We start from the raw sequence: 144,179 nt of genomic DNA on the forward strand, positions 1-144,179 counted from the left end.
AGCAGTGTTTCCCTCAGGATTGTAGTAAGTTATATCTTTGGCAGGAGAGGGGAGGCAGGTGTCTGATTGTCCTACGCATGTTGTACGTAAGGCTAACGTTCGCTAGCTATCGTCAATTAAATGAGACAATTATCGTTAGTCCAGCAGATGGATCTCTAGCGAGTTAATGAGCTGAAGAAGTGTTGACAGTTGTGAGAATTTGTTGATTTGAGTCGTCTTAGCTATAATATAATGCTAATCATTACAGCATTATTATTATTATCATTATTTGTATTCATATTATAATAGTGATGGTCCAGTAATGGCGACGATATTGATTTGGGACTTGTTGTGTTTAACTACAGAGATACAAGTACATATTCACAAATCAACTCTGGATGCACGGACAGTGCATGAAACTAAATGTATAAACCTCAAATTAAAACAAAATATTTAGTACAAAACTGTTGGTTGGGGTCATGACATGTTAGGAAGTATTATTAATTCTATCATGTCTATAATACTCTCACTTTATTTCAGGAATGGACTACATCAAGCAGCACATGGAAGAACCCTCCCTGCAGCTATGTGATGCCACCAGGTCCAGTTCATCTGATGAAGAGGACTTCTTCGTCATCTCAAGCCCGTGACAGCAGCAAACAGCTGGATGGAGACGTGGATCACGTTGACTTGCTGAAATGCTTCCCAACTGTGTGCTGCTGTCTGTGAAGCTAGACACGCTCTACCTGCACCATCAGGGCCTGTGAAGCTAGACACACTCTACCTGCACCAGGGCCTGTGAAGCTAGACACACTCTACCTGCATCAGGGCCTGTGAAGCTAGACACACTCTACCTGCACCAGGGCCTGTGAAGCTAGACACACTCTACCTGCACCAGGGCCTGTGAAGCTAGACTGCACCAGGGCTGTGTCTAGACACACTACCTGCACCAGGGCCTGTGAAGCTAGACACACTCTACCTGCACCAGGGCCTGTGAAGCTGACCTACAGACTGTGCCTGTGTCTAGCACTTCAGCGCCACACTGACAAAACCAGCAAAATGCAGTGCACTGAAAGTACCGGATGGTGCACTGCAAAGGCCAAAATGTAGTGTAAAACGATGGACACTACTGCACTAAGCGGCCGCCATCTTGGTGACGTAGCGGAAGAGGAGGAGCCCTTTCGCCAGCTTTTCATTTTATTTCTAAAACAATGGCGGACGAGATGGCTACGGTAGAACAAGTGGTAGACCACGGAGCGACAGACCGTACATGTAAGTATCAGCGGTAATTAAACATTTACTGGTATTAAAATGTACTACTAACATGCCATTCTCAGATTAAAGCCAGCGACATGAGTATTTGGTGGAGTTAACGATGTATATGATGTATACCGACAGTTAGCATACCTAGGTAGCATTAGATGCCATTGGATCTGCATGGCAGTTATGATAAGCTAGCTGGGTCCTCTTGCCAGTCCGACGAAGGTGCACTTTTATCGGACACTCTTCGCTTGACGAGCCGGGGCAGGTGGCGGGCTCCAGATAGCTATGTCAGTCATCGGACAGTGTTAAACAACGGCTGTTCTGTTAAACAATCGAAATAGCAATTTTAATAATGGATTAACAATGGATATGCTCAATTTAATAACGGGTTAACATGACACCGCAAACGTTTGCCCACACGCCGCCTGAATATTAATACCGTTACGATAGCAATCTAAGCTTGTCCTTCTAGAAATAATTGTAGCTTTCAATCATCGTTGTGTTTTTTTTTTTATGTCGTGGTATTTCACATGTCTAGGGACAGACGAGGACACGAGGGCCGTAATCCCGTGGCGGTGTGTCAATAAATCCCTCTTCACGGGGAAGAGGAACGCCTCCGTGACTGGATTTGAGTAAGTGAAATTACTCATACGGTAGCTAATAGGACTTTATTCTAAATGGTTGCCTTAGTTGCTAACCTTGCAATGATCAATGTGGTCATTACTGTGGATGTGGATGTGGTTGAGGCGAGATGTTAAAGCAGCATATATTTCCACCAGGGTCTTCATAAAGGAGAGAGGGCTTGGGAGCCTGGATCCCAAGCTAGTGAAAAAGAGGTGGGAGAACCTCGTTCACAAATATAAGGTCAGTTTAAGCGTAGTGTCCAACAAAGCCTAGTCCAATAAAGTATCTTTCTTGATCATAACTTTGCCCCTGTAGAGTAACACACTTGCACAATGTAGAGATGGCATGGCTAGTGAGTATTTACATGCAGTGTACATGTACATGGATGCAATATATTATGATTAAGGTGATTGTTGTTAATCTTGTTCTTCTCTATGTATTGTGCTCAAAGTAATGTAAAGTAATCGTATGGTCAGCCTTCAGTTCAAGAACTATTTACTAGACCAGTTGAAAGCGCAATGATGTGCAACTCCAGTTTGGCTGTGTTTTCATCTGCAGGAGCTCAAGAAACCCCGGACGGGTGTGAGCACAGAGGGGGGTGGGGTCACTGCTGCTTCTTGGAAGTGGTATGCCCTTATGGATGAGGCACTGGGGGCCAGGCCGTCTGTGACTCCTCCAGTCCTCTTTGCCTCATCCAGCCGGGAAGTGGCAGGGACCCCCCCACCCGCTGTGGTCACACCCCTCCCTGTGGTCAGGAATGAAAGCGGAGCTTCCTCCACAGTGTCAACCCCGAAAAGACGGAGGGTAGACACTGTGGAGGTTGCCGAGCTCATAATACAGAATGATAGGAGGTTCTCCGAGTCGTGGATGGAGATGGAAAGCCGAGCAGAGGAGGCCAGGGTGAGAGAGGCTGAGAGAGAGGAGCGGCGACATCGAGAGGCCCTGGAGAGGGAAGAGTCTCGCCACAGAGAGATGGTTGCTATGGAGGAGAGGAGATTCAATTTTTTCAGGGAGAGTGAGGAGCGGCGAGAGAGAGAGGCAGCTGCCAGAGGGAGGGAGACAGCAGCAAGAGAGGAGCGGCGAGAGAGGGAGGGAGGCAGCCGCCAGAGAGGAGCGACTCCTTGCGCTTTTAGAAAAGATGTCTGAGAACAAATTCTAATAAAGCCTGTTTTCTTCCTATTTATGTACATGTCTCTTTACTAACACTTAACCCGTCGGGGGCTGAGGCCTGTTTGACTCTTCCGGGAAGTCAATAGTGATCACTGAATTACCATACCCGTGTCATATAAGTAGCTGTCATTTGCTAATGGGCGGGCTGTTAGGAGCTCAAACTGAAATGTGCAAGAGATTAGTTCTATTCTTCTTATAAAATGCTTCTTATATTTTAGTTTTAAACTGCATACATCCGAAAAGTAAAGGGTTCAAGGTTTTTGTGGGTAGTCTTGTGGAATTTTAGAGGCATATTGACAAAATAATTTGGTTAACAAGTGAAATGGTGATGGTGAAATATTACAGACTCATAAATTGTTTGCCAATTATAGGGGAATTCTGGTGTTCAGAACCCCCTATAAATATTTAATGCATTAATTTAAATGTAATCGTGGTCTGGGACATAGCACTGAATGGCTATCCTAGTTCTGTTTTCTGCCCCAGAGACGTTTCCTGGAGGTGCTGGTTCTGGTGCTGGTTCTGGTTGGTCCTCTGCTGCCCTCCCGACATCTGCATCTGGCTCCAGCAGGTCACCGTTGGTGAGGCAGATGTTGTGGAGCACAGTGCAGCAGACAATGACCTCTGGCACAAACCTCACATCCACCTCCAAGGCCTTTAAGAAGATGGACCGCCATCGCGTCTTCAGTATCCCGAAGGACCTCTCCACAACACACCTCGCCTTTGACAGACAGCAGTTGTAGCGTGCTTGGAGGTGGTTGCGGACAGGCTGCCTGAAGGGGGTCATGAGGCAGATGGGCTGAGACAGGCAGGGGTAGCCACCATCCCCAAGGATACAGTATTCTGGTGGAGGGTATGACTGCTCATAGAAGATGGGGCTGTTATTCAGGACCCTGGCATCATGCTCTGAGTCTGGGTAGCCCACACACACATCTATGAATTTGCATTTATCATCACAGATGGCCTGCAGCTGGATGGAGTGAAAAAGCTTCCTGTTAAAATAGCAGGCAGCATCCTCCGCTGGGGGCTTCACTCTGACGTGGCAGCCATCAATAGCCCCCACCACTCTGCTGAAGGCTGCCGACCCAGCTAGACGGGCGAAGCGGGCACCTAGGCGTGGGAGTTCCTCTCCTGTAGGGTGGCGGACAACGGTGGACAGGAGCGCAGCGATCTGCCCACTCATCCTGTGCACCAGCCGGTGAACGGTGGCCCGGGGCATGTCGAAGGCCCTGGCCACCACCCGATAGGAGGTGGCGCTGGCAAGCCAAAAAATAAAAACTAGACAGGAGATCTCGGGGCCCCAACCGTGGTCAGTCAGTGCCCAGCACAGCCATGAGGGCGTTGAATGACTCTCGGGTGAGCCTGAAGTCCACCCTCATGTCACTGTGGTCATCAAAATACAACGCCAGCAGTGGCATTGCAACATTGATACGGCAGCGCGGACTGGGTGGCTGCTGTAGAGTGAGGGGAGGGGAGGGGAAGATTATATTAATATGCAAGTCATTTTATCAATAAAATGTTGTCATTGAGGTTTTGTAGTCTTTTATTGCGTTTTCTGATTTATATTAGAATTGATGCATGTTTGAAACAATTAATATGCCTGTGTGTTCAATTGCTAATTGATTCCTGTATCAGGGTGAACTTCACTACAACAGAGATGTGTATAAAAGTACAGTCAGTCAAAGTAGGCCTATTACTGTGTGAATTCAACCAGATGATGCCTATCATTTCAGTGGATAATTCTTAAAACTAATTGGAATCTAGGGACAAACATGTACAGATTCGTCATGTTTTATTTCCATATGGTGTGTTTGTGGATTGCAAAGAAGAAGGCTACTTCTGACAAAGATAATTGAGAATTTAGCATACCTAGCGAGGAGAATTTAATTGCAACTACTACATGAAGCTATGCTGTGAAGGTAAGGCAAAATCACACAATTAAATGTACATTTACCATCTCGACTTCAGCCAGAAGGCGGAGGCTCCTGCCGCGATTGTGGAGGTATCGCAGTTTCCACATGGGGTGGAGAGAGGGGTAAACAAGGGACAACAAGAGGGCAAGAAGTGCATTAATTTGGTCACTTTAAGGGTTAGGGTATCGCAAGCAGATTTGCATACGTCACTCCCGGCTTAATTTCATGGTGCATGAACAGATTTGCGTCCGTCACTTCCGCCAAGTGGTGAACGGTTAAGTGTTCCATTTGAGACAGCACTTCATCAGCGACGCAGTGCACTGCAATGCAGTGCACTGAATTGCAGTGTACTTCGTTAAGTGCGCGGTAGTAGACACAGCCACACTCTACCTGCACCAGGGTCTGTGAAGCTAGACACACTCTACCTGCACCAGGGCCTGTGAAGCTAGACACACTCTACCTGCACCAGGGCCTGTGAAGCTAGACACACTCTACCTGCACCAGGGCCTGTGAAGCTAGACACACTCTACCTGCACCAGGGCCTGTGAAGCTAGACACACTCTACCTGCACCAGGGTCTGTGAAGCTAGACACACTCTACCTGCATCAGGGCCTGTGAAGCTAGACACACTCTACCTGCACCAGGGCCTGTGAAGCTAGACACACTCTACCTGCACCAGGGCCTGTGAAGCTAGACACACTCTACCTGCACCAGGGCCTGTGAAGCTAGACACACTCTACCTGCACCATCAGGGTCTGTGAAGCTAGACACACTCTACCTGCATCAGGGCCTGTGAAGCTAGACACACTCTACCTGCACCAGGGCCTGTGAAGCTAGACACACTCTACCTGCACCAGGGCCTGTGAAGCTAGACACACTCTACCTGCACCATCAGGGCCTGTGAAGCTAGACACACTCTACCTGCACCAGGGTCTGTGAATGGCTCTTCAGCATCGCAGGACTCGTCTTCAGCCCCAGAAGAGCGAGACTGACATCTGTCCATTTTGAAAATCAACTTCTTTTGAAGATGAACAATACATTTTTCACTTTAAAGTGATGATTTTGGTTGTTACTTTTGGTTCTGCTTTTTTCTGTGTTAATCGTGTTTGTATATTTTAGTAATTTCATAGTATTCATATATTGCTAAGTTCATCCGAGCTCATACTCCTTGTTCATGGCGCCACAGCACCCAAACAAATAAACTTCATAATTCTCAAAATTCTGACCCTTTGTTTTTTTTATTAACAGCATTTACTTTTACTTTTACTTTCAATACTTAAGTACATTTAATATCAGAAAATTACTTTTGATAATTAAGTACAAAAAAAATCAGATACTTTAATACTTTTACTCAAGTAGTATTCTCATAGGTGACTTTTACTTTTACTTGAGTAATTTTCCAGTCAAGTATCTTTACTTTTACTCAAGTATGACTTTTGGGTACTTTATACACCACTGGTTAATTGACCGCAAATCAATCTACTATTTCGATAATCACTAAAACGGTAAAGGCATTCATTATTTATTTGTTTTCTTCACATATATGTATGTAAAGGTGGTCAACGCCTACATGTCATGGCATCACTCATCACCAGGTGACAAACAAGCAGAGATCGCAGTCTTTGGTTTCAAACAAGAAAAATAAATTGCCCAGAACATGGGCAAGGAAAAGGACCCACTAACAATATAAACTCAGTGTTGTATCTGAATATCAGAGAGAGAGTCATGGATGCAAGCCTCAAAACTGCTCTCAATGATGTGTGTATTCCACGATGTCGGGAATGTGTTTGTTATGAATCTCCTACTGATGATCAAATGTATCAGAGCTAAGGTGCTGTGGAATGTGCTGCTGTTGCGGAGTTAACTGGAAGGAATAACATCGGTTCTTCCAGAGATAAGGTGCCACGGTAAAGCCCTTATTGGGTCACAAACCAAACCAAAGTAACCTTAAGTAAAACATGGAAGCTCGGTCTGCTCCTGCTCTGATAAACTAACTCTGCCCTCTGGGGGAAAGGCTTGCTACACTCAATGAGCGCAGATGACCTCGAGTTCGCAGTGGATCCAGAAACGGCACCATTCTGACTGACTGCAGGGCTCGCTGCTGGAGGGCCTCTGCTTTGACAGTTTGTTGTCTCCGTTTTTTGCACATTTCTTTTCAAAGGGAAACATGAATGTGTCATCCCTCACATTTAGACTTTAGACCAGAAGGTCAAAATTTCAGCAATACTTGTCATATCAAGAACTGCATTCATGTGTCAGCTTGCGGCCCTCATCGGGGTCATCCACAAGCCGAAACACGTAGATCCAACAACAGTTGTTCTAAGCCACCGGCAGACCTCCTGACTCGACTTACTCACAAGACTTTTTCTGAAGCTGGCCTTTTTACATTTGTCGAAGCCTTTCTTTGTCCCTGCACCATGTGCTTCTAGGATATTCCGCAAAATGTGGTTTAAAATGGATTGTCTGGTCATCAGTTCTCACCTTGCTGGACCTGATGGGAGCTTATGACAATCAAGATAAACGCTCAGAAATGTCCATGTTCCTTAATGATAACAGAGGAGAGTGGCAGTCAATGACAAGAAGGCTATTTCATTTACAGTCGAAGAATACTGTAAATGAAATGTAGACTCCTCTGTTGTCATAAGTCTTTACGACCATCCACGTCATTCTACTCACGACCCTTTTCTGAATTGGGTATCTCGGGTGCTATTGTTCAAAGTGGCATGGCGAGTTGAAGCGTCCTCTCCATCTGTACCCCAAAGAGTTGTGGTCACCGTTTGCTTCTGAATACACACCACTTACACTGGTCAGATCATCAACTTGCATGGTTTCTTTTATCATTGCTATGGCGATGATACCCGATTCTATCCGTCTTTCCTGACAGAAAACCATCCTGTCTTGATGTGGATCTCAGCCTTCCCCATCTCAAAGTGGATGATGGAACGTCTCTGAGCTCGTGGTGATCCTAGCCAGTACTCCTCTTAACACAACATTAGTGTTCACAAATATCACATTGACATACATACAACATTTAATTTCAGGGGCCTCACATTTCTCTCGATCATCTGTGATCTTTAGACACCTTGATATAAGAACAAATATTTAACGTAAACCAATACCACACACCACACAATCTATAGTCTCAGCAAATGTGCAATTTAAGATACATGAAGCTGAACAACAAATACACAAGAAACAATACACAAGCTGTTGGCTACATGCACAATACAAATATTCGAATAATTTGAACGTTGCCATCTTGACGTTTTGTAACAAATGAACATAAGTTTCCATATCTATGCGGAGAAGTGACATAGTGACAATGATGATGCTCTGGTAGTAGCAGCGACCTGTTCACAGTAAGCCCGCCCTCAAGCATACATCATGCTGTATTGAAGAAGACGTGTTACGAGAGATTGAGACCATAAACTCATGTTTACAATGTTTACTGAGGGAATAAATCAAAAGAGAAGTCGAGTCGTTTTCTCCTAGACTTCTATACAATCAGACTTCTGTGTGCAACCAGAGGAGTCGCCCCCTGCTGGTCAGTAGACAGAATGCAGGTTATGTTAGTTAAGGCCTGGCTTCACTCGTCAGAACCAGAGGTTGTTGCCCGGCTTGATTCAGCAGCTGGATGTACCTGTGGAGGTTTGTATATTTCCAGCTACCAGATTTTGAAGGACCCTGGTGGTAGTGCATCGGCCCAATGAGTGCACATACAGTTCAGGCTGTTGGGCTTAGAAGAGTGGAAAGTGGAGTGGTATCCAGAGTCATAACTCCCAGTTACTCCATGCACTGTGCATGATCCTGTTCTTGAGGAGAGATCAACTTCAATAACCTTCTAAATGCCAAAACTCCAGAACATGGTTATCTTTCACCCTTAAAGGGACTTGTGTCCTCCCAGGAAGCGCTGCCTCCTTGTCCTCTGTGTCACCTTCTTCCGATAGGTCGATGTTTATTGTGTTAAGGTTGAGGGTATCCTATCATCATGTCTCGGGCTCTTCCTTTGCGCTATATGGGGAGTCCATTTGTCCTGTCAAGCTACAATGGAAAATTCACGTTTATTTTTCTTTTCATACAGGAGCAAGTTCAGTTATTCTGGCTGAAGATACAGAAGGAAATGGAAAAGCTGTACCTGTACATCTAGTAATAGACACAGAATAGATGATTATATAAGACGTTACGCAAAACATACAAATGAAAACACATTTTTTTAAACTACAACACTGAATATTAAATAATGTGCTGTTATGAAATTTCTATTGAAGGTTTATTGGAGTTGATTTTATTCCAACAACCTTTTTCTTAAAGCATGTTCATCCAGTCACACTTTAGTTTTACTACGTTGTATTTTTCAAACCAGATGTTCTGCACATACTTTTCGCTTGAGTTGAATGTTTAGAACAACTCTCGAAGAGCAGTGTTTTTGCTCGGTGTGCTGCAGCGATCAGTCCGTATGCACCAGCAGGGACCTCCACTCGCCACAATGGCTTCTTCTTAATCTGTCATTTTTGTATAATTCATATGTAAACACTATTAGGCTGCAACGTCGTTCCAGCAGAGGGGTTGATATCACAACACAACTAATGAAGTGCACTTGAGAATAAAACCAAAAGAACATGACAAAACGTGAGCGTGGAGTTAGCTTTTCTTTTTTTAATCCTGTTTAGGGTGCATCTCCTTAACCCTCCTGTTGCCTTCGGGTCAATTTGACCCGATTCAATGTTTAACGTCGGTGTTCTTTCGGTAGTCAACAAACAAACATAAAGTACCTCACACTTAAACTTGGAAAAGAATATTAATTCTAATAATTTTCTGGAGATTTTAATAGCTGGGGTCATATTGACCCCAAGGGTAAAATATGTCAGTAAATATAAAGGTAACAGGAGGGTTAAACATTGAATCGGGTCAAAATGACCCGAACAGGATCTTCCTATAAATCCTCTGACCACATCTGATATTCATCTTTTGGTTTATTGTGAGGAGCTCCCAGATCTCCATCCCATCATCTTCCTCCAAGGAGTTGACAGACACCATTGTGACGTAACCGTGCTCGTACCTGCGGTCCTGCCCAAGTGTCCTCTTCTTTGACCTTTGACTTCAGTCGCCCCTCTTGTTACTTTGCTCTTAAAGCAACACAGCTTCTAGAGCAATGCATTCTGGTACAGCGTGTAGTTATCCCACGTGGCTTGCAGTCCGCGTGATTTCCCCGTTGCCACGTCACAGAATCATTATTCACAGCGTCAATAAAAACTAGTTTAAACTAGCAACCGTAACACTCCTTGAAGCATCGCACGCACGTTGACTGTCGATACATAAGACTGTCCCCACAACACCGCTCAGCTCATCATGAACTGTCTTTAGGAATGATAACACTATTCAGCTAACTAAAGAATTGAGTGCCTGAGTCAAGATACAATAAAGAATAACTCAGGGTTGTTGTTATTACCCATATGTCTGAGTCAAAGGAAGACAAAGAGCCTCCACTCGGTAACGCTTGGGTAAAAACTTTATTAACAAAACAGAAGGCAAATCACAGCTCAAGCTCACAGCACAGCAGCCCACGATACCCCTGTGTCGATCGCGTGCCACACGAATAATGACAACATCCATCATTGTTACGGTTAATTATTAAAATAACACAGCCACTTGGATATACTGCATAATATATGTATTTATATAAATTTACTCCTTTTGTGACATTAACAGCACCTACAGGAGGACAGCCTTGGTCATGCTCATTCATTTGCATTGTACCGCCATCTAGGGACAGTGGTGGTGGTGTGTGTGTGTGTGTGTGGGGGGGGGGGGGGAACCTTGTACAATCTGTAATACAATCTACACCTTAAGTGTTTGGCAATCAGGCTGAAGGGGGGGGGGGGGGGTGGGGTGGAACTGCATAAGATGGCAAGGCAATGTTCGTACAGTACGAGTTTTTAAAAAAAGGGGAATACCACACATTTTAGGAATCCAAGAAATCCCACGCTCACCCAGAAATGGTGCAAAGATTACGTGACTTCTTGTTCACATGTTTGAACTCATTATTTTAAATCATGTACACTTCACATCTCCATTTTGAAAACCCAGCTGCTCTTTTATAGATGTATAAACACGCTCATTTCCATTGGTTTCAATAGTGACTATTTTTAGCAGAGTATACATGTAATTGTCCCATCGGTCCTACATCCGGTCCAGAGCAGACTGACCTGGATCCACCTGAACAAAGATTCAAAAGTCTGCCAACTGATTTACACTGAATGGAAACCAAACGCTGCTCGGCAGAGTCGGAGAAATAGCCTAATATTAAACTTCTTAAAACTGTAACACGAACCATGACTGAGGAGCATGTATTCAACTAAACCAATTGCAAAGTGTACATGTCATCAAGGAGTTGAAACTTGCCAACTCACTTATTCCTTTTAAAATAGGTGGTTTCCCCGTTAAAGGGGGTTAAGATAAATACAGTTCAGGCCGTCGGTACGAACGCTAAATCACAGGTTCCCTGTGTGGTCACCACCAGCAGCTTCCAGCTGGGTTGGTGTTGCAGTAGTCTCTTTTGGGAACAGATTGGATGCACTTCCTGTAGGTCAACAAGCCATTTACTCTACAGTCTATTACAAAACAACAGGACACAAAATTATATTCCATCGTTTACATTGATACATCTCATCCGGTGTGACATCTGTTGGTCAAGTTATGTGTTTTATTTATTATTATTATTTCCAGTAGGCGGTGGACATACTGCCCCCTGGTGGTGCCGGAGGATAGAGCACAGAGGGGGACCCGAGGCTGGGAGTGGAGATGCATAGCCTAGAACCCCCACTGCAGGATGCTGGTGTCTTTCCCTCCGGTGGAGATCAGGTGACTGTCGTCATGCAGGAAGGCAACGTTGGTCACGTGACTGCTGTGGCCGGCGCACTCGTGGCTCAGAGCCTGCATGTGCCAGTGTGTGTGGGGGGGGGGGGGGGGACACAGCAGAGGGATGAGTTAGCCAGATGCTACATGGTGAGAGTTGACATTGAGCTGCTGTACAACTCTTAACTTCACTGTGGCTAATATCATGTGGGTCATCAAATAATTAAACACAACTCGTAACGAGCCTCCTTCCCAATGTTCACGAATGCAGGGGTAGCATTGAGAGCCATTTCTTCCTCAGAATAATGTTACCAGTAAAACCGTGGCTGTGCATCACTGACATTAATACAATATTTGACAGTGACAATTTAGTTTTAGTCAAACACAATGTGTGTATCAAGAGCTTTTAAACAATCCAGACTTGTCGTAACTGTTTATAGCATCTGAGTTTCTGTGCCAACGGCAGCCAGCTTCTCTGAAACGGGCCGTTAAGTTTACAGCTCCTGTTTAAGAGGCTTTGGCTGAAAACCTCAACTTGTTTTTTTTAAAATGAGGGGGGGGGGGGACCTCACAAAATAAACACCTGGTAGTAAACAGTGCCTATTATAGGCCTGCGGGTGATCCCACAGTGGAAGCCTTGTGGCTGAGTATTTAGTCATTTCTGCTGAGCTTTCACTCCATTCACACTCAATCACAACGTGGGCAGAAATGTAAAAAGACAAAAAGGACAAGTGTGACGTCTACGCAGAGCAAATCCCTAAACCAGTCGAGGGATGAGTGGTCGGGCAGCTTTCGGCTCGTAAATGTGTTGACGAAGAACAGAAAAAAAGAACAAGCGACTGACCCTTGGTTGAGAGCAGGGGAAGGAGAACAAGTGCACTTTGCCAAAGTCATCGGCGGAGGCCAGCAGGGATCCGTCATGTGACCTGCACACGGCGTTGAGGTCTGTGCCGTCTGCTCCGTCTGGCCAGATCCCTGAGAGAGAGAGAGACAAGAGTCAAGGCTATAGAGATATAGATATATGATAAAACACCAAAGGTCAGCTTGTTGTCTCACCTGTAAATGATCAGAAGGTGCACAGACAGACAAAATAAGAACCACTTACCAAAGGTGTTGAAGCTCAGTGTGCAAGTGGACGTGGCCCACTCCTGGTTGCGCATCATGTCCATGCTGGTCACATGTTTACCACTCGATGCCTCCCCTATAAAAGAAATGTAAATAAATCATCATTACTGACCGACAGTGGTCCAGTCTGTGGCTTTGACTCTAAGAGACACCCCTCCCCCCAGTGCAGGTGGTCTTTAGGGGGAGGTAGCGCAGATCAACCGCGTATGCCACACATACGTGGTATACATCATCTGGAGGATGGGAACTTGAAGATTAATATACGTGTCAAGTTGTTTTTGTCATCAATCAAAACATAATGATGGCCATTCCCAGCTGTTGCAGCAATTCTTTAGTTGATACCATTCGTTACAGATGTCGGTGCTACATAACATTTGTTCAGCAAGAATTGTGTTTCTGTTCTGGAAGATGCTCAGAAACCCACTTACTGTCTATAAAACACAGGAACACCATAAATCATCAGCATGTGCTACGTCTCTGGTTTGTGGTGGCAGATTCAAGAGGTCATAACAATAGTCTCACGAAGTGAAACAGCTACGATGGACTGATTATACAATGAATGTGATTATCTTAGTGGAGCCTTCTTCCTGAGGTCAGATGTTCAGGAGATGAAAGTAGAGGAGAGAGTCTGCTTCATGGCTGCTGCCTCCTCCTACAGGCTCATAGTTCGTCTTCCCTTTTACCTGCAGAGCCGTTTTGTGAATACCGGTAAGCCGGCTTTTTTTCAGCTGCAATTCTTCTCTTATGATGCCCCCTAGGGGTTCTAGATGGAACCGCAGCATGACGGCTGCTGACTCCATACCAGTGAGTTTTGACTCACTTCGACATTTTGTCTATCGTTAAAACACGAGTTAACAAATCAGAAATCCTTGTTTCAGCAATACAATGGAAGAGGAGTTCCAGTGTGGACCTACAGAAGAGGATCTCGTAGTCTCCCGAGTTGGTGACGAGGTGCTGGCTGTCCGCTGACCAGTCCAGATGGGTGACGAAGCTGGAGTGGCCCTGAGGAAGAGAACGTGACTTAAGAGATCACACCTTAAACACTACATATGGGGGAATAAAGGAGTCCTTCACCCCCAACATGGACCATTTGTGTATCAATTACTCACCACCGTGGTACCTTCAATTATTGGAGAACACTTATTTTTTTCACGCACCAAGAATACAAAATATAAATTCATTGAGAAAAAAGGGGCTGCATTAACAACAGCGAAAACTATTTAAGAATTCTCACGAGTGTTCACGACTTCCCATCTTCCCGCTCCATTTTGATTCATGTGAGAAACAGGTACGCGGGGCGGGTCATTGACACGCAGGTCGTTTTGAGGGATGAAGTGTTCCTTTAAATCACGAGCGAGACTTTTACTGCAGTCGTTACAGGAGAGTTAAAAACAATGAAATGCAGACTTACGGTGCATTTGCCCGCGCGGCTGTACTTTCGTCCGCCCTCCGTCACGGCGTAGATGTAAACAAAGTTGTCGTGAGAAGCGACGGCCAGGAAGTTACCGTCTGAGGGCACAAAGAGCGGCGAGTTAACGGAGGCGAGGCGTGGCGTGTTGGCGCCCCGTCACACCAGCTGTGCCGGATGTTTTACCTGGAGAGTACTTGACGTTGGAAATGATCTCATTGCCATCGGTGTGCATAAAAACGAGATCCGTGGTGTCGGTGTCCAGCACCAACCATCTGACATACACACACACACACATCAGAAACGTTAGAAAAATCCCAGAGCCCAAGATGACATCTTACAATTGCTTGTTGTGTCCAAACATCACATGTCTTCACGCCGCATAAAGCAGAGAAGGTAGTAAATCTTTGAAATGATGGAAACGGTAAATGTTTGTCATTTTGCTGGTGGCTTTGAGGAGAGCAGATTAATTGTAATTGTTTTGTATGGTAATAATTTATAATAATTGTGCAAATCCCTGTTGTTTTTTTCACTTCAATGCATCGCACCGGGAAAGGGTTGAAACATTAGCGTGTCTGACCGGAGCTGATAAATACTATCGACTACTGCCAAGTCAAGCCAGATGTCGGTGGGTGGAAGTGGGAGAAAAAGGCTTCGGGTTTAGTTTCTGATCAGTAACTGAGCCCCAACCTTCCAGTCATGGTCCCCACAGCCAGGACAGCGCCGCTGGGATGGAAACCTGCAGACCTCCCTGGATCCTGGAGCACAAAAGAAGACAAAGCAGTTTCTTATTATTTAAAACACAATTGTCTCGTTGTTTTGTCAAGTCAGCGTTTCATGTCCTGATGTTAAACAGGCACAACACAATCCACATCCTACTGCCAGCCACCTCGATGGTCTTGCTCCAGAGGGGCTGATGGGAGTTGGAGTCCCAGAGGTGGACCTGCTTGTCCTGGGAGCAGGTGACAAACTGCTCCATGGAGGGATGGACGTCCAGACCCCACAGCTCATCCGTGTGACCCTGTAGCACATGACACGTCTCATTGTATACACAAACCAGAAACATGCACAGTGCGTGTGTGTGTGTGTGTGTGTGTGTACCTGTACAATCGGAGTCAACGTGTCGGGGAAGGCGGCTTTGACGATGGCATTCTTGGTGGTCCCAACGAAGAGCTCTCCCGGTTTACCTTCGGCCAGCGCCCGAACAGGACCAAGCGGCTCGCCCACCTGGAAACACACAAACAGGCTGAAATAATGCTTCTCACACACTGTATAGAGAGATCTTAAGAGAAAATAAGATCAGGCGAACAAAGTTGTTTACATTCTATATTTTTTAACTCAATGATATGTCGAGAGACATCATCTGTTACGATGCTTCCCTTAAAAAGCTTCAAAGGAGACGATTTTCTGTCTCCGTCACTTGTGGTGCACGGGGCACGTCGTCTCCCTCACCTCCATCTCAGCCTTCTTTCTGTAGTTGTGGTCCCACAGCACCACCTTGCGGTCCTTCCCTCCTCCGGAGACCATGGTTCCGTCCTTCAGGACGCAAAGGGAGAAGATGCCACCCTCGTGGGCCCCCGACACCACCTGGCTGATGCGGCTGCCGCCTGCCGATGGGAGCGCCGCACAGGAAGTAGAAGCACGGGCGGAGGACATAGATGATGAGCGTCAAAGCCGTGACGAAAGGAAAGGGAACAGCTTTAATGGCTACCTTTTAATAGCGATCAATAACTTTATCTCCCTGGATTCGTACAGATTTCTCGACAAACAGCACCGCTGCAGGAACATGTTGGTACTTCAGTTTTTGAGCGGTTGTAGACTTGATGTCTAAATATTTTGAACAGAAAGGTCGTGATCACTGATCTCTTGAGCCTCTACAGCTCAAGACTTGTGTAACGGAGAGCATACTCAACAAAGTACGCACTGTTGCATGCAGCACGCATTCAACTGGAACATACCACTTCCTCATCACATTGAACTTTGAACCTCTTGCCTATTTACTGCTGCGCAAAGAATTGTGGGTAAAAAAAAAGAAGCCAGATAAGCATTGCCGGCTTGCATACTGTATTTGACATACTATGTTTTGGGACATATACAATATTTGTTTTGGGGGCGCACTAAATAGTCAATGGTACCTTTGGCCCAGACGTAGATGTTTCCACCGGAGTCTCCTGTGATGGCGTCTCCATTCTCAGCGAACGCAACACACAGCATGTACTTCGGCTTCTCGTGTTTCTAGAGAGAGAGAGAGAGAATTTAGTATTTATAGCACATATTGGTGTATGCGTTTTAGCTTGCTGTAGCTAATGAAATAACACTTTGGGGGTTAATAATCTAATAATAATCGATGTGCGATAGATCTTTGGAGCGGTTGCTATGACGGCGGTACCTCGAACAGGCCCTGTTTCTTCGTGAGAGTTTTGCCTTCAACGGTCCAGAAGTTGATGTGGGATTTCCCACAGGTGACAATCAGGTTGGCATCCATGGGATGAAACACAGCGCCCAGCACAGAGTCGTTGGAGCACTGCAGAGACAGGAGGCGCAAGTCATTCAGAAGAATTTGGAATATTGCAACCCTTTTTGTGTCCACGTTGGTGAGCCAGACTGTTAAAAACCAGGAGATAAGATACCGCTGTGAGAATGGGATCAGGAGGTCAAGGGTCAGGGTACCTTGACGTCAGCCAGCTGCTTCTCCTTCTGCCAGTCCCAGACCGACAGGAGGTGGTCGTTGGCATCGTCCACAGCGCAGAGGAAGGTGCCGCCGTTCTGAGAGGAGAACAAATCATTAAAAAGACTCCACCAGTCAGTGGCGGACTGAACTTCGCTCCAAAGCCTCAGTAAACCGGATGCGAGGCCGCTTACCGACTTGGAGAAAGCCACGCAGGTGACCGCTCTGTCGAACACCCCCATCCCGATCACATGGAGAGTGTTGAGGCTCACAGAGTCCCACACGCGAACATGAGGCGCCAGCAGCTGAACACAGAGATGAAATCAGAAACTGTGTCAGACGGACTAATTTGACACAAAGACGTGGGATGAGATTAACAAATCACATGTGCAACACCACGAGAAGAAACACATCCATTTCTAAATCTAATGAGTTTTCTTGCTATTTATAGAAATGTTCTTCTCTGTAATTCGTCGTCTTTTACATTCTCGCTTTTAAAATAAACTGTGAAAATTGAGCAGTGAGTAACAGTGAAACTCTGGAAGAGGATGTGTGCGAGTGATGCTTTATCCCAGTACCTTTCCATCTTTAGAGTTTCCAGCCATCTGCCCCGTTGCTATGGTCACCATGTCAGGATGCACACTCAGGCTAGGAGGAGAAAATAAAGAATTATTCCTTCAATTTGTTTCCGTATCCTCTGGCTGCTTTGTTTTCCCTGACGAACATCAGAAGGGGATATGATCACATGCACACGGGATCCAGGGGGAACGGGGAAATCCAGGCGGCGCAGGAAATTGTTCAATCGTTACTCTACACGACCTTATGTTCAATACATAAAGTGGACCTAGTCGTCATGACGTCACCCATTGGCTTGTGGACTTTGTGTGAATGCCTTATTTTGGCCATTACCATCTTCGTTGTTTTGAAACCAGGAAGCGCGTTACAACTGGAGTGACAGAGGCGTGGCATAGGGCTCTGGTAGCGACCTGTCAATCACAAGGTAGCCCCGCCCTAAAGCATACTCTGCTTTACGGTCTATTTGACTGAAATGGAGCATCATTTACGAAATGAGCATCATGAAGTATTAAAGAAGACTTTAAACTAGAGATTAGGACCATACACTCATGTTTACAATGAGTACTGAGGGAATACTTTAAGAGAGAAGTAGAGTCATTTTCTCAAAGACTTTTAGACAACCAGACTTATTCTTCCATCCAGAGGAGTTGCCCCCTGCTGGCCGGTAGAGAGAATGGCACTACCGCATCGGCTTCGCTCACCATTTGACGTCGTCGTTGTGGCCCAGGTAATGCCTCTGCTGCTGCTCCTCGGTGTTGTACAGCACCACCACGGAGGCGTTGAAGTAGACGATCTCTCCTGTGGGCAGCAGGTAGAGGTTGGAGCGGCAGTCACGCCCGCGGTAGCCGTACCTGGTCCACGCTCGAGTTAGGGACCAAGACAGGGGGGGGGGGGGTCCAAGTCGGAGAACATTTGATATTCAGACATTCGGTTGATGCTCTTTTACCTTTTTGTGCAGCTTCTACAATTTCTACTCATCAGAAACCTAAAACACAACTCTCTTCAGGGGATTTAAAAAAGCATATATATTTTTTATTTATTTTAAATCCCCTGACATTAGGTATATAACATATTTATATAATGCCAAATAACAATAAATAATGGAGCCTGGCTGTTTATTTCTCCGCCTGAAGGATACACCCACTGCAGTTTGGGCTTGCGGTCGGGTAGCGCCACCTTTTGGTCGATACTGTAGCTCTCCCTCTGCTTGTCGGGGATGTGCATGGTGACGGGACGTCCTCGGAGGAACATCCGCACGTAGCCGTCCTCTGGAGGGGAATGAGAAAGCTGCTCGTTAGCCTTCCCCGGTGAAACCGAGAAGGAGAATGTAATGGCCAGACAATCCTCACACAGAAAGATTTGAGTCTCCACAGCCGATCCTGCTGTGACCTTTAATTAAGCAGTACGGACCGCAGACATTTTAAGATAAGGATGAAGTCTGTGGGTGACCTTTGAGAAGCTAACAGTGGCCGGCTCTGGCTGTCGCCGTCTTTCCTGGCTAACCAAATAAAGCTGAAGGAAGCGGGGCAGAGCAAAGAGGCCACTCCCTCAATTATGCCCACTTCAAAATCATTTAAAACTAGAAAGTTATATAAAATAAATTCAAGCCCAGTACAGCGAACAGGAAATGATCACAGAGCTGAAGGTTTGAAGCGCTTCAGTTCTCTTTCTGAACTCTTTCACAAAAAGGCTTCTATGGCTCTTCACTAATTCTAATGGATGGTCAAAATTTCTAATGGGGAATATTAAACCATTCAAGGACTCCTGAAGGCCACTTGAGTGCTCATCCTCTTTATAGCTAATTAACAAGTGTGATTAAAGGGGTGGGGGGAGGGACGGAGGGGGGAAGGGCATCAGCAGCTCCTCTTACCGGCATTGATGGTGCATTCTTTGGATTTGCTGAAACAGAAACAAATAAAAATTAATGAAATTGTTTTCTGTAAAGTTTAGCACCATAAGTATAGTACTGTAGTTCTGTAGTGTCCGTCATAGAATAGGAACACCAACTCATCAAACAAAACACACAGAATATATAGAGACATCAGGCGTTCCTATAAGATGCTGAATTATTTATTCTCACCGCTCCGTTTCATATTATCTGGACAATAGGTGTGTCTGTGGGAGTCAGCACCCAACATTGATCTTATGAATGAAGTCGAACATTCAGCATGCACCAAACTGGTGGAATTGAATGGTGACGTGTTTTCAATAAGTTGATTATTTTTTACTATAGAAAGAGGAACGTGTTCAGATCTTTTCCCTCCCCGATGGCAACAACAGAATGAAATGGCCTTCAGAACAAGTTTGCTGCTCCGTGTTTCTGAGATGAGAGAAATAGCATCGAAGCACCGACTCCTAAACACGACCGCCAACGCAGACCGACAGTGTGTCTTCGATGGAGTCGGCGGGCGTAAACTAAACCAGGAAGTCCCATTATTTGTGTATCCACAGATGGATGGAGACAGTTTCAGCGTGGCACTCAGCCAAACCGTGTGGCATCATGGAGGATCACAGCAAAGAGGACGCCGGGAGGTTAACTTACTTATACGACAGCATACCGACGTCAGCTTCAGAATGACAATCACTGAGTATAAAAAAATTCTGATTCAGAGACGTCAATCAACCTGCTGTCCCCGAGTCAGCCGTCGGTCGACCAATCAGAACGAATGCCTCGCTGAGCATTTCAGTGACCCGTCAGGGCGCCGTCAACCAATCAGATCATTGTCAAGATGCTGAAGTGCTGCTTCGGGTGATCGGTGTGCATCACTATAGCAACAGCAGTAAAATAAATAAATGAAGTAAGGCTTGATAAGGGGGGAAATTGCTGGTTTGTTTAATGCTACCTGGCAACAGGAGAGCCTGAAACGAAGAGTTTACCTTTCCAGAGGAAGCGATGAAGACGAGTTCAAAGAGGCTCCGCTAAGGTTTTTTATGAGAGGGCAATGCATTCATCAAATTACACACAGCGTATTGACACCGGCGACTGAATGTAAACAGAACCTTTGCTGCTTGTTAAGATCACTGACCAGGACACCATCAAGCTTCAGGGCGTGCGTCGACTTTACCTGACATTTGTTTTTGGGGAGTTACGTCAATTCAATTCAATTCAGTTTATTTGTATAGCCCAATTTCACAAATTACTAATTTGTCTCGGAGTGCTTTACAATCTGTACACATAGACATCCCTGGCCCAAAACCTGTCAAGTGAAATGTTTTCACAAAGCGTGTTTTGGTCTTTTTGCCACAATGTGATAAACAAGTACAGAGGAGACACAGGTAAAGAGAATAATCTTCCATCATAAGAAGATCAGAGCTTTTGTATGTGCGTCATTGAATGCAACACAAAGCATCTGAAGGAGATTACCAAAAAGGCAGCAGAGTGAGCAGGCAGCTGATCGGAGGACATAACTATGTCGAACAGCAGGTCTCTCTTAAAAGTAACCACATACAGGCTCATTTGTCTCTTGAGCTGAGAGCGTGCGTGCGTGCGTGTGTGCGTGTGTGTGGTCGGCCAGGAAGCTGAGGCGTGGCACAGTTCCAGCCAATGCAAGAACCATATTGAATCAGATCCAGTAATGCGTGCGAGGGGGTAGTGGGGGTAAGGGGGGGGGGGTGTATACAGTCCCGGTCACAAGCTTTCCAGGAAGAGCACAAACAGACCTCTCATTAATATGCACAGCAACGAGTGTATCGTTGCCGTTTTCCTGCCCGCCTGTACTCTGAAAACTCATTTGGTTTCGTGAAACAACTCAAGGCACTAATGAGCAGCCAAGAATCCGCCGGGGAAAGCCTTCCAACCGCAGACAGAAACGACAATGGATGAGCTTGGCGTCTCTGAATACAAGACGTCAACATGAGCCCTCAGCTGGGCTTCAAGTGGAGCTCCATAAATGAATCTGCATTTTTAGTGATTGTCTGGTTCATTTCTATTCAAAATATTTCTGACTGGAGGTGTTCAATTCAAACTGAGATTTGTTGGCCTTTGAAGAGAAAAACAGTTTCTCAAAGATTTATTTTGTCAGTGCAGGCGGATTAAAGAACAATGGAAAGAATTTTCAAAGGTTTTATCATGTGATCTTGCATTAGCTGGTTTGTTTATCATACTTTGAATGGATTGAACTTGGGCTTGTTCTGAAACTGAAAACATTTTATTAACACTAGCTGGTTAGCATTTTTTTTTTTGCAATCAATTAACTATTGGTTAACTCTCGTGTGCACGATTTTATGTAATAATCCATTAGCTGTGAATCCCAAACTTCCACTAGGTGCAACCATAGAGTGTACATAAGAAGTGGACGTATTCCCCGTAACGCCACTCACTGGTTTGTGGACAGCTGTTTTGAAGCCATGCCTGGCTTTCTAGCCAGCGCCATCTTGTTTTTTGCAGCCAGAAGTGACACAGAGGGAGGCGCTAAGCACGACCGGCTACGCTGCATTTTGAGGCAACCCAAAAAGTTACAATTAACTTTCATGAACTAAAAACACTGTGAAAGGGTTTAAGTTGCAAGACAAAAAACATCTCCATGGTAGCGAACTGTCAATCACAAGGTAGCCCCGCCCTAAAGCATACCCTTCTTTATGGTCTATTTGACTCTAAATGGAGCATCATTTACGAAATGAACATCGTGCTGTATTGAGGAAGACTTGAAACTAGAGATTGAGACCATAAACTTGTGTTTACCGAGGTAATAAATCAAGAGAGAAGTAGTCATTTTCTCATATGCAACCAGAGGAGTAACCCCTGAAGGTCAGTAGAGAGAACGCACGTTTAAGGCACTTTTCAGACCCGGAGGTTTGCCGCCTGAGAAAATGTTTGTCTTATATTTCATACCAAGAGATTTCTCATCGTGGTAAGTGACCAGCGTCTCCCGGTCACAGTGAGCACTTTACTGCAGTGATGGATGACGTGGTAAATCAGCTTTCATAGCCCTCAGAACTGTGGGAGTGGTCAACCGTGCATCCATTTCCTGCTCCATTATAACTGAACTGCTGCAGTGGTGGTTTTGATAATGGACACAAGCGTATCTGATCAACAAAAAAATACACTAACAGACTTCACTTTGAGCTTCTCCACAGGACAATCCACTCTTCAGTTACTGTGGCATCAGACAATACAAACATCAAGACAACAATCTTTGATACAGATCTTTTTATCTTTTCCTCCATCAGAATTTGCATGGTTTCATTATTTATGCTAGACGTTGCACCTTGTTTACTTTACAAAGGTAACGTTGGGGCTCCAACTATATAGGTGTGTTCATTTAAATTGAACATTTTAAAACATTTCCTCCTGGATAAAAAGGTTTTCCGTCCTATGAAACGGAGAAAAAGGGAAAGACACAGCTGGGGGAACATGATGGAAATATCTTCCTCAATCATTGTCTTTGCATACATTAAACTCAGCTTTGTACAATGCCCTGAGATTTAAAAAGACTCGTGACCCTCAACTTTAAACCTTATTTTAAATACAGTCACAGTGATGTAAACGAGTTTACGTGCGGCAAAATGCGTCTCTGCAGAGATGAAGTCATGCCGTTTGGTGCATGTTCAATCAATGTTATCAGAGTATTTGCAAGCCGACCAGAATATATAAGTAGGAACATCAGTCCCGTGGTCCCAGTGCTGCAGGCTGTTCTAGAACATTCAAAACAAACATTTAATTAATTAGATCGCGGTTGTAAAACTGTAAAAAATTTTAATCAACAGAACAAATGTACTTGCTCCACTTCAATCACTATTTTAAGAGCAGAAGCTCCGTGCTGCCGGGATCACCTGGATTTTACATAACAATCGCTTCACTAAACCCAAAGCTGAGCGGTGGACCAGTCGACTGTCACACACATGCACTTATCGCGCGCGCGCGTACGTGTGTCATAACCCGAGAGAAATGCAACATGTTTGTTTCACATCATGAGGAGACAAAAGAGCCACTGATGACACTTAATTATACACATATGTGACATAATAAAAACAAACATGCATTTAAAAATAATCATAAAATGTTAACAAAAAAGGTGCAAATTACTTCATTCTTTCCCCCCCCGCCCCATAAGTAAAACTCACACGACCCTTCCCTGTTTGCACCACACGGTTCTCCAATGAGCAATCCTTCTAAACACGACATGTTCAGTGTTACCGTTGGATCTTCAGTTGCGTTCACGGACCCCAGCCGCGGCCCCTCGCCGCAGTGGGGAGGGGCCGCGGCTGAGGCCCGTGAACGCAACTGAAGATCCAACCGTAACACTGAACATGTCATGCGGAACCGCCCGCATCAAATAGCCTCACAACAGTTTCATGTAACAAAACCACTTCCTCAGAGGCGGCCGCACGGACACGCTCTCTAGAAGTTTAGACTGTGACGAATACAGGTGGTGCGGCCTGAATGCCTTTTTACAAAAGTTACTTTCGTTGGGCAACCTGCAATCTACAATCAAATACAAGGAACAGATGAAAGGCGAGCTGGAGGAGACACGCAACTAGAAAGTACTTTTACAACTTTTACAAAAACAATAACAACATGTAAACACTTTCCTCCACAAAACACACACATTTACGTAATGCCTCATGAGTCTCCCTCGCGTACACAACATCTTTATCCGTCAATCCCAGATGAACTATTTACCTGGATGATTTCTTCATGGCTGCGTGCTTTCCCGTTACCGTGACAGTCAACAGTGGCGAGCAGCGTCCCGAGCAGCAGCGACACACCGACTTCCTGCTCCGCGGAGCAGCCCTTTAGCGCGGCCTGTGCGGCCCCGGCAACCAATCAGACTGCGCAGCCCCACGCCCCGCCTCCTTCTGCCCAGTTACCACGCCCCTCGCCCACCCTTTACCAAGAGCTGCTGGAAATCTGATCCATCAGCAGAAAGACAGTAGAGAGAGAGGGGTGCATGAGCAGGACGAGAGAGAGAGAGAGTGGTACAGGGGACGACGAATGAAGAGAAGAAGCAATGGAAGACAAAAACAAGAATGGTAACCACCAAGATAAACTCCAGGGTTTGCTTATAGATGAGATAAAGAGAAAAAAGATTTTAAAAAGATAAATCTGTTATTTTTTCCGGCCCTCTGTGCTCCCATCGAAGATAGACGTTGCAACGAATGAGGAAATACCATCATAAATAACAATATTGGGAGATTACATGGGATGTCAGACTTATTTCCCAGCTTTAAACAGCTGCAGGTATAGTGTGTGTGTGTGTGTGTGTGTGTGTGTGTGTGTGTGTGTGTGTGTGTGCGCAAGGTGAAAGGTTGAAGCTACTACACCTGCATGACAAATGCATTTTGAGCAACAAAGTTTAATTCATCTTTGATGTCTAAAACGTCTTTGTTCTCGTCACTCGTATTGACAACTAGTTACAAAATGGCATCCCGAAGTAGGATGTAGGATGTAGAAGGTGTTCACGGGTCTCGGAAACAAAACTACAAGCACGAGACGCAGCGACGCGCCGGGCGAGGCCGCTGTACCTTTTGCCTCCGGAGGAGCTGCTGGAGGAGGTGGTTCGACTCCGGCTCTCCGCTCCCATCTCCCTCCTCACCAGGGTGAGGCGCTCTGTGGACATACTCTTCCTGAAGGTGAGGGAACACAGAAGAGCAGTTGAAGAGAAGTCAGTGAGCGAGTGTGATGTTTTGTGTGTGTTTTGCATACCTCTTAATAGACTGGAACTTCTCCTTTTTAGGAGAGGACGGCGAGGAGAGGAGGCGCTTCTGCTGGACGTAGCCGTTGCTCAGAGGCCTGGAGGGAAGCGCCTGCAGGAGCTGGCGCACTGAAAGGGAACACAGTCTTCAGCGAGGAGAGACGGGAGCCCGACTTCCGCGTCTTCCTCCACTACCTTTCTTACCCTTGGTAGGCGGGGCCGAAGCGGTGGCGGCCAGGGGCCTCCTGGCGGCGCCATGGATGTCTCTGGGCTTCACCCCCGGGCTCTGGTCCTCGCAGTAGCCCAGGCGGCGCAGGGCGTCGGCCAGGGCGGCCTTCAACAGCTGGATCTCGTCCTCCTGCAGCTGCAGCTTCTGCTCCAGGTGGGAAACCCGGTCCTCCATGTCCATGTTGCTGCCGGCTGACACCGTGTCATCTGGACGAGAGGGTTTCAGGTTTGGATGGTCAGGCAAAGAGTGGGAAGAGCTTGTTCATTATGAATGAATAAAGACAGTGTGGGGAATACTTTATATATATATATAAATAAATAAAGCCAGATGAGCCTCCTGAATTTGCACCCTCAAAATGGAGAAACATTTTTTTATTCAGGATTGCCGTAAATTATCGACCGGGAAATAGGCCGAGAAAAAGCCACATAGCAAAACAATAAATACGACCCATCGTCACTGAGATGCCGATTACCATGTGACCTCTGTGTTTGATGGAGTTCATTTGCGGTGGAATTCTTTACTTAACAAAATTACGAACACAGCAAATTCCCGGCCTCCAAAATTATTACAAATTTCAATAAGTCCCCAAATCCTACTGGTCATGTGCAGACGGGGATATGATAGACAGGAACAGACAAGGGGAGAGACGAGGTTCAGTCTGAGCAGTGATGAGGTCACGCACCTGCAGAGCTGAAAGAAAACAGCTTTGTGAATCAACGGTTTAGAGTTTCTCAGGTAGCATAAGAGCAGACGGGAAATGGGAATGCTTTAATAATTTAGACTGTGTGTGTGTGAGACAGAAGGAATACAGCAGATACCAGGTTGGACAGCATGGGAGAGACGAGAAGAAAGAAAGAAAGGGATGAAGAGTCGGAGACGACGCTTTGCCCTCCGCATTAACAAGCTGGTTTCTATTTGTTATGTTTGTGTCGTTCTATCATTTTGTTCACATCACCATCGCAGCCATAATGTCAATGTGGAAATAATGCAGGTTTGCAATATTCAAAAAGTATTTGTTTTTGCAAACGTTTAATGAGGAAGGGATTACATTCACAATGCGTGTTGCAGTGTGTAAATACGAGAAGGTCACAGGGCCTGCAAACCTAAAGACATTCCCACCAGCTGAGGAGGACAATAAACACGTTTCTCAAATTCATTTCTGGAAAAACTTGCTAAAAGTAATATTTAATATATAAAACCACACACACACACACACATGCTGCGGTTGACTCCAGCGCCCTCATGTCACTCAACCTTCATTCCATGAACTCTTTCCAGCCCGATTGTCCACTGATGACATCCTCAGAGGCCCTGCTCGATTATCAAACGGCAAACTGCCATGGGAGGATTATTAATCTGTGGCCCACATTACAGATTACAGCCAGATAAAGAAACAAGATTCTTTGTTTGGACGAAACGTTCCGACCCACATTTTAAACCCGGCTCCGTCTCTGTTGGAAAAAATAAATAACTCTATAGTATCAGAAAGCGCTGAACATGTGGGTATCGGCCTCCAGGCAGCTGCTACACTGACGACTCCAGTCGTTGTCCTGTTAGCGATACACGGTACAACCAACCAACACTCACATGTCACCAGAACATCTACAGGCCGGGAAAGAAAAACACATTTTACACACGCAGCTAAAACTAACCAACCTAACCCACTAACACAACCTCACCAACACGGGGCATTCGGGGAACATCTTCGGTGCACTTCCTAGTCTTCATGATTTGTGTTGCACAGTTCGGTTTGGAGTAGTAATTTTAAAAGAGCACTGCACCAGGTCACACTGATGCAGCGAGAGCCAATGCGATGCTCCCAGCATGCATCAGTCCAGCGCTGTAAGCCGAGCCCGGGGGGGCAGTTGTACTGTAACTGCATCACGTCCTTCGCCCAAAGGAGACGAGCCTGCAGGGAAATCCAGCTCCGCATTTACATCGAGCTGGAGGGAGATTTACATGGACCGGCTGCAAAATGTCAGATCATCATCGTTTCCTCTTCTTTAAAGTCTGCTCATTTATCGGATGTTTTAGATGGGTTCATCCAAATGAGATACAACTTGGTTCTTTTTCCATTTATTTCTAAAAAAACGAGGAGAAGCGATGCTTTGTAGCAGATGTAGCTCCTGTATGTTAGCCATTAGCAGAAAGTCATGCAAGATCTTTATTTTATTTTTATATAAAATATTAAAACACCTAATTTATACAAACACACACATATATATATATATACAGGACTGTCTCAGAAAATTAGAATATTGTGATAAAGTTCTTTATTTTCTGTAATGCAATTAATAAAAACAAAAATGTCATGCATTCTGGATTCATTACAAATCAACTGAAATATTGCATTTTTTTTTTTTATTTTTATATTATTATGGCTTACAGCTTAACAAAACTCAAATATCCTATCTCTAAATATTAGAATATCATGAAAAGTATACTATAGTAGTTAAACAACAAATCACTTCGCCTAATTAAACTAAACACCGAAACACATTTTCAAATGTTTGATTTTGTTTTGCTGTTATAAATCTTTTTTACTTGGTCTGACACATACATACATACAAATATATTTATTAATTATTTTACATGATAGGAAAGAAATCTCTTAAGCAGGCGAGACCAAGACAAAGTGAACGAGAGAGAGAGAGAGAGAAAATGACAGATTGTCGATGAGCAAATGGCGGCGGGATGAAAAGGAACACAAAGGACTCGCAGTGAGAGAAACGGAGGAGAGGGATTCATCCTTAGCTGAATCGCGGCGATGTTCTCGTTCACCCAAACCACCAGAAGGTGTTTTTCAAATGGAGACACCGAATGAGGAGGACACAGAAGAGGTCGTCGTAGAGTCTGAAACGGCTCGATACACGCGTTGTCGAGAGTACTTGTGTGTCTATAGTAGCTCCGCGAATACTTCACTTCATAAAGGACATTTGTGAGATCATGTACAAGGAACTCCTGGAAGCAGCTGGCACTTACCTCAGAGCCAAGGGTTGGCTTCTCACCTGCAACACTGTCTTTACATTTTAGTTGTTACATTATTTTATTTTTGTCATGTTATATATATATATATATTAGTCAGCACACCAGTTTGAACCCCCCCCCCCCTGCAGAGCCTCCTACTTTTCTATTTGCTCTTGAGTTATCACACACACCATAACAACGATTCCACCTCAGAGACATTCCATCACTCTTATAAGCAGAGGTCGCATCTTTATTCAGCAGGCGAAGCGCCCGCCCACACACACACACACCTAACTTTACTCTCCTTCCCATCACAGATAGACACTACTGTCAAGTGTTACTTAACATCTTTAAATCCAGCGAGCATGGCTGCTATCAGAGAGTTAAAACGGTGCAGTGGACAAAAAAGGAAAGATGGAGAAGATATGGATGATGAAAAAAATAGCGTGTGTGTGTGTGTGAGAGAGAAGGGGAGGTCGGCGGCTGCTGAGCTATTCATGGTGCAGTGAGACTGGTCTCGTCCTACCTGTCATTGTGAGGACGCTACACGGTGCCTGGTCACTCCTCCTGTCAGTCAAACCAGGCGGTCAGTCCACAGCACAGTCACTCAGCTTTTCCACTCTTCTCCCCCCAGAGGCTTCCTGGACCCACATTCCCTCCCTCCCCATCTGTGATTATTCACAGACTCCCATCCTCGTCCCACTCAACCCTCACTTGCTTCCCGGACCACTACCTCTTCATCACCCCCCCCCAGCCCTCCTCCTCCTCTCTACAGCTACTAGGCAGAGAGGGTGGAGCCTGGCTCAGGGCCACAAATACACACACACTGCACCAGCATCAGTACAGCCAGGAAGAGATGCTACACACACACACACACACACACACACACACACACACACACACACACACACACACACACACACACACACACACACACACACACACACACACACACACACACACACACACACACACACACACACACACACACGATTAATGTTTACAATCAGTCATCCTTCAACATCCTCTTTCAAAAACCCGTTGGTAACCCGGAATGTTTAGCAATGCCAGTTTTCAGAGATCACGTTCAACCCCTCCTCAGAGTGATGCGAGTACTCGGTGTTCTCCAAGCCACTAAATTAAATCAGCTCAAACGTCCTGCAGACCCTGAACGCAACAGATCTAGCAACGGGTTCATCGGGTATGAATATTAAAAGGATTTCTAAAACCTTGTTTTTAATTGTTTCACACAGGTCTGTGTGGGGACTTTGGGATGATGTCAAGCGTGTTGAGCTCATCCTGAGGGTTTGTTCTATGCCTCTTATGGAGTTTACCTCAGCAGAGAAATTTAGAGAACAGACTCAATTTTATTGCCCACCAGACATAAAACATGCACACCCGCACATGAGTTCGATATATAAATATTTAGTTTTTACTAGAACAATAACATTTTTTTAAAAGGTAGAAAACAAAGTGTATTTGCTCAAGAATCAATTAAATTCAGTTTATTTGTTCGACAAGATGTTGTGAACTAGGTGGCCGAGGAGAGCAGGTCTGATGAACACTGGTGGTCTCTGGTTACAGTGAGAGGACAGGTGGCAGGAGAGGAGAAAAGACGGACAGACACGCAAACAATATAATAAACTAGAACGGGCACTCGGTAGAGCGCATACCTTCGCATATCACAAGATTGGGCATTGAATTATGAACATTTTGGCATTAGTTGCATGCCAATTGGATATAAAATGACCGCGCTATGGTAAAAAGAAGATTGACCTTTTCATGACCTTGACTTTTAACCCGATCGATCCCAAAATCTAATCAAATGGTCCCCGGATAATAACCAATCATCCCACCAAATTTCATGCGATTCGGTTTAACACTTTTTTACTTATGCGAATAACACGCACGCACGCATACAAATACACGGCGATCAAAACATTACCTTCCGCATTTTCAAAGCGAAGGTAATAAATGAAAAAGAATGAGGAAGCTGGTCGACTGAAGCTCACTCGGCAGAGACCGACGATAACACACCGTTATCTCCAGCATGAAGCTCGGCGCCGATTCCCCTCCTGACGTCATGTGCGTTGTCCTCGGGTTGCGATGGCGCTTTCACAAAAAAAAGCCCATATTTAAAGCAGCAAATTCCAGCACGTATCCACAGTCAACGTGTATTTGTCATAATTTAACACCAAGTGTTGTACTTTGGAATGTTTACCAGCCGCTTCACGGATTTCACCCCATTGTCAGATCCTTCAGCGCTATCGGAGCAACTCTTTAGGATTGCCTGTCAGCAGGATAGGGAGGTGATGATCGTATAGAGAGGGAGGCTACAGCATCCAGGATGAGACGCCGAGTCTCTCGCGGCTCCGAAGAGATTGACCTCTGACCTCTGAAGTGGAAGAAGGCCTCAAAAACAATCTTCTGTGTGTGTGTGAGCAAAACCTCTCTTCTTATACCAACCCAAACCACCGTAATCCTTGCAGAAATGAGTGGCGGCTGGTCCTTCACTGCGGGGCAAGCTGTCACTCAACAAGCCCCCCCCCCCCTTCTGGTAAACATGCAGCTGATTTCATCCACTTCATATAGTTTATTTTGCTTCATTCTACCACCCTGAGCCCTGAGCTCCTGTGACGCTTGGTGCACAAGACTGGTGCCTTTTTGGCATCACAGCTTGCTCTCAGATTATGACACCCTGGGAGGCTTTGGACCACAACACATAACACCCGCCCCCTCGCTGTCTCTGCACCTGTCGCTCAATATGGCTGTCTGGATTCTCCGGGATCATGGCCCCAGTTTGCATGCATTCATTTTTGTTTCATCCCTCAGCGGGTGATAACGCAAAAGAGCAATAAATGGCAATTCAATTCACTGTTGTCACCGCCACAGATATGATAACAGCAGCAGCAGTGTATTTGCATGATATTTGGAAAAGCAGAATGCAATATGGATAAGGAGGCTACAGGCCGCGGCGGGGAGAAGAGCAGCGTCTTAAACTGCCAAATGGCCACCAGAGAGCATCACGCGTGTCAAAAACCAGAGAAAGTGGACCGCGTCCTGCATGGCAACTACAATAACAACCACCACCATCCTCCCAGCATGTCTGTGTGTGTGTGTGTGTGTGTGTGTGTGTGTGTGTGTGTGTGTGTGTGCGTACAGGCATCAAGTCAGCAAGACAGGTGTTTTGAAGCGTGTGTGGGGTTTATGACACACAGATCTCGATGATTATCAATGAGTTTATACAAAAAATGTTAAACGGTAGAAGTATTTATATATATATATATGAATCAGAGGCTAAAAGGGGTACACAATATTTATCAAAGAAAACATTTGAAAATAAATCGGCATTTTCTGAATATTTTAGATGAAAGAAAAATCTAACTGTGGATTAAATGACATACATACATCAATGGGTCAAATTTGAGCAGTAACTGACCGGCAGGTGGGGAACATGTTTCTTTCTGCAGCCTTTCAGCCGAATGAACGTCACAGTCAATGAATGCATGTCTGGTTCTACTCGTACATATTTTCGCAAAACATTTCAGGGCGCCCTTCACAGGTAATTCATAATCAATTCATCAGAGCGTGTGTGTGTGTGTGCGTGCGTGCGTGCGTGCGTGTGTGCGTGTGTGCGTGCGTGCACGTGTCTAGGTGACACAAGAAGCAGACAGCTCCCTCACCGTTGTTGCAGTACTGTAGCAGCAGGTTGGTGCTGTCATACAGGCTCCCGCACGAAGCGATCCTCTCCGACATTCCCTCTCCTCTTGGTCCTTTCCTTCCTTCCCGGCTCTTCCTCCTCTCGGTCGGCTCCTTTGTCCTCCTTGTTTTTCGCCCCCTCTCCGTCTTCGCGCCGTCACCCCCTTCCTGTCTCCTCCTCGCTCATGAACGGACAGACACATACACCTTTACCTGCTACCCAGCTCTCTCTCCCCCCACCCACCGCTACTCTCTCCCGCTCCTGTCTCGCTGCCAGCATTAAGCTGCGCACTCTACATACCACACTTCCGCTTGCAACTTTCAAAATAAAAATGGCAGCAAGGGCATCAGCGTTGGTGACCGGAAGGTTTGTTATATTTTAAAGAGGAATCTTAAGTATGTGGGCTTAAACATGAGCTCAACAATATATATATATATATATATATATATATATATATATATATATATATATATCCTATTACTACTATATATCTTAAGCTTTCAAATATTTAGGCCACAACTCAACGAACAGGCACACACTCCGTCATAGCCAACATTAAATGAATCTCTTAATAATTCCTTCTAGTTTTCACATTGGTCACTGTTATATTGCACCATTATTTTCCATTTAATCTAAACACTTTTAGGATTTTATGTTTAGCTAGCTACATATAGGTTATTCCCCGTAGCCGATGTCCTAATCATTACAGTAAACATTTATATTAGTTTAAGAATTAATTCACTTAGGGATGTACTGGGGTGACGCTCAAGCGTTTTATTTTGAGCAGACAAAATCGACTTCCGGTAATAATTTGATGTGACACTTGTAGACTTGATGACATTTCCTCGCCTTCCCTGCATACCGCTGTTACTATAGCAACAGCCTCTCCACTAGCGGCAGGTCTTGATTAGTGGAGGCGGGAGAGAGACGAGTCTGACTGAACACATGCCGTTGTTTTTTTATGTGTATAAAACCGGAACCGATCGAGTTGCAAACACACGTCTTACATGTCTGAAGCTGACGTTTCTGACAAGAGAAATGTGATCCCGGTGTCGGTGGTGGGTTCGTTAATAATTAATTGGGAAAGGGTGTGCAACACACGTGTTCGTAATTGATGCCGAAGCCAAAGACTATTTAGACAAAGCGGGAGGTTAACCCCCCTCTACAGTTTAATTTGTAAAAGTTCAGATTCTAACACAAATAATTTAGTCTGAATGATCGAATATATATATATATATATATAATATATATAATATATATATATATATTTATATATATTAGTTATGTTTCTATATAAACGTATAGATAGAGAAATATAGTTAAAACAATATCATGTTAATTTCATGACTTTCCTCTTAATGTGTACAAAGTGCTGAACAATAACTAAAATACATTTTATGTAGATGAGAGTAACAAACAATAATAATACAATTTGGTGGGGAAATTTGAGATCAATCTATCTATCTCTCCCATCCTATCAACTCACCCACCATTAGTCTTTAGGAGACAGTTTTGTTCTGAAGTTTCCATTTACTGTTTAATAGATTAATTTCATGCAGTATGATGACAACTTTGCTCACTTTGAATAATAATTAAAATACTAAAAATAAGCTTTAGTGATGAATGTTGGAAAATGATTCTGGAATAGTTATAGTCAACAAACTAGTTAATGGAATTTGAGACTTAATTCAATAATTGTTGTTTGTTTGTTTGTTTGGTTTTCGGATAAGAGATTTACTTTAAAGTCCACGCTCCAGATTAGTGGGTGGCGGTAATGCACATGAAAGCTGTTTGCCAACTGCCAAAAGAAGAAGCAGAAGATGCAGAGGAGACTGCTCCTTCACTCCGCTCGAGACCTGAGCTGGAGATAAGTCACTCAAGAGGAAATTACGTACAGCGCATGCGCCAGGATGTAGATCTCTTCTTGTCACGTGATGGCTGACTCAACGATACAAACTTTTGCACAGTCGTCACTCGTAACTGCTAGAAATGATGAAATATTAAGAAACAAACTCGACTGACGAGTGACTAAGATATCTATTTATATACATATATGTTTATATATAGCCTATATATGTAACTTGGAATTCTTCTCGCAGCGCTAAAGCGTTTGACGCGGACTCGATGTACAAACTTTAAAACACCCGTCTAACGTCCCCGTTAACGTTAGCACTAGCCGAAGCATCTTGGAAGGAGGAAAAGGGGCGTGCGAGCATCAGGACAACCGACTGAACTCAACGTGAGTTTATTTTAAGTCACTAATAATGCTGCGGAAGGATTTTATTCAACCGACTTCTTTGGTCGGCTGATACTAAGCATTTCACTCGGAAGCTAGCTTAAACTAGTTATCAAACCTCTTCAACTGTTCGTCTCGTTCTAGTAAAGAGTACTTTGAGGAGAAGGTTGTGTCACACAAGGTCTGCGTGAAATACACGATCAGGTGTTGCGCTGTGTTGTATCATCAGTTTGACGTCTAAGTCCAATATTACAGTACGAGTATCTAACGAGTTAGTGACGTCAGTGTTTGAAAACTTCTGTTCGAGTGTGTTCGTGCGTGTGTGTACATATGAAGGATTATTTACAACAAGTAATCTTGTATCTCTTTTTAAAAGCTGACATTCCAAGAAGACGATATATAGAGGAGGTAGTTGTGTTCTCTGAGATGTATCAATGGTGATTCCAGAGTCAAGGAGCAAGCAACCCTTCAAAGCACAATTCCCTTTAGTGTTCAGCTTGACCTCTGGATATTCAGAAGTCTCTCATCCAGGCCCATTTGTTTCACCCTCTTCCTGGTGACTTCTATTAATTTTTTTCTGACTAGAAAAGCAGAAATGAGTGATTTATCTTCCCAGTCTGTTTTCAGTATGCGGCGCCGGCATCGGGGATCCCATCTGGGCCTGATGCTCCTGGCCTCCCAGGTGTTTCAGATGGGTCTGGACAACATCCCCCCAGTCACTCTGGCCGTCCTGGGACTCAACGTGTACCTCTACCTGTTCCCTGCAGCTCCACTGATGCAGGCAATGCACAAATACTGATACTCTATTTTACACAATTATCTGCTTCCGACTTATCTCGTCTGAGTACTTACTGCTTTTTTGTTGTTGTTTCTTATCGCAGTAAATAGCAGCTGATGGTGTAAATAAAATGATAGATTACAACTTGCTGTTGCAGTCAGCGCTTTACTACCTTTTAGGAATGAAGTGCACCATTGCCTCGCACTGTATTATTTTGATATTATCAATATGAATAATACGATCCATCCGATCCGTAGGCCTGTGTGAGCGTCCAACAGGCATACTGGTTCAAAGACTGGCGCCGCCTTCTGCTGTCCCCGCTGCACCATGTGGATGATTGGCACCTCTACTTCAACATGTTGTCCTTCCTCTGGAAAGGCACCAAGCTGGAGCAACGGCTGGGCGGGCCCTGGTTCCTCTACCTGCTGTCAGTCTTCTCTCTGCTCACAGGATTGGTCTATCTGGTGTTGGAGGCCGTGTTGACAGAGCTCACCCAGGACCAGTCCTACAGCATGGCCTGTGCTGTTGGCTTCTCAGGTACAGACTAATCTGCAAGATGTACACTGGTGTAAAACATTGTACTGTTTATGTCACTCTACTGGTACAATCTTTGTAAATACGTCTGATATTTCTAGGTGTCCTATTTGCTCTGAAGGTGCTCAGTCACCATTACCACCCAGGAGGTGTGAGCTACGTGATGGGGTTCCCTGTATCCAATCGCTATGTTAGCTGGGTGGAGCTAGTGCTGATCCACATAACATCACCCGGGTGAGTTACCAATCAAACATGACTGCATTAACAAGCCACCTGGGCCCTATTTCTGGTACTTGGCTCAACAAAGTCGATCAAATGTCCGATTATCCCACATAAATGAACGAGAGGAATGACATCCGGCTATCTCGGTTGCCCTCAAACTGTCTCGTTAATTTGAAGCAGACGTCAGTCCGCAGGATGATTGCGCGTGCCCGTCCAACTTCTAAAGGGGGAAGCGTCGATCACCGAAACCATGATTGTATAACGGCACAAATAAACTGCTGACAAGCAGGAGATGATCATGAACGCATATGAGGAATTCCAGACCATAATCATGGAACATCTAACACCGCTGTCATTAAATTCATTCACTTCCTTTGCACTGTAGAGGGGGCGTGGCCTATCTCCATGGAAACAGTTATACACCATGGAAGGAATAACCACTATTTCTGCTTTATACTTGTGGAACTATCACAAACGTCTGAACATGTCCTCGTGTTTGGGTTCATAACAATATCATATATATATTACATAACATCCCCCGTAGGTGATGTTATGTGTGCCCTGCCTTGGCCCTATGTCAGCTGGGATCGGCGCCAGCGCCCCGCGACCCTAATGAGGATGAAGCGGTATTGATAATGGATGGATGGATGGATCACCCGTAGGCTCACACAGCTCGGTGACTTTCACAGACTGAATAACTGGATGGAAATCCTTTTTATTCTCATCCATTCTCGTGCATTCATGAATCTGCTCTCAACAGGTTTGGTGTGAACGCAGCAAAAGTGTTTGATGGGACGTGTCGCGTCTCGGCCAATCAGCGTTCAGATGTCGACAGCGTTTAGGGTTTTAGGTTAGCTTGAATGTCAGCCCGCTACATCTACTGCTGTCACGCTGCACGGTGAAGCGATACTAACAAAGAACCCGTACGTTTAACACGATGTGATTTAGCATATTTTTTGTATCAATACTTCATTAAAAGAGCGATCAGAGCGCACGCGCTGCTCCGTGTCAAGCTGTCAACCCATCTTACCGGGTTCACCATCATCTTTCAAGGTGTTGTAACAACTCTATTAATATATATATATATATACACACACACACATCTATTATATTCTTATTCGAAGGGTTTGAGGGCACTGACTAAGTCAGAGCAGAGGACCCCCACCCCGTTTCACCCCTCATGAGTTTGCAGGTATGAAAATAGGAGTTTAAATATGTGTGTGAAGCTGTGTATGGGCCAGGGAACGTAAAGAACACATCCAGAAGTTTCTCAATTGCTAAATAAACTTTATGAACAGCTCGGCATACAGCGGCTTTCCTGATGTTCTGCATTGCCAACACTACAACAATGTACAACAATGGACAATGTACCACTCACCAAAAAAAAGCACGCAGCTCTGCATACAGTCTGTGAATCGATGTCGGCAGCAGCGTGTGGTGTTCAATGTGCTGAAGTGAGCTCCATTTTCTTCAGGGGGCGTGGCCAGATTATCCAGCTAGGTTCAAATTTGTTGATTTGTTGCTATGATGATTTTTCCAAACTTGCTTTGTGGAATTGAAAAGCCTCGCTCATCCTCGGAATTATCTCACTAACTACGTTAGTCAGTTACGAGAAATAGGGCCCAGGACTCACGGGCCAGACGCACTGCAGAGATACTAGTGCACTCTTGTGCTCGTGCCCTGCGGCGTGCACCAGCACTGTCAGGGTTAATTCTTCTGTTTTCACTGGGATAACTCCCGCTTAAAGGGCCAGCTCACAAATGTTCAAGTTGACCTCTATATACACTACCGTTCAAAAGTTTGGGATCACTTAGAAATGTCCTTATTTTTCAAAGAAAAGCATTGTTTTTTTCAATGAAGATAACATTAGATCAATCAGAAATACACTCTATGCATTGTTAATGTGGTAAATGTCTATTCTAGGTGGAAACGTCTGGTTTCTAATGAAATATCTCCATAGGTGAATAGAGGCCCATTTCCAGCAACTATCACTCCAGTGTTCTAATGGTACATTGTGTTTGCTAATCGCCTTAGAAGACTAATGGATGATTAGAAAACCCTTGAAAACCCTTGTGCAATTATGTTAGCACAGCTGAAAACTGTTTTGCTGATGAAAGAAGCTATAAAACTGGCCTTCCTTTGAGCTAGTTGATTATCTGGAGCATCACATTTGTGGGTTCGATAAGACTCAAAATGGCCAGAAAAAAAGAACTTTCATGTGAAATTCGCCAGTCTATTCTTGTTCTTAGAAATGAAGGCTATTCCATGCGAGAAATTGCAAAGAAACTGAAAATTTCCTACAGCGGTGTGTACTACTCCCTTCAGAGAACAGCACAAACGGGCTCTAACCAGAGCAGAAAGAGAAGTGGGAGGCCCCGGTGCACAACTCAGCAAGAAGACAAGTACATTAGAGTCTCTAGTTTGAGAAATAGGCGCCTCACAGGTCCTCAACTGGCAGCTTCTTTAAATGGTACCCGCAAAACGCCAGTGTCAACGTCGACAGTGAAGAGGCGACTCCGGGATGCTGGCCTTCTAGGCAGAGTGGCAAAGAAAAAGCCATATCTGAGACTGGCCAATAAAAAGAAAAGATTGGTATGGGCAAAAGAACACAGGCATTGGACAGAGGAAGATTGGAAAAAGGTGTTCTGGACAGATGAATCCAAGTTTGAGGTGTTTGGATCACACAGAAGAACATTTGTGAGACGCAGAACAGGTGAAAAGATGCTGGAAGAGTGCCTGACACCATCTGTCAAGCATGGTGGAGGGAATGTGATGGTCTGGGGCTGCTTTGGTGCTGGTAAAGTGGGAGATTTGTACCAGGTAAAAGGGATTTTAAATAAGGAAGGCTATCACTCCATTTTGCAATGCCATGCCATACCCTGTGGGCAGCGCTTGATTGGAGCCAATTTCCTCCTCCAACAGGACAATGACCCAAAGCACACCTCCACATTGTGCAAGAACTATTGAGGGAAGAAGCAGGCAGCTGGTATGCTGTCTGTAATGGAGTGGCCAGCACAGTCACCAGATCTCAACCCCATTGAGCTGTTGTGGGAGCAGCTTGACCGTATGGTCTGCAAGAAGTGCCCATCAAGCCAATCCAACTTGTGGCAGGTGCTTCAGGAAGCGTGGGGTGAAATTTCAACAGATTACCTCAACAAATTAACAGCTAGAATGCCAAAGGTCTGCAATGCTGTAATTGCTGCAAAAGGAGCATTCTTTGACGAAAGCAAAGTTTGAAGAAAAAAATTAATACTTCAAATACAAATCATTATTTCTAACCTTGTCAATGTCTTGACTATATTTTCTATACATTTTGCAACTCATTTGATAAATAAAAGTGTGAGTTTTCATGGAAAACACGAAATTGTCTGGGTGATCCCAAACTTTTGAACGGTAGTGTATATATATTTGCTATAGCATGACAAGCCTGCTGTATGCACTGTACAGCTGTCAGTACTCTGTGCATCGCCACAAATACTCATCAGACAATTCGGTCCTTTTTCTACGTGCTGTGAATGAAGGTTGTCCACCAGGTGGCAGTGTTTCATTAGTAAGGAGTTGATCTGTGGTCCTGTCCTTCAGGACCTCTTTTGTGGGCCACCTGGCGGGTATCCTGGTGGGTCTGCTCTACACTGCCGGACCACTGAAGGCTGTCATGAAGAAATGTGCAGGTCAGAATTTAAGCCTGTGGCTTTTCTTTGTTGTTGTTTATACTTATGTATGTGCTGACTGCATTTGTATAACCGTAGGTTCTTGTAACCTGTTAAAAGCCAACTGAATGAGTTAAATATATGAAGATAATCTGTGTGTGTATAAAGGGAACCTGACACTGGGTTGTATTGGTCCATATCAAACGTATATGCAGATCAACATTTCCGTTTGCACTCATATTGTTTGCGTGTCTATTCTTTCACCAGGCTTTGTGACATCGAATGGATACGACTCCCGCTCCAATGCGTACTACAGCTCTTCCGGTACCAAACAGGCTTTTTTTTCGGGGTCCTTTTAGGAGTATAGAATACACCAACCTCAACCTTTTTTTAAATGTGTTTTCATAAATTTGAATACTCATGCCGTGTGTGTCTGCAGGATACTCTGGTTACCATCAGTCTCCACCAGAATACACAACAAATCCTCCAACGCCTTCCTCGGGTGGACTGACGGAGGAGGAGCAGTTGGAGGCAGCTATCAGAAACAGCCTGAATGATGGAGGTGGTGCTGACGGATTCTAGAAGCTGCCAATGTGCAGAGGGAATCTGAGAAGAGTCTAAAGTGTGTAAATCGAATTGTGTTTTGTCTTGAAGGACAACCCAGCCAGAGAGCTCCTGCTCCTTATGGCTTCCAGCGCCCTCAGGAGTTGACGGCTGAGGACATCAGGTTGAGGAGACTTAGGAGGTTCGACAGATGAAGGGCCAGCCCAGCGGAGGGGAAGAAGACGGTGCTGTAGGTGCCAAGAGAAGAGCTCCCTCCTGAAGCCTGCGCCAAAATTCTGCTTCACAGGCTGAGGAAGAGCAGCCCCCATATGAGAAGGTCCAGCCACAGTCTGACACTTTGACCGCTCTCCTGTTGTGCCTCTTTACCAAAGAGCTAATGGCAGCTATGGAAAGCTAAAGGGGTTAGGGGTTAGGGGTTAGGGTTAAAGACTCAGGGCTGATGAGCAGGTTGTGTTTGGGACACTCGTTTTGATTTCCTGTTGTCGCACCACTTGAGGGGGCTAGTTTCCCTTTTCTCCAACCAAGCCACATCAAACCAAGTGTATCTAAACTCTGTATTTTAATTAGTCAAACCTGGTCTTCAGAGATTTAACGGTTATGTTGCAACTTTGTAAAACTTTTTTCGTCCTTTTTTTTTATATCAGGAAAATCTCCATCTAGCCCACGTACAACCAGGTCCAGCTCGACCATGATACTCCAGACTGGTCAAACCCGCACTAGCTTGTGTCCAGTTTTGTATTTATTTCTTAGCTGCGAAATTGTATTTGATGAGAGATGGGTTTGCCAATAAAAATATTTGTTTGTCTTTTCAGTGAGATGTTTAAATCGAACCCAAACACCATTTGCTTTGGGCCGTGCGTCTCCGCTGAGCAGCGCTAAACGAGTTATGGAGCAAATAAATCACCCCATAACTTATGATGCCTCATATTACTTCTATTACTTATTTCACAATGCATCGTTATTAGGAAAGCATTTCGCAACATGCCAACTTTTTCTTTTTTGCGACTACTACTTTGAACTTGTGTGTTCAGCGCTCCACGGTTTACACGCTGCCCCCAAAGTACACAACATTTACAGACAGACTGGGGATATTGTGTGTTTATACATATATATTTTTGTACTTTACCAATAAAAGAGGTGGAAACAACACGTAAAGGTGCCCCTGTGTTGACACTGTGACTCTCACTCTGGTTCTATTGGCGATGACTTTCACTCACTAGATAAAAGACCAGTACTTTACCACGCTGATCTCCCTTTGCCTGAATGGAAAATAACTTTACATCACGTCTTTAAAACTGGTCATTGTTTAAAGTGTTAAACATGCCTCCATGGCAGAAACATGTTGACACTGTCTATAGTGCATAATTACCATACTCAGTATGTGGTTTAATATGCCTATTGTATATATGCCATATAATATGCCAGAGTTATAAGTGCTCATGAATATCAGAATGATTTATCGTGTGTGTGTGTAACTCAAATAAAAGCCAAGCTCGTTGGTGTAAAACAACTCCCAGCGGTGACCTCATCATGCCCCCATTAAAACTCCATCCAGCTCATTTACGCCGTCTTATGGAAAGCGAGCGCTGATCTGATTTCCCCATATCTTGTCTTTTCTTTCGATGCAGTGGCGGTGCTGCGACAGCTTTTTAGGGTGAATTATAACGTTCAATTAAAGCGAGGAAACGGACATTGCTACAAAATATGTATACTTCTTCCGTGAGATCGGCTCCTGCGGATGCTGATGCGCTTCAAGTCAGTCACACTGAGTCTCTACAGAGGTTTTTATGACGAGCGCCTCGTATAACATATTAATCACATCATCACTGCTGAGCCCCCTGCCGCACGGTTTCTGTCATGTCGCGGCTTAAGTTCAGTTTCAGGATCCTGACTTAGTTCCCGCTGGCTTGCTGTCACAGCTTCCTGGAACACCTGAATAGAACGGAGCTATAACGGTTACACCAAAAGTCTGCTGTGACAAACCTGTCCACTAGTCCCACCTGATCGGGTTCCCCTCCCAGTCGTTAGCTCCACACTATAAACAGACCCAGTGTTCAACCTCCTTGTTTGCCGGATCATTAATGACGCCTGCAGTCCACAGCCACTGTGTTCCCTGTAATCGTGCAGTTTCCGCCTGCTCCCAGTTCGTTCCAGTATGCAACCACTGCTCCCATTGAAGACAGCTCGTTGGGATCGGAGTCCCCCCTCGGGGGACTTAAAACCTCTGTGGGACGGTAGGTAGGACTACGTGCAAGATCGGTGATGGTTCAAGTCATAAGAGGATGCCTACCGTCTTTCTAAGGTGTGTGTGTGTGTGTGTGATATTTATATTTCCACCTCATTGTGCTTTTTCTTGCGTGAACACAGCAGAGCCTGTATGAGGAGACACAGGAAAGAGTTTCTACAAGTAGATGGCAGCATACCATACCTAGTCGATTGATTTGTCACACTTAAATCCTGCATTGAATAGTACAGAAGAGGTCATAGGCCAAGATGAGAAGATATGTTGGTCAAATGTCATTGAGAAACAACAAGTTTGACAAACCAGATGAATTGGTTCTATTTATTTATTTGCTCCCATGGTACCTGTCTCACTCATGACCCGTCAGAGTGACCTCTGGAGCCGTGGAGGGATGCTGACCACCTGGCTGGATTGGGAACCAATGCAACAGATTACCAGCACAACAGCATGGCACTGCCTCATACAAATGAAGTTCCCATCCAATAACACTGGTAAGCAGAGCCTGCTTTTGGAGGGGCGCTGTTTAAAACTGTGACCGTAATCTGAGAGGAAAAAACATGTCCCTGAAATAAAGTAGAGATTGCAGTTTAGTGACATTGGAATGCAATTTTTGTTGGAGATAGGAATGTTTCGACAAGTTATAGTGACAGAGAAACATCATTATCTTGATATACAATATTAGTTTCCTCTTTTGGTGTAAATGTAATACATTTGACCTACAAGAGGTCGAAGTTCAAATTTAGCCTGAGTACACTATTTTGACCTTCATAGGGGTTTAAATGATCAAATCCTTCCATGTAGGAGGTGCTTGTGATTCTATACAGGCAGTAGGACATGTCCTCATTGATTAAAGTTAACAAAGTCAAATAGAGTCGAAGATAGGAAACCTATGTCGTGGAAGATTTTCTCTGTTAATCTGGAAAGAAGGAATGAAGTCTTTGAATCAACATCGTCTTCATCTGTTTTATCCCTTGCGAGGAGGAAAAGTGTGTCACAGCTCTCAGGGAACTCTGTGAGATTCAACGAACAAGAGTCACAGTCTTCTTCATACACATTACATGTGCTCGCTGTAAAGCAGGGGTGCTCACACTTGTTCAGCATGCGAGCTACTTATTATGACGGGGGGGGGGGGGGGTGCTAGTGACTTTTTCTCCGTCCCGATGCGCGCAAACCGGTGTCGGAGCTCTGCGGCGCACGAGACGGCGGGCAGAGGACTGTTAACGCGACCCGTAGAGACAGAAATGACGTTCTGCTGCTGTAATGTGGCGCTATAGAGAAAGTGACAGGGGGGCGGGTCAATTTTTTTAAATGTCATGCGATCTACCATACTACGCCGCGATCGACTGGCAGGTCGCCACGATCGACGTATTGAGCACCCCTGCGGTAAAGCTATGAAGCGATTAACGGGCTGTGTTCTTTGGCTCATATCTCCCTGATGCTTTGGTGCAGAAGGATTCTGTAAAGATATTTAGAATCTGTGTGAAGTCCTCTTGCTTGCTAACATTTCATTTTTTTGCGATAGCACGGAGCTCCGTGTCACTAGTTCCGGAAACGTTCTGAGTGGCCGACTCCTAACAAAATTATGATTAGGATATTTTAATGATTATTTTAGTTGGTGTTTGAGTTGTGTTGAAATGGCTGACTGATTCTTATAGCCCAAGGTGTCTTCTTTAATTTGATGTACAATATCAATATATTTGTTTTAGACAGTTTAACCACAATGTTGGGGGACTTTTTGGACATTGTGGTTAAACATTGTAGCACAAATGAAGAAAATGCACATGGACCCCAGCTCGGGCAGAGGTACGAGCCTGGGGTCCACGTGTTTACCCTCACAGCGTTATCGCTCACGTACTAGAGTTGCATGCTGGCGACGACGACTAAAGAAACTCCGCCACACTATTTATCGGATAATCTCGTGAAATCCCCTATCGCTCCCGATCCCAACCCTCCCACTTCTAATCATCCCGCTGATTTTGTTCTCCGCTGCACTCTGTTCTTCCCTGGCATCCATGGTGGAACTTAAATGGAACTTCCTGTTTCGGCTATCGAAGGGCCCCACCGCGCGAGTGTCTTCAGTCGCTCTGGATGATTAGAGCTCTGTTCAACAGGGCGGTGGAGGAGTTTGTCGGACACACACACACACACACACACACACACACACACACACACACACACAAACACATGCATGGTTTTAAAACAGGGTCTAATCCGGCAAAATAAGTGTAAAGCCAAAGAATGTTGAACATTCTTGAGTCCAGGCTTTTCAAAAGATAGTGTCATGGAGCACTTGGTTTATTCCGCAGACACACATGAGCAAAACAAAACTCTGGTGTTCTTTTGATTACCAGATCATGCTGTTCTCACTCACAGGTACAAGCATCCTTGTATTTAGTCTACTGCCAGGCCCACGTCTGCATTTCATTCAACTTGTTGCCAATAAAACAAATATGCAATTATGTTTTGGGTTGTGGGGGGTTTGCAGCGATATGTGAACGTGTACCTGCTCCCCCTAACACTATCTGGTTGGTGGAAAGCCATTAGTTTGATGACGGCTGGCTGGTCCTTCCCTTATGTTCCCGCTACCCCAAATCACTCTCCCAATAAACTACTGATCACCTAAGCTATACTTTCACATAATATGACATTACTATATTTTAACATGACAGAACCAACAGGAGGAGGTGCCATTGAAGTTAGTGAGCATGGAAACCAGAACGCCCTTCAGCTCGTCCTCCAGACGTCCGTATATTCGGGCATCTGTTACAGCGTCTTATCCTCTTGGTCAAAATACTGCTCCATGAAATAAAATGTGCTCTTCGTGACAAGGAAGAATACAACGTTACGAATGAAAACACAGTTTCATATATATTTAGTATATTCACCGTGGACCGTGACACTTTGTGACCAAAGCACACACAAGAACAAAGCTATCTGGGGCTCAGTGATTTCCTCAAGGACACTCAGGCGTGTGGACACGAGTAAACAAAGGAGACAGGAGTAAACAAAGGAGACAGGAGTAAACAAAGGAGACAGGAGTAAACAAAGGAGAAAGGAGCACGACTGTAATCAAATGAAATAAAAAAGCAGACTGAATGCAAAAGTAGGACCATGCTCTCAATATGCATATATGTTCAAATACTGTTTTTTTATTTTGTACCTTGTTGTCTTCTCTGCTGCTGTCACATTCTCTCTCTCTTTCATCTCTCTCTCTCTCTCGCTCTCTCTCTCCTGCTTTCAGAATTATTTTTCCCTTTGAATTTGTATTCGTCCCCAGTGTGTGTGCTCTCCTCTCTCGCCTTTTCTAAAACTCTCTTTTTCCTATTTCCCCCTTTACTGACTCTATCTCTGCCTCCATGTGTGCATCTCTCTCTCTCTCTCTTCTCCTCCCTTGATGTTTCTTTCTGTTTGTCTCTTGATTCGTCTCACACAATCCAGCACTGGTTTTGATCTCGCTATACCTCTATTCCCCCCCCCCCCCCCCCGTCTCCCTCCCCCCTCTCTCTCGCTCACAAACTCTCCATCTCTTGCCTCCCCGGTTGCCTGCAGATCAGAGAGAGCATGTCTGTCAGAAAAGCCACAGAGTTACTGAGAGCTCCTTGATTCCTCCCAACTATCTGGGTGACCCATTTCTGCACCAACTCGCACATTTCCATGCTATGAGACGAAGTGTTTTACCTAGGGCTGGACAACGAGTAACATTTTTAATCGCGATTAATCGCATGATTTCCCTGATTAATCGCGATTAATCGCGATTAATCACATTTGTATACGCAAAATCCAATACTTAATTCAATTCATGTGAGCAGCTGCCCCTCATATCCAGGTGTTGAGGCTGTGTGTGTTTGGATGTCTGGAACTAAATCAGCAGTACGTACATTAAAACTGGGTCAGAAACAAAAGCCCGATATAACGCCTGTAATAATATAATCCTAGCTCAGTGTTACCTGGGGGGGGAGGGGGGGGGCGATGGATGAATAAGACCTTAACAAGACCCTCCACCCACGGCTCTCAAGGCACCTAAAAAGCTAGAAAATAAACCCATGAGTATTAATATATATACATCATATATGTTTTTATTAGGGCTGGGCAACGATTAACATTTTTAATCGCGATTAATCGCATGATTTCCCTGATTAATCACGATTAATCGCATTCGTATACGCAAAATCCAATAATTAATTCAAAAGTAGTGTATAGCGCACTTCTATTTTAAATGTTCTGCCATATGAATGAAAGTGCAATAACATTTGTTGTCCCTGTTAGAGTGAGACACCAGAAAACACTTTCAGTGCAGTTTGTCAATTCCTAGAACTTGACACTTATTTTAAATGTACTGCCATATGAACTAAAGTGCCATAACATCTGTCAGGACATTGTCAAACGCACTGTTATGCAGAGATACTGTGACTGAGATTAAACATCTCTCTTGTTCTGCCTGTTTTGTGATATACATGCCTAAAAGGTGCCTAATATTTCTAGACTGAAATAATATCGGCATTATAATTATTATAACTATGAGGATTTTTTAGTTGCCTATTTTGTGGAGCCCCCTCAGGACTTTGTGCCCTACGCGCAGCGCGTAGTGCGTTATGGGAGCGGCGGCGCTGGTAGGAGTTTATAGCACAAACAACAATGAACTAGTGGAGGCGGCAAGGTGCTCAGTGTTGCCAGATTGGAAATGGTGAAGTATCGTACCAAAGACTCAAAATGGTTGTATTTGGAGGATAATTATCGTGTATCTGGCAAACCTGAGATCGGTCGACCAATGACTGAGAAGGTGGAATGTAAGGGAGATACCATTTCCAAAACTTGTAAGGGGTAAATACTAGTTTATGAAAACCCAGAGAAACACAAATATCCGACGAAGCAAAATCCCGGACGTTTTTGGAATCCCTGCCGGACGCATTTTGTAGGTCTCAAAAGCAGGACATGTCCGGGGAAAGAGGACGTCTGGTCACCCGATGTCCAGTCGTCCCCAGTGAGAGCAACAGCACGTTGTGAAGCTGTCGCTTTGCAGTCCTCTCCTTTTCATCCAGCTCGTGTATTCTCCGTGTGATGTGTGTCTTGAGGGCGTCTCATACCTGCCCTCATTTGTTGAGATTCTCCATGTTTGTTAAACCGCGAATGACTTTCTTTTCCGGTTCCGCAGCAATCAGTAGCAGACTTTTACAAAATAAAAGCCTGTGAGCAACACACTTTTACAATAATAAAAGAAATAATAAAACCTGCGTTAACGCGCGATAAAATAATTGTCGGCGTTAATTAATTGATGCGTTAACGCAAGATTAACGCAACGTGCCCAGCCCTAGTTTTACCGCATCGGTTCACCAACACACCTACATCGGCAACACGCCACAGATCCCGGTTGCTCTCAGAAATGTAGAACAACAGGAACAACAGGGGTCTATCCTTGGCCCACCATACCCTCGGTATGAAGGACAGACTAAAATTGTTCTCCTTCCACCTCGGACACCCCAGGAATGAAACTCCTCCCACAGCAAACCCTAAAGGTCCTTCGGCCCCGACATACAAAACATCGAAAGATCAGTGACACTAGCACCGGAGCTCCGTTTACCAGGACGTGAGGTCCAATCCCATCAGTTCTTAGTTTATTAAAAGTAGGCCAATTTTGTTTACATTACATTCAGTTTATTTTATAAAGCCCAATATCACAAATTACAAATTTGCCTCAGAGGGCTTTACAATCTACAACATCCCTGTCCCAGGACCTCACATCGGATCAGGAAAAACTCCCAAGAAATAGAATGAAACCCTTTTACAAGAAGAAAAAGTGAAGAAACCTTCAGGGGAGCAACAGAGGAGGATCCCTCTCCAGGATGGACAGAAGCAATAGATGTCATGTGTACAGAATGAACAGAGTTAGAGATTTACATAAACTCATTCAATCAGTATGACAGAATGTATGAATAATTAGTAGTAGGCATGGATCACGATCCAGACCTCCGCAATCCATGAAACAGAAGGCGGTAGATTCCATTCCATTGTTTATTAGCCACAACCAAGGCCGGATGGACTTGGTATCTTATTCTCTGCAGTATAAGTGGTGTGTCGGGGGAGGAGTCCTGATGGCTTTGCCTGCAAAGTGTTTAGTCTTATGGACAATGAGCTGAGATACAATAAATATGTGCATGCACATGAACCTCCCCACAAACATGTGTTGCATAAGAATGTTCTAACAACATTATTATGTATTCAGCTATTCTACATTTATTGATGTTTTATTGATAGAGTAGTGTCGACGGCCATTTTGCTGCAGCGATGACAAGCTGTGATGTGTTCTTTCGATGTCTTCAGTGTAAAAGTTAGTTATTCATTTGGATTTCATATAATATCTATTCTACAAGTCACCATTGAAATGCTGCAGCAATGCTTTGACACTTCACTTGGCAATATGTTGTGCTGCAAGTGCTTCAAAACAAGTAAAGAATAAGGTACTTCTACTTCCAACTGAACATCTCTATGTGTGTGACTTTGACAACATATACCTCTTTCACCACTCATTCATTTCACAAGATGAATTTCCCATCAGCCCCAGGGAGAAACCACGTGGGGCGTCACACCGAGATGTTCCCAAACTTTCCAACCCTCCACCTGATGAGTAGTCCCTGAGGGGATTCTCGGCAGAAGTGAGTTCATGTCTATACCAGCGTTGTGAGGGTGATGATATTCCCTCACCGGAATAGCAGTGAAATTAAACATAAATTACATAACACAATTTTTTTTTGTCTGGAGACAACAAGACTACAAAATAATAATAACTGAAGAGCCCCGCTGTGAAAACCAGTGTGAAATACTGGCAACATATTTGAATGATCTCTAATTGTAGGTAATTGCCCCCCCCCTCCCGACCCCCCTTGACCTGCTGTGAAAGGCAACGACGTCACCGGAATCCACTCCACGTTTCGTCCCCGCCGCCCTTCTCGTGACGCGCTGCGCGGAAGAATCAGAGGAAACGAGCAAAGAGCGCGTGCAGAATGACATGGAAGAAGAAAGAAGAAGACGAAGAAGAAGACGAAATAAACAATGCCGTTCCACTGTGTGCTGACTGAGTGAAGAGGACACATCACGATGAAGGAGAACGAGGTGGCGGGACGTATTTCTTCGCTGCCGCGTTTTGTCGAAGCATCATCCGCACCTTCACCGGAGGATGCAGCCGCCGCTGCGTCTCTTGGATCTCGTGCACTCCCCTCTAATCGCACTCTTTGAATCGTGTGTGAAGAGGAACGGGATTCTCTGAAGGGCGCGGGGAGGTTGAGACATAAGGGTTTTCCCGCTGTGCAGCATCTGCAAGGATTTTCCTCTCCCTTTCTCTGCCTCTTATTTCTGCGCGCGGTCCTCCTCAGTCGCATCGCTGCCGACTTCTAAGCCAAAGGACCTCAATAAATAAATAAAGAAAGAAAAGAGACGGACTAGATCATATCCAGTGTTGAATTCTTTAGGAGTAGCGGTTCCTCAAGACCACCGTATGCTGGTATCTTTGTCTTACATCTTCCGCGCATGAACCCCCTCCATCACAAGGTGTGCCTGCTTTAACCCCGCTTGCTGAACCCCCCCTCCTTCCTCCTCCTTCCTGAAGCTCTCCGCGCCCGGAACGCCACCCGGAACGCCGCGGAGACTAATGGCTTTTGTCTTCAGACGATGGAGGGTCTTACTGGTGCTCAACGTGCTCGCGGTCGCCGGTTTCGTGACTTTCTGGGCCAAGTGCAACACGCGCAGCGTCCAAGCCGCCGGTCCGGAGGCTGCGGCGGCGGCGGGGCCGAGGCCCCGGGCCAACGGGACGACGGCACCGGGGCCCGGCGTCAGCCACGAGGTGCTGCTGAAGAGACTGAGCTCGCTGGAGGATGTGGTGTACCGGCAGTTAAACGGTAAAGAGCAGCCGAAATGACGTGTGATTCCGAGGTTCCTGGGGAGGGGAGATCTACTTTCTCACGGGGGGCCCCTGGAATGACAATGTGACCCGAGGACCTGTGGGCCTTTAAGTCCAACACATTATTATTTCTGTCATTTTTAAGCATGTTTGAGATCATGTGCTGCCTGTTTGAAAAACAAAACACGAAAGCCCTTTACTGACCTGTGAGGGAAATGTCAGCAAATTTGACCCATATTTAAAACTTAACTTAGTGTTGATTCATTTGCAGTGAAACGTCACATTTCTTTTGCTTCGTTGTTTGGTACAGGGATGCAGGGGTATCCTGAATTTATGAGTCATTTTTGAAAATAAATAAACAAATAAATGAATACCCCTTATATATATATATATATATATATATATTAAAGGGGTATTCAATTAATGTTCAACAAGGTCCAGTTAAAGAGAATCTCCTCAGCTGAGGTCCGGAACGTCACAATAGTAACTCATTGAAGTAGCTGAGCAGTTAACATCTGTATGTATACTCAACAACTGACTGTCAAATCAAATAAAGAAATTCAATAATAATAAAGTTTAATAATATCTCAACACTATTTATCGTCAGTTTTCAAATTGAATTGGATGAATTATGAATAATAAATACTCTAATAATAACACATGTTCTTCTCTCATTTCAATTACAACAAGGGCTGGATTTAAGAATGAAAAAAACAAATACAGAAATCTTTTGGAAAATGTTTATTTCAAAATAAAGTATTTGCATTGCAGCTTTAAATTCAGTTAAATTAAGGTGTGAAGCTAGATATTATCCGTGGTTATTAAAACCACTTTTTTTTTAGCTCCCTCCTTTACAACATTGTAAATGAATAAGTCATGATTCTGATCATATCTTAAGTATATTTACTGTGCCTTCATTTTGGATCTGAGTATTGTACATCTTCTCAAAGATGTATCCTGAGTAGTGGCGCTTCACATTGCTGCAATGTCTCTGACTATATGAGACACACTGGTTTTAAACCATCCATTAGAAGAATAACCATTCTTAGTTAAAGGATCAGGTCTTACTGTCCACATTCCTCTTATTGGAGAACAACATGTGAAATAACTTCTGTGACTCACATATTGCGACTGTTCGGTCTCTTGTCTGTTTATATCTCACTCTAGCCGTGATCCTCATTGAGACACACATACTTGATTGGCTGAGTAGCACCACGTGGTGTGATTCATAACACATGTAACAGGTCGATGTGTTTCTGAATGACTGCCATAAAAAGCTGCAGCGGTCAAAATAGAATCGCTTATCAATCGGTTATAGGTCTGGGTCCGGACCACAGTCTGTCTGACCACTGCTATATCCAATATACTATATATTTTGCTGTATTTTCCCAAGAAACCAAACAAACAGCAGAACATTTCCTTTTTTTCAGCTTTTTCAATGAACTGGCTATACCACATTAAAAGGCAGGTTGAGGTCAGAGGGCAGGGTCGACAGCAGAGAAAGAGCTTTTGAGAGAATTCAGGGCCTTGAGCAAGATCTTTGCCCACACAGAGGCTTACGAACTCGACTCATCGCATTGAACAATGGTCACTTTAATCACTCTGCCACCAACAAAATACGCCCAGTCACACAAAGTAGAATCTTGCTTTATCTCTAATTTGAACAGAAAAGTGTTTTGGGCTTTGATTGTTCAACAAAATGTCCTCACTTGAGTGTACCGACCACAGTAAGAGTAGAAGAGGCTCTGGAGAGAGCCTATACCCCACATCCTTGTGGTGCTCAGATGTATCCCTGCCTGTTTTTTGAAGGTATTCTATCACAATCACTTGGAATTCAGTGTGTCCATGTGGGGATGGAGCTGTGCTTACAGAGGCAGGCTTCCAGCTGCGAGCCACCGAGAGTGCGTTCCTGAGAGGAGAGTGACTCAGCCTGACTAAAGCACCCTGACGTGTAATCTTCTCCCGTTGGCCTCTCCCCAGGTCTGTCCAGATCTCTGGGCCTGATCGAGGGCTTCGAGGGTCGGGGTAAAGGCGGAATTCCCGCCACGCTGTTGCCGGCCGAGGAGAGCGATGCAAAATACCTGAGGGAGAAGTACGGCTACAATGCCTACCTCAGCGACAGGATCTCTTTGGATCGGACCATACCGGACCACCGGCCCGGCAAGTGAGTGCATGTGATTAACTTTTTTGGGGTGGAAAATTCAAAATGTGAAATGGCATCAGCAACATATTTTCATGTTTTTTATTGTTGTTTTTTTTGGCATGAAGGAGCTCCAGTGGTAACTGTGCATTCTGTGCATTAAACCAGATGGAACCCGGACGCTGTTTATTTAAAGACTGTTGATTCATCCAAATGAGGTACAGCGATAGTTCAGGCCGTAGAAATTCGTCGGCGACTAACGCTGGTAACATTTTGTCAAGTTGATTTCATCGACAGATCTGTCAAACTGATTTTCCTCCATTGTTTACCAGAGATGTGCTCGTAGATTATCGGAACCAAATCCTTCAGCGTGAAAAAAAGCATTACAAAAAGTAATTGCTCATCGGTTAAAGAAGTCTTAAACGGCTTGGCTACTGACAACACTGTGTTGATTGAAGGCAATTTCCACAGAAGCACAGCGCTGCTGCATCCAGTGCCCCGTCAGGTAAACAACGACCACTTAATCAGCGATATTCGCAGTAACACTGTTAGCACTGTTAGCACCGTTAGCTGCAAGCAGCCATGTTGAGAGCGCCTAGGAGGCAATAGAAAACGCTCTACTTAAATTTTCTCACACAATTTGTGTTGTGTTCACACACACACACACACACAAACATAGGCCGTCCTTGGATCAGCAGGTGTAAAAGGTGTGTTTCCATTTGAGCATGCATATTAGTGGTGGATGTCTCCAACTGTGTGCAGTGTATCACATCTGCATGCACAGTGCAGCTTTCTCCTCCGTAAACGCTCCTCAAAGGAGTCGTGTCGCTGGTGAAGGGAGTAACTCTGTTCGGAAGTCTGCGATGATGAGAATGCCTTCGGCCAATCGCTGCCACCAGCCGTACGTGTGTGTGCTTTAAGGGGCGGGCTGGTAAGAGTGGAGGGATCCGGATCCAGCGCCCCATTTGCCACTCGAGGGGGGGAGGGGTCTTTCATGTTTCTCAGGATTAAAGTGGCATGCGAGGCGTGTTGGGGTGTGATATCTTCAGGCTGAGCAATGGCACGTGTAAGCTTGAGTCTGAGGAGCTGGCGGTGTGTACACTACAGACCCAGAGGTGGTGGTGAAATGAGAAAGCGGGAGAGAGAAAGAGAGAGAGAGAGAGAGGGATGTAGTGGAAGATTTTCTCTGTTAATCTGGAAAGAAGAAATCCTGAAAGGTCAGCTCCTTATCTTAAGGCCCTGATTACGTGTACCTGCTCCCCCTAACACTATCTGGTTCCATAACCCCCCCGTGGTTTGATGACGGCTGGCTGGTCCTTCCCTTATGTTCCCGCTGCCCCAAATCACTCTCCCAATAAACTACTGATCACCTAAGCTATACTTTCACATAATATGACATTACTATATTTTACCATTACAGGGAGATGGAGATGGAGAAGGAGTGGCAAATGGAAGGAAACAATCACAGATAGAAATGGGAGTGATGATTATATATGAATCTGATTGTCCCAACAGAAACATGAGTGACATGTCAACTGTGGTGACAGTGATGACAGTCGGCTAACGCACACCTTCGACTTGTAATCGTTCACGCTGCCACACTCTGCTGTTATACCCCCCCTTATTACCTTAATTGTCCATGTGTACTCAGGTGTTCCATGTAATTGTGGCACTTGGCTCTTGCTCAGCCCATGTAAAGAAATCCAATTGTCCATGGAGGAAGGCATGTGTCCTCGCAACACTGCTGGTTCAGTTTTTAGGAAGCATGGTGTGTGAGAGTGACTCCTGATTGGATTGGATTCAATCTATTGTTAGTGCACAGAGTACAGGGACACAGGAAACAAAATGTATTCTCTGCATTTAACCCAGACTGCGGCAGCTGAGCTGCAGCTTCGGCGGCCGCATCTGCTCTGGCATTTCCTCCTGAGACCGTGTCAGAGGCATGTGCGTGTGTTGCAAACAGCAGTGGCCTTAAAAATAGCTTCCTAGTTATGCAATGACGTAAAATAAGTTTGCTATGAAGTCTCTGTATGCCCACAAGGCCCCGAAATGGTGCACTATACCAAATGCGTATCTTTGATCAGTGTATATAGTCACAGTCCTACCGCTAGCTAGTCAGTGCTCTGCTGCCTGTGCTGAGTGGAGGTGAGCAAGAGGGCCAGACACCAGGGTTGAACGGTCTGAGACAACAGCCCTGCAGCGAACGGATCTAATTCAGCAGAGAAATGCACTCCTGGTTGGAGTCTGTTGCTGTGAGACTGTGAAAAAGACTGACGTCATGCAGCCGTTGTTTTCATCCACAGCCTGTGTAAAAAGGCCCAGACCCAGTGGTCAATCAACCTCTCAATCATCCAGGGGTCAGTGTGACTGAAAACAGTGCTTCTATTTGGAGACATGTTCATGAAAATGCCGTATTTATTATGTAATTATTTAAATTAACATTTCATTTCATGTGGGAAATAAGATTATTGATAAAAGTAATTAAGACAGATAAAGGAAAGGAAGTCGTTTCCTCCTCAGCTCCGGGAGCCAAAGCCCCACCCTGCCTCTTTCCTCCTCATTAGAGCCGTTTCAACAAAACAGAAGTCAAGAAAATAAATAAAATAGGCCTCCTATCTGCAGCAGACGCCGACTAAACAGGCCAATTTGATTGGTTGAACAGGAGGCCGAAATAAAAAAAGATGTCGGCGGAGCCGGTTTGGCCCGTGAGGCCATGGCGAGGCACGGAGAGGGTTTTCATCTCACGGATTGTTGGGTCGGTTGTGTCTCTGTGCAGGTGCAGGAAGGCCAGCTACCCGAGAGACCTCCCCCAGATCTCCCTCATCTTCATCTTCGTCAACGAGGCTCTGTCGGCGATCCTGCGCTCGGTCCACTCGGCTGTCAATCACACGCCGGCTCACCTGCTCAAAGAAATTATCCTGGTGGACGACAACAGCGATGACGGTCAGTATAAATCTCAAATTGACAGTATGCAAGCAAGTGGAAGTACATTCATGTGTCAAGTGAGCAAGCAGGCGGCTGGACCATCTGGTCAGATAGTTGCATTTGTACACTGTGAACACTTTTCATGTAGTACTGTGAACACAGCGTACTAAGTGATGGAAGTGCACTAATGTAAACGTCCTAATTGAGACACAGCACAATAGTCAGGGAATCATTCTGTATCCTTGTAATAATGAGTTTTTAATTTGTTGTCATCAAATAGTACAAATATTTAAAAATCATCACACGTCACCCACAAATGATGACATTATGGAGATTCTTTTAAAAGAGACGAGAGGATGTAAGTCACAACATGCATGTGGAATGATAAGGAAGTATTTCAGACAAAGATTTGTTTTATGTTGCCAGACCAGACTAATCAGGTAGTCAGGATCCCACATTTCTCTTTCTCGAGCAGTTTAATCCCAGCGTCTCGATTGTGAAACATGTTCAAAGTGTGGCAGCGGGGGGTGTTTAAGTTCGGCTGCAGAGTGGGTGGAGCGGGGGTGTGGTTCAGGGAACGGTGTCTGATTGTCATCAGCTGGTCTGATTGTCATCAGACCAGCTGATGACAATCTGGGTTTGTGTATCTGCGAGGCTCTGTCCCCATAAAGGAGCTGGACAGGAGGAAGAGGGGAGCCATGAGCAGAGACACAGTCGGCGGTCAGAGCGCTCAAATAAAACACGTTACCAACGTTCCCTCTGCTTGCGCATTACTTGGGGCTTAGGGGGGGGAAAACCTACCGGTGACGGCCACGAACCTGTCACACAAAGGTTCAGCCAACAGCCTTCAGTGACAGTCTGAAGAGGGATGTGTGTTGATATGTCAGAGATCATGTGAGATACTGGTCCCATTAAGATACTGGTCCCACCAAGCTTCTAAATGACAATAAAGAGCGAAGGGTGTTTGTATACAGAGATTATTTGGGGAAGGAGGGATGAAACTCAAGAGAACTGAAGGGATTGAAAAGTGCCAAAGGGAAAAAGGATGGAGACGGAAGAAGGAGGGAAATGGAGATGAAGAAGCATCAAAGAATCAAAGGAGATGCTGAAGGGGCAAACGAGGCTATTAGAGAGAGTGGTAGAGAGAAAGAGAGAGAGGCTCCAAGTTAAATGAGGTCGCATAGAGAGGAGAGAGCGCATGATAATGGCTACCCAGAAGAGAGAGAGAGAGAGAGAGAGAGGGGGGAACAATCTGACAGAATGGAGAACAAATGGGAGGAGAGAGGAAAGGATTTAAAGGATGAAGCTGCCGTTATTCTGTCACTCTTATTGTCGTCCGAAACTCTGCGCTTTCAACATCCATCACAGTTAAGACACCAGATTCCCGCTTCAAAATTAAAGTTATTTCCCTTTTTAATATTAAGTTCAGTTAAATTCAATTCAAATCTGCCTCAGAGGGCTTTACAGTACGTACAGCAGACAACGTCCCCTGTCCTTGGAATGAAATATAAAGAGAGAAGACGCAGCATGGGAAATGAGTCTGTGATCAAGCATGTCAGTAAGAAAGATATCAAAAGAGGCAGAGACAGAAATGGAAAACGGCATGCTAATTTTTTTTCAAGTGTGTGCACTCAAATGTCTTTTTATTTAATAGATGTAGCGAATCCATCTGAAGGAAAACATGAATTCACTGATCATTTTATATCCTCATACCCAAAGTCTTTATTAATAGCATAATTGAAGGTATACTGAAGGTACTAAATACTGACGTCAGACGTTACTGCTCGTCCTCGGTCCGGGGCCTCACCGCCACACACAAGACATCCAAGTGTCTTGAAGGTCTTCAGCGTCATCAGATTGACTTTTTTCGTTTCTTTTTTTACCACAAAACAATGTGTTAGAATGACTGCCAACATGTTTTTGACTCGCACTAAAGGCCTCTCCAACTCGACGTCCTGGGCTGGATTTCAGTCCAGTACGCATTGCAGAGGCCTTCCCAGAAGCCAGCAGGAAACAAGGGTTAAAGACTGTAGAGAAGAAATGACAACACAAACATTTAAAATCAGTTCTTTCCTTTTACAGCCTAACATCTTTTGTAATTTCAGTAGTTAGCTCCACAAAAATGTCAAAAAAGTGTCTTAATAATTGACCCAATGAAAATATGAATGTATTTGAACTACTTAATTCCAGTAAGTTTCCCACTCAACACTGTTAACATACAGTCGGATGATTGGTATGTGGGATAATGACAGAGATTAAAGAAGGTGTAGCTTGGAAAGGGATGACGGTTCGCGACACAAAAACTAATTCAACTAAAGCAGAGAGATGTCCTCTCAGTTTTAGCGTATTTACGTGTAATAGAAACTCTGAGCGGGAACCAGTTTTCACCGACATTTCCAGGAATGCGTATTAGCAGCTATTGATCCGCTTTTAGATATTGAATGCCTGTTTTCTGAAGTGTGTTGCATTGAATTGGTGGGTTGCAGGTCTCTTTGATCAAATCTCTTGACGTCTCTCTCCTGATGTAAGAATGAAGTACATTTACATCACTTTAATTTAATCAATTAAACCACATCATCACGCTGCTACAGCAAGGACAGTTTGTTGTTCTGGATGACTCATCTAAAGTGTTATCGCCATGTGTGTGTGTGTGTGTGTGTGTGTGTGCACTTGAGAAAGTAAGTAATAAGTGATCCACAGTACATGTGGTAGAAGTTGAGTTCAACTGAGAGATTTAGAGAAATTACCTACTAGTTTACCCCCTTCCTTGAAGAGGTGTCAAAGGTCAGGGGTCAATGTCGTGATTCCTCAGTTGCTCTGACCGTTTTTGCTTTGCTTGGCGGACTGCAGAGCAGCTGAAAGCGCCGCTGGAGGAGTACGTGAACAAGCGCTACCCCGGCCTCGTGAAGATCGTCAGGAACCAGAAGAGGGAGGGACTGATCCGAGCCCGGATTGAGGGCTGGAAGGTGGCCACCGCCGAAGTGACGGGATTTTTCGACGCCCACGTGGAGTTTACACCTTCCTGGTGAGTAAATCCCCATCTCTCTTGGATGAGTACGCCCCATTGTGTTGCAGAGCACAGTGTACCGAGTGTATTACTCTGTAAGTGCTTTACAGAATCATCGAAGCGGAGGACAGAGGAGGGTAAAGCGGAAGCGGCGTAAAACCGAACACGCGGAAAGCAATTTCACACCTGAGAAGTTTGACGATAAGGAGAGGAGGAGACGGGTAGAGCCTTCGGAATCCCTCGTACATTCAGCTTATCAAACAACAAGCAAAAAAATACCCCAAAAAACAAATGAAGCCTGTTCATAGAAGATGAAGTTGATCCGGCCCAGACGCGAGAACCTTTTTGTTCAGTCTCCCCTCCTCGTTTTCCAGCTCTGAGTCCGCACACAACCCAGTTCACTCGGCATAAATACACACATGTCCCCCAGAGCTGCGCTGAGCGGAATCAAAAAGAATAAGTAATAAAGTTGGTCCAGCTTGATAGACCTCACAAAATTAAATGAAGTGATCTGTAGAGAAGATCTGTAGAGGATCTCGGCGCCGCCCTTCCAGTGTGTGTGTACATGTTTTTGTTGCACTCTCACCAGGGCCGAGCCGGTCCTGGCCCGAATAAAAGAGGACCACAAGAGGATTATTCTGCCTTCCATCGACAACATCAAGCACGACACGTTCGAGGTTGAGCGCTACGAGAACTCGGGCCACGGCTACAACTGGGAGCTGTGGTGCATGTACATCAACCCGCCCAAACAGTGGTGGGATGAAGGGGACATATCGGCTCCCATCAGGCAAGCCGACTTCATTCATACGCAACACACACTTTGATGAATATGAATATGATTGCAACAATGGCAACATTGTCAAAAGCTCATCCTCTCGGGATCAGTGAGGGAGAAAAAAAACAAGGGGAAAAAGACAGATAGGCTGCTCATTGGCTACCAGGCTGTTATTAAATCAGATTTTCATAATTGTCTTAAAAGTCCAAATAAACACTGCTAAATTACCAGAGCATTTTTTTAAACAAATTCAAATGTGTGAATAAATTATGAAAGTATGTTCATCACATTCAAACATGAACAACTTGCAGCTTCTCATCTGCACATATGTACAACATCCTACAACAGCCACAAATAACAGACATAGGTTCCAACCGACATCCTCAGTGCTCCACACACCTTCAGTGTAAATGCCCGTTTTAGATTGTTGTGCTTTCCCCCGTCGTAGGACTCCCGCCATGATTGGCTGCTCCTTCGTGGCCAACCGCGACTACTTTAGTGAGCTCGGCCTGCTCGACTCGGGCATGGACGTCTATGGAGGGGAGAACATCGAGCTGGGCATCAGGGTTAGTGTGCCACCCGGTTTCCTCTTTTCCTCTTTGCTCCCGCCTTTCCCCTGTAGGTCTAAGTGGAACAGAGGCTGATACACGAGGCCCCACTAGGGCCCCGGAGGACCAGCCCTCTGTGTGCCGCTCACAGCAGGGCCGTAGTGAAAGATGGGTCACATAGAGGGGGAAGGTTGGGGAGTTGGTTGTTGTTGGTTATTTGGAAAAGGAAAGAATATAAAACGATTGTTTTGGTGTTTCGTTCAAATAGATTTCATCATATCTTCCTTGATGTGACATTAAATTAATATTCTCTGTGAATATGAATCATATAATTAATAGCCAGATTTTCCCCTTAACAGCACATTGCGCACTTTTTTTATTTTTATGGCACATGGTTCAGTTTCACCACTCTTCCCCTAACAAAGGCGTGTGTTCACAGCAAACAGACCACATTAAAGCTAAAAGGAGAATAAACACAATTATTCCACTGATAAGACAAATGATTCCAAACGTTGTCTCGTTTTGATATTTCCTTCCCTCTCGTGGCCAAACTAACATTATTGCTATCGCTTTACGTGAATTCCACGGTTCTTTAACACCCCCTACCTGCAGGTGTGGCTGTGTGGGGGCAGCATGGAAGTGCTGCCTTGCTCCAGGGTGGCTCACATCGCCCGGATGAAGAAACCCTACCACAGCAACATCGCCTTCCACACGCGGCGCAACGCTCTGCGCGTGGCCGAGGTCTGGATGGACGAATACAAGCCCAACGTCTACCTGGCCTGGAACATCCCGATGGAGGTGACTCTTCATTGTGCTAGTAATCGATCAAAAACCAGAGCAAAATGGATATTGATTGTTTTCAAATACGAAAGCTCTTATTTTATAATTATATTATTTATCTGATACTCCCCGTAACGACTCCTTTGGCTTTGGCAGGACCACGGTATTGATTACGGAGACATCTCTCAGAGGGTGGCGCTGAGGAAGAGTCTGCAGTGCAAGAGCTTTGAGTGGTACCTCGACAATGTTTACCCGGAGATGAGGAGGTACAACAACACGCTGTTCTACGGCGAGGTGAGTTCAGCCCTCCAACAGACACGGAGGGGAAAGAGGCCGCGAGGAGAAGCTCGCATACACGTGGAGCGTTTGATGAAACGAGTGAGAGACAGCCGAGAGGACTTAATCCTGAGGGGTTTATAGAAGAAATGATCTCAACCCCAAAGCAAAAACACATCTTTATTTAGAATCTCTGACTGGGTGATGGTGGCCTAAATGGTATCTAAATGCTTTTGGGGAATATTACAAATGTCCACAAAGATTTGCGCCATGTGAAATCGGGTGTGACTTTCAAGAACGTTTTTTAAATTTCAGATCCGTAACTCCAAAGCGAGCCACCTGTGTATGGATCAAGGCATGAAGGAGAACCACACGGCCACCCTGCACCCTTGCCACGGTTGGGGTCCTCAGGTAGCCAGGATGCTGACGCTGCCAGGATGACAATGTTTCTGTGTTGCACAAAACTGAAGCACAGAGTCGGCCATTGTCGGTTCCTCAGTCCTTTTTTAGCTCGCGGTGGTGAGCATGGGCTTCAGGGAGCATAGGTCTCTGCACCGGAAGCAAGCAGAGCCAGACTAATATCACCCTATATCACCCTATATCACCCATATGAGACACGCTTGTGGTATCAATCGGACCAAGTGGTCACAGTGTCCCTGACAGACATTTGGGTGGGGAGCTGAGCAGGAGACATGTTTGTGGTACGTTGCTTACAGGCTGTTGCGTGAGTGCCGTCTTTGTGTTTTTGCCTCAGCTAGGACGTTACACCAAAGAGGGTCAGCTGTTCCTGGGACCTCTGGGCAGCACCGGGGACGACACTCGCTGCGTGGTGGACGATCAGGTCGGCAGCTTTCCTCAGCTCCTCAACTGTGACAAGGTGACCAACGAGAAGCAAAAGACATGGCATTTCTCTCAGGTGAGAAGACGAAAGAAAACCCTTTATTATGTCTGTGAATAAGAAAACCCTGAAGTGAGCAGTCGGGAGAGAAGCCCTGAGGTGTGAGTGATGGGATGTTACCTCGTGGTGCTGCTAGAACGTGCTAGTCTGCCCGGTTAATACCGGTGCTGTATACATGCATGCAGGAAACCCACTTTACATGGGTTTAATGGTTTTTTTTAAAGGCTACACACAAAGAAACATCGATTGATGAAATTATTTTTGTCTCAAAAACTCAATTGTAGAGTATGTTATTATATATTTTTAAAAGCCATGTGATAAAAAAAAATATTGTTGTATCGTTTCATATGAAAAGTTTGAACAAAAGTTCCTTTTCATTTATCACAATTAAGAATATAATGAACAACTAACCTGAGAAGATGAAATGAGAACATCTCTGCACCTCTGATATGGGTCTTGTCACAGTCCCTCTGTGAACCCTGATAACACCACAAGTCCCCCCCTCCCCCTGCAGAACGAAGCGCTCATAAATCGAGCCACGGGCCGCTGTCTGGAGGTGGTACCGGCTAACGTCTACTTCGGTCACCTGCTGGTCCTGTGCCCCTGCTCGGGGCAGAGGTGGACCATCAAGAACACCATGAAGCAGTAGTCGACTCGCCAATTTCACTGGGACCCAATGACAGCGGAGGACTTTTTGAAGAGCCGGCTGTTGACCAATCGGCTCGGCCGAGGGACAACGGCCGGCTGAACGAGTTCCTCGTCTTCTGAAGAGAAGACGGAGGTGGCTTGAAAGAGATGCGAGAGGTCAACATCTCAGTGATGAGAGGTTTGAGAAACGCTCAAATGAGTCCACTTCAGCACGAGGACCGTTTCTCCATCTGACTTTGACAGACTTTCGATGTGACGTTGCCAATATTCCTCCGCCACTTCTCCACGAGGTTTTTAGGTTTAAGGATGAAGATATTAGGTCAGCCAAAACTGTGTTCTTTCTTATGTTGGAGGGGAGGAGGGATACGGTTTCTATCTACAATAAATATTACTTGGTGTAACACAGCGTATTTGTTTGCAGTTGCTGTAAATCATCTAAAAAATCATTGTCGAGGATACTTGGCTGGATTTGTATTTATTTCTATTGCCATTTTTACTCAAAGCATTCGACAGCACCAAACGCAGTACATCTTGTAGCATGATTGTACGTCCTGTATGCACATGGGGACAACGTGTATTAATGCTGTTAACTGCTCAGTGCCATAAATAATGAAGATGACAAACCTGTTTCTGCTCAGAGGCAGAACTGCAGGAGGAAGATGGAATCAGAAAGGGAAAAGTGCACAAGTGTATCGGTTGTGGAAATGCTGGAGGCCTTTGAAGCCCATATTAATATTGTATTAAGATGTATATGATGTCATGAATTCAATTAATTCCATGTTATCAGTTGGATTTTTGCTCTCAAGATTGTCTTCCAATAAACAACTGGTTTCCTGGGTTTTTGCATGGTTACCATTTCTGAGGATAGAGTTGCTGTTAGGGATTTTCTTTTCTACGTTGAGTACAGTATTGATTATGTTTTATGCAATTTATTTTGGATTATTGTCATCATTCGCATAAAAACTATAGTATATAAAAAAGTCATGAAAAAGTCATAACATCGTCACAAAAGAAATAAAAAGCCAAAGTATAGTTTCTAAAGAGGCCTAAAAAGAACTTTAGTATAATATGTAGAAAGAAGTAATTGAACCGCATGTCAGAAAAGTCAAAGTATAGGATGAAACAAGAAATCAAAACCCAAACTTTAAAAAGTCATAAAAAGTCAAAGAATATTATGACAAACCGTCTTAAAGAAATGACAAAAAATGTTTTGTGTCAAAAAGATAATACGGGATGTCAAATAGTCATGAAAATTGATATAGTGATTAAATAAATACATGATAAAGCCATAATATAGTATGTAAAAAAGGTTCATGACAAAAACCTAGTTTAGTATGAAAAACAAACGTTAAAAACTAGTATCGTATGTCGCGAAGTCCTAAAAATGGAATTGAAAAGAAGTAAAATAAAAATGTTGAAATAATTCAAACAAATGTAATACTACAGCGTGTCGAAGAATATACAAAGAAAAGCAACCATGCTGAGCCACTTTTCTATTTTGACTGCTCCATTCACTTGTGTGGTTTCAGCCAAAACGTTTCTCATATTTGAAGATTTACCATTGTAGTCATCTCCAAAAAAGAAAGAAAAGGAGATTTCCCCTTTAAGTCATCTCCAAAAAAGATTTCCCTCTCAGCTTCCGGCTGCATCACTTGTCAAATCAAATGTGAGCAGCGCCTGAAAAAGTGTAATCACACATCCTTTCTGAAAGTAGGACACCAACATTTTACATGAGGTCATCCGAGGCAGCCAATCGGCCGTAATGGCTTCAGCTCGGTCCTTGAACCATGGACCCCCAGAAAGCCTTGCTGCTTAACTCCCACTCAGCTGCTCCGGAGGAAGCATGAAGCTAAAAGCCGAAGAGGCCACTGGACCAGGAGGAGCCTGCTAGGAGCACGAGGGCCCGTTTCTAGGCCAGAGTCGGAGCGGTTGGCGTGACTCTGGAGGACAGAGGCACGACACTGGATGCTCATCTGGATTTTTCAACAACTCCAAATGGGATTACTATATTTTGCCAGAAATCCTGCAAACAGTTGAATGTTTGCGGGCCTTATTTTGGAGGTGAAACCTTAATTTGGTCACATCACTGTTTTGTTTCTGAGAGAGCTGGTTTAAAAATGGCAATGGGTTATAGTTTCCATATTTACAGGCTTGTCTTATAAGCATATGTATCTCCCCATGAGCAGATAATAGAATCTGCTTCTATCACATGGACAGAGAATCAGTCTCATCAATGACATCATTGTTTTGACTTGCTCTCTCCTCTGGATGAAGCGCGTTGCAATCATCTGTGTCGAAATGGCAACATAGACAATGTTTTCATTATGATTCTCACTAATATTGGACAGAAACTCTATCGTAACAGCACAACTTCAGCTGGAAGATAAACGTGATGACCGTTTTATTCGCAGCTGCCAGCAGAAATATTAGGATACACATGTTGAATATGGTGAGATTTTGGAAAAAGGTGATTAAGTCTAAGTTATTTTAACAGGAGAAAACTCTGGGTCACAAAATGGAAATATTCTATGTGTGGAGGCGTTGATGAATTTCACACGTATGTCACTGTACGTGTCACGTAGGGGCCTCAGCTTCACCGGCTCATTGCTGAGTGCTGCCCTCTAGTGGTGACAGTGTGGTCACAATCTACAAACGTAGACCTGAAGGGCAAAAAAAGAAAGAAAAGAGTATGAATTATAATGCAGACCAGTCAAATGGCATCTTTAATAACGTCTTCGATTGTCAACATACGACCGTTTGTACATTTCTCACACGGTCACCATTTGTGTCAACGCACCGACGGCCTCTTCCCTTCATCCCTTGTTCACACGACATTGATGTGACAAGTCAATCCAGGAAAACAACTAAGGGACCAAATCGTTTCATTTTAAATAACAAAGGCCCTCAAATTGTGAAAATAAAAGCTGACATCGACATGGAATAAGTACCCGTGGGTCTCCCGGTCTTTTACGTGACGATGGGGGTCATTGAAGGAGTCAGTTCAGTGCAGTGACGTTGAGCATTTTAAAAAGTATTAACCTTTTGAAGGAATGTTTTCATGCATGCTATTGGACGGCTTTAAAGTTATCCAGAATGTGTCACGGTCTGATGTCTGTGACTGATGAGCTCCCGTGTAAAATAAAACATAAAGACCCATTTTAAAAAAACAGTTTTATTGCACCAATGCTTGATCATATGACTTTTGTACAGACTTCCGTATTTACACTTTAATAATTATTATGCCTCTCATAAATAGAACAACAACTAATAGTAACTAATCTTTCTCTTGTCTATATGTTTAAATACTGCGCATGCAAAGTATGTAAAGTTTGTGTTTGTCGAATACATATGCTATTAGTTATGTACACAGTTGAAAAACAGAAACACGTCCCAAATGAAACTCTTTAAACATGCAACCTTGCTGCTGGGGTCGGGGGCAGTTTGATTTGAGCAAAACTGCAACCACAGTTTCTGCTACTCAACCCCCCCCCCTCCCTAAAAAAAAACACAATTGAAAATAAAATGTTAAAGACAAAGAACAAATCGACAAAATACTCCTCCAGTTAACCACGACATGCACGCTGTGACACTAGCTGTGAACGAGGTGTGACGTTCCACCACTAATGCACTATTGACATACACAAATAAAAGCAGTGTAACCAGAGTAAACAAACAATAACAGATGTTTTGTTGTTGTGCCACAGGCAACAAATACACTGTGTTCAAACACAAGGGCTGCTCCGCCCCCACAGTGTTGGTGGATCAATGTCGACATATAACACAGAAATCCTCATATTTCAACATTTAAGATCAACAATGGGCAGACCGTGTGAAATGCAGCGTCTCATATCCCAAAGTGCTGAGAGAAACACGTCACTCTCCCTTCACCTCTAGGTGGCACTCTCGCACAAACCTCCAGCCCTTCTCATTTTACTGGGAATGGATGACATGTCCAGTGCAACAGAAATAATAGTGAGCAGGACAGAAGGGTCAGGACAGAGGGGACAGGAGAGAGGGAGCAGGAAAGAGACAGAAGGGTCAGGACAGAAGGGTCAGGACAGAGGGGACAGGAGAGAGGGAGCAGGAAAGAGGGAGCAGGACAGAAGGGTCAGGACAGAGGGGGCAGGAGAGAGGGCGCAGGAAAGAGGGAGCAGGACAGAAGGGTCAGGACAGAGGGGGCAGGAGAGAGGGAGCAGGACATAGGGGCCAGGACAGAAGGGTCAGGACAGAGGGGGCAGGAAAGAGGGAGCAGGACAGAAGGGAGCAGGACAGAAGGGTCAGGACAGAGGGGACAGGAGAGAGGGAGCAGGAAAGAGGGAGCAGGACAGAAGGGTCAGGACAGAGGGGGCAGGAGAGAGGGAGCAGGAAAGAGGGAGCAGGACAGAAGGGAGCAGGACAGAAGGGTCAGGACAGAGGGGGCAGGAGAGAGGGAGCAGGACATAGGGGCCAGGACAGAAGGGTCAGGACAGAGGGGGCAGGAGAGAGGGAGCAGGAAAGAGGGAGCAGAACAGAAGGGTCAGGACAGAGGGGCCAGGACATAGGGGCCAGGACAGAAGGGTCAGGACAGAGGGGTCAGAAGAGAGGAGGAGCGAGGGAAATATTGAGAGATGAGAGTCACTGCAGGATTTCAGAGCTTGTGAGAAAGTTTTCACAAAAGTTGTCGGGGTTAACAATTCACAACAGGAACCGTTTCAAATATAACAAATAAAGTTCACATGGGGACATTGGGGCATTTTTGCAGGAAAACTGAAGTGGATTAAACTTTTCACAGCACTCAGTTACAATGAATTAACTTGTGATTTAAAGATGTAAAAACATAATTTTTTTAATCGACACTAAAACACTTCCACATTCAATAAATGCTGAGTTGATTTAGATGATGTGGCGAAACATGGTGTCAATGGATTGCCCGTCAGGATGACAGTGTGAACGCATCATTTAGCTACGGAGCCAACAGACAAACTGCATCAAAGGTCAAAGGTCGATTCAGGTCCGATGAGCTGGAGAACTTCTCGCTATATTTCGCTCCCGCCGTTGCCATCGACTGCAATCGCGTCACCGACTGAGGCGGACGAGACAAGATGAGAGGACGCTGAATTCAAGCCCCTTGCAATAAAGCGTGAGTGCACTGAACACCACAGATGGATGATATATATAGTACGACAGTGTGAATAGTGAAAGGGTGGATTATTTATCTTTTTTAGTCCTTCAATAGGAAACACACAGTTTCTTTGCACCTGAACAGCGTTGACCTGACGGTGTGTTCCTTCACGAATACTCTGAGGCTAAAACACGAGTTATCCACAGAACCTCTTGTGCGAGTGTGTAGAGCTGATGAACCCGATGCCAGCACCTCATATATCAGCCCCACAGACCAGGAGGAATAGAAAGACAGAGAGCCGGCTTCACGAGGCCTCTGCTTGAGGGCTGTCATCGTGCTTCCAGGAACTATAATAAGGGGGCAATTGTTGCCTCTCTCTCTCTCTCTGTCATTCCCTTTCAGAGCCCTGGTGGCTTATTATTAGACTCCTGGCGGGTGACAGATCCGCAGTCACATCTCGCCTGCTGGGGAAGCGAGCAGCTCTGAACTCCTGCACTCAATCAGATTTTGTTTCTTCTTTTTGTTGTTGTTGTTGTTGTAATTTTTATTTATTTGATTGCATCAGGGAAACAGACAGAACAGAGTTATTATGTGTGAATGTCAGCCCTTGGGTGTCCCTGTCGAGGTAAAGGGGGAGGAGTCCTGTGCGACACTTTTTCATTGAACGTGGGGTGGAGAGGCGCCACTCGTGCCACTGAGAATAGATTTTAGCATGATTCCTTGTAGTTCTTTTCCGATTAATCTCACCCACTGGCATGCACATGCAGGCTGGCTCGTCTCTCTCTCTTTCCCCCCCGATCACAGTGGGAGCTACTCCATGCCATTCCTCAGCATCTGATTGGCCGCGATGAGCATGACGCTGATGATGAACGCCATGGCAAAGGCGCAGATGAGACTTTTCCTCACGCACGTCTGACGGTTCTTCTTCGAAGGGTTAACTGGAAAGGAAACGAGGGGGAAGAAAAACGGACGTTGGAAAAGGCACTTTACATGCAAAGGGTGCACATTTGGAGTGGCTTATTCACTCAATTTACTCCTTCATACAATATGGATTAATGGCAGAGAAAGTATAATTCAGCAGTGAAAAAGTTAGAGGGGCTTGAATAAGACATGATTCATTTCCACTCCATCTCGACCCAAATCTTGAAACCCGACAAGACAACAAACATGTCATTCATGAACTCCGGTTACTTTCTCATTGAGCCGTGCGCCACAGAGATACAAGGCGAAGTAGACATGTTCCACTGTGGGTGCGACCTGAGGAGATACACTTGAGTTGTGAGCTCGCTCACACACACACACACACACACACAAGTGTTGCTAGGCAGAATTAACAGATCTGCTCTCAATACCATCTGAATGAGCAGCGGGTGACTGGGAAGAGATCCACGGAGAGGGACACCGAGAGGGAGCGTCACGGTTCACAGGACCAGACTGGTTTTACAGCACTGCGCCCGGCGGGTGTGGACGCCCGAAGGCCAGTGACTCCAGTCCGACTCGGCTTGGGAAAGCAGGTGCATCACGTTTTCTGCGTCTACTGGGAGCTTTCGAAAGTCGTAAACAAAAATGAAATCTCTGCTCGGACACTTAAAGATACAAGAAGTGTCACGATCCGGAGTTTGTGTCATATTTTGAAGTCCCTGGCTGTGTCTACTACCGGACACTTGAGCACTTCGAGCACTGACTTTCAGTGCTTAGGGCGCCACACTGACAAAACCAGCAGAATTCAGTGCACTGAAAGTACCCGGATGGCGCACTGCAAACGGGCAAAAAATGTAGTGTAAAACGATGGACACAACTCGCCCTAAACGGGCGCCATCTTGGCGACGTAGCGGAAGAGGAGGAGCCCTTTCGCCAGCTTTTCATTTTATTTCTAAAACAATGGCGGACGAGATGGCTACGGTAGCACAAGCGGTAGACCACGGAGGCTCCTGCCGCGATTGTGGAGGTATCGCAGTTTCCACATGGGGTGGAGAAAGGTAAACAAGGGACACAAAGAGGGCAAGAAGTGCATTCATTTTGTCAGTTTAAGTTTCGCGGGTATCGCAAGCAGATTTGCGTACGTCACTCCCGGCTTAATTTCGCGGGTGCCGTGAACAGATTTGCGTCCGCCACTTCCGCCAAGTGGTTAACGTAAGTGTTCCATTTGAGACAGCACTTATCAGCCACGGAGTGCCCTACAGATGTCAGTGCACTGTGTTGCAGTTTACTTCGTAAAGTGTCCGGTAGTAGCCACAGCCCCTGTCTCTCGTGTCATCTGTTTCCCTGCATTTCCTGTCCCTGTGATTGTCTGCCCTGTCCCTGATTGTTTCCTCCTGTGTGATTGCTCGCCCCGCCCTCATTGTCTCCACCTGTGTCTCGTTCCCCAGTGTCCAATCACCTGCACCTTCCCTGTGTATTTAAACCCTGTTTGTCTCATTCCTCAGTGTGGGTGTGTACCGTTTAGTTTGTGTGTGGCCTCCTGGTTTGACTCTTTAAAATCTTTAAGAGCAAGTGGGATTGGATAATATAGATGGAGACGTCACTTTGTTTAAACGTTGTCCGTTTTATATTCTTGACATTTGCGTTTGTTGAAATATGATTTAAACCTGAATTTAACCTGGGTGGTTTCAGTAAGAACTACTAGCTGTCTAGTGAAACCGCAATCTCATCTATTAGCCACCAGCACCTCAGATTGGTCTGGTTTACACTAAACTGCGGGTCCGGGAATTGAATCTCCAAAGCCCCAGTCGCTTGCCCTAATTTTGCGGCCACATGCTGCACGTGTTCTTGTCGCTGAACTGCGGAGATGGGAGCAGAGCTGAGGTCCAGACATTAGTTCTCCGTCCAGTTGCCTGAGCCTACTGCCAGCCTCATAAAACACCCCCTCAGCCGCCCACAGTAACTACCCCCCTGCCAAATATCCACAAATGGTTTTCTCCCGTGGACTACTGTGGTCATGAAGTCATAAGCTGTACGCTGGTTTCCAAGCTGCTGATTTATGGCTTTCCAGATCCGCTCAAGCTTCAAAATCAGTTATAGGTGAATAACTCTCAGGCTGAGGCTACATCTATACACCTGCATGGCAGCTGGGACATTAGTGGATCAACCTGGATATCCACACCCGCGTCTGGCCGCCAGGCCCGCTGCCGATCCGGCTTGCGTCTCTGTACTTTTGGGGGCAATTTGTTCAACAATGGTGAACGTCTACGGTTCAGCAGCTGGATCCCGGATCCTGTATTCTGTGGTTTTACAGCAGCGCGCCGTATTGATTCCAGAGCGAGTTGAAGCCAGAGGGAAATCAAGCAGCTCATATGCTGCCTCAGACGGCATTAGGCTGAAGCAATAAGCAGCGGAGGAGAATGATGAATCTCACGATGACAAAGCGTATGGATCTCTCCATGACGGAGCACTTTTTGGGGTCCCTGTGGGTGGCAGGATGCTCCGTGTGATCCCGCAGTGTTTTTTTCTCGTTATCATCATAAACCCAATCGGAACATCATGTTGTCATCACTCCACCACTTTTTAAGACCCAGATAAAGTGTCCATTGACACCAGTGACAGGCAAAGGGACCCCCGACAGGCCAGATTCAGGGGCAGGAGTTGCTTGGTAAAGGTGGACTTTGAGGGCTGTGTGGCCTCTGACCATCATTTGAGCCAACAAGAAAGATACATATCAGTGCTGTGGGAATTCAAAGATATAGCATTATTAATTCTGCACAACAAAGTAGTTACGGACCCTGCTGCCTTCGGGACTGTGTGGGAACATATGACTCAGCCTTTCCTCGAACCAAAATTCACGCGACGAGCGTCTGGACGAAATGGACGGCAGTGCAATTTCATTCGGCCGCTTTTCAGAGCGGCGTGATATCAGTCATGAACCAATCAATAGAGTCCCATACGACAGATGGAAAGAAACAAACCTGAGGGTGAACAGCGGGACGTGTTGAGGGGGCAGTGAGAGTTACTGAAATAAAGCAACAAGGTTAATTTTAACGAATCTTTTGGCTGTTGCCTAACGGCAACGAAGCATCTGCTCAGCTACGGCCGAACAGATGCTTCACCACAGTGCCGCGCACATACGGCGTTAATACTGGACCGCGTACCGGCATCCGTGGCATCAGACGTAAATTACGATGTTCTATTGTGGAAAACGTCGTGTAATCTCTCCCCCCCATTCCTGCTCTGATCCATAAATCTTGGATGGAGAGTTTTTGCAGAGTGAGGTCATGCACATTTTATCTGTGTCACTTCTGAACCGGTCACCCCCAACGCCCCAAATTAATGAATTAGCAGGCGTGCTGTGACTGCGGAGAGCTCAAAGGGGAAGCTGTCTTCCTTCTTCACGCACACACACACACACACACACACACACACAGTAAAGGTAGCTCACCTCCCTCATACTCTGTGTGATAGTTCCCAGCGTTCTCCTTTAGGCTCTCTTCCTCGTTGATGATGATGTTCTCAATGTCCTTCATGGTCAGGTGGTCGCGGAAGGCGTAGAACAGGATGTGTTTCAGCTCCTCCAGGGTGATACTCTGCATGTCGAACTGCAGGAGGAGACGGATGAGAGGAGGAGATTCAATTCATTGTTTTTTTTAAGAAAGAGAGGCCGTTTTGCTTTCACATAAATAAACTGTGTGCTTCTGCAGTGCAGCAGGTAGGGCAGCATATCAGCGAATCACAGAATTAATTCAATATCATCGGAGAGTCCAGGAAGCAGTCGAAAGAACTGAATTACTCTGAATATTGGCAAACATTGCCTCTCACATTGACAGACTCAATAAATACAACTAATTTCATGAGGCTCTTTGCACCAGATGACTTGGGTCTGCCCTCATTTGCAATACATTATGATTAACAGAATTAGCAAGTATCTCTCTCTTATGTAAAGCTGCATGAGACAGGACATTTCCTTTGGTATTTGTATCGTATTGGTTTTAGTGTGACGGAAATGCACAGCAAGAAGGCGTTGTCAGAAGTGATGTCACACAGTGGAGGACGTCACAGACTCCTGATTGGTCTAACCAATTTTAGACCGAGTCGGTGAGTTTAATTTGTCTAATCTTTCAACGACGCTTTATTGGTTTGTTTTTTTAAGTAAGACTTTACTTGAATGAACTTGCAAAGTAGAAACTCAACAGTTCCTAACAGTTTGAATTACTTTTAAAATAAGTTTAGTAAAAGCAGAAAGACCTCAGTTCATGCAGCTTGAGTGCGGCCACGTGGGTTGAAATGGATGTGCTGGCTCTGTGAGACAAGACGGTGATTATATTGACAGAACGGCCTCCACATCTCTTTAGAGGTGGAAGAGACACAAATGCTATGAATTCCACAAGGTGAAGAAAAAGAAATCCAGTTTTCAAATCCATTATTACATGAACATCTGTATGGATCACAGTGGAAATGAATCACATTGACCATCAATACCATTTCTTATCTCTCCAATTCAGAGTGAGCTAATGAACACACTCACACCAATGTTAATCGGCATCCATAGAAAAGGTGCAACATAATAGAGTCATAAATAACATATGCTTTAGTAGAAATAAATTAAGAGCAGAATAAACTGTTACTCCATAGGCCGGCTGCCCGGTCAACGAGTGTTGCACACTGCACTAGTTTGAGTGCTTTTTTACTGTAGTTGCAGAAAAAGCAGAGGAGCATTTGAATAACTCAATCATAATTCAATGCTCAAGTTTTATGAATGCAATTGCTGTTACGACTAGAGGTGAGAGGCATTGCATTGCATTGTATGTATTGCGCTGTATGTATGCATGAGCTAATGGTTCTATTTTTATTCAGTCAAAATTACATCCAGTCTTTGTATTTTTTTGGTGTCCAAAAAACAGATGCTGCAGCATAAAAATGACAATAACTCAATATATTGATCCTCTTTTTTTATTAGAGTGTACCGTGAAGCTTAAACATGCAGTACTGTATTCACGTTGAAGTTATGAAAAGCTCTAAAAATGAATGGGCACTAATGTTGACAATTCTTGCATTATTCAATAACTGTGATGAACTAACTTTGATTGACTAGAGGTTTTCCTGTTCTTGTCAACTGGAGAGTTTTGAGAGTTTATGAAATTATCATAGGCTTCCATCACAAGATGTCTGAAAGAGAAAGACTCAAGTGAAGGTGTTCTGATGCCAATGAGCCACAGCACACTTTTTAAGGAAACATTTGGGCCTCATTCACTATTATCTCCCCAAGTTTGTTTTGAAAGAAAAGGAAATGTCAGATCCTTAGAAAACACTTTTCTGACAGATACTTCTTCAGGTTTAGGCGACAAACCTCAGTCTAGTCATGGTCAGGTAAAGATTGTGATACGGGTTCAAATAAACCTTCTTCTGGCAGAAAGCCCTGTAGACAAACATGTGCATTGACGGGTCGTCATATTTACTGCCAACTGCTGTAGAGGATATAAAATAACACACAAAAAAGATGCATGGGATGGTTTTGAGAAGTATGTGTATTGAAAACTTAACCTCTGCTCCCATCGCCAACATCAGATCTGAGTGCATCCACCATCTCTCTCTCTCTCTCTCTCTCAACCGCCCACTCACTCACGCACACCTTCCACCTCTCTGATACCAACGGTCGTATGCAACATGTGGACTGCACTTTAAACTCGGCATTGGGCCATTTCTCTGTGCACCAGAGTTTCTTGACGACTTGTTGTTTTCATCTTTTCGTCGGCAATGAGGGACCGGGGTCCTCGATGCTATTACTCGGTACGCATTGGAAGAGTTAGTGCGTTGTAGTACTGTTTATTTCTTTTAAAAGACCACAATGCTTCGTAATAAGGAAAGCAGATAATACATTAATTAAGTGATGAAACCGATGATTTTTGAATTGTAGAATAAAAGGTGCAAGTGTGTCCATAGGAGTGAACATGACTCGAAACATGCAACTCGGTGAATATCCGTCCCGTCATGTGCAACAGCAAGGAACAGAAGTTTGGTGTTGGCGAGTGGCCCCACAGATAATAGAGCTGCTCGTTACACCTCTTCTCTCCCCCTGGCGAACAGACACGGAATGATACAAGCTAAACCAATCCTGAAACAGATCCACCTTGCAGCATCTGCTGCTGGTAGTTGCAGTCAGTTGCCGTGTCACTCCCCAAGCGAGACGGGTCGGCGGCCTCATTGTGTTTACTCGACCTCCGCGTAACCTCGCCGCTGCTAACGACGGCAGCATCGTTTGCCGGGGAAGGGCGAGTCGGAGGCCAGATTCATTCGCCGAGATAAGAAAAAAACATTTTATTGGACCATTGCACATCACATCGACCTGCTCAGACTATATTGCCACTTGAGCGTGACCTTTACTGGTGAAAGGAAAGGGAGTGACAAAGAAGGACTCCTGCACAGCAGAAGTGAAAGATCTTTAGCTGGACTCCCACTGTCGTGTGACCTACAGTTTTATACAGAAACCTGTGCAACGACAGGAAACCTTCAGTCGTCTTTTTTGTCGCACAATCTTCATAGAAGTTCAGTCTGAAGTATAATCACATGTCTCGGGCACTCAAAGCTTTTAATGGAGACCCCGGAGGAGTTGGAAATGTCACATCGTGTTCAGACCTGCAGTGGTTCCACTTCCAGCTCGCAAGGAGCCCGGCGGTGAAATGACAGAATCACAGAGCGACGGGAGGGAAGTCGGAAAACGTCTCTTCTCTGAACTCATTCAGCGGAATGAAAAAGACTTTTCACAACATTATCAAGATATAGAAGACGTGTGAGTGATATCGGAGAAGTCACTGGTCGGATCTTTAATAACTATATGATACGTCTTTTTTCTTTTCTTTTTCTGATTGACAGGAAAGATAAGGTTTAAAGAGTGACACAAAACCCCTACAGATGGATCTGGGTAACATGACATCACAAAGGCTGTGTTCCTCTTTGTAGCCAACATTGCTAATGGTCAAAATACCATCATTTTATGTTTTACAACCACAAAACCACCAGTTCAAGAAACATTTGACTAGAGTGACAACGTGTTACTGCGAGATCTTATACGACAAAGTGACTTCACATCATTGTTGTTGTTTTTAACTGTATAATAATATTGCATTGAGTTAACCTTTCACCATATTAACAGAACGCAGCATGAATGAGATGTTGCCATGGCACGAAGACCCTTTACCGCCCCCCCACTAACATCTGGCTTTTGTCTTCAGCGGGAAAGGTTACAGGATTCATCCCGGGGACAAAGGACACAGCAGTTGTCACAGGTAGTTCTCGGCTCCAGCTGCGATCGTCAGTGATGGAAACATGACACCCGGGTGGACCCGAAACATTGACTGATGCCATGTGACGCACGTTGAAGTGCATCCAAAAAACACATGACATACCAGAAGAAGAAAAACATCATGGCAAACTCATCTACAGGTGATAGGAAAGGATATTTTCTCTATTTTTTTCTCTCCGTGTTTAAATATCCTGCATACACATTATTTTTGGTGGGAAAAGAAGCATACAAGTGCTCATTATCAGACGGATTGTTTTCACTCTGTCATCTTCATTTCATATTGTGTTTTTTAAACTGTGCTCTCACACTGCATCATATACTTTGTCAAGCTCTATGCCCGGAGACTATGGCAGCTGGCGATGCAAGACAAATCTCCATGATATCAGAACATTAGCAGTACTATCTTAAAAACACTATCAATTTAAACAATCTCTTCACCTCGGTATCAGCAAAATTCAATGAAACCACAATTACTATAAGAATAATCAAGCTCAATCTAAGGAGATGCACAGATTTTGCTTCATCAATTGCGCGTGCCTGCTCTTCACACTGCAAAGTGGGTTTAGGCGTCGAAGAGGAGGACGGGTAGTCAGCGTAAAGAGAAAGCTCTGTACTTTACACTTGTAAATGAGGCGTGTTCTGCTCCTCACACATTCCGGCGGCGAGAAGATGCCAAGAGCCAGCAACTATCCATCTGCTGAGTTCAACCCCGCTGCCTTACAGGCAAATTACACAACCACAGATAAATCTTTGCTCACACTGTTGAATCCCGTTATATGCATTGGCTAATCTGAGCTCTGACGCAATAGGCTGCAAGTATGTTTCTCTTTGAATGCCAGAAATATGAATGCATTATAAACATGCTGAAGCCGGGGACAAACTTGTGCTAGAAAGTTGAATGCATGAATACAGTTGAGCCACAGACATCTCAACATGTCCTTAATGCTCTTTTTGTCAAATAATTATACTTATTATTATTTTGTAAAGTGGTGTTTGGTGGGGTCTAATTGCAGTTCAGTGTCCCCCTGACAGTACCACACACCGATCATATAATCTCTAGATGTCGTCACTGGGCATCTAAATGGAAAGATGACACGGCTCTGGAGCAGAAGAGAGGATTTCATACACGCTTGACAGCCAAGGGAAACAAAGAGACAAGCGTTTCATAAATGTAATATTTTCGCTGGACTTGCTGGAGACAATGTGGGTACGTAATGGCAGACTCTGCAGGGAAAATATCAAAGCAGCGGGATACCAGAGACAAATATTCACTCCCACACTGAACCAATGGATGTATATTGTAAATAGCATAGAATGGAAAATATGACATTCATTTTCATTGCAGTCGGAAAAAGGAGAGAGACTAAATGGGATTGACTATATAACTGACTAATGTGTCTGACAATAGTAAATACAACTGTGGTACAGCTAACTATGAGGAAAGGAATCCATGCATATTTATGCATTTCTTTTTCATATCTCAAAAGCCACTCATCCGACTTACTTCATACTTGGTGGGTGTTTTTCTGGGGACCAAATGGAGTGATTTGTTGAATTCGGTGCAATTTGGAAACCTTCGACATGAATAAACCTCAAAAAAGAAAACATACAAAGGAGGCTAGGAGTTTGCAGGGCTCTGCAGATTGAGCATGTCGTCCGCCGGCCTCTACAGGCTCATGGAAGAAGTTCTGCTACTGGATGCTGGATTAACGTGACAACCAACCTCCTCTTCCCTTCCCTGCAGCAAGTCTGGACCGGGATCGGGACGATCCAAAGTGTTCAATCAAAATTGGATGCCTGGTCGAGCTAACGGAATAATTCAGCCAACGACTTTCTCTCGTTCTCTCCTCTTTTTGGGAGAATTTTATTCTCTGATCACACGTAAAATACAAGCTTGCATGCGATTGCAATCACAGCGGGAGTCCTCTCCAACAACACCGGTTGAAACCCAAAACAACTCTCTCTCCACCCAAGCCAAGCACGGCCCTCTAAGCACCCACTTTTTCGTGACGTTATCCTGATCTCGGATTGGCGCTCGTCTGCCCACCCCTTGTCACATGGGCCCTCCAGCCGCCTCGTTCCCCTCTCTCATTGTAACAACATGATAACAAGTGTGTGTGTGTGTTGCGTTTGTGTGAGGCGCAGTACCTAAACTTTGAGGAGCAGACATAATAAAGATGGTGACTATTATATAAGAAAAGAATGTGTGAATGGCCGACATGAGGACATGGCTATACTACATTTAATTGTTACTTATGGCATGTCCTCTGAAAAGTCTGTCGTAATACAGTACACAGTTACAGTGTACGATATGCCAGTCATGGAATTGTTGATAGGATTGTCCTTAATTTCTAGGTTCGATTATACATATGCAGGTTAATACAGATGTTGAACCATAAATGTTTTCTGTAGCATTGATGTGGGGAGAGATTAATGATCGAAATGTACTTGAGGTGTAAGAGCAACAGGACATCACGGTTGAAGAAGAACACATTTGTAGACTATGTGGACTACACAGTGTACACAATACGAGGACTTTAACACGAAGCTCAGAGAAGTATCAGAGTCTGAGAGTGAGGCGTACCATCATGGGAAAACCCTCGAGCAGATTCAGATGCTGTGAATAATGCAGGAGAGTGCTTTGTAAATAATAAATTTCCCGGCAATAAATATTACCAGCCGTAAGCAGTATAAAGGTTTTGCGAGGTGGACATCGTGAAAAAGGAATGGAATGAAGTAATGACTAGTCATGACTTTCCATCTCTTATCTCGTGCGCACCGGTTTACAGCCGCTAAAGACTCGGCTTGTTAAGGCGCCGAGGAAAGCAGACAGACTTCTCTGCTGAGGTCTTTGATCATCTGCGCTCCACTGTGACGACTTTAATGAAGGTAATGCCCCTGTGAACGATAAAGGGTCAAAAAAACACAAACGCGTGGCCTCCTCAGGTGCCAACACACAACATGAGTTTTGGACAGTCAGTCCATTTACAATACATTCACTTTTCATTTGCTGCAAGCACTATGACACAATACCCTTTGTTGATCAAATCAAAAGAATGGCACATTAGAGATTGCTTGGAGATGGTTTAAGGAGAGCAAGGCATGATGGGGGACTGCCTGAAGCCACTGAGGAGGCTATCAATAGTCAATTACAGTTAATGTGCTAAATCAAGGAGAAACTACTCCCATTAACCCCTGCAGTGGTGCAGGCTAGAGGTTCACGGTCCTCATTTGCGGCATTTAAATGTCGCATATAATTCATTGCCTTTACTGAAGAGGACTGAGGAACAGATGAGAGCGAAGGCTAGAGAGATCGGGAAATGAGAGAAAAATCAATTCTAAGCACAATTACTTGGAGGTTTAACATTCAATTGTAGCCCCATTCCGACCTGAACATTATTCAGCACATATTCAGTTTGCCAACAGGTCCCAGCCTGGAATCAAGAATACACCAATACATCTCTCTTTATGAAATTGTCGAAACTTGTGCATTTTAAATTTGACCAGAGCCTAATCAAAGGCTCGTCCAACCCAAGAGCACCAGGACATGACTGTCACGTGGAACAGGATTGCAGCATTAAACAACAGTCTCTTTCTTCTCAGAATTTAAAGACATTGAAGCATTTTTTTCCTTTTCCTTCCCAGACTAAAAAAAAGCAGACTACAGCAGGCCCACGTTGTGGTTAACAAAAGGAGCAGTAGAAAGCATCCTGTGTCGTGCGATGTGCACATCTGGACAGGATGGCTCGACGGTGGGTGATTAGAACCGTCCACAACGTCGCTGCTACGGATCTACTTTTCGTTCCGTGATATTGGTGACGAGAGGTATCTGCACGGAGCCCAGCCTGAGGACATTTAAAGACGACACCCACTAGCCACAGCCTGTTCGCTGCCGTCCGACAAGAGGTACAGAAATACCACTGTGCCACCAGACTTTCAGAGCAGGCTGGGAGACTCCATAATTACTCCTCCCCCTCTCCAGATAATATGATTTCTTTTTTGTGCTTTTTTTACACCCTTGTAACCTTGTAATAGTCGTCATTTGCAGCCCTGACGAGACTTTGAAGTGGAAAGAAATAACCGCATCTCAACACTCCGAATTAGGCTGTGAAACGATGATCAATGAACAATCGGTCCCATGAATCCACACTGTTATAAAAATAACGACGCTCCTTTCTCGGACCAGCATGTCATTATAATGCATTCATTTTGATTGACAGATAATTCATTACACTTCTGGGCACACAAAAGCATAAATTTGTGTGTGCACGACAAAGCATGTGTGTTTTAAGCAACAACGCGGTGATGTGTTGTCCACACTTCTCAGAGTTGCGGGGGAAAGAGAAAGAGCTGTAGCGAAGCGAATTGCAGAGGTAGCCGAGCTGACTTCCATGTAATTAAAGCTACATGGAACATGAGGAGGAGGGGGAGGGGGAAGGGGGGTAGCCACCAACATGTCACACACTGTACAAATGAGCCTTCACTTCTCAGGAGGCCTGAGGTGTGTGATGCTGATGCTGCTGCCGCTTCTCCGAAGGCGGCAGAACTTCAAACAGCGTCGTCCATATTCTCTCTCAGTCGCTCGAATGGTTGAGGTTCAAAGTCTGACTCAGCCTCCAACTGTGCACCACAGTATATTCTACGTCCTGTGTGTCTATTTGTCCACGACCAGCCTCCACTCAACCCCGTAAGAAAGGTGATGTATCCACGAGAAAGAATCAGTGTGTCCAGGAGCGAGGTGATACTATCAATTACACTTCAGGTCATAGATTACTGTGTTTTTCTCGCTAGATTTACAGCTTTACAAAGCCGACACCGACATGGTGTTCATTTCTTTAAATGACAACCACAAATTGTGCAGTTTTTGTCACTGCAGTGTATTTTTAGGGGCTTTTGGAAGAACATTTTCAGAGCCTCTCGAGAAATAGAATTTATATATTCAGTTTTATTTTGTATAGCCCATATATACAAGTCAGAAACGTCTGGCCCATTTATCGAAAACCACAGGCAGTCTGGAAGATGGTCTCCTTGCAGCCTGTAGCGGACGTTTATCTTGACCTGCAAATACGTGGACTGTTGGGCCATGAAAGTGAAAGCTGATAGCTCAAAGACGCAAATCCCGTTGTGAAAATTATTTATTACCCTGTTCATGGTTGAGAAGTCCCTCTCGGGACTGTCAGGGCAATGGAAGGCAGCGGGCTCATAGTTGGGTACAAGACACCAAACTCCTCATATTTTACGGACTTTGTCTTGTTTTGAAAAGGTTCAACATGCTATTAGTAACACATTATATTGTTCATGATAATATCATGTGAACATTTCACATTTTGACCAGAGACCACTTCCTGTAGCCGACTGTATTTTATCTATTCATTCATGTAATGTATTTTGTATGGTGCTACTCCTGGTGCAACTTCCGGTTCTAATCCGGGTGCTACTCCTGGTTCTAATCCGGGTGCTACTCTGGGTGCTACTCTGGGTGCTATTCCTGGTGTATGTATGAATTTACATGATATAAACATACGGAGAAAGTAGCTTTTGAGTGTGGTGTGAGACTTATGGTCAAGATGCGTTGAAGGACAACATCACTGCTGATTCAACAAAGCGTCTTTGAGTACTATGAAAAGCGCTATAGAAATTGTATGTATTATTGTTATTATTATTAACTGAGCAAACCCATCACAGGTTTGTGCTGAGCCATGCGTATGACAAAGCACTAAAGCGGTGTAACTGTGGTGGAAGTTGAGCAGAAATGGTTCAGTCTGCTCTCAAGGAAACCCATGACAACGCTGTGCGATGGTGTTTTGATTTTTTTAACTACTAAATTCTGAATAAAATGGCAATGAAGACATCTAAAACAACTGTATACCCACTGTGATTTAGACCAAAGGTGGCACTGTAAAACTCATGTGGGGGTCATCATGAAAACCCCGTCCCATCTCACAGGGAGAGTGAAAACCTCAGAGGAGAGAACTCTGGCCTGGGATCAAAATGATGCCTCCTTCCCCCCTAAACATAATAGCACTGTGACGCTTGGCGCAATAGAGACGAATGGAGTCATTTTCTCTTTGAGAGCCCTCTATAACTCACCAGCAAACCTCTGAGCTGGGTTTTGAGGACGAGCGCATTAGAGGGGCGGTGCTCAGAGTCGATTGGGCTGTATGAAGGAGGGTGATTAGTATGTGGAAAGGAAGGGACGGCGTGTGTATGTGTAGGCGGATGGGTGTTGATTATCCGTCTGTAATGTCACGTCTCTGTTCCACCCTCATTGCTTTTCAAGGCCAATACTCGGCAAAGGGAATACGATTTTTTTGTATTTCCGTCCTCGCTGCTCTACCTCCCCAGCAGGTATGTGTGAATGGCCTTATAGTGTGTTTATATGCTGCCAGGCGGCCTCAATCCTCTGGACTCTGGAGTCTAGACACCCGGCAGCAGAGAGGTACTCTTCTTAAATCACATGCATGGAGCGTTTCACTCACGGCGCTTTAACGCCTCGGTTCGGCGAAACTTGGCTTGCGCCTCCATCGGTGCGACCAATGAGTGGGGAAGAAAGATGGTAATGGGACACATTTGATCAGAAATATAATTGGGGACAAAAGTAGGCTTATTCAAATCCTGTCACGACTTTCACTCGCCTGATGAAGTTCTTATATGTCAAGGTGCTGTAATGTCAAGAGGTGGACAAATGATGTCTGAAAGGCTGCAGGGAGTGAATGGATGGTGTGAAGGTTAATATTTAGAAATACATGAATAAATCACAGCAATCATGTATGAAGTGCAAGAGGAGCGAAAGACACACATCTTTCATCTATACGACTATACGAGCCTCGCATAGACAAATCATTGGCAGTTGTAATTTATGAGATAAATAAGACATAATTCTAAGGACATCCCTAATTTTATTAATTTATCACACAAATCCATAATTTAGACACCAACTTTAGAACAAAGATTATATATTTTTCTGGTGTACACTGCAAAATCTAATTCTACATCACTTATTGTTTTCATTACTATGATTATTATTAGTCGTAGTCGGGCTAAATAAAGCCTCATCTTACTTTAAGCTCTTCTTAATTTGGTGTCAATCTGGTTTTAAATGGCACTTTTGTCTAAAACTAGATTGAATCATTTTTGGAAAAATACATAATGAAAATAAAACGTGAAATATAAAAGAAAACAAATAATTACAGAGGTGGAAAATGTTCTGAAGTTCCTGAGATATAAAAAAATATCATACACAGTGAATGCAATATATTATAAGAGTTTGACGGGTCTGACTGGAAATGTCATGGTGATTGTATTTTATAAATTTCCTGGAATCTGGGCATTAAATTATATTACATATTTGTGTTGATTAAATAACAGCCATGGCACGGAGACAGTGGGTACATCCCAAGTTTTTGATTAGTCGTTTCCTCGTTCCTCGCTTGAACCGGAAGTTGTTCTTCTTCGCCATATTGACGGCCGTCCCAAAACTCTTATTTTGCTGAGAGGGAGCGAGGAGGAGCCATGATCGAGGAGGCACGAGCGCGGGCTTCCAGGAAGTGTTTTATCACTCGACACCCCCCCTCATAGTTCTCAGTTATGTGATTGGACGCTGCAGCTCAAGTTGTATATTAAAGTTCTCTGATCCATCACCTGGTTCAAATATATTTTCATTGTCGGTCTGAATAACAACTTTTTTCTGTGATTTCCCTCAATAACTTTTGTTATGTATATCATTAAAATCAGAGAGGAAACACTTTTGACGTCATTTATCAACTTTCCACTCAGTCACGTGTGGCTGATCACTCCTGACCGTCGCATTTGAGTAAAAAGTTGAACCTGAAACTTTGAGCCTAAATATAATTATTCCTGTGCTGAAGAGCAGCCATGATCATATTGTGGATTATTTTATGAGGTAACAATCAGAATTTCATAACATACAGAGAAATAATATAATACAAAATAATTAATAAATAAGATAAACACATTCCGGCAGAATAAATCAATCCTGTGCGTATAAGCAGGGCACAGAACGCCGTATGAATACCCAACACTGTATAAATACTTTGTTTAACAGTTAACAGACTACAGAGAGAACATCTCCACTCTGACTGATGATAACTGTCTGTATTAGTATACGTACAGTATAGTTCAAGACCATTAAATCAACTGAAAACATTAAACAAGCATTTTAATAAATATTTTTAATGGATTTCTATTAGGATGTCGGGACCAGAAGACAAATCCTTTACACTGATCATGTGTTCAGACACAAAATCCGTCGTCGGTCTCTCCAGCTGTTGAAGCCGACTGACCGCGGATCCAGCTGTGATCAGCGGTCGGTGTCATTAGACACCGACGTCGCTTCACGTGACACCTTCCAGGAAAAGACGTCTCATTTCTCATATTTAAAACATATTTCCTTGTTTCCTCTCTCCTCACATGGTTGTAAAAAAAAAGTGAGTGAGGGAGACAGAGATGCAATTAAAAGACTTGGGGATGCATCCGATGGCTTCCTCTCTACTCTCTGGAGGGGCCAACACAAATATTAGCCTACTCTCATCTCTCTCTTGAGAAATCACTTCGGCCCCATGAATTATTCATCATATATGGGTTGTTTCAAAGTCATTACGAATCTAGAATTGTGCTCGGGCACAAAGAACAGAAAAAAAGGAAGATTATTGGATCTTATTTAGGAAGAAAGTCTACATTCCTAAAGCATGAAGGATGCAGAGACTTCCCATTCATCCAGCCATGCATCTAAATGTCATGTGGTGGGATCAAGAAGACCTCAACGTTTAAAACCAGATCCCTTCTCTCAAAGATTCTTCTCTCTATATATTCAAATGTTGAAGGAGTAACAGGTTTTATAATCTGTCCCTGGATGGATGGATAAAAACTGCAGAGTTGTAGGAACAAAGAACAGCTGGAAGACCTTCTCAACTACTTTCAGGATACATCACTTAAAAAAAAAACCTTTCTTGACAGCTGGCTTAAAGTTTTTGCCGTTGTCATGTCAAAACTCAGCATTTTCAAAAAGCACCAAATTCCCGCGAGTGGTCTTGTGATAACATCGTGACAGTTTGACAGGGATTCGAGAAAGAAAAGTCAACTTACTGAGGAGCCCGTCGCCATTCAGCTTATTTCAATGTACCGAGGGATACGAGGTGTTTTACCTGACAAAACGTAAGAGTTTTACTCTCCCAGCGGATTGAGTCATCGTGAGCCCAGAGGAGGACTACCTGCTCATTACGCCCACACCTGTGTTTATACTTCTCCCTCCTGGCACCTGCTCTTCCAACAATCGGTCTCTTTCTGCCTCATTATCTTTAAAAATCGCTTTTCTGGAGAAAGATTCAATGACATTTCTGCAGGAGGAATTATTAGGGTCCTCGTCGACTTCGTCGTAGAGGAACCTATTGTTATTGAAAGGATTATTATTCTCGGTCCGCAAGAAACGTCGACTGTCCGCACCCCGTACGCCCCAGCAGACTTAAATTCCACATGCAGAAGCAGACTGGTGAAAATTTTCATATTATTGAGTTTTCGTATTAGTACATAAAGAAATGGCTCTATAGCGCCCCCTAGAGTGTTCGTACTCACGGTTTTTTTCGCTAATGACGGATTGACTTGAGATTTGGTCCAGAGGTCAGAATTGACCTGCTCTACAAAAAAGCCTCTCAGACCCCTAAGCTCCGCCTACTTAGATTTTCCGCCATTTTGAATTTTGTTAAAAACACTTTTTGTTTAACTCCTCTGAAACGCTTCGTCCAAATCATATACAACTTGCTGTGGTTCATTATCGGTTCGATGCCATCAGAAATCTTTGAAAGATTGTTGATAGGTCATTGTTTTCAGAAGATATGGACCAATGAACATCCAAGGGGTGTGGTATAATATGTAAAGACACCTAACTTCCAAATCACTTGGTCTATCTTCACCAAATTGGTAGCCTATGTCCACAAGGACACCCTTAACCTACCTTGATTTTTTCATAATATTTGAACATTAGGGGGCGCTACAATCAATCCCTCAAATTATGCCTTTTTGGCCTTTTTTCATGTTTTTACGGGTTGTAAAACCGTTAACTCCTCCTAGTGCTTAAACCCGATTCATTCCAAACTTGGGCAGTAGGGTCTTGAGACCTTTGTCTTGAAAAATCTTTGAAAGATTTCAAAAATATTAAACTATGTGCGTTTGCCGGACCGGCAAAGAAACGCCATTCGCCATGAAAATTGACGTTGTTGTAACTCAGCCATACATAATGGAATCTGCTCCATATTTCTCATACATCATGACATAATGACCCTGAAGACATCCATATGCTAATTTTTCCATATGCTAATTTTTTTCCGGAAAGAAACGCCATTCGCCATGAAAATTGACGTTGTTGTAACTCAGCCATACATAATGGAATCTGCTCCATATTTCTCATACAATTCAATTCAATTCAGTTTATTTGTATAGCCCAATTTCACAAATTACAAATTTGTCTCGGAGTGCTTTACAATCTGTACACATAGACATCCCTGCCCCAAAACCTCACATCGGACCAGGAAAAACTCCCAAATAACCCTTCAGGGGAAAAAGGAAGAAACCTGGAGGAGAGCAACAGAGGAGGATCCCTCTCCTAGGATGGACAGATGCAATAGATGTAATGTGTACAGAAGGACAGATTTAGAGTTAAAATACATTCAATGAATATGACAGAGTGTATGAATAGTTCATAGTAGGCATATTCCACGATGGAGACCTCCACGATCCATCAGGCAGATGGCGGTGGGGAGGAGGAGGGCGGAGTCTCAACAGGACAGTGGCGTAGTCATGAGCAGGAATTCCACGACCCAGACGATCCATCAGGCAGATAGATCTATGCCGTCTCATAGGGTCCGATGACCCCATGAGACGTGAAAGTCAAAAGGACTTCCGGGAGAAAGCAGAGTTAGTAACGTGTGATTGAGAGATGAAAATTCATCCTTAAGGAGAGAAAAAAGAGGAGATAGGTACTCAGTGCATCCTAAAACGTCCCCGGCAGCTATAAGCCTATAGCAGCATATCAAGGGGCTGGACCAGGGCAAACCTGATTCAGCCCTAACTATAAGCTCTGTCAAAGAGGAAGGTCTTAAGTCTACTCTTAAACGAGGTGACTGTGTCTGCCTCCCGGACTGAAATTGGAAGCTGGTTCCATAAAAGAGGAGCTTGATAACCAAAGGCTCTGGCTCCCATTCTACTTTTTAAGACTCTAGGAACTACAAGTAGTCCCGCATTTAGTGAGCGTAGCTCTCTAGTGGGGCAATATGGTACGACAAGCTCCTTAAGATATGATGGAGCATCACCAATCAAGGCTTTGTAGGTTAAGAGAAGAATTTTAAAAGTGATTCTTGATTTTACTGGGAGCCAGTGCAGAGCAGCTAGTGCAGGAGTGATGTGATCTCTTTCTTAGTTTTAGTGAGAACACGAGCTGCAGCATTCTGGATCAACTGGAGGGACCTAAGAGATTTATTAGAGCAGCCTGCTAATAAGGAGTTGCAGTAATCCAGTCTCAAGTAACGAACGTGAACCAATTTTTCTGCATCTTTTGAGACAAGATGTGCCTGATTTTTGAAATATTACGTAGATGAAAGAATGCAGTCCTTGAGATTTGCTTTACGTGGGAGTTAAAGGACAAGTCCCGATCAAAGATAACGCCAAGATTCTTTACAGTGGTGTTGGATGCCAGGGCAATGCCGTCTACAGAATCCACATCACCAGATAATTGATCTCTGAGGTGCTCAGGGCCGATTAAAATTACTTCGGTTTTGTCTGAGTTTAACATCAAGAAGTTGCAGGTCATCCATGTTTTTATGTCTTTAAGACATGCTTGAATTTTACAGAGTTGGTTGCTCTCCTCTGGTTTTATCGATAAATATAGTTGAGTGTCATCTGCATAACAATGAAAGTTTATGGAGTGTTTCCTGATAATATTGCCCAAAGGAAGCATGTATAAGGTAAATAAAATTGGTCCAAGCACAGAACCTTGTGGAACTCCGTGATTAACGTTGGTGGTTATCGAGGCGTCATCGTTTACAAATACAAACTGAGATCGATCTGATAAATAGGATTTAAACCAAATTAGTGCCGTGCCTGAAATGCCAATCGACTGCTCCAGTCTCTGTAACAGGATGTCATGGTCAATGGTGTCGAATGCAGCACTAAGGTCTAACAAGACCAGGACAGAGAGGAGTCCTTTATCTGCTGCCATTAAGAGGTCATTTGTAATTTTCACCAGTGCCGTCTCGGTGCTGTGGTGTTTTCTAAATCCTGATTGAAATTTCTCAAATAAACTATTATGATGTAGAAAGTCGCACAACTGATTTGCGACCACTTTCTCAAGGATCTTGGAGAGGAAGGGCAGGTTAGAGATCGGTCTGTAGTTAGCCAATACCTCTGGATCCAGAGTGGGCTTCTTCAGGAGAGGTTTAATAACAGCCACCTTGAAGGAGTGTGGTACGTGGCCTGTTAGCAGAGACACATTGATAATATCTAATAGAGAGCCGCCAATTAAAGGCAAAACGTCTTTAAGCAGCCTCGCGGGATGGGGTCCAAGAGACAGGTAGACGTGTTCAAGTAGAAACCGTTGAAAATAATTGGTCACGGTTGATAGGAGAAAATCCCTCCAAATATACACCAGGGCATACAGCGGTTTCCAAGGCCATTCCACTTGAGGACAGATTGGCACTAGTTATGGGCAAGAGATTATTAATCTTGTCCCTAATAGTTAAAATCTTTTCATTAAAGAAGTTCATAAAGTCATTACCACTAAGGTTTATAGGAATGCTCGGCTCCACAGAGCTGTGACTCTCTGTCAGCCTGGCTACAGTGCTGAAGAGAAACCTGGGGTTGTTTTTATTTTTTACTATTATTGATGAGTAATAGGCTGCTCTGGCATTACGGAGGGCCTTCTTATATGTTTTAAGACTATCTCGCCAAACTAAGCGGGATTCTTCGAGATTAGTTGAACGCCATATGCGTTCAAGCTTTCGTGACGCTTGCTTCAGTTTCGGGTCTGAGGGTTATACCAGGAGCAAACCTCCTCTTCCTCACTGTCTTCTTCTTCAGAAGGGCTATCGAGTCCAGTGTCATTCTCAGAGAACCTATGGCACTGTCAACAAGATGATCAATCTGGGACGGACTAAAGTTAGACCAGGAGTCCTCTGTTATATTGAGACGTGGTATCGAATCAAATACAGAAGGAATCGCTTTAAATTTAGCTACAGCACTATCAGTTAGACATCTAGTGTAGAAACTTTGACTAACGGAGTACACTCCGTAGTATAAATTCAAAAGTTATGAGGTTGTGGTCTGACAGAAGAGGATTCTGTGGGAAGACGTTCAAATGCTCAATGTCAACGCCATAAGTAAGAACAAGATCAAGCGTGTGGCCAAAGCTGTGAGTGGGTTTCTGTACTCTGACAGAAGCCAATCGAGTCCAACAAGGAGATGAATGCAGCACTAAGGCAATCATTATCAACATCCACATGGATATTAAAATCTCCAACAATAATAACTTTATCGGTTTTAAGAACCAAACTTGATATAAATTCTGAGAATTCAGATATAAACTCTGAATATGGACCTGGTGGCGGTACAGAATCACAAATCGAATTGGCTGTAGTGTTTTCCAGGTTGGATGTGAAAGACTAAGAACAAGGCTTTCAAATGAGGTGTAGTGTAATTTTGGTTGAGGATTAATTAATAGGCTCGATTCAAAGATGGCTGCTACTCCACCTCCTCGACCGGTGCCTCGAGGAATGTGAGTATTAATATGACTTGGAGGAGTCGATTCATTCAGGCAGACATATTCTTCATGGCTCAGCCAGGTTTCAGTTAGGCAACATAAATCAATGTGATTATCTGATATTAAATCATTCAGTAACACAGCTTTAGATGACAGAGATCGAATATTTAGGAGACCACATTTAATAGACCTATTTTGTTGCACTGCTGAAATAATTGTGTTAACTTGTATAAGGTTATTGTGTCCGACTCCTCTTCTGCTTACTTTTGATTTATTTAATTGAAGTGGCCGTGGGACAGACACAGTCTCTACTCTAAAGTCAAGGGTGGGTAACTGCTCGAATGGAAGAGCAGAGAAGGGTGTTAAACTACAACTCTGCTCCCGGTTCCTGATCTGAACCCTGGGTTGTCATAGATTAAGTCCGGTGATCAACTTGGTCATATTCGCAGAAATGAGACGCGCTCCGTCCAACGTGGGATGAATGCCGTCTCTCCTCATCAGATCAGGTTTTCCCCAGCATGACATAATGACCCTGAAGACATCCATATGCTAATTTTTCCATATGCTAATTTTTTTTTCTGGAAAGAAACGCCATTCGCCATGAAAATTGACGTTGTTGTAACTCAGCCATACATAATGGAATCTGCTCCATATTTCTCATACATCATGACATAATGACCCTGAAGACATCCATATGCTAATTTTTGATTCTGGTCGTAGCGCCAACTAGTGGCACTAGGAAGGTACATGTTTTTTACTTTTATACACTGCTCCTCGCAGATTATTCAGATCCCTCTCAAAATATATCAGAATAGACCTAAGACCTTGATGATGCTTCCCTGTGGAGCTCGTAGCGACACGTTGAATAACATTCACATGTAATTTACATGACAAGGTCGAGACTTCACATGGATACACATGATGCATGTATATGTTCAAATTGTCACAGCGCCCCCTGCTGGCAACCCTGGGCTCGCTCAAATCTGCTCCAAACTTCTCATGCTTCGTAGAATTCAAGGCCTGAGGATATCAACAAGCCTTTTTTCACTCGGAGACAAGGCGCCCCCGACTAGCAATGTAAAATCAGTGTCGCGTGACAACGGTCAAACGCCCAACGCCGCATGCGCTCTCGGCCGAGGCGGCGTCCGCCAGCACCCCGACGCAGCAGGAAGAGGACCCGTTCATCGCTGCTTGCAGCTTTAATTCTAATTACACTTGGTTAACACATCCAGAAACCCTGCGACACGTCTGAAAAACGGCAAAGCTGGGCTTCAGTATCTTCCAACATAATTATTTCTGAAACTAGAAATTGCTTTACACCGACCTCCTTGGTCGACTGCGTATTCAACGAACAACAGAAAAGAGCAGACACAGAAATTTAAAAAAAGAAAACGGCCACTTCATATCTAATTTTAGTCAAAGAATCCCGACTAGGATTTAGAATAATGTTAAACGGTGAGGATGAACTTCAGGGAAAAGAATGCAATGTCAAGTTTAGTTTTTGCTGTGCATTTAATATGTTCGACAGCTGATGATAATAAATGTGGAAAAAATACATTGGCGCCAATATTATTTCTACCATTAACTTCACATTTACAGGTTTTTGGGAGCATTTCTGTAAGGTTGGAAATAAATAATGCACTTTAAACTCCATGTGTACATTATGAGCATCAATTCACATTTAAGAAGGACCTCGTTTTCAAGAGATTTGTTAAAACTGCATACAATACATCTACATTAAGGAACTACTCAAAAGATGCATTCATTATCACCTTGTTCCTGATTGGTTACTACCTTCATTTTGGTGTAACAGTGTTACCACATTCCGAGATGATATTCCCAACTACCGCTCTGCACAGCTAGTGACAAATGAAGATTAACAACCATAAGGTTCCTCTGGGCTTATTTTTTAGAATAAAAGAAAATAATCAAGCTGGTGCAGAGCAGTGTTTCACAGCGTAGTGCAGGGCATTGGGAAAGTGTCTCATATTGATTTTGAAACAATTTGCTCCAGACAGCCTCCTTAGGGACACAATCCCTGCCATATAAATGAGATTCAACTTTAAAGAGAAGCTGAAGAATTTTATACGATATTGGATTTTACTAAATGAGAGAGAGGGAACTGCAGGATAAAATGTCTCCAATTGTCTTTGTTGTATATATATACATACACACATATATATACACATATATATGTATATATACTAGGGCTGTCAGCGTTAACGCGTTAATCTATGCGATTAATTTGGCCGCGTTAACGCACTAAAATATTTTAACGCAAGTTTTTTTTTTTTTTTTTTTTTTAAACCGCGGCAGTACGGTTTGACACTGTTTCCGTTTTTAAAACAATCATTTCTCCGCGAAAATAAGGATCATAAATCAGTTTAACTCGTGGATGAATCAGTCAGGTTTCCTCCTGCTCCTCCTTCCTCCCGTCTCCCCCTCTGACACACAGAGGAAGGAGGGCCGACGTGTCGGGTGACGCGGCGCGGAAAGAACGCGACTCACGAAACCTTCAACGTGATTGGTCAATCCGTTTGTCTGTCAACATTTCGGGGGGAAAAAAACCAATGAACACTCAGTAAATCACAAAGGACCTCCCACCTCACAGGTGCGGCTCATTTAGCAGCCTGTCAGTCAGAGAACCAGAGGACAGGCGCGAGGACAATGAGGCTCATTTCAGAGCTGAGATTGTTCTGGAATGTTTGATGTATAACACGTGGGGGTGTGTCACATGCAAAAGACTTTAAACGGTGAATTTAATTTATTTTGTAAAATGTATAAAATGCCCCCAGCCTCCAGAGGGTTAACGTGACATATGTGAATGTCAGTCAGTCACCAAGGCCACTGGTTCTGCTGCTGTTCAATGTTAAAGATGACAGGACCAATGGGGTCTCAATATACTTCTTTTTTTTTTACTAATCTGATGTTTCACTGAAGAAACAATTTATCATCCACGATATTAAATACCTCGCTGCACTTTATAGGTAGGAGCCTCTTTGAAAACACAGCTCTGTGTGCAGTTTGGTCTTTAAAAAGAATGAACTTTTAACTTTTAACTTTTAATTGCGATTAATCGCAATTAATCGCGATTAATCGCGATTAATTAATCGCAATTTCAAAATGTGCGATTAATTAGTTAATTTTTTTTAATCGATTGACAGCCCTAATATATACATATATATATAATACATACACATACACACGCATCATTAGAAAAATTCATTCAAAGGAAATTCTAAATCTATAGAATATATGACAAAGTGAAATGAAAGAAAACAACTAATCTTTATCTTTTAGTCGAGTGTGTTTAGGAGTCAGAGCAGAGGAACATAAATTGTTTGCAGTTGTTCAATTACAATCTCACAATTATCCGGACGGGCTAATTAGATACATTGTACTGTGTGAGTCGATACGAGTGAGTAGGAAGCTGAGTGTGTGACGGGGAGTGAATCATCATCCCATCGCTCCAGATGGTGAGGAGGTGACACGTCGCTTGACAGGACAGAACCGGAGCCCCACACACGGTTCACTCCAGTTAGGAGGGGTCCGCTCTGATGGAGTCCAACTGTCAGCCTCGGCACGGGGGGAAATAAATATTCAATCACAAAAATCTTGCAGGGTGCCAGATGAAGGAAACCGAAATCTGTGAAACACTGGCAAATGCCTTGATAAGTGTGTATTTCCATAACGGTTACACGAAACCTCCTCTAGCTAAAAACAAGTTAAACAGGTCCAGCGTTGCGACGTTGTTGCATGATATTCATGATTGGTGTTTTTACAGGAAAGCTCCGGTAATCAAAGCGGAATCAGACTCTGCTGTAAAGAGGGCTGATCACATCAGTCAGAGGGCGACAGAGGGTTGTGGATCGATTAAAGAGCTTCAAGCGTTAGGTTCTTACCCCTTATTCAAGGGTGTCGTTAGGCCCGACGCGCAGCGGGGGGCCGGCAGACACTTGAACAGGACATTATTGACGGTACAGTTCTGCCTCGGGTACCTTATTGCTTTTATAATACGGTTGTGCGACATTATAAATAGTAAGTAAATAGTAAGCTGCCTTTCAGCTCAAAATAGTTGTAGCCACCAAGCGTTGTGAATCGCGTTTTAGTAGCCGAGAGAAAATAGTCCCGCAACAGACAAACAGCCGGGAAGTCAGAATCTGTGAATATCTTTCTAACTTTACCGAACATTGTTTCGTCGTGTCCCTGACGTCTTCGGGTTTTTATAAGGGCAACAGACGTAACTGCTGACCCTCTAGTGGTCTTTCTCGACATTGTGCACAGTGCCATAGAAATCCTGCAGTATTTCATTTTTATCTTCTCAGGTTCTGGGCTTCAGGTCTAGTTAGTGGGTTTCTTTTCGCACCAGTTGGTGAAGCAGTTCACTGCCCACTTCGTTTGGCTGATAGTGTTTTTTTGATGCACAACATTTCATAGGTCTCAATTTCTCTCTTATCTCTGGTAGCATGATGTCCACTTGAAGTATCCTCTTGGCTAACAACTCATCTAAAGTCATTCCCCAAAATGATCAAAGTTCACACAAATCATGTTACAGGTTACTGTCAAGCTTCAACTGACAAATCTACCGTTATTGTTATTTTGAGTGAGCGCTGATATGGAACGCTCAGATAAAAGTAAACAGCTTTCGGACATTATGGCTGAATAAAGTACACCTCGTGACTCACTCTTAACCAATCAGAATGCTTGATTTTATCTACCCGTATTATAAGTGTCAATTTGGCCTTCTTTGGTGAATGCAAATGGTTGTGAAACTGAACTGAAAATAAACGAGCAATTACTGCATGCTTTGAATCTTCTCATAACTCCACAGCGCGCTGTGGCCGACAGTCTTTCCTCAAAATGAGTTTAGTGGGAATTTGAGTTCTTTGAAAAAGGCAGAGTATTAAAATGAGATGTGCTCATTGAATGTTCTGAAACGAAGCTCAAGGAAGCTTTAGAGAGGGTCTGAGCATAATTGTAGGGTTGCGGTTAAATACTACAGCAAAGCCAGAGAGTCCTTTCATTCGACGGACCCGGTTCTGTTGTGAAGCGCTGAAAGGGAACATAGAAGCCAGGCTTTTGACGAATATAGAGGCTGCTAATGATGCCAAAAAGCAATCTTTAAAAAAATGACATAAATGGTGCTGAAAAAGAATATAATCGTCAAATGACAATATATACAGGTTACAGCCTTTTCACACATGAGCGTTCATTTGCAGTCTTCTGTCCACCTGATGATTAATGTAGAAGTCTAATGTCCTCTCCGTTCACTCCTGTGCATGTTTAAAAAGTAAAAATAGCTGCCCGTCGTGAATACAAGCTGCGAGACTTAACCACAAAAATATTGGACAAAATTGCATTCCCTCCAAGGACACCAGTAGACAGCAGTAGATCCTATCAAATAAAAATAAATACAATTAAAGCGCTAGTCTATAAAAATGATTTTAAAAAAACAATAAAATGAACTTTCACTCTCGGCGTTCACGCTTGTGTGACAACAGAGAACGCACCACGCCACAGCTACGTGGCTAACGGGTCCACGCTGAGCAGTCTGCTCTTCATCTCAGTAAGAAGGACCTGAGGCTGCCTCCTTCCTGCCTGTGGATTTGTAGAGAAGCCTATGTGGGTGCTGAGCGATTAAACATCTTGTTCTGCCTGTTTTGTGATAAACATGCCTAAAAGGTGCCTAATATTTCTAGACTGAAATAATATCGGCATTATAATTATTATTACTAAGATGATTTTTTTTAGTTGCCTATTTTGTGGTGCCCCCTCAGGACTTGGTGCCCTATGCACAGTGCGCGTTATGGGAGCGGCGGCGCTGGATATGATATGTATAAAAATTGTATATAAGGCCTTTTAAGCTACGTGGAAGGAGAAAATCTATACTGGTAAGACTGTATATTACGTTACCTCATGACATTTTATGCACATCCTAGAGACACAAAGGAAAAGGATGATTGATCAAGAGGACGGTGCAGTTCCTGTGTGTTGATGTAATGAGCCAGCAGCATGAGCTGTCCTGGTTGGTGGCTTATTCAATGTTTGCTGAACTATGGAGAAGATAGTGTTATTGTGTCTTCATGTATTCTTGCATTTATGACATAATTTACATTTTTCCATCGTGGCACAAAAAGTACACACTGCATATAACGTTCTGCCCTGGTGTATAAAAGGACACTTGTATGGTGTCCTCCGACCAGTATCTAAAGCCAAAATGTGTCATCAATATTACCGTTCTGAAGCTTTGAAACACTTTCAGATTTTCAAGTGTGAGTCACCCATACCACACACACACAGACACAGACACACACACACACACACACACACACACACCAGAGCCCATTAATAATCACTAAGCACAACAACTGTAATACCTCAAACGACCAATCGTCTGTGAGGCACGTGGAGAAAAGTCGATTTATTTTTCCCTCCAAAAACACTCCATTGAGGCCCTTTAACGTCTCCCCCCCCCCGCCTCCATACCCCAGTGTAAGTGTCAAACATCAGTGTAAAATGACGGGTTGAGATCCTCATGGACTAAAACCGGAACATGATGTTTTTTTACAGAGGGCTGCAGATATCTAAATAATCTCTTTGAATAAGTGCCCCTGTAGATGAAATTCGTTTTCGTCGAGGTTGATTCTTTTGGATTTGGAAAACAACCACAAGCCTGTCACACTTCTGCATCTACTCAAACATCGTGTTTAATACAACAGGCCAGGGCTGTTGTACTTCAATCCGCTCTCAGTTTCCAGTCCGGCCTCGTGACCACGTGCACATGTTCCTATCTTTTTCCTAACTCCTTCGATCATTTTAATAAGGACACTTTTTCTTCTAATGTTCTTGAACACGACTCGATTTGCTCTGTTACTCGGTCTTGACTGGGTCTCGACGGGCCTTGGACTCAATAATAAACTCAATAATGGGCGCTCATCAAATCCAGCTTCTAAGCATTAAATCGTCAGACAGGAAATGTGGGTTTGTAAGCGTAAGCAACAAAGCCCATCACAGCCAACCCGCAACCACCAGCTTTACTTGGAGGGGTTAGAAAAAGTTTTATAAAACATGGTCAGGCCCAACTGAGTCAAGGTCAATGCAGCAGCCAAATGGGGCTGGCAGCGCCTCCGCCAGACTGCACTCAGACCTCCGGGAGACTCGCGTCCTCGTGGTGTAAATCACAAGCCCCCGAGAAAAGGTCCCGGTTCAGGCCAATGATTACATCAGGCGTGACTGTCTTGCCAAGTGTTATCACCAATGCCAAATGTCCTGTTCTTTCCCTCGCACCTGCTCCATTTGTCATCCATCCCGTTCATGCTCCCGAACTCTCCCCGTTGTCACGCGCATTCATCACTCTGTCTCGCTCACTCAAGGTCTTGTTAGTTTCCCTCCCCTGCCGACGTTTTACTCTGTTTGTTTCACGTGGCACCGATTCCTTTGCCCCTCCAAAAGGCTCTTCGGAGTCTCAAAACCCTTTAGGACGTCCAAACGCACATCTGTCAGGGTGACAAATACCATCATCAGTCAAGAAGTCCCTCAGAGGACGTCAGATGAGATATTTATAGATATATGAATAGAAAGCTGTTGTTTTACACTGCCTTTCAGAAAGGCGCTCCGTAGTGTGAGGAGTGGTAACTGAGTTATGTCACACTAGTGCAGAGCAGAAGAGACGACTTGACACACTTTCCAAACACAGGACACTTTCTTCTTCTGTTGAGCTCATTAATGCAACATGATCAAGAATGTGGAGAATATGAGATACTCTAAAAATGTGTTTGATTATATGAGCTGTTGATATTTCTTGAACGATCTGAATACTAGGTCCACAATGAAGCTTTCTTGACGTTGTGGCAACATATTTTCGAGACCCTGCTGCGTGTGCATCCTCAGTTGTTTTCATGAAACCCATCGACACGGCAGTTTTTAAAGTTCCTACAAGGAACTTTTACTCTGAGTGTAGTTTGGCGACGCCTGTGGACAAAAGTGGTCGTGTTTCCATATCATCACAACCTTGTGTCGACAAGACTTGCAGCAATTCATATTGGTTTGATACAACTTTATATTTGTTCTGTGTGGCAGCTAGAGGGGTGGGGTCTCCAATTGGCCTCGGCTGCTGGCTGGTTGGTAATCAGCCAGCTACTCGGGCTGATTGGTAATCAGTCAGCAGCCGACACTGCTCCCATAAAAAAGCAGCAAAGAGTGGAAGAAGAGAAGAGTGAGCATAGGCGCCATCGTGCGGTCTGCTGAGTGAAGTGTTAATTGAATAAAGCATGTTCCCGAATACCTCGTTGTTGGCCCATCCTTGGTGCTTTGGGCCGTTACCCGTGGGTTTCCCTCCAAAGCACCAAGGATTCGCCAACAATGAGGTATTACCAACCAGCCAGCAGCCGAGGCCAATTAGAGACCCCACCCCTCTAGCTGCCACATTCTGCCTCGATCCGTCCTGGCTCCAGGTCTCAAGACAGCTCGTCCTGGACGACGTCACCACTCCTGAGCCGGATAAGTGATTGTGAAGTTTTGTGGAATGGGACCGATGGGAATACCTATATAGAAATAGCCAATCTTCTTGTTGATGGTCTTGTTTACTTATGCAGGTCATCAGATGGAGGCATCAGATTTATATAGAAACAGTTCCGTGACCAGTTTAAAGTTCCTAGTCATAACTTTAAGTAAAAATCTCTTCTTAGTTTAAAATGTTCCTATCGAGGGTTACAACAATTTTATACCATCACGCACTTCTTAATAAATATATATATATACATTATTTCCTACTCCAATACTTTACATTAATCATCTCTCCAATGAGACACGCGACATCTGCTTCTTCATCAGCAGGTACATTCATGACTCATGAACAAAGGTAACCGTACAGGTGTCTTCAAGAGAATAAAGCTTTACCTGCCAGAAGATGGTATCTATTGTGCTGCCCAGGAAGCTTTGTCTCGTCTCCGACGACAGGAGCTTGGGTCCAAGGATCGTCATGAACTCCTCGAAATCCACATGTCCATCACCTGATCCGTTGAAGAAATGTACAGATTATTGATCGGTGGTAACGTGTCGATATTAGCATTGTTTGAAACTTTGGTCAAATGTGTTTGCTGGTTGTAAATGACAATTTGATTGTTGTTGAGAACCAACGCATCCTGAACACACTCCCCCAATGGCAAACCTATTCAAACGTATCCATCAGATACTCCGATAAGCAGTTCTAACTGCAGAGCAATAACCAGGATGCATGACGGAAAAATCTGCCTTTTATTTGTTGTTTGTTGGTCTGTGGTGTTAGTGTTGCTTTCTTATTTTGCCGTTCAAGATAGAGATAAATGCCGACAGCATGAACACAATCTCGCTGGACCTTCATTGGTTTGGAGTGATAATCAAGCCGAAGAGCCTTTAGCTCAATATGTGTTGAGGGGAAATAGAGCGGCATATAGCATGGACACAATGGAGGTCTTTAGGATTGCAAAAAGTTTTTTCTGCTGTTTTTTCTTCTTCTTTGATGTGTTTGAGGGAACAAAATGATGTTTTTGACTAAAGGGGAAATAAGGACGCCGTTAATGTCTTTGTCATTATTATTTCAGACCAGCACGTTTCAATGCAGCATTTACTGACGAGACGAGGGATGAAATAATGAGCTCCGACCGGCTCATCACACTTGATGTGAAGCAGATCAGAGTTTGCAGCTTGTGTATTGTTCATGACACGGAGCGCCTGCTGCGCGTCATTGACTCCAACAGTCCTGACTCGGGAGCATGCTGACAGCATCACACCATGAATCTTTTGTTCTTTGTTTTCATAAGACCGGTGAGGTTTCTTTTGCTCCTCTGCAGAGTCTGTACACTTGGATGAACCAAACCTACACACAAGGCTCGTGGTGAGGCAATTTCAGAAATAATTTGAGAATCCCGATCACTAGGTTATAAAAATAGGGAGGCCACAAACTCACTCCCTGAATTCAAAGCTGTGACGAATAAAACTTTAACGTGAGCTGAGGGCTGAGGACGTCGGGACAGAAGGATGGATGGACAGTAGAGATATGGACGGACTGGGTGAACAGGTTCAAGGTTAGACAAGATGGAGTACAAGAAGCTGTGTGTGTACTGGGACCTGGCTACAAAACACAAGTATACAGTTTAAGGCTACACCAAGCGACAACTTTTATATTAACGCCAAAACTAATGACTAAATCTTACATGAAATGATGTTTTAAAGCACATATTTTTGTATGTTTCAGTCTCACCGCTCTCATGAACTTGGGTTCCAGCAGCAGAAAGCTGTTTTCAAGAAAAAAAACTTCTGACAAAACAACTGTGGGTTACTGGACCTAACCAGCATCAAATAGCAGAGACAACATGAGTTGGATGGTTTTCCCAAGAGTTTGTGGCTCAAAACCAGAAACAAAAAACCAGGGTGGCCAGAAACAAAGGTTACAATATTGTAACCCCCGATTTACAAGCACAAGTGGAGCCCTCTATCTGGACTGTATATGTAATACTCTCCTCCAATCACTAACAAGCGCTTGTTCACTGACAACACATTGGTAACCTGTTTCTGTAACATACCTAATCATACACATAAGGCAGAGGCTTTAGCCAGGTGCCTCCTGCCCGATAACATATAGTCCTCCTGGACTATAACTATCACAACAATAACAAAAATTCAAACCTGTAAAATTAGGTATTACCCAATTGAAAGTTTCCATATGACAAGCTCCAGATGCGTGGAAGGAAATAAATGGGTAGGTAGTGGTATGGGTGGTATAAAAAATTCATCGGATTAGATGACTTAAAAAACTGTTCTTGGCATTCACATTATTTTCATGTTCTTGGTGATCTAAAAACTTGCACCTAAATAATAATGAATGACAGATCTATATTCTTCCATCAGCATCTGGTGGTTTTCAAGCTGGGCCATTTGTGAACCTCTAAGTTCGTTAGTGTGCATCAATGTCTCCAAGGTGGGAAAAACATTGACACATGAATAAAAACACAGCGTTTGTTTGGCTGAAACCAGAAACCGTCCAATCAAACAGGTCCGACCAGAGGACATTACTCAACTGGTGTGCCGTTTGGTTGAGAGCCAGTCCCCTCCGCCAAACCACAACAGTCCTGTCAGGACTGAGGACTGAGACAAGAACAGAGACAAGGTCTGAGCGGCGCTCGCTGTATGTGTGTGTGTTTGAGAGAGAGAGCGAGAGAAATATATATATTCCTGCCAACCTAATGGAGGGAGTACACAGAATGTGGAAGGTGGACTATTGCACACAATGTTTCTGTCAGTTATTAATAATTTAATTGGAACGCTCCGACCCTTTTCGACTCTCCCACCCCTAACTGTGATATTTTCTGATCTATTACCCGGTCGTTGTGGGTCACTACCACCCACGTAGTAATCGTGAATTGTGAATTGAAGACACTATTGCATTTACACTCCTGCTCAATGCGGTCACAATGTGCGTCCTTGTGGTCGAGCACTATCCCGTTGCAATGCGATCACCCGGAACAACAAGGTGTAAAAGGGGGGGAGCGGCTGCATTTCGCGACACCTCAAGTTGCTGAGTCACTTTCTGTGTATGTTTTAGTCCAAGCCACCTGTTTTTGACGAGTATCTTCCTCTGTTGAGTCAATACCAAGCATCCTGTTTCAGCTCGAAAAGGAACGATGGCTAATTAAAGAAAGATGCGAAATCCTGCTCCGTTTACCAACAGACTAACGCGTCTAATAAAAGAGAAAATGGGATGTAACTAAATGCTGGCCTCTGTTGGAATTTAGTTAAAACATAGTGAGACAGATCCAAACTTCTAAAGTCAAAGTTAGAGAGAAGCCTTACGCCAGAAGAAAAGCATGCGCAATCTGTAGTGAACAAACAAAATGCTGGTGCAATGCTGCGACCTGGAACAAAGACGAGTGGTCACACCTCCCTATGAAGGGAATGCAGAGGACAACAGCGATCACACGGATAGGCTTGACTGCAGAGACGAGCAGAGCAGATAACCTATCGGCATCTTCTAGAGATCATCGATCTGGTCTCAGAATCGATGGATCCTATCCTCACGGCTGCCCACTTGGCCAAGACACAATCACTATGCTGCCCATTCCCCTCCACCTGCTTCTGCCCTCCTCTCCTCCATGCGGCTTTGATCACTGGCTCGTTGTTTGTGTATTGAAGCGCATGCATATGAGAAGATTATTTGACAAAATGCTCTGTACATAACTGTATATTGTTGCTGCTCTCACATCTTCAAATCGGGGTGTGATGGAACTGGTTGCGGTCCCCTGAGTAGACTACATGAGTAGATAATGAACTAATTAATTCACGAGGGCTCCATCGAACCATTATCTTCATTAACCATATCATGGTTTGGTTGAAAATAAAAAAAATGTTAATGTTATTTAAGTTATGGACATAAATTAAAATAACTCATTGCCTATTTCATCTGTATTACTCAAACCAGAATTTACTAAATTAACATATTGCTGTATTGAAGAAGACTAGAAACTAGAGATTGAGACCATAAACTCATATTTACAATGTTTACTGAGGGAATAAATCAAGAGAGAAGTAGAGTCATTTTGTCATAGACTTCTATACAACCTGACTTTACTGCTGGTCAGTAGACAGATTGGAAGTTTAATACTGCTTCACTCGGCAGAACTGGAGGTTGCCACCTGGTTGTATCTCAACAATTTACTTTTAAATCTGAGTTTTTGCATGCTTCTCTGGACAGGAAGTCAGTACGTGGGCCTATCGCTTCATCTTTTTCTTTAAATCGAAATGCCCTTGGATGACAGCCAGTCAAGCCTGATATTTAATAATGCCTAAACAAAGAAAACTCCCAGTATGTCGCTAATGACATCAATGCAAACAAGTTGACCCGGGTCCTTTAAAGTGAAAGAAGTGTTCCTCGACTGCAATTCCAACAAACTCCTATTCGATACACAGAGTTGGAGACCAATGAGAGCCAAGGGAATTAATAAATAAATAAACAGCATTACAAGTCACAGACTCCCGGAGAAAAGTCGACGTGACCTTTGTCAGGTCGGAAAGTTTCCTCGGCTGCTTCCTCAAGTTGCCTCAGCAGACGATGCAACAATACCCGACCCCGAGGCACAAAAGCAGCTGCACTCTACCATCTTCAACTTTAATATTCAGCCTTGTACCCTTTTAGTTATTTCTCTCCAAAGTGAAACTGAAGAGCACTTATCACAAGCTGTGATAGCAGCATGACGAATTTTAATATTTCCCCAGGGATTTGCATATTGCAATTCTTCCCTCCCAGCTGTATACAATTTGAGGAGTCTAATATTTTGCAATATGTCAATCACGGTTAATGCAGACGGCTTTGCTTGAAACCTTCTAACTGCTCACAGTTTCCTCTCCGAGGGCAAAAGGTTAAAAAGAAGTAAAAGTGAGGCTGGTACTGCAGCAATCCATCTCCGCTGATTCAGATCTGACAGCGGGAACCATGTTGCACTCTGGGTGTATCAAGTATAGCGATTAGTTTAGTTCTAGCTGAACAACCAATCTGAAGAATCACTTTGCTCTGCGATAACTAACCGCGTGTCATGTGTGCATTGTTTTTTATCAATCTCACTCTCCAGTTTGACTTTGGTGCTTTCACCTGTCGCGCAGAAACGGCGAGCGGTTGAAATTGAAATGAATAAACAATCATGTATGAATCCGTGTTGTACAGGTTACGGGAGGCTGCGATGTGTGCATCTGAACAGGCAAGACTGCATCGGAACACATTACTACGACTGTGTCTACTGTAAATCGTGAGTGTGTGTGTGTGTGTGTTCGTGCATGCAACTCACCGTCCATGTCTAGTCTCTGCATGATGATGGCCAGCTCCACCTCGCTGGGCATGTAGCCCAGCGAGCGCATGGCCATGCCCAGCTCCTGTTTGGAAATGAACCCGTTTCCGTCATGATCCAGAATCTTAAACGCCTCACGGATCTCTGCCAAGATAAAAAAAGAAAATACAGGAAATCGACTCGATGAACAATGAGGCCCTGGTGCTTCCGAGTTGCAAAAACACAAACACTTATCCATTTGTTTTTACAGCAATGTGTGTGTGTGTGTGTGTGTGTGTGTGAGTGCTGCACCGCTCTCTGGATTCTTTTTGGGACTTTGATTGGAGATAGTTGGTGTTTCCACCCCCCCCCCCCCCCACCCCCACACACACACACCTATCTCTTTCTCATCATAATTTGCACAGCGCTCTCTCTGTCTCTCGCTCTCCCTCTCTCTCTCTCTCTCTGACTCAGCATCGGGCTGCGCATTATGCAATTGGTCTCGCACCACTGCCTCAGGTTAACCAGATCAATTCCACCCCATCAATTCATTTTCTCCACCTGCTGTCGCACGTGACCCTTCGGTGAGCTCCTTTATTCTCTTTGTTTTACTGGTTTGTCGTTCCAGTATACTTTGTATCTATCGTAAGCACTGGTAGTCTTAATCCCAGAGAAACATTTGAAGAGTTGACAAGCTACACGAGAGTGGTTTGCTCAGAGGGGAGTGAGGTGGTGGTGGTGGGGTGGGGGTGGGGTTCTAGATTATTGCAAGGGTAACACCTTTGACCTTCAGGATAGTTTCCTCCACTCACAAAAAAAAGTTGTGTAATGCTCCTCCCATCGATGCTGCTGTATACGAGGAACATTCCTGCTCTACACATCCTTTATAATGCAAACATCCATTTCCTAATGAATACCTGCCGTGCCGTCTCGTGTTTGTTGTTCCAAACAATGCAGCACACAATTATTACTTAATTGACTCACTCTCACTGCAGAGATTAAAAATAGATCAATAGATGCATTTCATAAAGAGCACCAACAGCGTGTGTGTGTGTGTGTGTGTGTGTGTGTGTGTGTGCATTGAACCACTTGAGACTGGAGAATGGAGTGGATGGTTTACCTCCATCCTTCCCAGGGAACCACAGAGGACATACTGTAACCTGTGGCTCTATTTTAATAATTGTAACCAGAGTGTATGGACTAGTCACCCGGTTCGGCTACGGAGCTTAAAAAACACGAACTCAAGTAGTTCAGTCTTTAAGGGGTTTACTGGTATTTGGTATTCCAACAAAAATCTATTAACACACATATATTTATAATGAAAAATAATAAAGTTTGTTAAGGTGGACAGCCATCCATCTCGTTCACACAGCTCGCCATCTGATATCAAGTGCTGGTCATCTGCTGCTGACCACTGTACCTACAGGACTGTCTCAGAAAATTAGAATATTGTGATGAAGTTCTTTATTTTCTGCAATGCAATTAAAAAAACAAAAATGTCATGCATTCTGGATTCATTACAAATCAACTGAAATATTGCAAGCCTTTTATTCTTTTAATATTGCTGATTATGGCTTACAGCTTAAGAAAACTCAAATATCCTATCTCTAAATATTAGAATATCATGAAAAAGTATACTAGTAGGGTATTAAACAAATCACTTGAATTGTCTAATTAACTCGAAACACCTGCAAGGGTTTCCTGAGCCTTGACAAACACTCAGCTGTTATAAATCTTTTTTTTTACTTGGTCTGAGGAAATATTAAAATTTTATGAGATAGGATTTTAGAGTTTTCTTAAGCTGTAAGCCATAATCAGCAATATTAAAAGAATAAAAGGCTTGCAATATTTCAGTTGATTTGTAATGAATCCAGAATGCATGACATTTTTGTTTTTTTAATTGCATTACAGAAAATAAAGAACTTCATCACAATATTCTAATTTTCTGAGACAGTCCTGTATATGCAAGTGTATGTCCTCTGTGGTTCCCAACAGCAACTCAAACAAAGAAAATGAAATCACATCATATCCACGATTAAAAATGCACTAAATGATCTGACAGTCGCCCAGATTCTGGTGAAGCACACACAAAACAATGCAGACTAGACCACACAGTCATGTTAAATAAGGGGGAAACAAATCCACCTTAACTGAGTATGAAGTAATTATATTGAGGGAACAAACCACATTCTGACTGCCTCGAACAAAGAAATTAACAAACTGAACCAAAAGCGTCATGAAGAAAATAAGCCCAATTAGTCATCTTATTATCTGGGGGCTGCTGCCGATCAGGACCAGACTGCTGGCAAATGATTTGGAACAACAAAACATAACTGGAGCAGTAATTATGAATCACCTCATGACATCGGAGAGCGGTGCTTTTACTGCGCCGAGTGCCAACGGTCGACAATAAAAGGGGTCACAGCCGGCGACCTGCATCTAAACAGGACGTCGCCGCTTCCCCCGAAACAGCTGATCCAAAGAAAATAAAGCAAGCAACATTGTTTGAAGAGCGAATATTTTCAAACATGAAAGGCTAATGTACACGCACGAAAGGCATCATGACTATTCCGCCCCCCGTTACTCCAATATGTGACTCAGGTCTTTGTTGTGTTAACAGAACAACAACATGGAGACAACATTTATATTTCCCAATGATTCAGTCCAGTTCATGCACAAATCCATCACGACTGAATAATAACTAGTAACGTGCAAATAAAAAACCCGACAAAAAGAAAAGAGAAAAGAAAACGTGTTCATATGGTGGCTGCTCGGCTCTCTGAGGTGAACCTAACTGTACCCAATCAAACTTTCTCTGCGTGTGGAATCACAAGAGTAATTAAGTCTCTCACGATCTCTCTATCAATGCCAGAAATAATGAATTAGTCATTTCATCAACTAATAATCAGCTCAAGGTAGATATATTAATAAGAACCATCTATGGACTAAAGCGAGCATAAAGAACCAGAAACCAATTTGAATTATAAAGGATGACTAAATACATTTACATTATAAGTGTAAAGATTTTTGTTGAGGGAATTGTGGGACACGTGCACACAGAATGATTGTGACATTTTGTTTACTTTGATTTAATACCATGCCAAATCTGAAGATAAGTTTGTTCCACACTGGGCTCCTGGCTACCAGAGTGATGGGTGACTTTAGGTGAGTCGGCACCCTGGACAGCTCCCCCAACTGATGCCACGGCTGGCGCCGGTTCCTGCGATGCCCGTCGGTGTGCCGCATGCAGTGAGGCGAGGCCGAGCCCCTGTGAATACGAATCTACATGGCCCGCAGCACAAAAGCTGCAAAGTGGGGACTGCTGTTTATGTGCCCATGGAGCTGGAAACGAGTTGACTCTTGCTGGTGCCAGTCAGTGTCTCCCTCTCTCCCTCGGCTCAGCGCTGGTGGCCTGGGCAAACACAAACCAGCTCTGGTCCAGCTCAGTGAAAGAAGACCCTTAAGTGTCGACACGGAAGGATTTCTTCCTCTGCGCCTTCACTAAACCTTTAATAAAATACCATATTTTAGTTTTTCCTGTTAAGCCTTCATTTCTCCAGGACTTCTTTAATGTGAAGTCTGCCTGAAATTCGCCGTCCTCTGTGGATCCAGACACAGCTCAACGCATGTTGGAGTGCCCAGTGTGCTGTGTAGAGTATACACAGTGATCCGGCTGAGCAACAATGTTCAGGTACCAGTATCGTTCAAAATCTCTCCGATACGGCCTAACATGTTGGATTGGGTAACAGCGAGCATGCCAGCGTGTGTGCCGATAGCCAATATCCCGTCATCGTATCATTTATCGTCTCATTTATGCCGTACAGCAGGGGTGCTCAAAACGTCGATCGCGAGCACACTCTCACTAGATTAGACTATTAACTTTAGGGCCCGGAATAGAAAATCTGGAATTGTATGTGTTTTTTTTAACACATTGGTATTGAATCGTAACTCCGTATCAGCCAGAACGCATGTTCAGCAATCTGTAGGGAAATAATGGAACATCTCTAGTTTGGTGCACATTTAGTTTGAAGCTCCCTGATGATGCCTTCCTGTCCTGCTGCTCCCGTTGCCCAATTAATAGACATGCCGGCTAGTATCTACTCTACCTGGTCTGAGGGTTAACATTTGATTTGCAGAAGAAAACCCGACAGAAGTAAGTTTCCCTAAATGAGCACGTGTAAACGAGGGTCACTGGCCTGCTGCAGCCTTCGGCCTGCAAAGTACCAACACCAGCGCGAAAAAGCCCAATTTACATGATTAAGAGTGCAACAGCACATCCTAAAACTGAACAAGTGAGAGGTTATCCACCAGCATCGTTCTGTCCATCGCTGTCTTGCATATTATGTTAAAAGGGAACTTTTTTATATCTTTAGCAAAAGCTATTCATAGACGAGGATTTTTAGTTCCCCTAAATTGTGAAACAATTCAATCCCCTAAATTGTGAAACTATCTATTGTAAGTGTTTGCAGAGCTCAGCTTGTGCTTTCAGGACACCGGTCTGGAGGATTGTCCCGTGGCAGGAATCAGAGAGCACGGAGAGAAGAATCCACTTTGTCATTTGAGGACGATTCGCTGTAACAAAACAACTGTCTGCTTTTACATTAACAATTGAGCTGCAATAAACTACTCGTGGCATGAAGCGAGGGCAGTGCGTCTCTGAACGGTGTGGCATTGGCATCAACACTGCGATGAAGAAACGACAGCTGGGATAAAGATACAAATTACAAATCTTGGTTCATTTCTTTTAGAGCTAATAAAGAAACACGAGATTAACTAACTGGCTTTTGGTGTAAGTGCTCAAACTAAATCTGCAAAGCCAACTCCTTAGTTTGGGCTTTCGACTGGATCACATGAGCGGCTCGGCTCTGCAGCCAAGCTTGGCAGGGTGTGTGTTTGTGTGTGAGTGTGTTTGTGTGTGTGTAAGTGTGCCTGTTCACAAATATTGACTGAAAGATCAATGAAGCATGTTTTTTAATTCTGTTCCAAAGAGCCAAATACAAACCCTAAATCTTGGTTTATAGGTCGTACAAAGCCCACGTGACCCTCTTCCCGTCAACTTTATGGGTCAAAGGGCTCAAATTAAGTGGCCCAGAATAAGTATCTGAATGAATCTCAAGCCGTTATCCATACAGTCATAAAACTAAAAACTCTCGGGCCAGTTGATCTCTTTAGAAATCCCTAAAAGGCAGCAGCAGCTTCTCCGTACAGGCAAGACATTTCCAAAGCCACACCGGTTGACTGATTCAACAGCCGCGGCCGTGTGACAGCTCACGCTGCTGCTGCAAGTTTTTTATTGGCCTAAGACAAATACAGTAAATTACCTCTTTAAATATTGCGAGGCTGAAAGTGTTGAATGTGCAGAATGCGGAGGCTGCAGAAGCATCAGCGGTGGGAGACGTGCAGGAGATTCTGACGACTCTCGAAGGTGAGAGTCTGGGGAGGAAGCAGAGTTAATGTGACGGAGAGATGAATTTACATCTCTCCGTCGCACATTAACTCTGCTTCCTCCCCGGAGTCCTTGTGACTTCACGTCTCATAGGGTCCATTGGACCTGGCTGGGTCTGATGCCATGGCCCTGCTGATGCTGATGTGAGGTCCTGGGACAGGGATGTCGTAAGTGTACAGACTGTAAAGCCCTCTGAGGCAAATTAGTAAATTTGAGATATTGAGCTATACAAAATTAACAGAATTGAAATTGGATTGAATTAAAAGACGAGCTGCTAGAGGAATGTTTCTAATGGTGTCTGATAACAAATGATTTTGATTATTCAATTCAATTCTACTCTATTCAAAGACTATTTGTCGAAAGGTTTTCAAAACCAGTGCAAATATCTGCGTATGATGGGTGACATGAGGTATATGAAAACATTGCTGCAAAGGACAATGTAAGCTTAAAAACGATTACTTTTCTTATTCTAATTGGATGAATATGATTGAGTCTCCAGTTTGGGCGCTACAGCTGCCGTGGGACTCAAACAGGAAGCGTAGTGATGCCGTGGACTCTGAGCACAGATGTTTATACTTTGCATCAGTTACTAATGAAAGGTCAGTTGTTATCGGTTGGTGTGATCCGTTGGGATCTAGTGAATTTCAAAGTCAATTCACGAACATTTATCACTGTGCTCCCGGCAGAATGTGGGTGGGTGACATTTCTTGCACTGTGGTCCGAGATAAAAAGGGTTTCGATATTTCAAGCACTTCACTAGTTAGAGGCGTGAATAGCTCATTTCTCCCACTCGGATAACGAGACAGACATCTGTTGACCTCCTCGCTGCAAGCCGACTGTGACACCACCGACCCTCATCCAACATCCAGAGTACAGTGAATACTGATGCAGAAATGAGTGTTTGTCAGCTTCAACCGTGTTGTAGTGACCTCACGAGGGCCCTCGAACCACAAGCCGGTCCTTTCTCCACAAACAATAAGCCGTTGGAATGAGAAATTCACACGCTGCAAATAGCTCCATGCATATTAAAACTCCACTGACGGAGTATCTGGCTATTACTGTGCGCTGTGCAGCCAATTTTTCAGACGGCAGCTTAATGTCGCATCATGGATATGTATCTCAGAGTCTAGTTTGTTTGCTTGCTTTCGGCCGATGAGGCTGCAGACTGTTAATTGATCAGGTTGTGTGTGTACAGGCTCGGGTGATTACTCCGAGACGGGCTCCAAAACAAAGACTTGATCAAACACCGCCTCAGCAACAGCACACATTGTCAAGTCGAGAGACAGAAAGCCAGCGGGCCGCGAGTGCTCCCGGTGAGATAAACCCTGAGGAGAATATCTCATCACGCTGCTTTGTTGGCTCAGATATGAGGGCCGGCCCCTGCCGGTTTGGTCGCACAGTGTTGTCCTTCAAAGAGTCATCGCCTGGTAAAACCCACCGGGGCGACTCGGAGCAGCACCTGTCCCTTTAAGGACGAGGCCTTGTGGCCCTTCGGTACCGCTGCATCATTTGTGGATGTGATTAGAAACTGTAAATGAAGCTCTGTGTGGGTTTGGGGCCTCTGCAGCGTGGACAGGGCTTGGTTCCCCAAATAGGACACGCAATGGCTCCCCCAGATTGGATTACATGCGATACAGTTCAACGTCTAAACCCTCTTTGTTCCTGTTCTCTCGCAGCAGATTTATTAACTTTTGGTCACCGTTCCCCTCGGTTCTGGATCTGCAGCCGCCTCAAGTCGGCATTAAACGGAACTAAACGCGAAGCTGCAGTGTGTTTCTGATCATTTAAATACAGCACTATGGGCGACTGTGCCTCAGTGGTGTGCAGGGTGTTCATTAAAGTGCTTTAGGTGATGGTAGCAGATGTTGGACAGAGCCAGCCTAATTGTTAGTCCTAAAAACAGTGAAACTTGTATTTTGTATCGCACCCTCAGAAATGACAATATACCGTTCTCATGAAGCATCACAAGGAAAAGCACCGGTGTTATATAATATAATCAAATGCTGTCTGAATTACATTGATTTCAGGTTCCTGGCGTATGAATGTTGCTCTATAGAACTAACCTGTCTTACTTCAAAATAAAATCAGTGAGAAACACACAAACCCCTTTATTTTTTTCCCCAGAAGAGATGCTGTGTTTATGCTGTGATATACCAGTAAAAAATGAAATACTGATGTTAAATAACCCAGTATGTGTAAATAATCCAGTGCGCCTTAAATAATGTTTATATAATACAGTCACAGGATCTCTCTCCACCTCCCAACAATCGTATTTTGAGTGCAATTAATTTGGCCAAATAAAAGACCAAATGCACGATAAACTAAATAAAAAATTAATTAAAACAGATTTTCCCCAAATGTTTTTCTATATTATACATATTTTTATATGTTATTATATATATATATATATTATCCCATATATTATCTATATAATGCATGAGCATAATTGTGAATTCTTTTGGCCCTGATAAGCATATCGTGACATCTGATATTTTGACAGCTGTGGTTCTCATCATCTTGAAATTCATCTTTTTCTCAGGTTTTATTAGAGACGTACAGTAGATGTTAAAATGTCATCTGCTCATCTTAATTCGGCAGTGAATGTTGCCAATAGGGGGAGGGGGTGGGGGGAGGCATTGAAGGGCAGCAGGCGGCAGCCAAATCCCTTTTAAATGGACATTAAGCATGAGGCAGGACCGCAGCCAGACACTTAACTGGGACGCCTTACCGCCCAGCTCCTCCACGGTGATGCTGGCCAGCGCGTCGCTGTCGCTGCCCGACAGAGAGCGGCTCAGGTAGTTCTCCTTGTAGAGCAGGCCTGTCGTCACATGGTGGAACGGCATCTTCTCCCTGAGAGGCGACAGAAGGAAAACATGAGCGAAACAAAGGGAAGTACCCAAGAAATGTCTCGTACGGTGTTTACAATTTTTTTTTTTACTAAGATTAATTCTGAACATAAAGCAACAATTAGAGTCTAAAACATGACATCTGTTTCTAAAAGCGGGTTATCAGCGAGGTGAAACTCTGCATGTCACTGCAGAATTACATCCTGTTATCAGGCATTCCAATTAGCCAGGAATACAAATATGAGAAGTAAATCCTCTTTTCAACAAAACGGAGAATTAAAGCAGGGTACGCTTTCGGGCGGCTTACTGTGATTGACAGGTCTCCCTTTACCAGAGATGTATACGGCGTCGCTACTTCACTCCTCTTCATTGGTTGAAAAGAACTCAAGCCTTTATAACGGTAATTCACAAACTAACTGGTGACGTCACGATGACATCGTCCGCTTCTTACATTCAGACGATGGTTTCCATACATTTGCATTCTCGGTTGCGTTTCAAATTAGCTGCATTTCCCCCAGGTTTTGGTTTGATTATTGATTAAGATTAAAAGATTTAAAGCCTTTTTGCACTTAATCAAATTAAATCAGCACTTACTTTTGGTTTCACACGAGACATGACCAGCGGCCTCCTGGGGGGACATCCTATGTGTGTTTGACTCGCCCTTCCACCTCGAACCTTCGAGTGCCTACGACGACTTTGATCAGAAACTTATTGCCGATATGTCAAAAACAAATGGAACCAGATCAGAAAACTGTTCCCTTCTGCCATAATTAACGGTGCAGTTTCGCTGTATGGGAATGTCATTTTTTTTTAAGAGACCAGGCTGGCATACTAATGTGAACCCATAATCAGCTACAGAGATCTGCTTTGTCCATTTGTGATGTTGCTGAAGCCAAAAAACAAGTGAACATCCAAGGGGCGCAGCGTGAACGAGATCCATGAATGAGGCCGAACTCATTCGCGAAACAGGAAGTAGCGCAATGAGGGGGACGTGCAGGTAGCCTCAGGTTTTAGGAGCGTTGCGGTCTAAATGACCAAATAGAGCTCTCTTGAGGGGAATGAGTCTAATTCTTCAACTGGTTTCCTCCTCCCCAGCTCTTTTTCAAACACTTATACACCACACGTGCCATTCTTGAGTTGGCTGATTAAGGCCTTTAAAATATGACAGCATATGCTCCATTTATTTTAAGCTACGGGAAGTCATGTATTTAAGTTTTATTGGAGGAAATTCTCTATACATCCCAATAGCAAAGAAATGCTCTGACCAAGAGAAGACACACATCCAGGATCTGTGGCTGTCGCAGGACAGCAATACGGCCTCCAGAGAAGTGTTGTGCTCCCTGACGGTCTACCTGCGTGCACACTGTGACCGTGCACTCTTTACGAGTCACATAAGCTTCTAGCTTGACAAATACATTCAATTATGTGTGTCGCGTGGTCTCGGAGGCCTGAAGGGACGGGCTGTCAGTGTTGCATTTGTTTTTGAAAGTTGCAAGAGTAATGTCGACTGAGTTTGTTTTTGTTTTTCTTGACTATGAAAGGATATAATGTTAGCATGTTCTGTTCAATAATGTATAAAATACTTCTCTCTCCACACTCTAAACTAGCACCTCTAAACGCTCATGTTTCACTCTGTGGAGCTGCCGGCCATCAGCTTCCTCACAAATTGAAAACTGGCCCCAGCATCTTTCTTGTTTGTCAGTTTAATAAGCGTGCATATCAGACGTCTGCAACGACGCCTTGAGCCTTCTCTCGCAACCGTGTTCTCAGGATTTTTTTATTTCCTCACTCATCAATTATTCAGTCATCTCTCCGCTGTCATTATGATTGTAATAATCATTGCTCTTGTCCGTTCTTTCCATGTCATCGCTTCCAGCCAACCCATAAGCTGTCAGCTGTTTGACGCAGGTGTACACCACCGGCATAAGGAACTATTGATCCGAGCGATTAGCCATGCAGGGGAAAGAATTTACATACATTTCATAACAATACATCCGTCAGGAGCAGACTGTGTATTCAGTGTTGGGTAACGTGGAGAGGAAAACCCTCAGTGGGCTAAATCAGAGTCAGTAATGACCTGCAGCAAACCGTTACTCTTAGGCTTAACAATGTCAGAAGTCAGCCATGTGCTTTGTTCTCTACGGCTGCTCCACAGATGATGGAGGGCAACTAACTGCGGCTTCCATTGTCAGTTTTATCACGTTTCTGACACTTTGGCCGTAATCTGCTTATCTGGCTGAAAGCCTGCGCGAACAGCAGAGGACGGACATTTGTTTCGACAACAAGGACCGGAAAAAATATTCAATGACACAGACTCGGAGTCAGAGATGTGCCGGAGGAAGTTTGGCGGCTGGAAAGTGAAAACGTCTTTTCAGTACTTCAGTCACACGTGAAACAATTAAGTGAATGAATCAATGTCTTTGTCAATCAATCATTTGAGGGGATGGGACATCAATCATTTAGTAACGGTTCTGTTAAAATGTACCTTGTCGTGACACTGTTTGATCATATGTATTTTCCAAGGTCATAAGGAACCATACATTATTTCTGTATATATCGTATTGTTTGCTGCTGCAGCTTCTTCCACTGCCCCAACCTCTGCTGCAGCTTCTCAGAGAATAATTAACCTGCTATCAATCTAATTTCTTAGAGCCGAGTTACTAAAAGAGAGTCTTCTTTGGCAAATACTTCCTGTGCATCTGGCAAACGGGTGATTAAAGACTTTAAAATATCAGTTTCCCTGACTCCACCCAAAACTATATGTCAGAAGACAAGTTCCACCTTAGTAAACATAACAGATGTGTTAAGGATTGACAGGTCAAAGAATAATGAAGGAAAAGGTCCATGTACATGGTATAGTTGTATATTTGTACATTGTATAGTTTAGGACTTGTGTAAAACCTTTATATTCCTCGTCATTGTTGATATATTTGTTATTCTTTCCCCGATATGTCGATTCTATTTCTGTGTAAATTGAGAGTTTTAAAAAGACAGAGTCAGAGTCCTTGCATGTGGAAGCATAGTTGTCCAATGAATGTGATTCTGATTTTCAAGTTCTCAAGAGTGTTTGAAAAGACACCTTCTGTTAGAAAATGGTATATTTAATTAAAACCATTGACAGCATATTCTTGCTTTCTTTTTAAAAGTGTATTGCCAGCCAGTCACCCACAATAAATGTATTGGAAGGTAGTCTATAGACTAAACTACTAATGCATCATAATAGTCCTTTCAAGTCCTTCCTGGGCTGGTGAGGCTGGGTCAGGGCAGAACTGAACCCAATTACAGCTGGCACATAAATAAAAACCACCTCCACTGAAGTTGTAGCACTGCTTGCACAGACATCTCAAGGGCAAGACAAAGATGACACCACTAACCCAAACACTTTGACCTTGGAGGAAGAAGGCGCCAATTAAAAAGCTGCATATCCTCAAAGAGCTGGCAGACAGGCAGGGCGAACTCAACCCTCTTTGTGTCCAGCAACGATCACAGACTTCACTTTTTTCCCCAGTGAAAGAGTTTTTTCTATTTTTTGGAGGAGTTTTTCCTGGTCCGATGTGAGGTCCTGGGACAGTGTGTACAGATTGTAAAGCCCTCTGAGGCAAATGCCTTATTTGTGATTTGGGGCTATACCAAATAAACTGAATTGAACAAAGAAGTCTGCTTAAAGAGAAGCTTGTTATTTTGCAACCTATTTTCCTTTGTTTCTGTGCCTATAGATAACAAAGGGACAACTATTTCTGAAATTGGTCCAGTTAAGTAAATTTACAGCCACTAAAAATTCTCTTTCTTTCCCACTGACCGGCTCCCATTGTTATAAGCCAGCACAAGAATCTTGCTCAAGGAGAAGTCTTGCTTGGGAAATGAAGATGCGTTGCCGGAAGACGACAGCAGAATCGTGTCCCGGCCCGGCAGAGTTATTGTCATGATAAGTCACGGTTGTCGCAGCGAAAGAGGACCCAAATGCCGACATTACTGCAAAAACCAATATTTAATCAAACAAACCATAACTGACGACAAAAACACAGACCAAACAGTACGAAGCCACACTGGGAATGAGACGAACAGGGTTTACATACACAGGCAGGCGGAGGTGATTGGACAACGGGGAACGAGACACAGGTGAACACAATGAGGGCGGGGCCAGCAATCACACAGAAGGAAACAATCAGGGCCAGGGCAGACAATCACAGGGAGACAGACGACACAAGGACTTCAAAACAAGACATAAAACGAGACACAAACTCCAGATCATGACAGTTATTGGCATGTTGGGGTGCAGATAGCTTCCCAATAAGATTCCCAATGTCACGACTGGGTATTAAGATGATTTTCTACAATGTTCGATTCGATGACCGCCCGTATTTGCTAGAGCCACAGAAAGATGAAGATCTCCCAAAAAACGAAGAGCAGATGAGGAGAAGAAAAAGAGCTGCATTTAAATCCTTCCAGCACAGTGGAAGGATCCTATGAACTTTTTTTAAAGCCATAACCCAATAGTTTCTGGGGGCATAAACGGAACAAGTCGCTTCACAACATTAACCACATGGCATTGTGTGTTTGTGTAAGCGTGATAGGGGGGCGATATGAAACATTTCTCGCTTCAGAAATGATTATATTTAGCGTATCCAGTAGTTTGTCCTTTAGGATAAAGTAAAGGAGCAGTAATCACAAAAGGATTTGTTATGTCCAACCAGATACTGTGTAGCCTGACAGTTAAACAGACTATTTCTACACATTGATCGTCTCTGTATTGATTCTCTCTCTATGAAATGACTGAACAGTCCACGACCACACCACCAGTTCCGGGTCTTGGCTTTTGAAGAGTGCACAGCTTTGATCAAAGCCCTCTGCATGGCATGGAAGCCAGATGGCACACCAACAGCACAACGGCCAGGAAGCAACAGGCCAAAACAGCATGCAATGCAACCTTTTGAAGATACACCGACGAATTGGTATTCCTTCCTAACCTGACGCATCAGAAGGTTTGTCACACAGAACCATATTAGAAGTTGCATTGGAAATGGGGGGGTAACAAATAGTGAGGGAGGTGATTGGCTTCTGCAGGTTCTGCAGGTTCTGCAGGTTTGGAGAAGGGCAAAACATATTTTACCCCAATTCTAAAAAAGTCAGCATTCTTTGTGGGTTTTTTCCTAAAAGGAAGAAACACTCCATTTTGCATCTTTACGTTGCCATTGGAGAAGCTACACTGCAAAAATTAAAATCTAAGTAAGATTAAATATCTCAAATTAAGGCAATCTATGCTTGTTTTTTGACTGACAAGATATTTCTTCTTACAAGGCAGTTTTCATGTTGGAGCATTTCACTTGTTTTAAGTGTTTTAGTCCTTAATTATCTTAATAAGGTATTAAAACTTGTTAATGAGATGTTATTACTTGTTTTGAGCAAGTTAACGCTTGAAACAAATAATCATAAGGCTGTTTGGTCAACACTGACAAGTACAGAACTGCTTTGTTGGTCAGACTTTCTTATTTCAAGCTTCCCATCCTTTCCATCTCTTTACAAATTAAAAACAGATAAAAACTCAATGGAGTTTATTGTTTTGGTGTCAATATTAAAACACAGCGGAGCAATTATGTATTCCTAGACCAAATACAGAACACAATTGTATATAATAGACATATCTGGGGAAAACACTGAGTCATTAGAACTGTTGTGCAATTCTAAGCTAAGCTCTCCAGGAGCAGCCTCTTTGCGTAGCCTCACGCCTAAAACCACGTCCATGGTATATCCTCACAGGGCAATGACAACAATGCATCACTTGAAGCTTGATGGATTCTTCTGCCATTTCACGGTGTCGCCAGAATCCTGCTGTGCCACGATAAACTCCTTCCCACAAGAAGGAGACGCTGTTGAACTAATAAACCAAAAGAAACATTGAGCTTTGCACCTTTTTGCAAATTCCTGCTGTGACAGCACAGATTGGAGATGTGGCCACATTAACAGAATACTGAAAAAGAGAAACACAGGAGCCAATTCCCCACTAGGATGTTCCCCTTCTCCATCAGTGCTAGAGAACAAAACAGCTGGTGTTAAAAACACCAACACACAGCCAACTTCTGTAGAATCCTGTAAGTCGAGCTCAAGTCAAAATGTAGGTATTCTGGTCACACAGCTCGGTGCCATCGGTGGCTCGTCCACCTGTATGGGTCTGTGTAAACACAGTGAGCCTTTGACAATGCTGAACGCTGATGCAGCAAAAACACAAAAGGGGATTCCAAATATACCATCAAGGTAAATAAATAAATAAAATAAACAAAGCAGATGGATGAATTACCAACAGCTTTACCTGTATCTGCGTGTATACGCTGCGTAAAAGGACCCAAACGTATGAAACGAAACACATAGACTCCAAACTCTGTCCCTGCGATGTTGATAATAAGGTGAAGGATCATTAAGATGTGCCTGAACCTTCGGCGAGAGCAATCTGGTCTAATTATGTTGCAGTGCTTTGGACTGGGCAGCAGAGGCACACAGGTGGCTTGGAATCGCAGCCAAGTGGGTGCAAAGGCATTTCATCAACCCATCGTCACACGCTCTCCAAAAACTGAGAAGAAAAAAAGAAAAGAAAGAAAGGAACCGGGGGCGTCCCGTGGAAGTGCCACCTCTCTCTGCACATATTGCCAGCTGCTGCCGCCTGCAGATACACAATCTTTCTCTCTCTTCTGCTTCCCAATGCTGATTCTTACCCACACTGGTGGCTGTACTCAGCTGGATCCTGCAGCACAACCGGCTCTCTCACCGGACTCTCCGTCACGTCCTCCGTCCCGTCCCTCAGGTACGGGTTGCCCGGCAGGTCTCCGTTCACCTCAGAGTGCGTCCCCGGCGGCTCGCCCGTGGGATCCGCCGCCCGAGGCTCGGGCTCTGTGACCTCCTCCTCCATCAGACTCTCAGATGTAGCGGCGCCTCCGGCAGCAGCGGCAGCAGCCCGTCAGTCAACAAACCACTGAGCCCGGCTGCCTCCACAGTTTGGGCTTGTCCCAGAGCAGCGGCATCGGTTCTCAGAAAACCTGTTAATATGTGAGCACCGAGAGCAGCAGGTACAACAGCTCCTCTCATGCTCCACTCCTTGGCTCCTCACTCACTCACTCACCCCCCTATCCCCCCTCTCTCTCGCTCACTCACCCCTCTCACCCCTCTCTCTCTTTCTCTCTTTCTCTCATCCTCTCACCCCTCTCTCCCTTTGCTCGCTCACTCACTCTCCAGTGCAATCACTCCTCCATAGGGAGACAGGGTGGAGGGCTCATTAGCGAGTCCTAAGACAGACTCAGCCGCCTGTGCTCACAAAACACACAGAGAGAGAGCGAGAGAGGAAGAGAGAGAGAGGGGAAGAGAGAGAGAGAGAGGAAAAACAGGCTGTCGTCGACACAAAGACAGATAAGGAATGACAGACTGACGGGAGTCCACAAGAGAGAAGAAGACAGGGAGAAAGTACGAGTACAAGAATGACAGGTAAAGGTGACGTGAACAGGAGAGGCTGCGGGTGACGCAGCCTTCACGTGCGCGGTGGACTACGCGCGCGCGCCATCACCGCACATCACGCAGACAAGCGACTGTCTGCGGGAGAGAGCGCGCGGTGCTTGCACCAACCTGTGTTTTCTAATTAAAAGTCTTATAGTTTTAAGAAAAACACGCAAGCCTATATTTGTCTGTGCAAACAGCATCTCGCGTGCTGGCGATTAGGGTCACGTCTATATAGACACGTGCACAGACATTTTGGGGGGCAGGTGCTGCAATCAAAAAAAGGTCACCCATTACTAAAAATGTTGTGTGACAGAGTTGAAACATAAGCAGCATTACACTAGTGAAGCTGTCCTCGACCTGCGTTTCCTCTGGGCAGGATCAGACAGCTAGCTAACATTTTCTTTATGAATAAAGATGAATTATTATATGCCAACAACAGTACAAGTGCTCTGATTGGCTAATGGGTCGTCATGCCAGCTACGTTTTGCCCTCCTTGCTGGTCTGACACGGATCCGTATTGTCCTCTGACGTCATTTTCAAAATGAGCGACATTTGTTAGGATCTGGAGTTTGTGTCTCGTTTTGTGTCTTGTTTAGAAGTCCTTGTGTCGTCTGTCTCCCTGTGATTGTCTGCCCTGGCCCTGATTGTTTCCTTCTGTGTGATTGCTGGTCCTGCCCTCATTGTGTTCACCTGTGTCGCGTTCCCCGTTGTCCAATCACCTCCACCTGCCTGTGCATGTAAACCCTGTTCGTCTCATTCCCAGTGTGGCTTTGTACGGTTTGGTCTGTGTTTTTGTCGTTCCTGTCTGGTCTGGTCTGTGATTTTTGTAATTAGTCTGTGCAGTAATGTCGGCGTTTGGGTCCTCTCTCGCTGCGACAACCTGGACTCATCATGACAATATTGATCCTCATCAACAGCCAAGAGGAAATTCAGAAGCAGCGTGCGTGTCGAGTTGTGTTCGTAATATGTTTGGCAAAAGGAAAAGTCGCCTCTGTCACCAGGACAGCTAACGATGAAAGGTCCTCATAGCTGCTTCGTTTGTGGGATTGTGTCTTAGGATGGATGAGCATAAGATGGCTCAATGAATGTGGTTTTGGCTACTGGACATTCTTACAAATCAGGGATGGTATTTATGGGTGTAGATATCTGAGAGAACGGTGAACAAAACCCAGGACACTGAAGAGGTAACATGTCCCAGGAAGTGTGAGTACCGGCTGATCCCACATTGAGGAGACGCAGGGGAAGTTGTTTAGGAAGAAGAAGACTGCGGCGGCATTTCACATGATTCCCCCTATCTAGTAATCACCGAGCATGTTCCCAAAGTCTGTTACCTGTTCAATTACTGATCTACAACTTCTACATTATTCTCCCTCACTCACATAAGCCGCCAGATGACAAATGTTTGAGATAAAACATGGAAGAAAAGTGGTTTCTCTCGTTGGTCGCACCATGTCAGTGTCTTCAGTGTAAGGATGTAGATGTCTAAAAGAATTGAATGCAACACCAAGACAGACCTGCCAATACATCACCAAATCAGCTCTTGCTGGTAATGACTGAAAAAAAATACGTGTGACCAACATTTAGCAAAGATTACGATTCAAGATTTAAGATAATCAATTGCCATTTTGTCAATTTCCTTATTTTATAAACTGTTATTTAATAAATAGTTGAACAGATGTTCTGTTGAATGCCTGTAAGAAGCCAGAGGTTGATTTCTCCAGGAGGCTACAGGGCTGATGGCCGAGTCCTTTCTGCACGCCCACTCTCCTTTACTTTATTCCTATTCCCGTCACTCTAATCAAGTGAACACCTGAGTCTCACGTCAATTATTATTCTCATTTTAATAAATGTAGAGGTGCGACTGTGTGAGTCAACAGCACATAGGAGTCAGAGCAAGCAGCAACCTCCGAGGCTGTGTTGAGGCTGGATTTCTTCCTTCTTGGTAAATTCGGAATAATCTTTTAACCTGATGCATGTCAACTTGTTTCTCTCCGATCTGACTGCTGGTGAGACGCCACAGGATACTCACACACTGGACCTCAGTAATCAAACACCCACAGAACACAGAGAGATTGGATCAGAGTTCACTTCACGCAGATTTATTTGTCACCGACAGTTTCACAAATAAACCTGTTGGGTCCGGTATCAAAGACCTCCCTCCACATCTGTCTTTCCGAACTGCCGAACAAATATATTGACATATTATTTATACTATCACATTCAATGCATGTGCCGCCTCTGTCCTTATTACATATTAGTTCTCGTCACTCAGTTTAACCCCTACCGAGTTCAAGCCGGTTACTTTAAGGAATGTGGAGGTTCTTGCTGACGTCTCGTCTCTTATCGTTATTTGGTCTGAGCATCCCGGCCCTTGCTCTACAGCACGTGTCAAACTCGTGGCCCGCATGTTACAATCTATTTCTATTAGAGCTGGCCCGCCTTTCAATACGTTTTCGATAAACGTTGAACCCATCTGGCCCTTGACGTGTATCAATTTCTTTATTTTGGCCCACTGTGTTTTTGAGTTTGACACCCATGGTCTACAGCATTTCTCACCTACAGTTATATAACAGTTCTATTTTCATAGTACCGCGTAATCCAAGCATACGGTGGGAAAAAAAGAAAACACACTCTGATTTGCCTGATTGTAAGTTCCAATCACCTCCGACTATTATTTTCAAGTAGGTTGATTTGGTCAGCTATTGTCTTGCACATTTTTCACAGGAACAACCTGTAACTTCAAAACTTAGTTTCCTTTTCAAAAAATACACAGTTGACTATATAAAACTGCACTTCGATTCCAACATGCCACTGTTTGCATTGGCTGTCCCCCGACCACTGATCCCACACCAGTATTCCAATGCTCATAAGCTCCATGTACACGGACGATTTTTGTGGTTGTGCAAAAGATATATTTCCTTAATTTCTCAGAGCTGTGGATGTTTTTGAATGAGTAATACATTTAAATCAGGATTGGTTTCCTTGTAAATGGTTAGAATGATTGTTGTTAAAGCACGACTAAGTTGCAAACAAATAAATACGTACAAATAAAAATGTATATAACCGTTGTTAAAGCAACTACAAGGAACTTTTATTTTGTTTAGATTTTTACAATTTTACAGTATTTTCACTCCCTCACCTCCGATGGCCTCCAGCAGCGTGGTGTGTGTGTTGACTTGGGATCTGACCCAGTGGCACATATGACAAGCATGAACAGTCGCTATTTAGCAATCCGATCATTTTGTCGATGGTCTTGTTGACTTGTGTCGGTCATATAGAAGTAACGGTATTACACTGAGACTGTTTCATAAGCAGTTTAAGTAACTTCCTGCAACACAAACCCTGCAAGAATTTAACTAAATGAACTTGGTGAATTAATACTCAAGCAATTGAGAGTCAGAACTTTGAAGTAAATAGCAGCGTAAGCAGTTTTATCTTTCTTTCATTTTTTCATTCACAGAACACTGAGGCTATTCTGATAATTCCCTTTCATGCACACTTCGACACACACAAACACACACATACAGCACATGCCATGTGACACATATCCAATTTGTGGTCGGTTCCTTCACCATTTCAGCCCTGGAAAGCTCATCACCATGAGCCGTGTCTACGCGCACGTGTTAGTGTGACTGTGTGTGTGTGTGTGTGTGTGTTTGTGTGTGCGTCTGTGTGCGTGTTTCTATTGGATTGCATCACAATGTCTTTGTGTTCCTGCTGTGGCTTTATCTAACTTTTTCAAAAGAGAATCTAATGAGTCAATAAGTCTGTTCTGGATTGGGTGCTGTGACATGAAAGTCGTCACAGCCTGACAGCTGCTGAATATCTTTGGATATTGTAATGGATAGATCTTGGGCTCAGATGATGGTATTTACTTGTGTATAGAAGCACATGACACACACATTGATTGTTTTTGTTAAAGTGTCTGTAGAAGCCAGCAGATAAGATGTACTGAGCACTGCAGCGGCAAGGAGAGAGAACAAGTCTCCTCAGGCAGTCGAGCATCAGTCTTGGCTGCTCCTGCTGCCTCAGCGGCCCATGGCTATGACATAAAAAGAAAGTTCTGCCTCCCTTTAGTCCAAACTACCTTGTGTGCATTTATGTGTGCGTGTGTGTGCGTGTAGTTTTCGATGTGCTCTTTTGTGAGATGTTAAGAAGGGTCAGCGAGGGATGTTGTTGCAAGATAAAATGAGATAAAATAGAAATTATCCCGAGGGGAAATCGCCGGGTGGTTTGAGATGCAAAATGGGAAGATTGCAAATACAAAAGACAACGATAGAAGTCTGAGGTCATTAGTGTGGATCTTAAAAGTCCAACGAGGCCTTGAAACACACTGTATACTTTCCACCTACAGGCAACATATCATCGCCCAGTTACACGTAACCCACTGAGAATGGAGAAACAATGACTGAAGCAGAAATTGGAGTTCTGCCATGCTGGTTGGCAGATGCAGAGAGTACAGTACAGTATGCACACTTCTCTCTGGTCAGCTGTGCTCTGTGACTGGTCATGTGTTCAGCATCCATGTGCAGAGACAGGAGCCTCACACACTGACGGCCGTATACGCACATAACCATCTCTCACATCGCTGTGCCACTATTTCATAGACTCACTTTTAAACATCCATTTCTTCTTTTAAAACAAGAATAAAAGAGAGTATGACAAATGAACCCAGTGGAAAATACATAAGTTAATCTACAGAATCATATAAGTGATATTAAATTAAACTATATCTGGTATTTTATTGTTAAATATGCACTGTCTTTGTCTATTGTATGTATATGTCTGTATACTATTTATACTTCGATACGTCTATGAAACTAAGATGCTATACAGTACATACTGAATGTACTGTAAAGTGACATGTACACATACATATACTGTACATATCCACCTACATCATCTATACAACGCAACTTGTTACCAAGTCATTCAATAAGTATTCAAAAATATTTGCACTGTATGAACTAATTAATACAGTCGGGATTCTTGGCCAGTGAAGCCGGTTCTCGAAACTAAAAGGGTGACAAGCAGCTTATGGATCGCAGAGGCAATTTCCTGTCTGGAACAAATAAAAAAGATGCATGTGAATTAGCAGCAGAGCACAATGCGGATTAAAGACAGATTCATTTGGTGCTTATAGGACTGAAATAAATGTCCTTATGCTGACTAATAACTGTTTGCAGATCAACAAATGCTTTCTGTTTGCAGATCTGCATGGTAATGAAAGAGCATTCACATATATGATACAGACAAATCCATCACCGGCTGACTTCATGTGCAAACGTACTGATCAAAATTACATACGTGTTGCCTTTATTATGATGACATTAGTCAACTTAATGTCGTGCAATGAGGCGCATCTCGCGGCATCACACGGCCAACCTGTTGCACATTTTACCCTGCGTGGCTCCGACTGCTAATGACGATTAAGTCAGCGTTCGCGTCTCTCAGCCTTTGCCCAGCCCATTGTGATGGGGAATACGTATGTTTTATGGAATTGATCTGCAGAGTGTGCATCGGCACTAAGGCCGGGCTTTTTGCTTGGCAACCAGCCTGAAATGTGTATATTCAATCATGTACGGGAGTCTGTGTGCGAAACAGGCAGCAGGACAAAGAAATGTCAGAGGTAAATAAGTTTCAGTCAAACAATACTATGTTTTTTATTTTGGGCATGGTCAACTGGGAGGAGACCCCGTCCCCCCATCTGGCCCGGATGGGACCCCCCATTAGAAGCCATACAGCGTGACTGGGGAAAGGGAAAGTCTTGGCTTCTCTGCTAAGCGTGCTGCAACTTCTACGCTGATCAGATTATAAAACTAAACAAACGGATGAATGGATGGATGTGTTTGTCCTCGCTCACAGCCGTGCTCTCACTGACAACAGCAGTGGGGCGAAGTAGAAGCTGGTATAACGTCACTACATGTGGGTAGCTGCTGCTAATGCAAGTGTTTCAACTAATGAACCTCCAATGAATGTTTGGCTCCTTTTCGGTGGGGGGAGGGCAGAAGAAGCTAATGGACTCAAAGACCCGGCAGATTACCGCCTTATTGTTATGGTGAAAGTGTCGGGGAACAGTTTCCGATTTACACTTCCAGCTAAAAACATTCACTTCAAGTAAGTCGTGTTTCTGTCCATCTGATGGATGTGACTGCAGTATTCCTGCTCCGTTTTACTCTGGTTTAGTCGGGAGTAAAAATATCTTACTCTCCAGCAGCTGAGCGCTCCACTGTGGTCTATTACTGGAGCCCGTCTGCATTTTGGTGCACACTTTACAGAGTGTGTTAGGCAGAGGTGTTGCTAGAAGGGGTGGGAGGGTTTGTTTGCAGACTTGAAATCAGCAAACAAACCCAGTAACCATCATTGCATATCTGTGTATGTTAAAAAAATACCAAAGAAAAAACCAAATGATAAGTTAGCGGCGTGAACTTTAAACTCATCATCCAATAGTCTCAGTGGAACACCGATGGTGCTTTAAGACCCACATCAGTCAGCGGGACCATCGTCGAGAACGTTGGCCTCGTCCATGTAGTTGCCTTCGGGGTCACCGGGTCGGATTCCACGCAAAATCAAATGAAATCGTGCAGGTTCACCAGAAACTCCCGAGCTCAGACTCTTGCGTTGCCTCCGACCTGCAGACGGAAGCTCCAGCAGGAGGAGGAGATCTCTGGGCCCGGCAGAAGCATTTCCTCCAGGAAACAGCTTCTAACACTGAACTCAACCTTCCTTCAGCTGGCAGCGTGGGGACGCACACGCCCACTAACTTTGGCCTGTGGTAACAACACACAAGTGTCACTTGTTTCAATATCGGGGGCCAATCTAAACAAATAATCTGTGATGACTGAGCTGATTTAAGTGTCGCAGGTCTTTATTTCAGTCGATGTGTGCGATGGGTAACAATCAGCCCCGTGTGATTCAGCTCACGGGTCTGACCTGGTGTCTCGCCTGTGCTTCATCAATCAGGACACTCGCGGACGACGGGACAAAAAGGTGGATAGGAAATATGCTCCACCTGACACCGGCCGATGATCTCTCTCTCTCTGCAGGACTCCAACGTCTTCAGATTTAAGAAGCGAGGAGACAGATATATTTACCTCTCAACCTTTATCTTGTTTCAGGTTTATACATTTTTGCCCTCTTTCTCTGGAAAGTTTAATCTTTCAAACAAATGTACTACGAGACAAATATCCAATGCGAACACTGAAGCCACATGCATTACTTGCTATTTGAACGCTTTCTACCTAATTCAACGCAAACTGTATATAAGAAGCGAGCACACTGGTTTGTGGACTGGCGGTTTTAAAGCCTCGTGTTCAACGTTTTTGGCCATCGCCATCTTGGATTACGCTCGTCGCCATCTTGGATTTGGGATTCTGGGAGAGAACAAATATGGCTCTGGCAAGGTAGTGACCTGTCAATCATAGTGAGTCCCACCCTAAAGCATACCATCTATTTGGCTCTAAATGGACCATCATTTAATAAAAAAACATCGTGCTGAATTGAAGAAGACTTGAAACTAGAGATTAAGATAATAAACTCTTGTTTACAATTTGTACTCAGGGAATACATCAAGAGAGAATTAGAGTCCTTTCCCCAAAGACCTTTGTACAATCTGACTTGTTTTTTCAACCGGAAGAGTCACCACTGCGGAAGTGGTGGTTGCAGCCAGCCTCAACATAATGATGGGAAATGTTGTTTATAGTTTGTATTGGTCCATAGTGACTCATTCATCACGTGTGTTCTCTCTTGTACTTCGTGCAATCTCAAATCCCCGAAAACTCAGCTATACGCCAATTCCCTAATTTACAGATTATTATATTATTATGATAGCTCTAAATTGTCACATTTTGTATAATTAAGATATTGCTTCTTGCTGCATGGAGGATGCTATGTTTTTGTTTCTCTGGTTTTTGCTGTTAATGTAATAAAGTGCACACAGAACATGAACTATTGAGACCAAAAGGATGGAAAGAAGTATTTTGTAATATGGAAATGGAAATATAGGAATTGTGCTCGAGCTTCCATCCATCCATCCATTCTCATCCACTTATTCCGGGGTCGTGTTGTGGGGGCAGCAGACCCAGCAGGCTGACCAAGACTTCCCTCTCACCCGCAACATGTTCCAGCTCATCCTGGGGGATCCCGAGACGTTCACAGGCCAGCCGGGAGATGTAATCCCTCCTGCGTGTCATGGGTCTTCCCCGAGGTCTCCTTCCAGTTGGACGTGCCTAGAAAACCTCAAACGGGAGGCATCCAGGAGGCATCCGAATCAGATGCCCGAACAACCTCAGCTGACTCCTTTCGACGCGAAGAAGTAGCGGCTCGACTCCAAGCTCCGTCCTGATGTCCGAGTTCCGTACCTTATCTCTAAGGCTGAGCCCGGCCACCCTACCGAGGAAACTCATTTTGGCCGCTTGTATTCCCAACCTTGTTCTTTCGGTCACTACCCACAGTTTGTGACCATAGGTGAGGGTTGGAACGTAGACCGACCAGTACATTGAGAGCTTTGCCTCAGCTCCCTTTTCACCAAGACGGACCGGTACAGCGCCTGTTTCACTGCTGCAGCCGCACCGATCCGCCTGTCGATCTCCCGCTCCATCTTACCCTCACTCGTGAACAAGACCCCGAGATACTTGAACTCCTTCGCTTGGGGTAAGCACTCTGTCCCCACCTGGAGGGAGCAATCCACCAGTTTCCGGCGGAGCACCATGGCCTCAGATTTGGAGGTGCTGACTCTCATCCCCGTCACTTTACACTCGGCTGCAAAACGCCCCAGTGAATGCCGGAGGTCATCCCGAGACCCCCGAACCTAACCTGCTCCACCCCAGGCTGCGCCTAGATATCCTGACCATGAAAATCACAAACAGGACGTGATAAAGGGCAGTTCCACTGGGAACGTGTCTGACTTAATGCTGAGAATGCGAACACAGCTCTTACTGCAGGCGTACAGAGAGCCGTAGCAACGAGTCCGGAACCCCATACTCCCTCAGCACCCCCCACAACAATCTCTGAGGGACCCGGTCGAAAGCCTTCTCCAAGTCCACAAAGCACATGTAAACTGGTTGGGCAAACTCCCAGGACCCCTCAAGTATTCTTTCGAGGGTAAAGAGCTGTTCCACAGTTCCACGACCGGGACGGAATCCGCACTGCTGGTCTTGAATCTGAGGTTCGACCAACGGTCGGGGCCTTCTTTTCAACACCCTGGCATAAACTTTCCCCGGGAGGCTGAGTAGTGTGATACCACAATAGTTGGAGCACACTCTCCGGTCACCCTTTTTGAAAAGGGGAACCACTATCCCAGTCTGCCAGTCCGGATTTAGGAGTTCCTCAAAGTGTTCTTTCCACCGTCCGGTGATGTCCCCCGTCCAGGTCAGCAGCTCCCCCCCCTGCTGAGAACAGCCTGGGGTAGACCCTGCTTTCCATTCCTGAGCCGTCGGACGGTTTGCCAGAACCTCATTCAGGCAAACCGAAAGTCCTTCTCCATGGCCACTGTGGCAGACCAGGGGGGAAAGCAGAGTAGACAGGGCACAGGAGGCGGATCCCAAAGCTCAGGTCGGGGGAAGTGATCCACGGGGCGTACTTCCCAGTGCAGGTGCTACAGCCAATTGGCACATGGGAGTGGTCACACCTGCAGCCCATCAGCTGATGAGAGACAGAGAGTATATCTTCCCTCCACTGGAAGACATCAGGGGAGAGCAGCCTGAACAGGAGAGGAGAAGGAGCGTTGGAACCTCAGGAGAGGAGCCGCAACAGACCGGAAGTAACTGGACCCTCTCACCACTCTCCTCTGCTCTGCCCATACAGGAGATAGGAATCGTCTCACAGCAGGTGTGAGACCGAAGACCAAAGACCCCGACCGGGAAGAATCCTTTTTTGCCGTTATATGTCCATTCCCCCCTTTTCCTTTACGTTTTATTAAAAGACACTTTATTTTGCTCTACGTCTCTGAGTCTCCTGATTTCATTCAGAATCTCACCTCCAAGTCCCCCGGGTTGCCACACCACCTTGAACTCCTCCCATGCCCGGGATTTTGCATCCGCGACTACCGTAGCTGCAGCCCTTCTGCCGGTACATGTCAGCTGCTTCAGGAGACCCCTGGGCCAACCAGGGCCGGAAGGCCTCCTTCTTCAGCTTGACGGCTTCCCTGACCCCCGGTGTCCACCACCGGTTTCTCTGGTTGCCACCACGACAGGCACCGATGACCTTCTGACCACAGCTCCTATCGGCCACTTCCACAATCGAGGCTTTGAACATGGTCCACTTGGATTGCATGTTCCCGACCTCCCTCGGGATGTGTGAGAAGTTCATCTGGACGTGGGAGTTGAAGACCTCCTGGACAGGGTCCTCCCAGACGTTCCCAGTTCACCCGCACTACACGTTTGGGCTTGCCAGGTCTGTCTAGCCGACTACCCCGCCATCTGATCCAACTCACCACCAGGTGGTAATCAGTTGACAGCTCTCCTCCTCTCTTTACCCAAGTGTCTAAGACATAGGGCCGCAGATCAGATGATACGATTACAAAGTCGGTCATCGATCTCCGGCCTAAGGTGTTCTAGTACCAAGTACACCACCTTAGGTTCGAACATGGTGTTTGTTATGGACAAACCATGGCTAGCACAGAAGTCCAATAACAGAACACCACTCTGGTTCTGATCGGACAAGCCGTTCCTCCCAATCACCCCCTGCCAGGTTTCTCTGTCATTGCCCACGTGAGCGTTGAAGTCTCCAAGGAGAACTATGGAGTCAGCCGGCGGTGCCCTTTCCAGGACCCCTCCTACCGACTCCTAGAAGGCCGGATACTCTGAACTGCGATTTGGTGCATAAGCACAAACCACAGGCAGAGCCTTACTCCCCAAGCTTCTCCAAGGTTGATTACATAAATGGAAGTCACACGCCAGGCTTCAAATCATTCGGCAGTTGACCTCACTACCCTTACAGGTGCTATATGTGGCTTAAAGCATTCAGTGGAACAAACAGGAGAATTGTGGACCCCTGTGGTTCCACTTACTCCCGCAGACGGGGAAAAGGGTTGAACGTACGAAGAACTCCAGGGGAGGCAAGGCACTCATGGACAAAAGAAAATTGCAGAGAGAAAGATGATTTGAGAAATAATATTTCATACATTTGTGCTTACTGTATGAAGCTAGAAGTGCACTCAGCAGCAGCACCCTTCCCCCCCCCCTTTTTTCTTTTATGTATAGGAAGTAAAAGTGAAAAGACATCTTCTCTGATCTCTTTGAGCGTATGTTTCCTTTCCTATGGTGCAGCCAAATAGCGACAACACAATGAGAATAGAACTTGGTCATCATTAGGTAGATGACCGGATATTTTATCAGCTCAACATCAAAGGTTTCAGCTTAGCTACCCGGGAGATGTAGTCAGCTAAAGAAAGATAATAGAGAAGATAGTGAAGGCCTAAACCCTTAAAGTGATATCTTAATCGCTTTCGATGATGCAAAGCCTTTTATCTTTTTTTCTGCAAAATGTTCCCCTTTATTCAACGAGGCGTGAAACAGACAATATGACAGCTTAAAAAACGATCCAAGACACAATTAGCACATATATCTCATAATCGCTCCGCATTTCCGCTCTCATTACCGAGACAGATTGTCTGTGATTCATCGCGGCTCCTTGTGATCTACAGCAGCGGTGTTAAGTGTCACTATTGAGCCAGTTGCATTTCGACCAGATGATACAAGCGAGGGAGCAAAATGAGCGGAATGAACTGCCACGACGCGGGGGAGGTCAGGCGTGTTTTTTCCCGCCGAAGCAGCATTTGCAATGCTGACTTGTAATCACAGCTGAGTTCCACCGATGGGTCGAGGGAGGTGAAACGTGGTGGCTCCTATTGCACCGAACTAATTAGTGACCACATTAGCGTGTAGGAAAAAATATTATTAAAATTGGAAGAAAAAAAGGAATTCAACTGGAATTATCAAAGTAAGTAAGAATAAAACAACAGGTGGTACACAGTGACCAATAACCCCACATGTCTCTGTAGTGTCTCTCTGCCCTGGACAACGCTGTCCATTGCGCTCTGTTTAAATCTGTTGCTTTGACACAGAGCTATAAAGAGCTTGTTCCTGCACGTCTGAGTGAGTTCATGTTCGGACGCAGCGGTGAGGCCACGCACATTCACACACGGGCATCAGAACACATAATCGCACATGCTTGCAGGAAGGTATATTTGAACCACTGGTCTAGTTTATAGGTCACTCTTTTCAGACTTTTTATATAAGCATGGAAGTTCAACCTAGTTGAAAATGTTAAGGTGATTGCTTTTGAAGTTTTTGCACACGCATCTTGATGTGAGCTAGAGTCACTTTAAAGTAGATAATTTATATATGAGCGGGATATTTTAAAAACATGATTAAGGGCTATTTCAACACTGCATGTACATGTCTTGTTAGCGTTACCAATACTGCACTTTCATTGCCTAATTCCATTTGCTGATTGTTTTAAATCTGTTACTCGTCTTTTGTATGGAACATTTTGTTCGTTATTTTATTATAGATGAAACTGTTATGCTGCTGTCGTGACCATGGCTCTTTAATCTCAGTGGGACTATACTGAATGAATACAAGTTCAGTCAAATAAATAAATGGTGGTAAAAATCAATCCATATACGAACAAGAGAAGTTCCGAAATATTGATATAAATCATATGGGAACTTTGAAAATTAAAGAAATAAATTCAAATCATATAGAAAATAATAAAAGTTGTTCATGGTAAAAGTATAAGTTACATATTTGGCTTATTCCAATTACTAAGAAAGCACACTTTGTTATTATTATGATATGTTACTTTGTACACTACATATCATTAAAATATTATAAATGTATTACCAGGCTCTTTATACATCTAGCAGTGAGTGACATTTTCATTTTTTGTATATTATAAATATGATAATATTGTCATAATATGATAATATTATGCTAGAATTTACACATTTGGCTCTTTCCAGTTACTAAGAAAGCGCACTTTGTTATTACTTTGCTATATTACTTTGTACACTAGATACTATTGTCCATTAAAATATTATAAATGTATTACGACCACAAGTCGAGGGCCATCTAGTTGCATTATATTGGAGAGAAGACAGACACCTCTACGGACGATATCTACGACACACAACTCACACCAAAACAATCTAGATTGATAAATAATGCCTACAGGTCAAATGGAAAAATATAATTTTTTTATTTTTGGCTGAAGTATTCCTTTAACATAATATCTATCACGCAATTAATTGCATGTCAGTATCTGATTAAGAGCTCTACTGTCTGTATGTATTAGTCCAGTAGCCTTCAAGTGATCAAGTTCATCGGCAAGCTGAAAGGTTATTAAAGTCAGTCATTTCCTAATAAGAGCAACGATGTTCGATCAATATGCTTATTAATTAAGAAATGAAGTAGAACGTACCTGCTTGACAATGGGTCTGATTTCCTTCAGAAGGAGAGGTTGGAATGATCTGTCCTTCATGAAGCCATAAAGACTTTTGTCCAGGTGCTCAAACTCCAAACATATGTGTTTATGATCGTAAGGTGCCGTCCTTTTTATCTGCCGAGGGAATTTACGGCGATTCTGCTAGTCGCTGTTTACATCCCCCCGACCTCCAACAACAGTGATAGAAATGCGGCACTTTGTGAACTGTATCAGGCCATCAGCGAACAACAGACGGCTCACCCAGACGGCTTCACAATCTTTGCTGGAGATTTCAACCATGCAAACCTTAAGACTGTCCTTCCCAAACTACACCAGCATGTTGATTTCCCTACAAGAGGAGACAACATTTTGGATCTGGTCTACACAACCCACAAAGGAGCGTACAAGGCCTCCCCCCTCCCCCACATAGGTCTCTCTGACCACATCACCGTCATGCTAATGCCAGCATACAGACCCAGAGTGAAAGCCTCCAGACCGGTTCTGAAGCAGGTACGGGTGTGGCCAGAGGGGGCCTCCTGCGCTCTCCAAGACTGCTTTGACTCAACAGACTGGGGAATGTTTAAACAGGCAGCCACATACAACGACCACACAGACATTGGGGAGTACACAGACACTGTTACTTCTTACATTAGCAAGTGCATTGATGATGTGACCCATGTAAAGACCATCACCACTCGGGCTAACCAGAAGCCGTGGCTAACAGGGCAAGTCCATCGGCTGCTGAGGACTAGAAATAGGGTCTTCAGAGCTGGCGGCAAACGGACCTGAAAACAGCGAGAGCCAACCTGTCCCACGGCATCAGGAAAGCAAAAAATTCCTACACAAAAAGATAATCCGGCACTTTAAAGACAGCAGAGACACACGCAGCCTGTGGCGGGGCATTCAGACCATCACAGACTATAAACCCACGCCACAAAACTGCGACAGCAACATCTCTCTGCTAAACAACCTCAACAGCTTCTTTGCCCGGTTTGAAGCACAGAACAGCACTCGTCCACACAAGACTCCGCCCCCTCCCCATGATCAGGTTCTGTGCCTGTCTGCTGCCAGCGTGAAGAGGACTCTCGTCCATCAACACCCACAAGGCAACAGGTCCAGACAACATCCCTGGTCGTGTGCTGAAGGACTGCGCAGAGGAGCTTAAGGACGTCTTCACAGATGTCTTTAATACTTCTCTGAGACAAGCTGTTGTTCCATCATGCTTCAAGGTAACCACCATCATACCTGTGCCAAAGAAATCCACACCGTCCTGCTTCAACGACTATCGTCCAGTGGCACTGACCCCCATAATCATGAAGTGCTTTGAACGACTAGTCATGTCGCATATCAAATCCATTCTCCCCCCCACTCTGGACCCTTTCCAGTTTGCATACCGGGCCAAACGGTCCACGGAGGATGCAATCTGCTCTGCTCTCCACCCAGCCCTCACCCACCTGGACAAAAAGACTCCTATGTAAGAATGCTGTTCATAGACTTTAGCTCAGCATTCAACACAATCATCCCACAACAACTAATCTGCAAACTTGACCAGCTGGGGCTCAACACCTCGCTGTGTAACTGGCTGCTGGACTTCCTGAGTGAGAGGCCACAAGCAGTACGTGTTGGCAACAACACCTCGAGCAGCATCACACTCAGCACAGGGGCCCCTCAGGGCTGTGTGCTCAGTCCCCTGCTCTTCACCTTGCTGACTCACGACTGCAAAACCAGCTACAACACCAATCACATGGTCAAGTTTGCAGACGACACAACATTGATAGGTCTCATCACCAAGGATGACGAGACCCTCTACAGGAGGGAGGTCAACCTTCTGACCACGTGGTGCGGAGCCAACAACCTCCTGCTCAACAACAGCAAGACCAAAGAGATCGTTGTTGACTTCTGGAAAGGCCACACCCATCACCCACCACTGACCATCAACGGTGCGGACATTGAGCAGGTCAGCAGCACCAAATTCCTGGGGGTGGAAATCAGTGAGGACCTCTCGTGGACAGCAAACACTACATCGCTGGCAAAGAAAGCACAGAGGCGCCTCTACTTCCTCCGGAAACTGAGGAAAGCAGGAGCCCCCCATCCATCATGTGCACCTTCTACCGCGGCACCATCGAGAGCATCCTGACCAACTGCATCACTGTGTGGGGCGGAAGCTGCACAGACCACAGCAGGAAAGCCCTGCAGCGCATAGTGAAGGCAGCTGGAAGGATCATGGGTGCCTCACTCCCCCCCCTCCCATCCCTGCAGGACATATACAACACCCGCCTCACCCGCAAAGCGACCTCGATTGTGAGTGACCCCTGCCACCCCTCACACGGTCTCTTCAGCCTCCTGCCCTCTGGGAGGAGATACCGGAGCCTCCGGGCTCACACCGCCAGGCTGTCCAACAGCTTCATCCACCAGGCGGTCAGGAAGCTGAACTCTCTCCCCATCCTCCCACTCCGTCCTCTTTCAGACTCACATGTCTGAATGCTGCTAGCACAATTTATGTTGTCTATATGTTTACATGTTTCTTACTATTTTTGCACTTTATGTTGTCTATGCACTTTATGTTGTCTATATGTTCACATGTTTTTTACTATTTTTGCACTCTATGTTGTCTATATGTTGCACAATTCACTTTATGTTGGACAGAAGAGAAACGCAATTTCGATCTTCTGTATGTTTGCACATATGGAAAATTGACAAATAAAACTGACTTTGACTTTGACTTTGTTTGCAGGTGAACACCTGGTACCATTGAACCACGTTGCTTTTGTCAGAGTCCAGCAGTTGAAGTTTTAACACAACGGGTCACAGACAGATGTTAGACTACCTTGACCCACAGTAACAAACCATCATATTGTGTGTCGTATTGTATTGTAGGCATTTCTTCTCTTACCTCTGCTCTAGTCTGCATGACTAAATAACTAACCTACAAAGCCTTGATTGGTGATGCTCCATCATATCTTAAGGAGCTTGTAGTACCATATTGCCCCACGAGAGAGCTGCGCTCACTAAATGCGGGACTACTTGTAGTTCCTAGAGCAGACCTACCAGTCGATCGCGGCGTATTATGGCATGACATTAAAAAAAATTGGCCCGCCCCCCTGTCACTTTCTCTATAGCGCCACATTACAGCAGAAGCATGTCATTTCTATCTCTACGTGTCGCGTTAACAGTCCCCCCCCCCCCCCCCTCAACAACTCTTCTCGGCTCGCGTGCGGCAGCACACCCTCACTAGCGCCCCCCCCCCGTCGGTCGATCGCCTTGACTTGGCCACATAATAAGTAGCTCGCATGCTGAAAAAGTGTGAGCACCCCTGTCCTAGAGTCTTAAAAAGTCGGATGGGAGCCAGAGCCTTTAGTTATCAAGCTCCTCTTTTCTGGAACCAGCTTCCACCTTCAGTCCGGGAGGCAGACACAGTCACCTCGTTTAAGAGTAGAGTGAAGACTTTCCTCTTTGACAGAGCTTATAGTTAGGGCTGAATCAGGTTCACCTGGTCCAGCACCTTGATATGCTGCTATAGGCTTATAGGCTGCTGGGGGGCGTTTTAGGATGCACTGAGCACCTATCTCCTCTTTTATCTCTCCTTAAGGATGAATTTTTATCTCTCTATTGCACATTACTAACTCTGCTTTCTCCCCGGAAGTCCTTTTGACTTCACGTCTCATAGGGTCATCGGACCCTATGAGACGGCATAGATCCTATCTGCCTGATGGATCATCGAGGTCTGGATCGTGGAATATGACTACTACCGACTGTGTAGCTACGCACAGCTCCAACCTCATTGTCAAGTTTGCTGATGACACAACCATTGTGGGCCTCATCACTGGCAATGATGAGTCAGCCTACAGAGAGGAGGTTGCTACCCTGACTACATGGTGTCAGGATAATAGCCTCTCTCTCAACATCAGCAAGACAAAGGAGATGATTGTGGACTTTAGGAGACGGCAGGTGGAGGAGCACGCACCCCTGCATATCAACGGTTCTGCAGTGGAAATGGTCAGCTGCTTCAGGTTCCTCGGGGTCAACATCAGCAACGACCTCACCTGGTCTGCTCACACAGACAAGGTGGTCAGAACGGCCCGGAAGCGCCTCTTCTTCCTGAGGAGACTGAAGAAGTTTGGCATGGATTCAGTCATCCTCACCAATTTCTACAGATGCACAATAGAAAGCATCCTGACTGGGTGCATCACAGTGTGGGAGCTGCACAGCCAAGGACCGCAAGGCCCTACGCTGTGTGGTCAGGACTGCGGAGTTCATCATCGGTAGGGAGCTCCCAGCCCTGCAGGACACATACCGCACACGATGCCTCAGGAAGACTGGCAGGATCCTAAAGGACTGCCATCATCCAGCCTTCAGACTATTCACCCCGCTGCCTTCTGGAAGGCGGTACCGTAGTATCCGGTCTCGTACACAGAGACTGGAGAACAGTTTCTTCCCGAGAGCCATCAGGCTGCTAAATGGACACTGACACACGATCGACACTTCTGCACTCGACACTTTACACTCGTCACTTTACATACACTGTCACTTTCAGCCTTGTACTTACACTTACACTTTCTATTGCACTACCTGCTTTCACTACCTGCTACTCCCATTTGTCTGTAGTTTAGTTTAGTATTATATATATATATATGTAAGTATTATGTTCAGAGTTCTTGTACAGTGTGTATGTCATGTTATGTTATGTTATGTTATATTATGTTAGGCTATGGTAGTTGTTGTGTGGTGCCTTGTCCTAAGAATTTCAGTGCCCAGTCTGACCCTGTGTATCTGACAATAAAAGACTTGACTTGACTTGGCTTGACTATGCCATTGCCCTGTTGAGACTCCGCCCACTCCTCCTCTCTACCTCCATCTGCCTGATGGATCGTGGAGGTCTCCATTGTGGAATATGCCGACTACGAACTATTCATACACTGTCATATTCATTGAATGTGTTTTAACTCTAAATCTGTCCTTCTTTACACATGGCATCTATTGCACCTGTCCATCCTGGAGAGGGATCCTCCTCTGTTGCTCTCCTGAAGGTTTCTTTCCTTTTTCCCCCCGTGAAGAGTTATTTGGGAGTTTTTCCTGATCCGATGTGAGGTTTTGGGACAGGGATGTCTATATGTAAAGATTGTAAAGCACTCTGGGACAAATTTGTAATTGGTGAAAATGGACTATACAAATAAACTGAATTGAAACTGAATTAAATAACCACGATGTCTCACCATTTTGATGGCTACCGTCTTCTTGTCGGTGATATTAATGCACTTCGCAACTGTGCCGAAGGCACCCTGACCGAGGACGGACTCCACCAGGTAACTGGAGGAACCCGAACTGAGCAAGTCTCAGTGACTACCCGGTTCTGATGGGATGGGGCGTCAGCCATGGTTAAAGCCACCAGAGGTGACACCTGCTGCCAGGAACTCAAAGCTGAGATGCAGATGTGCACACAACATTAAGTCACAATGTAACACGACAACAGTAATATATATTATGATACAAGAACAACCAGCAAAGTAAAAAGGTACAAATGTTGGAAATAAATGTGTGTGTATCACAAGTTCGGATGGATGTGAGTTGGTTGAAGATTCAAAGTTCAAAAGTGAAAGTTTGGAGGTTCAGGTAAAAGGTTGTTGCTCTCTCTGGGTTTCTGAAGGGTCTGATCACAACATTGGACCCTCCAGCTTGGGCGTTCTACATTCCGTTCTATGGTTCCATTTCACAGCTCCACATTCTAAACTCACCTGTGATGATGATTCTGCTCTGAATGAACCAAAATGGTTAAATAAAAGGTTATTATGATATTCATTGTATCATAAGCCAGACTTGGTGGATTCAACCCTAATGAAGAGAGAGAGGGAGAGATATACAGGCAGGCATCTTCTTTGAGTTGTATAAATGCCGTTTAGACAATTTTGAAAGTATGTTGAAAGTATGTTTATAAATGTCACGAGAATTCACAGCTAAAAAATATCAGCTAAACTAAGCTAACAATGCTAGCTCTCGGTGTCATGCTATCCTTGTGCCTCATTGTTTTATGTGGTATGTATCTCTTTGTTTGCTCTGTTCCAGTCTTACAATGATCAATCTTGTAGAAAAGAGAACACGGCTTAGCTAAAATAGTTTTAATTTCCAGTAAAGTAACAACACAAGTGATTCAAACTATAGTTTTTAGTCTTCATCACTTTCAATAACACATTTTCGCTGCTTCTGAATTTCCTCTTGGCTGTTGATGTCTATCAATATCGCCCATTTTGAAAATGACGTCAGAGGGCAATACAAATCCGTATCAGACCGGCAAGGAGGGCAAAACGGGGCTGGCATGACGACCCATTAGCCAATCAGAGCACTTGTACTGTTGTTGCCATATAATAATTCATCTTTATTGATAAAGAAAATGTAAGCTAGCTGTCTGATCCTGCCCAGAGGAAACGCAGGTCGAGGACAGCTTCACTAGTGTAATGCTGCTTATGCTTCAACTCTGTCACAAAACGTTTCTGGCAATGGGTGACCTTTTTTTGGTTGGAGCACCTGCCCTCCAACATGTCTGTGCACGTGCCTATGTCCCTGTTATGCTTTACATAAGAAATATCTCCACACATGCAACACCGAAACTGCAATAGCTTTATATAATATGAATAACATGAATATGAAGAATAATACTAAGAGTTATGATAGATCCTGGACACTTTAACCTGTTGAAAATTCACTTTGATCACTGCCTTGTGTATGTATTTGGTTCCCTCTGTATATTTAGTATTTTAGTATTAGTATTTAGTATTGTTATTGTTTTCGTTTGTTTTTTATTTTTTATTAATGCTCTAATATCACTGCTGTGATCCTGCCATTTTTTATAATAATAATAATAGTTGTCATGTGTTGTCGTAGCGAGAGAGGACCCAAATGCCGACACTACTTCCAAACCAATATTTAATTCCGAATTTTACAGGTAACACAGGACGACAAACACGGACCAAACGGTACGAACTAACACTGTGGGGAATGATACGAACGGGGTGTAACTACACAGGGACAGTGGTGTAGTGGGGATTTTTTTACTGGGGGGACGCTATTTTAATTAGGTCATCCCAAACAATGCCACATAAGTGCGCACGCGTGCAGTGCAATCACAAAACGGGCAGACAGGTCTACAGAAACCACCGGTATGCCTAGTCCTACTTTAGTTGCTGCAAAAAATCCGTGTTACTCACCGTTGAAATCATTCAGAGGAAACGCCACAGTGGGTCTGGATCCTTGCCAGATTCGGCTGCAGCCTGTCGTGACCTCTTGTCTTCAGCTGAGCGATGTCGTCTCAGCCAAGTTGTTACATATCCTGTCGGATCCCACTGGGTCAGAGGTGGACCATGTAGCTTTATGAACATCAAGGTGGATACCCGTTCAACCAGCAACCTGTTGCGCGTTGGGGTGATGATCAGATTCATCTGGCTGAATCCTTTCACATTCTGCCGTGCTGCATGGTATCAGTCTAGTGCAGTTCATCAAGGGCCTGAGCTCGGCAGGTGTAGCATCGTCTACAGTGCTCTCCACAAAGTCTCGGAATGCATTTATTGCACTTACAGTCGGCAGCCTGAATCGTTGGCACAGTTCACTCACTTGCACCTCTCCGTAGCCAGGCGGCATGGTCTGAGCTGGTGGCCAGTTGTCGCGTTCCAGGACTTTCAGTTGAGCGAGCAAGTGAACATAGTCTGTGTCCGACTGGGCCTGCGAGGCTGCTCCACGAGATGATGCAGTAGTGAACATTCTATGGCTAAGGTTGTTGCTTAGACTCCGGAGAAATTGTTGACGATTGATGGTGACGATTTTGGAGTTGTCTGTGAGCACAACTGTGCCCAGTCTGCCTTCTGATATGGCATTTTCAGCTGCAAGGACCTTGGTCCCAGGTCGCTCCCCAGTCCATTGATAAAACGAATGCTCCGGTGGATCAGTTTGTCGGCGTAGGCTACTGATGTCGTGCGCTTTTGCAAACATTCTGACAACAGGGCTAACTCATTCAGTGTATCACACATGAGCGCTAAATCTAAAAGGAACTGCTTTGAAGTCAGCCGCTTTAACAGACCTTCATACAGCTTTCGATCGTTTGCTGATCGTTTCTCATCTGTCTTCGCAAAGCTAAAGTGTGCACATAGTGACTCGAAGTTATTCCAAACAGCGGATACTGTGCGATAGGAGCTGGCCACCCATCTCGTGCTCAACACACGGCCTATTTTTCCTATTTGTTTATGCAAATCAGCAGCACACTCAGCCAGCTCTCTCTGGTTTAGGGGTGATCTGCTGTACAAAGTGTATAACTTGTCCATAAATGCCTGGAAATGATTCACACCACTCACGTCAGACACCGTGTCCCCCACAGCCAGCTCTAAACGATGGTTCAGGCAATGCCAGGTGATTATATTGGGGTACAGTTCCGAAAGCTGTTTGGCTACACCTGCTTTCCGTCCCAACATCACGCTCGCTCCATCACTTGCAAATGAAATTAAATGCTTCTTCAAGTAAGCGTCATCGAAGCCATGTCATTGGAGGCATTTCAGCAAGTGCTGCATGATTGTGTCGGCTCTCTGGTCTGGAAGTTCGATCAAATCCAGAAACATAAAATGTGGTTCACAGCTCTTGTCCGTTTCACATTTGAGTTAGACAATCAAGGTCGTTTTGCATCCCAGACTCGTTGACTCATCTATAAGAATCGAAACTTTACCTTCGATAGCTTGGATTCTTTGGCATGCTTTTTTACGCATCTCTGAACTTATATTTATTAGACTATTTTAAAAAATAATAAAAAAATCATGCTCCAAATAAGTGGGGGTACGGCGTACCCCCGCGTCCAACGCCCACTACACCACTTCACAGGGAGGTGGAGGTGATTGGACAACGGGGAACGAGACACAGGTGGACACAATGAGGGCGGGGCTAGTAATCACACAGGAGGAAACAATCAGGACCAGGGCAGACAATCACAGGGAGACAGACGACACAAGAAGGACTTCAAAATAAGACACAAAACAAAACAGAAACTCCGGGTCATGACAATAGTACGTTAGTGTCGGTTGAATTTGCTTATAATTTGAATTTGGACAACAGCCTTTTGGAAATTGATATCACAGTATCATCACACCGTCACAATAAAACCGCACAGCCTCACTGTTTAAACCTGTGAGAACATTAGATGTATTTTATGGGCACACATTTTAATGGATATCTTAATTTTGTTTTTGCTCTTGTTTTTAAAAGCCCCCAGAAAGGCTTCTTGGACATGAATTCAAAATAAATACGTTCCATTTTCTAGATACCAAAAAGATTAATTAGTTCCTTGCTTTCAAATATAACTTGGTAGTCAGTGAGGGAACTACAGTATAAAGCAATGTTGGATGAACTGCAGCCATTTAAGTCTCCATCTGCCATGGTCTGGTCACAGCCAAGTGTGTTTTAGCTCCACATATGTTTGAGTATTAAGAGGGTTTGGGATCCAGTTCTTGAGGGTGTCGGACCAATAAATATATAAAGCAATGTTCCTGTGATACATACTTCAGTCATAAAAAATAACTGAAGGCCACATAATCGGATGTTCACTCTCCTCTCTCAAAGACTGCACGCTCTCCGTTAAAAACAATTACTGTCATCTCCTCAGTTTTGCTTGGTCTCAATTATTAATTTTTTGAATCTCTGGTGTTGGGGGGGGGGGGGGGGGAGTATTTCTGGAGGGCGATAATCAAAACAAAAAAATTCTCATTCAAAAATCATCACTGAATGCTGAGAAATTCATCTAACACTCTTGGGATACGTGGTGCCTGGACAGGAAAATGTGTGGAGGATGAAGTCTATTTTTTCTTCTTTTTGTCAGAGGAAGAAGAAACGTACTATCGTACGTTACGATAAGAGAGAATAAAGTCAGGCATGTGGCGCTGCTCTTTGTTTTTCTGACCCCGAGAGAATGTGTTATTCTTGTTCCATTAGACATCGTATTATTGTGTGTGACCCATATTGATTTTGTTTGACAAGGTTAAAGAGGCATTTACATATTTACTCCATGGCAATGGGAGCTCTTCGATAAGCTCAAATGATTTCATCAGACATCGTGCAAGTGGAGCGCAAAGTATACAGAGCAGATTTGCTGAAAACACTAAAGAAGCACCGCTGAGCCCATTCATCATTCATCATTCATGCACTTCAGTCATTTAGCTGAAGCACTCCGTGACGCTCAAAGTTAACTGAGCTCAGCAAGCGATGCCAACATCAAAGAGTGCAGAGTCATCAGACAGATATCATTTGGAAACCCACGCATGTATCATTTCACTGTGGACGCAAGTAACGCATTTTTAAAATAAAGTCTGCTATGATCTGGACGCCGCCAACACTGAACACCTTAGAGACACTACAGCAGACAAATAGGCCTTTTTTGTTGTCGTTACATAATGTTGATACATACTGAATTGTGTGTTCCTGCGTGTACGCTCCTAACGCAGCAGCTGGCGATAAAGCTGCTACTTTCAAATCTCAAGAGCAAGTCTACGGAGGGATTGACTCCACAAGGCTCTCAACATGGTGCTGAGCGGGAATCAGAGAGTGTGTGTGTGTGTGTGTGTGTGTGTGCGCAACGCTTCTGCGACATAACATTGATAACCGCGTCTTTATGGTTCTTTAGCGGCTAAACTTTGGTACCCAAACCTGAAGTGGGGACTTGGGGAGGTGCTGGATGTTTCTCCAAGGATTTTAGATTAGATTAGATTAGACTTTATTCATCCCCAGGGGGAAACTTCTTCCTGCAGCAGCAAAACATTAAACACAAATATACAATACAATAAAATACAATACAATAGCAGGGCATATTACATTTAAGAATTTAAATAAAGGAAATGAAAATGTAAAACAAAATGAAAGTGTATACAGTGTCTCTAAGGAATGAAGTGACAGCGGTACACGGTTTATTTATAATCAATTTGAGGAGGATTTGGCAAGAGGTGATTTATTATAAAGTCTAATAGCAGTGGGCAGGAATGTTCTCCAGTATCTGGAATGTACTCTAGTATCTGGAATGTTCTCTAGTATCTGGAATGTTCTCCAGTATCTGGAATGTTCTCTAGTATCTGGAATGTTCTCCTGTATCTGGAATGTTCTCTAGTATCTGGAATGTTCTCCTGTATCTGGAATGTTCTCTAGTATCTGGAATGTTCTCTAGTATCTGGAATGTTCTCCAGTATCTGGAATGTTCTCTAGTATCTGGAATGTTCTCCTGTATCTGGAATGTTCTCCTGTATTTGGAATGGTCTCTAGTATCTGGAATGTTCTCCTGTATCTGGAATGTTCTCTAGTATCTGGAATGTTCTCCGGTATCTGGAATGTTCTCTAGTATCTGGAATGTTCTCTAGTATCTGGAATGTTCTCTAGTATCTGGAATGTTCTCTAGTATCTGGAATGTTCTCCTGTATCTGGAATGTTCTCTAGTATCTGGAATGTTCTCCTGTATCTGGAATGTTCTCCTGTATCTGGAATGTTCTCTAGTATCTGGAATGTTCTCCAGTATCTGGAATGTTCTCCAGTATCTGGAATGTTCTCCTGTATCTGTCCTTGTGAAGCGGAGCTGAAGCAGTCTGTTGGAGAACGTGCTCCGCTGTCCCTGCAGTCGGTGGTGGAGAGGCTGGTCCGGTTCTCCAATATGGACAATCATTTCTTCAGTGTCCTCCTCTCCATCACCTGTTCCGGAAAGTCCTGTTTGCAGCCAATGATGGAGCCGGCCTTCCTCACCAGTTTAGTGAGTCGGTTGGTGTCACCGGCGCCAATGCTGCTCCCCCAGCAGAGGATGGAGAAGTAGAGCACTGGTCCAACAGACTGGTCGACCATCTCCAACATCCAGCTGCACACATCTAAG

The 144,179-nt window shown here is 44.3% G+C and overlaps 4 protein-coding genes across 6 annotated transcripts; 2 read left to right on the top strand and 2 right to left on the bottom strand.

Moving 5' to 3' along the window:
• Positions 1-10,437: 10,437 nt before the first annotated feature.
• On the bottom strand, positions 10,438-32,179 carry eml2 (EMAP like 2). Its single transcript, XM_056441984.1, has 22 exons — positions 32,092-32,179; positions 25,417-25,647; positions 25,224-25,341; positions 25,043-25,144; positions 19,449-19,477; positions 18,717-18,846; positions 18,280-18,429; positions 17,581-17,650; positions 17,197-17,307; positions 17,005-17,100; positions 16,724-16,858; positions 16,470-16,569; positions 15,787-15,941; positions 15,436-15,561; positions 15,224-15,355; positions 15,025-15,092; positions 14,521-14,609; positions 14,338-14,435; positions 13,841-13,928; positions 12,907-13,002; positions 12,646-12,776; positions 10,438-11,879 (listed from the first exon to the last, which is right to left on the bottom strand). Exons 1-22 carry the CDS (start codon positions 32,162-32,164, stop codon positions 11,757-11,759), a joined length of 2,451 nt encoding a protein of 816 aa, XP_056297959.1. The 5' UTR covers positions 32,165-32,179; the 3' UTR covers positions 10,438-11,756.
• Positions 32,180-34,066: 1,887 nt separating this feature from the next.
• rhbdd1 (rhomboid domain containing 1) lies at positions 34,067-41,251 on the top strand. Of its 2 annotated transcripts, none has more exons than XM_056441980.1 (8): positions 34,067-34,347; positions 34,961-35,125; positions 35,380-35,659; positions 35,758-35,890; positions 39,461-39,549; positions 39,796-39,852; positions 39,968-40,090; positions 40,183-41,251. In XM_056441980.1, exons 2-8 carry the CDS (start codon positions 34,973-34,975, stop codon positions 40,284-40,286), a joined length of 939 nt encoding a protein of 312 aa, XP_056297955.1. In that variant the 5' UTR covers positions 34,067-34,347; positions 34,961-34,972; the 3' UTR covers positions 40,287-41,251. The 2 variants fall into 2 exon arrangements, with proteins under 2 accessions (XP_056297955.1, XP_056297956.1); XM_056441981.1 differs by having other exon boundaries at positions 34,972-35,125.
• Positions 41,252-42,793: 1,542 nt separating this feature from the next.
• galnt17 (polypeptide N-acetylgalactosaminyltransferase 17) lies at positions 42,794-63,091 on the top strand. Of its 2 annotated transcripts, none has more exons than XM_056441979.1 (11): positions 42,794-42,825; positions 52,206-52,389; positions 55,142-55,308; positions 58,141-58,315; positions 58,887-59,084; positions 59,521-59,638; positions 60,233-60,418; positions 60,557-60,694; positions 60,992-61,087; positions 61,431-61,592; positions 62,089-63,091. In XM_056441979.1, exons 1-11 carry the CDS (start codon positions 42,801-42,803, stop codon positions 62,221-62,223), a joined length of 1,584 nt encoding a protein of 527 aa, XP_056297954.1. In that variant the 5' UTR covers positions 42,794-42,800; the 3' UTR covers positions 62,224-63,091. The 2 variants fall into 2 exon arrangements, with proteins under 2 accessions (XP_056297954.1, XP_056297953.1); XM_056441978.1 differs by lacking the exon at positions 42,794-42,825 and adding an exon at positions 49,383-50,223.
• A 5,042-nt stretch (positions 63,092-68,133) lies between these two features.
• LOC130211245 (calcium-binding protein 8-like) lies at positions 68,134-118,364 on the bottom strand. Its single transcript, XM_056441983.1, has 6 exons — positions 118,111-118,364; positions 111,286-111,407; positions 103,133-103,276; positions 98,217-98,329; positions 71,696-71,852; positions 68,134-68,261 (listed from the first exon to the last, which is right to left on the bottom strand). The coding sequence occupies exons 1-6, from the start codon at positions 118,302-118,304 to the stop codon at positions 68,134-68,136; spliced, it is 858 nt and encodes a 285-aa protein (XP_056297958.1). The 5' UTR covers positions 118,305-118,364.
• Positions 118,365-144,179: the final 25,815 nt, after the last annotated feature.

Source organism: Pseudoliparis swirei, chromosome 20, assembly GCF_029220125.1.
Source record: "Pseudoliparis swirei isolate HS2019 ecotype Mariana Trench chromosome 20, NWPU_hadal_v1, whole genome shotgun sequence".
NCBI classification, from domain to species: Eukaryota; Metazoa; Chordata; class Actinopteri; order Perciformes; family Liparidae; genus Pseudoliparis; species Pseudoliparis swirei.

What these genes read in the sequence shown, in the direction of transcription:
- rhbdd1 (XM_056441980.1), top strand. Translation starts at nt 34,973, where the DNA reads ATGCGGCGCCGGCATCGGGGATCCCATCTGGGCCTGATGCTCCTGGCC. An exon ending in ATCCACATAACATCACCCGG is followed by an intron (nt 35,891 to 39,460) that starts GTGAGTTACCAA and finishes CCTGTCCTTCAG; the next exon opens with GACCTCTTTTGTGGGCCACC. An exon ending in TGCGTACTACAGCTCTTCCG is followed by an intron (nt 39,853 to 39,967) that starts GTACCAAACAGG and finishes GTGTGTCTGCAG; the next exon opens with GATACTCTGGTTACCATCAG.
- eml2 (XM_056441984.1), bottom strand. Translation starts at nt 32,164, where the DNA reads ATGTCGGAGAGGATCGCTTCGTGCGGGAGCCTGTATGACAGCACCAAC. An exon ending in CATCTACGTCTGGGCCAAAG is followed by an intron (nt 15,942 to 16,469) that starts GTACCATTGACT and finishes TCCCATCGGCAG; the next exon opens with GCGGCAGCCGCATCAGCCAG. An exon ending in ACTGAGCTTCAACACCTTTG is followed by an intron (nt 12,777 to 12,906) that starts GTAAGTGGTTCT and finishes TCTCTCTCTCAG; the next exon opens with GGATCTGGCCAGACGGAGCA.
- LOC130211245 (XM_056441983.1), bottom strand. Translation starts at nt 118,304, where the DNA reads ATGGAGGAGGAGGTCACAGAGCCCGAGCCTCGGGCGGCGGATCCCACG. An exon ending in GCAGAGACTAGACATGGACG is followed by an intron (nt 98,330 to 103,132) that starts GTGAGTTGCATG and finishes TCAACGGATCAG; the next exon opens with GTGATGGACATGTGGATTTC. An exon ending in TCACACAGAGTATGAGGGAG is followed by an intron (nt 68,262 to 71,695) that starts GTGAGCTACCTT and finishes TTTCCTTTCCAG; the next exon opens with TTAACCCTTCGAAGAAGAAC.
- galnt17 (XM_056441978.1), top strand. Translation starts at nt 49,977, where the DNA reads ATGGCTTTTGTCTTCAGACGATGGAGGGTCTTACTGGTGCTCAACGTG. An exon ending in CCGGACCACCGGCCCGGCAA is followed by an intron (nt 52,390 to 55,141) that starts GTGAGTGCATGT and finishes GTCTCTGTGCAG; the next exon opens with GTGCAGGAAGGCCAGCTACC. An exon ending in AGACATGGCATTTCTCTCAG is followed by an intron (nt 61,593 to 62,088) that starts GTGAGAAGACGA and finishes CTCCCCCTGCAG; the next exon opens with AACGAAGCGCTCATAAATCG.